At 41.1% G+C, this 110,000-nt stretch overlaps 4 protein-coding genes and 2 long non-coding RNA genes across 8 annotated transcripts; 3 read left to right on the top strand and 3 right to left on the bottom strand.

Annotated features, from left to right (window-relative positions):
• Positions 1-10,463: 10,463 nt before the first annotated feature.
• Positions 10,464-40,656, top strand: LOC308332246 (protein NLRC3-like). Of its 3 annotated transcripts, none has more exons than XM_080788022.1 (10): positions 10,464-10,537; positions 17,548-17,696; positions 19,035-19,145; positions 32,143-32,270; positions 32,479-34,288; positions 35,738-35,914; positions 36,642-36,818; positions 37,323-37,451; positions 38,210-38,271; positions 39,661-40,656. In XM_080788022.1, exons 2-10 carry the CDS (start codon positions 17,566-17,568, stop codon positions 40,203-40,205), a joined length of 3,270 nt encoding a protein of 1,089 aa, XP_080644148.1. In that variant the 5' UTR covers positions 10,464-10,537; positions 17,548-17,565; the 3' UTR covers positions 40,206-40,656. The 3 variants fall into 3 exon arrangements, with proteins under 3 accessions (XP_080644148.1, XP_080644147.1, XP_080644146.1); XM_080788021.1 differs by having other exon boundaries at positions 19,032-19,145; XM_080788020.1 differs by lacking the exons at positions 10,464-10,537; positions 17,548-17,696; positions 19,035-19,145 and adding exons at positions 21,882-21,989; positions 30,279-30,392; positions 30,569-30,682.
• LOC308332257 lies at positions 23,841-26,039 on the top strand. The gene is made up of 4 exons (XR_013965691.1): positions 23,841-23,878; positions 24,162-24,194; positions 24,305-24,352; positions 24,647-26,039. It is a non-coding gene; the product is annotated as an uncharacterized lncRNA (long non-coding RNA).
• A 7,592-nt stretch (positions 40,657-48,248) lies between the features above and the next one.
• LOC308332249 (guanine nucleotide-binding protein G(q) subunit alpha-like) lies at positions 48,249-54,768 on the bottom strand. Its single transcript, XM_080788025.1, has 7 exons — positions 54,683-54,768; positions 54,054-54,238; positions 52,165-52,319; positions 50,461-50,589; positions 49,940-50,069; positions 49,474-49,627; positions 48,249-48,453 (listed from the first exon to the last, which is right to left on the bottom strand). Exons 2-7 carry the CDS (start codon positions 54,198-54,200, stop codon positions 48,266-48,268), a joined length of 903 nt encoding a protein of 300 aa, XP_080644151.1. The 5' UTR covers positions 54,201-54,238; positions 54,683-54,768; the 3' UTR covers positions 48,249-48,265.
• Positions 54,769-56,057: 1,289 nt separating this feature from the next.
• LOC308331561 (NACHT, LRR and PYD domains-containing protein 12-like) lies at positions 56,058-67,772 on the bottom strand (the record flags this gene model as incomplete). The annotated part of the gene is made up of 10 exons (XM_080787046.1): positions 66,065-67,772; positions 64,107-64,283; positions 63,110-63,274; positions 62,093-62,257; positions 61,148-61,312; positions 60,532-60,661; positions 58,624-58,663; positions 58,444-58,529; positions 56,754-56,878; positions 56,058-56,190 (listed from the first exon to the last, which is right to left on the bottom strand). Exons 1-10 carry the CDS (start codon positions 67,690-67,692, stop codon positions 56,058-56,060), a joined length of 2,814 nt encoding a protein of 937 aa, XP_080643172.1. The 5' UTR covers positions 67,693-67,772.
• Positions 67,773-67,864: 92 nt separating this feature from the next.
• On the bottom strand, positions 67,865-96,221 carry LOC308331560 (uncharacterized protein; the record flags this gene model as incomplete). Its single annotated transcript, XM_080787045.1, has 9 exons — positions 95,972-96,221; positions 95,180-95,293; positions 91,155-91,268; positions 89,168-89,281; positions 83,207-83,320; positions 81,218-81,331; positions 79,228-79,344; positions 68,133-68,242; positions 67,865-67,869 (listed from the first exon to the last, which is right to left on the bottom strand). The coding sequence occupies exons 1-9, from the start codon at positions 96,103-96,105 to the stop codon at positions 67,865-67,867; spliced, it is 936 nt and encodes a 311-aa protein (XP_080643171.1). The 5' UTR covers positions 96,106-96,221.
• LOC308332256 lies at positions 74,488-76,083 on the top strand. Its single transcript, XR_013965690.1, has 3 exons — positions 74,488-75,097; positions 75,372-75,432; positions 75,985-76,083. It is a non-coding gene; the product is annotated as an uncharacterized lncRNA (long non-coding RNA).
• Positions 96,222-110,000: the final 13,779 nt, after the last annotated feature.

The following is a 110,000-nucleotide window of genomic DNA, read 5'->3' as shown; positions in this document are numbered from 1 at the left end:
TGCTGGAGCTGTTGCCCCCGCGACCCAACTCCGGATAAGCGGTTGAAGATGGATGGATCTCCTCCTCTCGACACACTGCTCTAGACCAGGGGTTCCCAAACTGTTTTGGCCCAGGCAGGTACCCCCTCCCCTCATCCTCGCAACACCAATAAGCATATTTGCAACCTTACATTTAGATGACATTGGAACTATTTGTATTGAACCGTTTCAATCAAAGTCACAAGTCTCACAACTGATTTTCACAACATTTATTTAAGATCTTAGAATATATGTAGACCTATTTGACAGTGCAGGAACATAATAATTCCTTGATGCATCAATTAAGCGTCAACGACCATCAGCTGGTCACAGTCACAGACACTCAGCCTCTGCAGCGCTCTAACTGAAAGTGACTGCATGGAGTCTGTTTAATTTCTAGGATTAATTTAAGGATTACTGTGATTATGGTAAGCTCACATATCACAATACAAAAAGGGGCGGCGGTGGCTCAGGGGTAGAGTGCCTGGATGGGAACCGCAAGGTTGCCAGTTCGAACCCGGGCTCCCCCAGAGTTACTGTCGAAGTGTCCTTGAGCAAGACACTGAACCCCTAATTGCTCCCGATGTGCTAGTTGGTGCCTTGCATGGTTTCCGCTGCCATCGGTGTGTGAATGGGTGAATGTAATGCACAATCTATGTAAAGCGCCTTGGATAAAGGCGCTATATAAATGCACCATTTACCATTTACCATTTACAATACCATAATTCACTGGCAAAAAAAGTAATTTAAAGGACCACATGGATTTTCAACTTATCTTCATATAATTGGTCCTCACCAATGACTCATTCCATGCCACATGACGCCTTTGGACGCCTCCCCCTGGTGGCCAAGAGTGCCAATGGCGCCTTTGGACGCCTTTTTGATAGGAGGGCTGTGGGCAGTTCAGAAACTAGTCTGTGTCTCATAGGAGGGCTGTGAAACCAGTCTGTCTCATAGGAGGGCTGTGGGCAGTTCAGAAACCAGTCTGTGTCTCATAGGAGGGCTGTGGGCGGTTCAGAAACCAGTATGTGTCTCATAGGAGGGCTGTGGGCAGTTCAGAAACCAGTCTGTGGGCTGTATTTTGCGTGTCTTAAGTACTAGGTCTTATTACCTAACTTGAGTAAACTAAAGACCTGGAGGCGTGATCAATGCTCTTTGGCCACTCAGAATAGCCAAATGGCATTGATCACGCCTCCAGGTCTTTAGTTTACTCAAGTTAGGTAATAAGACCTGGTTCTTAAGACACGCAAAATACAGCCCTGTGTCTCATAAGAGGACTGTGGGCAGTTCAGAAACCAGTCTGTGTCTCATAGGAGGGCTGTGGGCAGTTCAGAAACCAGTCTGTGTCTCATAGGAGGGCTGTGGGCAGTTCAGAAACCAGTCTGTGTCTCATAGGAGGGCTGTGGGCAGTTCAGAAACCAGTCTGTGTCTCATAGGAGGACTGTGGGCAGTTCAGAAACTCGTCCACCAGTGACGTTGGGCAGATTTCTTATTTTAAACAAGAATTTTTTATACATATTTATATTGTTATTATCGTGAGAACGATGGCTTCCATTATCATATTGCAACTTTTCAGGAATAGCCTGCAGTTTCCATCAGCTTGGATTCCCCATTGATGTCACTTGTGGACGGGTTTCTGAAATATTTAACACATATGGGGCAAAAACACATTGATGTAAATCCATATCTACAGTGACTTTATCTAACTAATAAATAGTACAGTTCTGGAGCAGTGGACTTTAAACAGTTTGTGTGATTTGACACATACTGTACATTCCATACATTCCATACTAATAAATACATAAATACATGATTGAGGTTGTTGAGTTGAGAACACTCAACTTGTGTCTTTTTGCATGTGCCCACACCCCAGGGGGCCATATACTTTGATTGTCTTTTGGCCTCAAGGTGGTAGCCTACAGTACACCAGTGGTCTGCAACCTTTTTTAAATGTGCCATGTTTTTATTTTCTAGATAGTCAGTGTGCCATGTCAACATTAATTTTAATGACACCCACATACAACAAAATGATGCCTGAAGAAGGTCAGTAGACCGAAAGCTTGCAAAATATATATCAGCAAGGCTATATACTTACTTACTTATCTCCCAGACTCCGTATACCCAGTCAGAGTTCAGAGTTTTAATGAATGTAGAATTCATGTGCAGGATGTAATTTACATACACATGTGAGGGACTTCATCCATCCATCCATCCATCTTCAACCGTTTATCCGTGAGTGAGTTGATCCAGAGTGTTGCAGATGTCCTCTCTCCAGAGCAACATTGATAACTTCCTCCTGGGGGATCCCGAGACGTTCCAAGGCCAGTGAGTCGATGTGTTTCCTCCAACTGCGCCTTAATTGGTCTGCCCCGGGGTCTCCTCCCAGTGGGACGTGGTCCTTGGTCTGCCCCGGGGTCTCCTCCCAGTGGGACGTGCCTCGAGGACCTCCCTAGGGAAACGCGCAAGAGGCATCGGTTGTGGTTCAGATCCATTATAACACCTATTTTTAAAAGTGCCCCTTAATTATAGAGGGATCAGTCTGTTGAGTACAGTATACAAATTATATTCCTCTATACTTAACGAACTGGCTTATGTGCCATCTAGAGAATTGAGAATAGACATCTACTTGAAGATGAACAAAATGGATTCTGCAAAGATAGAGCTTGTATTGACCATCTCTATTCAATATGTACAATAATAAGGACTAGGTTAGATGAAAGGAAACCCACATTTGCATGTTTCATAGATTTTTAAAAAAGCGATCGATCATTCACCTACCAACGAGCCGCTAAAAGCTGCAAAATCGACTTTTATCTGCAATGCTGTCACCAAAAAAAAAACAGCCACAAACCCCAGGTGCTTTTTAATAGTTTTAATTGTTTCCCTCATCAATCTCCGTGACGCCTCCCCTCTCACTCCGTCACTTAAACTCCCTCAGAACTTCCCAACATTTTCTTTATTGAGAAAGTCTCAGATCTCAGGTCACCGCATACTGCCCCACCCCCTGCAACTACTTCAACCTCTCTCCTCACTCTGATATAGTGTCCCATCCAAACATGATTTTATTATTTCTTTGTATTTTATTGGTCATGATTGTTTTTATCGTTGAGTCTTGGACACCCACAGATAGGGCATTTTATTTAGATAATAGGTTTTAGATTACATTGAATGCACTTTACTGTGCAGGGGGCCAATGGCCACACATCTGTGGATGTCGATGGCTCAACACAGAGAGAGACAAACACTATTGGACCAGAGCCTGTGGGTTCTAACCCGGGTTAAATAACATGACCAATGATCACACATGATTATTCCCTCTTATTATATATGTAGTTTTAGTCATTTATATTATTTTAACCCAGGTTCTTGTGCCATCTCCTGGTGACTGTTAGGTATGCGGTCTAGCCAAAACTATTTGCCTCTTGGGAAAAGGATGCAATAGTAGTTAAAGGTAAAAAAATGTCTTTGGTATGGATGGATGGATGGATAGGATGGATGGATGTATGGAGGGCTTTGGAATTACTTGCGCAAGCAGAGCGCGCAAGTAATCATTTCGCTTGGTCTCTTCGAAGTGAAGCCAAGTTTTTTTCAACCGTAATTCTGTGCCTGGTTTGCTGGGACCAGTTACAACATTACGTCATCCTTGAGAGAGTACATGGTGTGTATATGACGTAATGTTGTAACTTGTAACTTGTAACTTGTAACATTTCGCTTGGTCTCTTCGAAGTGAAGCCAAGTTTTCTTCAACCGTAAGTCTGTGCCTGGTTTGAGACCAAGCGAAATGTTACAAGTTACAAGTTACAACATTACGTCATATACACACCATGTACTCTCTCAAGGATGACGTAATGTTGTAACTGGTCCCAGCAAACCAGGCACAGAATTACGGTTGAAAAAAACTTGGCTTCACTTTTTGGAACCAAGTAACCACAGTATACTGCTAATCAAATTACAACTACATACTCTGTATGTAGTTGTAATGTGATTTGTAATTTGTAAATCTGTGCCTGGTCTGCTGGGACCAGACTACACAGATTACCATATCTCTTACGTCATCACTGAGAGCTAGTTACAACATTACGTCATCGCTGAGAACTGGGACCAGTATGTAAATGGTCCCAGTTCTCAGCGATGACGTAATGTTGTAACTGGTCCCAGCAAACCAGGCACAGACTTACGGTTGAAAAAAACTTGGCTTCACTTTTTGGAACGAAGTAACCACAGTATACTGCTAATCAAATTACAACTACGTACTCTGTATGTAGTTGTAATGTGATTTGTAATTTGTAAATCTGTGCCTGGTCTGCTGGGACCAGACTACACAGATGACCATATCTCTTACGTCATCACTGAGAGCTAGTCATACATATACACACCATGTACTCTGGTCCCAGCTCTCAACGATGACGTAATGTGGTATCTGGTGGGACCAGATTACACAGATGACCATTTCTCTTACGTCATCACTGAGATACAAATCCAACTACAGATTTCGGAAGTATTTTAGATCATGTATATTTCAACAAATTTGAAAGTATTATTACAGAAATTGAAGTTAGAGACACATATTACTCTGATCATGATTTAGTATTAATATCACTATAGTACAAAATGAAATACATTTAAAACAATTGACAATTTACAATAAGTAATAAAATAATTATACTGTATAATATATTTTAATTCAGTTTATATACCTTTTTTTTCATCACATATCAATGATTCATTTTTCTGTAAAAAAGTAGTTAGGTAGCAAATAGTTACACGTAATGATTATACATTTCAAACGTTCCTTCACAGAGATACTGAGATGTGATAGTTTCCAGCGGTCGAAAGTACTTGCGCGCTCTGCTTGCGCACTAGTAGGCCATTTATGGCCTACTAGTGTGCAACAAGCAAGTATGCACTCGGCAGAGTGCAGTTCTAGTTTTTGTACTCGATTCGTAAAATATTTGTAGTACTTTTTCAACATTCAATTTTAATAACTTGTCTCACTAGTATAGTACTATAGTACAGTGGTTCCACAAACCCTTTAATTTTCCTATTCTTCTTTTTTTTTTCTTTTATAATGAATTTTGACTTTTTTTCAGAGAAGCCTTTATTATAGTATATAGATAAGAGTGGAGTGCTTTTTGTACAGAGGAGCCCATATATTAAATGATATATTATAGTATATCGAATGAATGAATGAATGAATGGAATATTTATTTTCGTGTCATGCTACTTTGGCCCATCCCATATGGGATTATATGTCACCTTTAACAGAAAACAACTGACATTACAGTCCTTCCTGTTCATATTACATTTTGCATTATTAAATACATGAATACATAAATTATTTGTACAGTATTTGTACAAAATTAAAACAAATACAACAAAGCCATTTTTAGATGTAAATGGCCCTCCTCATTGACCAGGCGGCCTTTTCAAGGAATGAGGCAAATGGGATGTAATTTTGAAATGGACGTTTCAAGTTGCTCAATCATCCAACCATACAAATTCATAATAATATACTAAAAAAATATATATATACTCAAAATAATTTACTAAAAAGTCTCTTCCTAATAGAGTTGTAGAATAGGCAGTAAAAAAAGCCAAATAAATGTCATTTTCAATTTATTTTATAGATCACACAGACTACATCATCTACCTGTTTCAATGTGCAGCCCAAGTATGCCTAACCTGACTTTGCCAGCTGGGGGCGGTATTGGGTAACCATGTTCCCCAAACATGTGTAGCAAGCTTCTTGGATCTGGCAGCGTCAGGTTAAAGTATGCCAGCTCTGGCAAACATGCTTTATCTCACAGTACGTGCGGAGCTTTGGTTTACACCATATATCCAGTGCCCATCTATCCTTTACATTTTGAAAAATAATTACTTGTATTACCTTATTAATCTCTACTTGTTCTTTATTATGATAATGGTCTTCATAACCAGCTCTCGAGAGAATATCATACATGTCCGCAGCCCAATAAGCACGCTCGATCAAGATGTCCCACTCAAGGACCTTTCTTACAATTCTATTAGAGTTCGACCCCAGCATTCTGTTCCACAGACGTACCATGTGCACACTCCACCGTACCTCATTATATCATGATACTTCTATATATAGATATGAGTGGAGTGCTTTATCTTTGTATTGCATGTTGTGAATATGAAGGGTTGTTTTTTTGTGACTGCCTCGACAGCAGAGGTTCTTGGGTGTCATTTCTAAATGACATCAACCACTAGTTCACTAATGTGTGTGCATGCAGTGAATGGTTATGTTTCGCTATAGACCGATTCAGAAACGGGTATCATTCAGGTAACGTATTTCCTGTAGGCCTCATACTTTCATGCTTAGTATGAGGTATAAAGTACAGCAGCCTTGTGTTCTTAAAACAGAAATATTGGGTATTGGGTAAGACTGACGGTATGTATCTTGCAGGACCTTTCACTGCTTCTTTGTCTCAACCATTACTATATGGCTCTGGTCTCAGCCACCGCGGTAGATATTTTGACATTCCTTTTATTTTTTTATGTTGCCACTACTGTTGGAGCAGCCATAAACTACACGGGTTCATCTCGGCATCTTTGTAATGTTAGTGTTAGTAAAAACCAGTAACGTTTGAGGCAGACTAACATCAGTCACTTTTCCATTCACTGTAGTAGAAGGAGGTGCGGGGAAACCGCAGATATTTCGTCTCCACCTACAGGAAATACGTTGCCTGCGACCATGAGAGCCGTTTCTGAATCGGTGTATAGGCTGAATCTGTTGTTGTTTTTCTCCTGGTTTTCACTTAATCTGAACTGAATCTATTGTTACTAGGGGTGTAACGATACATTTTAACAGCGATAGGATACCATAGGTTCATTATGGCGATCCGATAAGTAAATTATTTGAAATCGACACAGTAACTATTTAGTTTAACTATTTACTGTGTAGTTACTACACTGTAACTACATTGACATTATTTTAAACTAAGTAGGCCTAATTAAACCCCTCTTTTTATTTTTTCTTCTAAGAAATAGCTAAATACCATGCACAAAAATATAGTATTGAATATAATCGATACGATACAGAGTCAATGTTGCTGTTTTCATTTCGATATACTTCGATTCTTGAAATTTAAAATCGATTGTTCGATGCAGTTACTATATCGTTACACACCCCTAATTGTTAACTTCTGTTGTTTTAGTCTTAACTCTCAATCTGTTTGATCCGTTGGTTATAATTTTAGTCTCATGTTGATATCAAATAAAGTTTTTTTTAAAACCCATCTGGTTCAATTTGAATAAAATGTCAATCACAACAAGTTGTCTCAGGACACACCGACACAACACTCGGTCTGTGTTTTTGGTATTCAAACCAGATAGTAATCTCTTTTGATAGACATTATAGTATGAGGCATTTTCATGTCCAATGATGCAATGTAAATGTGAGATCTGGTTTATAACCCTGTGAGGTAAATTCAGCTATACTCACAGCTGATGGCTGCTCAGATGGTTATGATGGTGGGCAGTAAGGGGTTAAGTGTGTTGCTCAGGGACACTTTAGGCACATTCCAATACCGCAACTTTCACACTCGCTCACTCCCCTCGCGTCCTCCACTCGCTCCTTAGCTTAAGCGACACTTAATATGGCGCAGCCTCGCGTGAGCGCGCATATCGAGGGCAAGTGTGTAGGGCGAGTGGCGAGGAGCTGGTTTCAGAAAGGGGGTCGGAGAGCCCACTCGGCTTGGAACGTTAACCATTTCCGGGTCAAGCTGGAATGACCCCGAGTGACCGAGTGGGAGTGAGCGAGTGGCCGAGATTTTGGGTATTGGAATTTGGCTTTTGACACACAGTCACTGCATTGGGAGGTGAACCAATGACTTTATGATTGTTACCAGAATGCTTCTCTACCCACTAACCTGCAGACCAGCAGATGGCAGCCTTGCACCATAAACCCTGCAAGACCCAAAGTTGTAAAATTGACATTTGTATTTGATATAAACAAGGGTATAAATCATTTGTTTTCCTGCTCTTATCAACATTGGATCGTATTGTTTAGTCTTGCAATGCCATTGGCTAGGATATTTCCCTATAAAATATCAGAAATCCTCCTGTTTGGCTCCCTAACATCCAGATCTCACACACACACAACTGTCTTGACTCCATGTCAGTCAAAATTACACCAGTGACAAAGACTCTGGCCCTCATTTATCAATCGAGTGTAAAATCTGCCACAGATTCGAGTGCAGGTTTCGTAGTACACCCACGTCGCCACGGCATTTATAAAGTGATCGCAAACAGCTGATCCTTCCATAATTTCGTTCTGACGTTAATAAATGTGACGGCTGAAATCTATCTGGCACGCCCTATGAAATCAAGCCTCGCCCTCGTTTTTGCGACTGAACACATGAATTACGACCTGTGGGAACCATGGAAACAAGTTTTTACTATGGAAAAAAGGTTTCTCCCGTGCCTTGCCCGCCTCACGCACCTCTCTCACACACACACACACACACACACACACACACACACACACGCAGAAGCACACGCAACTTGCAAGCCCACTGGTGTCTTGTTAAATAAAGAACGAACACCTGCATGAATTAAATAAAGTTGTAGGCCTACCCTGTCTGTTTTCCTCTCACCTCGCTTGCTTTGCTGTCATGTCCACGCATGCACGCATATACATGACACATCGACATCGCATCGCCATGAATGGAATTAGTTTTTGTAGGCTGGCCTATATTAATTTTACCCATTCGTGCGCAGTGCACGGCGAAGGCGTGATACTGCGCACTGATATTAAAGTCCTGTGGGTGACATGCCTGCATGAGAGATAGGCTATCATGTCGTCAAGGCAGCTCACAATCAACGTTTATGTAGTGATTTGAATCATTGATGAACGAATCATAAACATATGGATGAAGGCTTGCCGCTTGCGCTGGTATGTGTTGGCGACGCACGCCGCGGTCCCGTCCTCCCGAGCCCCGAAAATGATCTCGCTTTTATCTGAACTGTCAAAACTGTCTAAGCACTTATAAATGGTGAATGATTAAGCCCCGTACGCCTATAGCCTGCTAGTACTTACTACAAATAGGCAAGCTGTATTGTATGCTTGTCACTGTCACTTGGAAATAAAGGCGTGCAGTCCATTCATGCCTTTAAAAAAATAATAATATCATAATCGCATATGCCGCATCACCGCGCCTCCGCATGCGCTCCAAAATCATCTCACAAGTGCGCTCGCATAACAAGTGTTTGATTAAGCACAAACTAATACATTGTAAACATGTTATATTGTTTTTAATTGCGCGATTTTAATTACTTGTAAAGTTGGAAATCTCTCTTTTGTTTTTTACATACACATACCGTTTTATATTAACATTTTAGGAGATAAAACATATGTTTAGATGCCTGTGACAGCGTGTCAGCAGTTCAGACAATGCTGCTCCGCAGCTCGAAGACAGAAAAAAATGCGTACGCCAGGTGAGGAGCAACCGTGGATTTTCAACGTTGTCACGTTCAATTTCAAGCGTTGGCGGAAATGGTAAATGTCAAAAATGTCGGCAATTTCGGCGTGCACCCATATTTTGGCGTACGCACGGTTGATAAATGAGGGCCTCTGGGTGTACTACTGGACTCAGACCTTTGCCTTGAAGCTCAGGTGAAGGCCGTAGTTCGCACCTGCTTTTCCACCTACACAATATTTACAGAATCCGCCCAGTCCTTTCCACCCCTAACTTCAATAAAGTCACTAATTCCCTTATTTCATCTCACCTGGACTACCGTAACGCCGTTTATTCCAATCTCAGCAAGCATCCACCGCCTGCAGTTAGTGCAGAACACGGCTGACGGACGTATTGCCGGGACCAGGAGAACATTAAACCCCAGTTTTAGCGACTGGCTGCCTGTAACTTTTAGAATACATTTTTATATTTTATTATTGACTTTGAAAGCTCTTAACGGCCTGGCACCCCAATATATATATCTGACTTCCTGGTGCCCCATGTGCACAAAAATACTGAATTGAAAAGAGGAAAAGAAAATGAAAAGAGAGGGAAAATACTGGATTTGTGTAAGAGAACTAATAATTTGTCTGGAATATAATGGTATGGTGAACCTAGCATGGTGATTGAATGGTATGGTGAATCTAGCATGATGATTGAATGGCATGGTGATTGAATGGTATGGTGAGTTGAGTCAATGGTTACATGTGTAGTTCCAACTCCAGGAGTCCATTATTACGAAAACATAAACCACGTCATCATCACTGTGCTGATGCTTATCGTACTTTACTTCGCGCACACACCCTCACACACACACACGCATGCACGCACGCACACACACACACACACACACACACACACACACACACACACACACACACACACGTGTGTGTGTGTGTGAATACACTGGAAAAACTTGTTTCCTCTCTCCCTACTGTATATGTGTGTCCTGTACACTGTCGACCATTTTGACACAACAACACCACAGAGAACGGACTCCATTTTGCCACGTTGGAGTAAAGCCTAAATATTAATATCAGGTGAGTGTTTTTAATCCCTTTACTAGAACTAAAGTCTAGTCTGGTATTATACCGTTTATGGATGTTTATACAATGAATAAAAGTTGAAGTATCGCTTCTGTCACTGCGTGAAAAGAGGAATTAACCGGCAATTATATGGGCACTATATTTGCCCGTAACCTTGAGTTTAGCAGGCATATACGGTATAATATACAGGTGTGATGTTACAATTTCGGGAGTTTACTGGAGTCTGTTGGAAAGTTTAACGCTAATATACCCAACCGTAGTATATGCTTTATGTGCAGTGTAAATTATTCCGCTGCCTACACTAGTGAATATAAAGAATCAATGAGAAATAGACTCTGTATCCTGATTGTAAAAAGTTATTCTCACTGTAAAAAGTAATTAAAAGTAAATATTCAAATCCTGGTCTCTAAAACTACCTCCCCTGGCCAGCCGGGGCGCCTGATGGAGGAGAAAGGAACTGTTCGGAATAACGTGTCCCTTCCACGCGCTACGTCCGGCCGGGGAAATTCCCCTCTGTCAGGTGAAAAGAAGCAGCTTGGACTCCTCATGCATAGAAGGAGGCATGAGGTCAGTCCGCTGCCTCCCCAGGTTGGCAGAGGAAGTGTAGCGCCCAGGATTACATTAGATAATTGGCACTGGGTGAAAAGAAAAACTGGGTTACAAAATCGTGGGATAAAAATGTAATAAAAATAAATAAAAAAAAGTAAATATTCAAATAAAGAGTAATAAAAGGGGAATACCACTCATTTTCAACATATTAGGCTACTATGTCATTAATATACCTTAGAGTTGTTGCGTTGAAATAATAACAAAGTCACCGCATTCTGTATTGCCTAGAACGGGAGGTCTGAAATGTGATCAGTAACATTACGAAGTAAATCTTTGTGATGTCACTGAGATGATCACATTTGACCATTACCAGCCTCTGCCTCAGGCAACTGAGGCTCAACCAATCAGGCTCTGCCAGTGGGCCCAATTGATTGAAAAAAAATTGTTTATTGTCTTTATTGTTGTGAAAATAGGGGGGTGGGGAGCGCCAGTAAACCTGAGTATACTTTGTGCGTCTTAAGGGTGACGCGAGGTTGATTAGGTGCGTTCTAGCTTGCACGCGTCCCTGCACATGCACGTGAAAAATTACTTGCATTCTACGAGCATGACACCACTGACGCAGACACACACTCTCTCTCACACACACACACACACACACACACACACACACACACACACACACACACAGCGGTGGTGTTATGTTACAACCGGTTTCCATGTGAAATGTTGTCACATGAGAGCTTTTGTGCATCACCTCACAACTATGGTGATGCATGCCTCAGTGACATTGTGTGTGTGTGTGTGTGTGTGTGTGTGTGTGTGTGTGTGTGTGTGTGTGTGTGTGTGTGTGTGTGTGTGTGTGTGTGTGTGCGCGCGTGTGCGTGTGTGTGTGCGTGCATTCGTGCGTGCGTGCATACTTTCCCCAGAAGGCAAGACTCAACTCATGTCAAATCAATTCAAATGAGATTTACAGGCATGATAAAACATACGTTTGTGTCTGTCTCTGATTGGCTCACGCTGAAATCTTACCCTAGAACCAAATTCCAATACCTGAAATCTCAGCCACTCCATCACTCCAGCATGGTGTTATGGTTAAATTTGTGACCTGCTGAAATATGTGACCATCTTGTGGACTTCACACAACATACATGGAAGTCTTTAAATACGTTGCCAGAATACCGCTAGATTGAACTCTGATAATAAACAAACCGTAACGATTTGCATTCAGACACTGACATGTGATTGTCTACACCAGTGATACTCAACCTCAGGCCCGCGGGCCACATCAGGCCCGCGGGACCATTATGACTGGCCCACCAATGAAAATCTAAAAAAAAGAAGGAAAATGAAATAAAAATAAATAAATCTGAATGAAGTTATCTTTAATTACATTATTATAAGTAATACTATTAGAGTTGTACTATTACTCAACGAAAATAAAAGCTTGGGGGGGGGGGGGGAGATGCAATGCAAATGAAAGACATATACTGTGTATCCCTATTCCCTGACATAATTTTATAGCTAAACGGACAGAATTATATTTTATTTGAATGATGAAACCCAGCTGCCATTAATAGTTGGAAATGGAAATTGCGGAAATGGAAATTGCGGAAATTGCGGAAATTGCGGAAATGCGGAAATGGAAATTGTGGAAATTGCGGAAATGGTGGAAATGGAAATTGCGGAAATTGCGGAAATGGAAATTGAGGAAATTGCGGAAATGGAAATTTCAGAAATGGAAATTGCGGAAATTGCGGAAATGGTAATTGCGGAAATTGCGGAAATTGCTCTTCAGTTATAGCTATCTATTTTCAGGTAGATTGTTTTATTTTACTCAGTCAGCCATATCACTACTCATTTTTTTTTCATCAAAAAGGTCATAGCTGGGTAATCTATTTTCAGGCAAATTGTGTTTATTGTATTTTATTTTACTCAGCCATAACAATTTATTTTCTGTTAACCAACTTGCTGGCTGGCAGGCAGGCAGACAGCTACTCATAGACAGGCAGACAGACAGACAGCTACTCATGGAGAATTGGACAGGCAGGCAGTCAGACAGCTACTCATAGACAGGCAGACAGACAGCTACTCATGGAGAATTGGACAGGCAGGCAGACAGCTACTCATGGACAATTGGACAGGCAGGAAGGCAGACAGCTACTCATAGACAGACAGACAGCTACTCATGGACAATTGGACAGGCAGGAAGGCAGACAGCTACTCATAGACAGACAGACAGCTACTCATAGACAATTGGGCAGGCAGGCAGACAGCTACTCATAGACAGACAGACAGCTACTCATGGACAATTGGACAGGCAGGAAGGCAGACAGCTACTCATAGACAGGCAGACAGACAGCTACTCATGGACAATTAGGCAGGCAGGCAGACAGCTACTCATAGACAGGCAGACAGACAGCTAATCATGGACAATTAGGCAGGCAGGCAGACAGCTACTCAGACAGGCAGACAGACAGCTACTCATGGACAATTGGACAGGCAGGCAGGCAGACAGACAGCTACTCATAGACAGGCAGGCAGACAGCTACTCATAGACAGGAAGACAGTAAGACAGCTACTCATTGACAGACAGACAAATAACTACTCATGGACAGACAGACAGACAGGCAGGCAAAGAGCTACTCATGTTATGTTATTATGTTATTATAACAGCTACTCATGTTATGTGCAATAATTTGTGCAGTTATGGAAACAGCTCTTTGTGTTTATGCAAGAAAATGTAACACATTTATTTATTTACATATTGTGTGCATGCACATTGTACTTTGATACATTTTGCGAAAATAAAGCAATTGAAAGAGAGAAGTTATCAAGTATCATTAATGTCGTAATTTTATCTACTGGCCCCTGGCCCCTTGCCATTTTTGTAATGTGGCCCACAGGTAAATCTATTTGAGTATCCCTCTACACGATTGTCACATATTTCAACAGGTCACCGATTCCACCGTAACACCTGCTGGCGTTAGCCAGTGTGAGTCAGGGAGTGGCCGAGATTTTGGGCATTGGAATTTGGCTAAGAATGTTAACCAATCATCACTCCTCTCTGCCATGTTGCTGTTGATTGTTATGAGTCACCTGTAAGGTAGACCAGTGGTTCTCAACATGTTGGCTGGGACCCCCAGGGGGTCCACACATGATTTTGGAATGGTCCCCAGATGACAGCAAAGTGGCAAGTTAAGGACTTTTAAGACCTTCATAATACAAAAACAATTATTATAGTAATAAAAAGCAAAGAAAGAGCATTACTGCATCAAAACCTATAATCAACAATCCATAAAAACAGTCACAGTCATGTGCACACACTGTGCACGATGTTTACTCTCCTACTGTTCCTACACCATGCTTTACTCTCCTATTGTTCCTACACACCATGCTTTACTCTCCTATAGTTCCTACACACCATGCTTTACTCTCCTACTGTTCCTACACCACCATGCTTTACTCTCCTACTGTTCCTACACCACCATGCTTTACTCTCCTACTGTTCCTACACCACCATGCTTTACTCTCCTACTGTTCCTACACACCATGCTTTACTCTCCAGTAGCGCTGGAAGGGGGGTGCGGAGGGTGCGCCAGCACCCCTTGCTGGTGGGGAGGAGAATTTTTGGGATTTTTGGGATCTTTTTAATTTTTTGTAAAAAAAAATATATTATATATTATATATTATATATAAGTATATACACACATATATATAGTAAAACAATAATGTATTTAACTTTTGGGAATAAAATTGTTGTTGAAAGAAGTGTTTTAGTTTCACCTGTGACCTGGCTGTAGCCTGGTGACCCGGTCGTCATTAGTTAGAACGGAAGTTTATTGTTGAGAGAGACTGCGCACTGTGCCGGTGACGGGTGACCGGTCTGTGCTGTGAAGTGATCGTCAAACAGTGGAACTTGAAGAAGAGATCATAATACGTTTGATTTGATATATATTTTTTATTTGGATATATGAATATTTCAGCCTGTGCCTGTGGCACAATATTATTTAATTGAAGCCTGGGTGCGCACTGTGTGCCGGTCTCGTCTGTGCTGTGCTGTCAAACAGTGGAACTTGAGGAAAGGATCAATAGGCCTACATTTGATTTGATACATTTTATTATTTTTGGTATATGAATATTTCAGCCTGTGGCACAATTTATTTTATTTTATTGAAATAAATCCCTGTTCCTTCACCAACGTCTGGTTGTGTAACTTGTAAGTGTAATGCACGGCCTGCCGGGCCTGGTTAATAATAATGCTTGTCTGCAGCGCATAGTTTTGCGGCACCAAAATACTGTTTTTGCGCGCGGACCCGACCCGCGCAGGCCCGATTTTTCGCGCGGCCGCGCTATGCGCGGCCGCGGTGTCGTTGCCAGACAGCTCCCCTGAGCTCTGATGACTTCCAGCGCGCCTGTTACTCTCCTACTGTTCCTACACCACCATGCTTTACTCTCCTACTGTTCCTACACCACCATGCTTTACTCTCCTACTGGTCCTATACACACCATGCTTTACTCTCCTACTGTTCCTACACCACCATGCTTTACTCTCCTATTGTTCCTACACACCATGCTTTACTCTCCTATAGTTCCTAGTACACACCATGCTTTACTCTCCTACTGTTCCTACACCACCATGCTTTACTCTCCTACTGTTCCTACACCACCATGCTTTACTCTCCTACTGTTCCTACAACACCATGCTTTGGGGCAGCGGTGGCCGAACGGTTTGCGGAGCGGTCTTGATATCGGAAGGTCGCTAGTTCGTATCCCTGGACCGGCACGTTACAATTACCACCGCTGAAGTGCCCTTGGACAAGGCATTGAACCCCTACCATGAAATGTTCTATGAGCAGGGCCTGGCTGTAAACAAGTTATTGAGCTTAGTCCCTAGTTACCCTGGGTAAACATAGTTCCTTACTCCTACTGCTAATATACATGATGTTCCTCTGGTTTCCTGTCAATCAACATTATTCCTAACCACCTTATTCTCAGTAAAACAAACACAAGAATACAAGAACCACTGGCAGCGAGATTCTAGAAATGTTAGCCCCTCTAACTGTGTGTGTGTGTGTGTGTGTGTGTGTGTGTGTGTTTTATCCCGGAAGGCAAGACCCGTCAAACTCTGTCAATTACATTTAAAGGAGCTTTATTGGCATCAGAAAAGACACAAGACAAAGCAAGTGTCTGTCTCTGATTGGCTTATGCTGAAATCTTGCCCCATGTTAACCAATCATCACTCCACTCTGACATTTGACCGTGTGACATGATTGTTACTATGAGAGTACATCGCCTGCAAGTTAGCTCAGTGGCTCTCAACATGTGGGTTGGGACCCCCAGGGGGTCCCCACATGATCTTGGAGGGGTCCCCACATGATAATAAAGTGGCAATGTAAGGACATTTAAGACGTAATAAAGAAGAAAAGCAAAGAAATTAGAGTATTACTGCATCAAAAGCAATCAACAAACTATACTATAAAACTGTCTTGATTGATTATACATGGGCTTAACTGTCAAAGAGGCAGAAATGTGTGAGCTTGTAGATATGCTATTTTCACAATATGTATGGAACAGATTCAAACTAAAATGTAATGCCTCAACTCTTACATTCCAAGTGCTTTATGGGGGTCCCCTGTTCAAATAGGAATATTTGTGGGGCTCAATCAGGGGTGAGAAATGAGAATCACTGAGATAGATGAAAGATGCAGGGGCAACCAGTTCTGTTGAATCAAATAACGAAGGTAACCCTCCCATTTCAATTACAGTAACTGTAATGCTGTTACTGGAAGAGAAAAGTTAACTGAATTAGTTACGTTATTAGTTACAGCAAAAAAAAGTTGTTGCAATTACTTTTGCATTGACTGTTGTGGAAATCTACAAGCTACAAACACAGTCACGTGCACCCTCTGTGCACGGTGCTTTGCTCTCCTGCTGTTCCTCGTTCCTACACCACGCCTATACTGCTGAAATGCTTGATGTTCCTCTGTTTTCCTGTCAATCAGGTTGTCAACATTATTCCTAACCGTAACCTCCGTCAAACGCATCCAAGAACCGCTGGGGGGTGAGCTTTTAATAATGTCAGTCCCTATAGCTGCCCATTATTATCTCAAGGTTCAATAGGTTGAACTTTATTGTTACATCTTGTGTACAGAATACAGATACCTAAGAGTGGAACTTATTTCTGTTTGGCTTCTTTACAGACAATGCAGTGACTTATATAGCATAACATTCTAAACAACCTAAAACACAGCAAGCACAGCAAACAAAGGATAGAATAAAGAGTGCAAGAAAGAGCAATCGAGGAGTAGAAAATAATTTAATCTGCACTTCCCTGTAGCTGTGTGTGTGTGTGTGTGTGTGTGTGTGTGTGTGTGTGTGTGTGTGTGTGTGTGCACGTGTGTGCGTACAGCAAACATTGACTGTTTTCTGGTGTATTTTGACTGTAATCTTGACAGGTTTCCTGAAGACCAGAGATGAGTCAGTGTGAGGAGAGAGAGGAGGAGGGAGCTGACGAACATCACATCCACAGAGCAGAGCCTCCACCTGTGTCTATGATTCTTGAACCCCCTGACTTCAGTAATGAACCTGGACCTCCAGATGCACAGTATGTCAATCGTCCTGTACAATTCAAGGTTCAAGGTTGTTGTTGTTGTTGTTGTAGTACATCTTGTGTTCAGGTACATAAGAGTAACATGTATTTTGGTCCGGCTTCCTTCAGACAATGGAGCCGCAGATACGGTACACAACATTATAACACAACAATGTGCTCTCATGCTTAGTTCAAATGACAACTAGAAAGATGCAATTCTGCACAGACGCCATTGGTACAAATCACAGTGCGGTGTTCAGTAGACAGGCTGGCTATTTGTGCGCATGTACTTGTATCTGTACAGCATGCGACAAGCTATATTTAAATATATAGCTAGTAACATTTTATGGTTTATATTATTTTATTGCTATTTTGTTTAATTTTCTTGTTCTGCAGTGTCTTGAGAGGAAACAAATAAATGTTACCCTTTGGACGACGTACATCATGTAACAAATTTAATATATATATATATATATATATATATATATATATATATATATATATATATATATATATATTATCTTTAACTAATTAAAATCAGACCATCTGAACTGAGTGCCGTTGGGGGGTCTGACTATTGGTTGTCAGACTATGTAGTGTGTACTGTACTGTACTGTACTGTACTGTACTGTACTGTACTGTACTGTACTGTACTGTACTGTACTGTACTTCCTCTCATCATGCATCATGCATCATTATCCCCCCCCCCCCACACACCCCAAAAAAATGAGTTAATAGCACAGGCAGACTCTTCAAATACTAGAGCATGTCTGAAATAAGTGTCAGAGCTGAAATCGACATGTAAATATGAAATGTATGCTTAAACATGTAGCTAGGTGTAATGTTAGAGACCACAGAAGTGAACCTTTCAAGTCTGTTTTCTGCAAGACATTACTCTATAAGCCATATCTCCAAAACTGGTGGGTCAAACTGAACAACCAATGTGTGAATTTGAAGCTATGATTCTCTGCTTTCACATGACATGAAAAAAACGAAAAATAATCCAATGGCAGTCCCTCAGTAAAAAAAAAAATCACATATTAATAAATAATAATAATATAATAATGAAAACATTGTGACAGCGCACCTTTGCAAATACGATACGTTACATATTATGATTGTTCTACAACACACTTTCTGAATATCATTAAAATGTGAATTACATGAATGACAAATACAGAATGTGATAACAATGGTAGTCTATGACTGGTAGACAATGGGTGTGATTTGTGATTTTTAAATGTGTGATAACATTATAAAGAAAGATGTTTGGCAGAATTTCTGTCAACAAATGTGTTCTCAAGATTCTTGCTGGAACCCTCATTATAAGAAAAATGTATATGATTCCAGAAGTGTTCACCACAGACCAGAGTCTCCAACACCCAGCTGTGTGTCTATGAAGAGTGACGGCTCTAAATGTGAACCTCCTAACTTCAGTAATGAACCTGGACCTCAACACACACAGTATGTGAATCCTCCTACACAATATCATGACTGTATATGAGGCTGCTTCTGAGAGCTCCAAGAAGCTCCAGTGCAAGTCAAATGTTTGTCAGTGTTGGGGTTCCCACCTGCTCTGCTGTGCTACGCAATCTTATGTACAAATTCATGTGTAGGGTATCTGAGTCAGTAAATGACATCATTAATGTCATCACTAACATGGTACGGAGTTCTGTCAGGTTCTCCTCCAGACTGTGGAACCATTGGCGAACTTGTCTGTATGTTCGAAACTGAATATGGTGGAATTATTTTTATTGTATTTTTCTTTCTATATTATTATTATTTTTATCTATTGTGTTGTACTGTGATATGGATTCCCCTGAGTCTGCAATAAAGAATCAATCAATATACACTGCAATGCATGCATTCAATATTAATATATAATGCACATGGCAATATGAAAACATTATGACAGCGCACCTTTGCAAATATGCAAACATCACATAATGGTTGTTCTACTACACACTTCCTGAATATCATTACACAAAAACTGCTCGTGACGGAACGTTCCGCCAATTAAAATCCAACTGTCAACTGCTCCTGGTGGAACGCTCCGTCATATAAGCTTTATTATTGATATCAAACGGGATCGCTGTTTTCTTTTCTTTTTTGCTTGGCCTTTCCTTCTTCAGCGATCCTAGACCAGTTTTGCGTATGCGCACTGCCAGTCACTTCTGGTATACAGGCGGACTAAAAAGCTGAATTACTCTAAATCTACGGAGCTCTCCATGGTTTTGACCAAATGCACGATGTTCGTTGGTCTTTTCTGATCATCCGGTGATCCCGATTAGAACATTGGCGTTTTCTATAGAGCAATGCCTCATTTTAGCTTTGACGCTAAATATTTAGCATCTAAAATGGACGCCAAAAACGGACGTGCATGATGCATCACATTAAAACCAAGTAGATCCGGGTCGGCAGTCAAGTTATACTGTAACAATGGTAGCCTATGACTGGTAGACAATATTTGGGCACGATATGTGATTTTAAAATGTGTGATAACATTATCAAGAAAGATTTTTCTTTCCGTCTTAAGTGCTTACAAATTATTGAAATCAGTTGTGGCGACTGAGAACGTACAAATATTGAACAAGTTGAATTCACATGATAATAATACTGTATAAACATTTATGTTATTCTAGAAGTGTTCACTGCAGACCAGAGTCTCCGACACCCAGCTGTGTGTCTATGAAGAGTGACGGCTCTAAATGTGAACCTCCTAACTTCAGCAATGAACCTGGACCTCAACACAGACAGTATGTGAATCCTCCTACACACAATATGCACAACAAATTGTAGATCAGATATGTTCAGCGCGGAACACGTTGTACGACGAAGAATAGATCAGGCATTACTGCGCTTCACTCACTGGTGCACCGTGGGAGGGAGATGTCTTTTGTTGGCTGTTCGGGGCAATATTGATACATACCTCCTTGGCACAAAAATAACAAGCTATTGGAAGCTATTTTTCGTGGCACAATAGGCACACGTTTAGTTTATCCCTAGAACACTAAACACTGTGGTTTAGGGGTCCTCACATCGAAAATAAGTTTGCCCTAGACAAACCTTTTTCTTTCTCCAGTGCTGTATTGCTATGTCTCTGAATCAAATGAAGAATCAATTGAAGAATCAAATGAATAATCAAATGAAGAATCAAATGAAGAATGAGGTCGGGATGTGTGTGTGGTGTTTATATGTCGTGGGGATGCCATGTTCAGGCACCTGGCAGACACGTTTCACACCAGAGTGAAAAGACTCAAACCCCTCCAGACACACAGGAGGCTGTAGGCTTCACTGCACTGCACTGCACTGCACTGCACAGGAGAGAAAAACGTTTTATCCCCCCCCCACCCCCCCAAAAAATGAGTTAATAGCACAGGCAGACTCTTCAAATACTAGAGCATGTCTGAAATAAGTGTCAGAGCTGAAATCGACATGTAAATATGAAATAAATGCTTAAACATGTAGCTAGGTGTAATGTTAGAGACCACAGAAGTGAACCTTTCAAGTCTGTTTTGACATTACTCTATAAGCCATATCTCCAAAACTGGTGGGTCAAACTGAACAACCAATGTGTGAATTTGAAGCTATGATTCTCTGCTTTCACATGACATGAAAAAAACGAAAATTCAAAAAAATCCAATGGCAGTCCCTCAGTAACGAAAATCACATATTAATAAATAATAATAATACAATAATGAAAACATTGTGACAGCGCACCTTTGCAAATATGATACATTACAAATGATTGTTCTACAACACACTTTCTGAATATCATTAAAATGTGAATTACATGAATGACAAATACAGAATGTGATAACAATGGTAGTCTATGACTGGTAGACAATGGGTGTGATTTGTCATTTTTAAATGTGTGATAACATTATAAAGAAAGATGTTTGGCAGAATTTCTGTCAACAAATGTGTTCTCAAGATTCTTGCTGGAACCCTCATTATAGAAACATTGCTATGATTCCAGAAGTCTGTTCCACAGACCATCTAAAATGGACACCACAAACGGACGTGCATGATGCATCACATTAAAACCAAGTAGACCCGGGTCGACAGTCGAGTTATAACAATGGTAGCCTATGACTGGTAGACAATATTTGGGCGCGATTTGTGATCTTTAAATGTGTGATAACATTATCAAGAAAGATTTTTCTTTCTGTCTTTCTCTTTATGTTATTCTAGAAGTGTTCACTGCAGACCAGAGTCTCCGACACCCAGCTGTGTGTCTATGAAGAGTGACGGCTCTAAATGTGAACCTCCTAACTTCAGCAATGAACCTGGACCTCAACACAGACAGTATGTGAATCCTCCTACACAATATGCACAACAGGTTGTAGATCAGATATGTTCAGCGCGGAACACGTTGTACGACGAAGAATAGATCAGGCATTACTGCGCTTCACTCACTGGTGCACCGTGGGAGGGAGATGTCTTTTGTTGGCTGTTCGGGGCGATATTGATACATACCTTCTTGGCGCAAAAATAACAAGCTATTGGAAGCTATTTTTCGTGGCACAATAGGCACACGTTTAGTTTATCCCTAGAACACTAAACACTGTGGTTTAGGGGTCCTCACATCGAAAATAAGTTTGCCCTAGACAAACCTTTTTCTTTCTCCAGTGCTATTGCTGTCTCTGAATCAAATGAAGAATCAATTGAAGAATCAAATGAAGAATCAAATGAAGAATGAGGTCGGGACGTGTGTGTGGTGTTTATATGTCGTGGGGATGCCATGTGCAGGCACCTGGCAGACACGTTTCACACCAGAGTGAAAAGACTCAAACCCCTCCAGACACACAGGAGGCTATACTGCACTGTACTGTACTTCCTCTCATCATGCACCTGTGCATGTGCTACACCAGTGATACTCAACCTCAGGCCCGCGGGCCACATCAGGCCCGTGGGACCATTATGACTGGCCCACCAATGAAAATCTAAAAAAAAGAAGAAAAAAGAAAAAAATCTGGAAAATGAAATAAAAATAAATAAATCTGAATGAAGTTATCTTTAATTACATTATTATAAGTAATACTATTAGAGTTGTACTATTACTCGAACGGAAATAAAAGCTTGGGCGGGGGGGGGGGGGGAGATGCAATGCAAATGAAAGACATATACTGTGTATCCCTACCCAGCTAACATTTCCCCGCTAGCTACCGCCTCCCGCTGTCGCCTTCACAGCGTAGCACGCCCGGGCTGGCTTGGCCTTCCCCCCGCTGTCCGCGCGTCAAACGACCGCGATCAGTTACTTTTTAATGCGATCGTGAATTTACAGCGATTTACAGTCCCTCCTCACGCTGACGTAAGGCTTGCCTCCCCCGCCCGTCTCTCTCTCTCTCTCAGACAAGGATGTGCATTATATGTATAAAATACATAATTTTTTAACTATTGAATATAATTAAGTGGATTCTTCTTCTACTTCTTCTTCTTGCGGTTATATTTATTATTATTATTATTGTTGTTGTTATTAATAATAATAATAATAATATGTACCTGCAGACTAATAATTATTGGCCTAGCCTGGAGCCGAGGCTTTACCCGGCATGCATTGCAGTGTTGTTGTTTTTGTTGAATCGACGTACGGGGGTGGAGGCAGTCGCAGAAGACAAGACTCTCCAACAAATGCTTATATTAGTTCTTACACAGTTTTTCTCCGGAGAAATTCAGTTGAAAGGTCAGTGTATTTTTATATCCGATATCTACCGTGTGTAGTGTAATTGCCCGTGTTAGAATCGTTTCGATCTGTATCTGTGTATGTTTCCCTCTAGCTAGCTAGCCTAGCTACCTGGGCAATCTATTGTTTGGACGAGGGGATAAGGTTAGCATTAGCAAACGTATAACTCATGCTATTTTAACAGGTAACTTCTTATTGTGTTGATAAGTCCTTAAACACAATTATTCGAATTAGATAAGATTTGATACGTTGCTTGTGTAGACTACATAAACAGCATTTAGCTGTAAATCACATTTTTTGTCATTCTTTGTTTTAGAACTTATCCTATGGTACCACATCAATACAGCATGGGGTCTGTGTGTATGTGGGGTCTGCAAGGCTAAATCTTCGTCAAATGTCTGTCTTGCAAATGTAAAAAATATCACATAGTAGGCTAATGTTTAAAACAGACTTTTTTTGTTATTCTATTATAGGTGCAGATGCAGTGACCAAAATGAGCATTGCCATGCAGGTATTTCTTTTACTCTTCTCTCTGTTGTCTCCTCTAAAGGAACTTTGCTAGGCCACAATTGCAAATAAAGATTTGTCTAATTACAACACATTTTGATTTAATTTTTGTCATTTTAGTCATTTTGTTGTTTTATTCTAAGCCTGATTTTTACACTTGGTTGCATGCTGAATATAGCTGGTCTACAAGCTCGCAGCACACTGTGTGCTTGTAGATCTTCTGTTTTCATCAAATTGATTTTTATGTACATACAATGTTTACCATTTTGTTGTTACTGTGATTTCAGACACAGGACTTGGATCTGTTGGGCGTACAAACGGTAAGAACATTTCTACCACTGAATTAAGGTTGCATGCTACAAGCTCTCTTGCCTCAAGTTTGCTGTTACATTTGAAAGAAATTTGACTTGAATTTGATTTCATTTTACAGACAAGGTGACATGCTGTACAGAGCTGAGACATCGTTCTTTAATTTAAGGTAATTGTTCATTTTACCAAGGACAGAAAATTGGCACCCAACAATGTGTAACTGTGTACCATTGTTACCATCATAACATTTTAAATGACTGAGGTGTATTATGATGAGTACTGTGGCACTCTGTGCCACACTATGAGCTTGTAGATCTGCTATTTTTCAACAGATAACAGCTTTTAAAATAATGTTTAAAACCTATGAGGCGACACAGATGCGTCCTCAGGTCTAAATGGGTTAAGGCACAGCCATCAAAACGTTATCCCACAATAATTTATTTAATTAATTCTGTGATTTCAGACGAACTTTCGCTGGAGGAAGACCTATCGACTTCAAATGCAACCTCTGCTGGAAAGGCTACCACCAGTCGGGTTTCCCTGACCCTCTACTATACGCAACATCCAGACCTCAAGGAACGCACCCAGCTTTCCGTGCTCGGACATACAGACATGGGGACATACATACATTGCTACGCTCAGAAACTCCTGACTCCACTCAGAAGAGAATTGGTGTTTTAAAGACTTAAGCACTTACACTTGAGAACTGATGTCTTCTAAATCCTCACAGATTTTAGTTAAAACATTTGCTGCAAAATAATATATATTTACAGATTTGTGCCACATTTTCACGATGTTTCAAAATTAGCAAATCTACAAACTCGTTTTCAACAGCTTACAGCTTTTTAAATAATGGTTAAAGTGGCTAAAACCAGGGGATCTTGGACTTCAGTGACAGGGACCTGGGGTCTGAGAGCCGGAGACGTTGGACAGGGTGCATTTTGGAACTTCTGCTGGCGGCCACCACCAGTCAGGCTTCATAAAGGAAGGAAACGGACAGGCACGGCAGGCAGCTCATCAAATGGTGGTCCGTGGCTCAAATGGTGAATAACTTTGGCATGAAAAGGGTTCAAACCCACCGCTATAGGGGTTTCCAAATGGACTCTTGAATGTATGCTGCACGATTTCTTGCTCAAAAGGTGAATCTCGATTGTGTGTTCTGTTTATTGCTGTGTAACTGTTATTGCAACATTACTGGGCCTACATAACTAACTCCACACAGAATAGACTTGGTGTTTTATAGAAATTAAACTTGAACTGATTCCACAAAATGTCTTCTAAATCCTCGCAGATTTTAGTTAAAACGTTCACTGTGTTTGGGCCACATTTTAGTATTAGCAAATCTACAAGCTTGTGAGCTTGTAAATCTGCCAACAATCTAACAGCTTTTAAAATTATGGTTAAAGTGTTTGAATGGTATGACTGTTTTCTGAAAAGCCTAGATGTTTCTGTATCATTGGTGTTCAAACGATTTACTCCAATCTGAAAATATGTTGTTCCAGGGACCGCGCTACGAGCTTGTAGGTCTGCTATTTAGTTTTATCCTGAAAATGTGCAAATCTTTGAATATATATTGTTTCAGAGCAAACGTTTTTAAACTCATCTTTGCTTCTGGGTAGTCCCTGGAACAACATATTTTCAGATACTGTAGGTGTCTGCGGCCAATTTCATAATATTTCTGGGGTCCTTGACATAACATAATTTGAGAACCACTAATATAGAAACATAGGTTTTTCAGAAAACTGTGGAAATGTGGACACAATCTTATCCAACATGTTCTGGTGGTTTCAGGAAAGTTGGTGTTTTATAGATTTTAGAAGCCAGTGGTTCTCAGAGTGGTCTTAAAGTGCATTCTCAGCAAAATGACATAAAAATCAACCACTTGTATTCTAAACTTGGTTGTTTACATATTTTTTCTATGTGCCTAAATGATTTCATTGTAACCTTTTTTTTTCCTAATAAAGAAACAAAATTAAGTATACATTTGCTGCTTTATTATGTTTCTATAAATATGTGGGAGGGAGGTGAGCATGGGGGAGGATCGAGGGGTGCGGGGTCATATGGGGGGGGGGGGGGGTGTCATAAGACAGCTCCACGCTGTCCTGCTGCTGCCGTCGTAGCTGACGTTCGAGTCGCGGCAGAGAAGCGGGGCGCCGGCTACACGCGCGTCGGCGCGCACGGCACACGCTGATCAAGAACGACGCGGCCACATCGTGCGACGCGCCCGGCGGAGGACACGATCGGCGGCGCGCGGCGACCGCCTCCCGCAGGCGGCGCGCCATAACTTGCTAGCTGGGTATTCCCTGACATAATTTTATAGCTAAACGGACAGAATTCTATTTTATTTGAATGATGAAACCCAGCTGCCATTAATAGTTGGAAATGGAAATGGAAATTGTGGAAATTGCGGAAATTGCGGAAATTGTAATTGCGGAAATTGCGGAAATGGTGCAAATGGAAATTGCGGAAATTGCGGAAATGGTAATTGCGGAAATTGCGGAAATGGTAATTGCGGAAATTGCGGAAATGGTGGAAATGGAAATTGCGGAAATGGAAATTGCGGAAATTGCGGAAATTGTAATTGCGGAAATTGCGGAAATTGCGGAAATTGCTCTTCACTTATAGCTATCTATTTTCAGGTAGATTGTTTCATTTTACTCAGTCAGCCATATCACTACTCATTTTTTTTCATGAAAAAGGTCATAGCTATGGGTAATCTATTTTCAGGCAAATTGTGTTTATTGCATTTTATTTTACTCAGCCATAACAATTTATTTTCTGTTAACCAACTTGCTGGCTGGCAGGCAGGCAGACAGCTACTCATAGACAGGCAGACAGACAGACAGCTACTCATGGAGAATTGGACAGGCAGGCAGTCAGACAGCTACTCATAGACAGGCAGACAGACAGCTACTCATGGAGAATTGGACAGGCAGGCAGACAGCTACTCATGGACAATTGGACAGGCAGGAAGGCAGACAGCTACTCATAGACAGACAGACAGCTACTCATGGACAATTGGACAGGCAGGAAGGTAGACAGCTACTCATAGACAGACAGACAGCTACTCATAGACAATTGGGCAGGCAGGCAGACAGCTACTCATAGACAGACAGACAGCTACTCATGGACAATTGGACAGGCAGGAAGGCAGACAGCTACTCATAGACAGGCAGACAGACAGCTACTCATGGAAAATTAGGCAGGCAGGCAGACAGCTACTCAGACAGGCAGACAGACAGCTACTCATGGACAATTGGACAGGCAGGCAGGCAGACAGACAGCTACTCATAGACAGGCAGGCAGACAGCTACTCATAGACAGGCAGACAGTAAGACAGCTACTCATTGACAGACAGACAAATAACTACTCATGGACAGACAGACAGACAGGCAGGCAGGCAAGCAGGCAAAGAGCTACTCATGTTATGTTATTATGTTATTATAACAGCTACTCATGTTATGTGCAATAATTTGTGCATTTGTGAAACAGCTCTTTGTGTTTATGCAAGAAAATGTAACACATTTATTTATTTACATATTGTGTGCATGCACATTGTACTTTGATACATTTTGCGAAAATAAAGCAATTGAAAGAGAGAAGTTATCAAGTATCATTAATGTCGTAATTTTATCTACTGGCCCCTGGCCCCTTGCCATTTTTGTAATGTGGCCCACAGGTAAATCTATTTGAGTATCCCTGTGCTACACCATAGTCTGTACATAGTCTTGTACTGCACTGTGCTCTGTGCTGGTGTTTTTAGATATTGTCAATTACTTGCATGAGAGGGGGAGAGGTGGTGGAGTTAGTTTTAGGGTCCAATGGAGTTAAGGGGTTTTGTCCAATGCATCTTTTTATACTTTATATTGGTTCAATATTTTCGAAACAACACACAGACGTAAAGGGGTGTTCAATAGCACTGATGTATGCAAACACAATACATAACACAACTAAAAACTGGAGTTATGAGGTTTCCTTCCGGCAGGAATGATGCATGCAATATGTGACCAGATTTGACTGAGAGCCTGCATGCCATCGTGCAAATTCCAGCTTTACACCAGAGGAGAAAAACGTTTTATCCCCCCCCCCAAAACGAGTTAATAGCACAGGCAGACTCTTCAAATACTAGAGCATGTCTGAAATAAGTGTCAGAGCTGAAATCGACATGTAAATATGAAATAAATGCTTAAACATGTAGCTAGGTGTAATGTTAGAGACCACAGAAGTGAACCTTTCAAGTCTGTTTTCTGCAAGACATTACTCTATAAGCCATTATTATCAATCGAGTGTAAAATCTGCCACAGATCCAAGTGCAGGTTTCGTAGTACACCCACGTCGCCACGGCATTTATAAAGTGATCGCAAACAGCTGATCCTTCCTTAATTTCGTTCCGACGTTAATAAATGTGACGGCTGAAATCTATCTGGCACGCCCTATGAAATCAAGCCTCGCCCTCGTTTATGCGACCTGAACCACTGCTATACGATCTGGAAACCATGGTTACCGTGCCTTTCTGCCCGCCTCACCCCCCTCTCTCATACACACACACACACACACACACACACACACAGACGCACACACGCTGCACGCACACGCAACTTGCAAGCCCAACTAACTGGTGTGTTGTTAAATAAATAAAGAACGAACACCTGCATGAATTAAATAAAGTTGTAGGCCTACCCTGTCTGTTTCCCTCTCACCTCTCTTGCCTTGCTGTCATGTCCACGCACGCACGCACCTACATGACACATCGACATCGCATCGCCATGAATGGAATACGTTTGGGCTGGCCTATATTAATTTTACCCATTCCAAAGTCCAAGTCCACCAAGTCCTGTGGGTGACTCAGTGATGCCTGCATGAGAGATAGGCTATCATGTCGTCAAGGCAGTCATAATCAACGTTTATGTAGTGATTTGATCATTGATGAACGAATCACAAACATATGGATGAAGGCTTGCCGCCTGCGCTGGTATGTGTTGGCGACGCACGCCGCGGTCCCGTCCTCCCGACCCCCGAAAATGATCTTGCTTTTATCTGAACTGTCAAAGAAAGCACTTATTTAAATGGTGAATGATTAAGCCCCTTACGCCTATAGCCTGCTACTTGCAAATAGGCAAGCTATGCTTGTCATTGTCACTTGGAAATAAAGGCGTGCAGTCTATTTATGCCTTTTTTTAATAATATTATAATCACATATGCCGCATCACTGGCATTGCATGCCCTCCCAAATCATCTCACAAGTGCGTTCGCATAACAAGGCCAGTAAAGCACTGGTTGATTAAGCACAAACTAATACATTGTAAACATGTTATATTGTTTTTAATTGCGCGATTTTAATTACTTGTAAAGTTGGAAATCTCTCCCTTTTTTTTTACATACACATACCGTTTTATATTAACATTTTAGGAGTGAAAACATATGTTTAGATGCCTGTGACAGCGTGTCAGCAGTTCAGACAATGCTGCTCCGCTTGTGTACGACAGAAAAACAGCCAAGGACAAAGCGTACGCCAGCTGCCGACCAGACGTGACTTTTTGTCCAACTCAAGTTCAATTTCAAGCTTTGCCGGAAATGGTAAATGCCGAAGATGTCGGTAATTTCGGTGTGCACCCATATTTTGGCGTACACACGGTTGATAAATGAGGGCCCATATCTCAGAAACTGGTGGGTCAAACTGAACAACCAATGTGTGAATTTGAAGCTATGATTCTCTGCTTTCACATGACATGAAAAAAACGAAAAATAATCCAATGGCAGTCCCTCAGTAAAAAAAAATCACATATTAATAAATAATAATAATACAATAATGAAAACATTGTGACAGCGCACCTTTGCAAATACGATACGTTACATATTATGATTGTTCTACAACACACTTTCTGAATATCATTAAAATGTGAATTACATGAATGACAAATACAGAATGTGATAACAATGGTAGTCTATGACTGGTAGACAATGCGTGTGATTTGTGATTTTTAAATGTTTGATAACATTATAAAGAAAGATGTTTGGCAGAATTTCTGTCAACAAATGTGTTCTCAAGATTCTTGCTGGAACCCTCATTATAAGAAACATTTATATGATTCCAGAAGTGTTCACCACAGACCAGAGTCTCCAACACCCAGCTGTGTGTCTATGAAGAGTGACGGCTCTAAATGTGAACCTCCTAACTTCAGCAATGAACCTGGACCTCAACACACACAGTATGTGAATCCTCCTACACAATATACACAACAATTTAAGGCATAACAGATAAATAATTGTCGTGACGGAATGAGTGCTTACAAATTATTGAAATCAGTTGTGGCGACTGAGAACGTACAAATATTGAACAAGTTGAATTCACATGATAATAATATAAACATTTATGTTATTCTAGAAGTGTTCACCGCAGACCAGAGTCTCCGACACCCAGCTGTGTGTCTATGAAGAGTGACGGCTCTAAATGTGAACCTCCTAACTTCAGCAATGAACCTGGACCTCAACACACACAGTATGTGAATCCTCCTATACACAATATGCACAACAGGTTGTAGATCAGATATTTTCAGCGCGGAACACGTTGTACGACGAAGAATAGATTGCGCTTCACTCACTGGTGCACCGTGGGAGGGAGATGTCTTTTGTTGGCTGTTCGGGGCGATATTGAGACATACCTCCTTGGCGCAAAAATAACAAGCTATTGGAAGCTATTTTTCGTGGCACAATGGGCACATTATGTTTAGTTTATCCCTAGAACACTAAACACTGTGGTTTAGGGGTCCTCACATCGGGGTCCTCACATTGCCCTAGACAAACCTTTTTCTTTCTCCAGTGCTATTGCTATGTCTCTGAATCAAATGAAGAATCAATTGAAGAATCAATTGAAGAATGAGGTCGGGACGTGTGCGTGGTGTTTATATGTCGTGGGGATGCCATGTGCACTGTGCAGGCACCTGGCAGACACGTTTCACACCAGAGTGTGAAAAGACTGAAATAGAAAACCCCTCCAGACACACAGGACGTGTCAGAGAGAATAAGTGAATTATTCTGTCTGATACACTGTCTGTCGGCCTTGCAGTGGCTAGGCGGCGGCCTATAGGCCATATCATTTAACCCATTCTGGGCGGGCACCCATTTTGGTGTTAGCACTATGTTATGCTTTATCTATTTAAAAATAGCAGATCTACAAGCTCATAGCGCGCCACCGAGTGGCGCGCTAAGAGCTTGTAGGTCTGCTATTTTTTGAAAAATCGAAGAACGACTGACATTTTTTTAATCTGATCTCAGGTCAGAATGGGTTAATCAGACCAGTGTGTGTCCAGTGGAAACCTCGTATGAATCTGATCTCAGGTCAGAATGGGTTAAATATCCGGTTGTCGGAGGGGAGGCAGAAACGTAGCAAAGTAAGGCTGCTGCCTTCCTTTGCCTACAGTAAATCCGCCCCTTTCTGTGAGGTCTTTCTGATCCATTTTGAGATTTTGATTAGCTTTGCCTTCGATTAAGCTCTCAGAAGGTTCCCCTTCCATGTCTTTTCCTAAATATTGAATTAAAATCTCTTTTTTTGTTCATCTTAAACATTTTGTAAACATGAATTTAGGCATACTCATCTCTGCCCGTTCGTTTTGGTTCAAACTGACCCCTGTCAGGCTGTCACACTTTCTCCCCCATGGGAGAGAATGGCTCTACCCCGCTGGGCGGAGAAGGTGTCAACGCGTCTGGAGCTCCAAGCGGAGACAGTAGCCAATGTCATTGCAGGAAATAAAGGTCTTTTTGACCAGAAGTCAGCTTACTGGTCTTACTACAGTCATGCAAGTGATAATTGGTATAATACATAGATTTATGAGCCACTTATCCAATCCAAGATGAAAGTATCAATCAATCAATCAATCAATCAATCAATCAGTCAGTCATGGATTTGGGGATCTACCAGGTAGCTCCAATGTGGATCTAAATATGTATGCATGTCCACAGAGAGAGGTGTGTTATGACTGAGCAGAACCCTGGACTGAAGACACCCTGTCAAACCACACCTGGACTGAAGACACCCAGTCAAACCACACCTGGACTGAAGACACCAAGTCAAACCACACCTGGACAAGGTAAAATATGCTAAAAAATGTGATGTTGAAACTATTGTCTGTATCAATTATATTCAAGTGCAAATAATGAAGCGAAACAACTATAAACTAAACAACTGATATTGTGTCGTTACTTTTGTCTGTTTTTCTTAACAAATTGTGTGCCGTAAAGATATAAAGTTATAAATGAACGTAAATGTTTAAAACATAAATGTTCTTCTCATTACAGATGTCACTCTGCAGGATGATTTGAACGATTATAAGGACAGTCTGATTAGTCTTGATGAAGGGAAAGACGACATGACGGAAGAGTCTGGAACCTCCGTCACCAGCACCTACTCAGAGCTCTACATCTCAGCGGGAGAGAGTGAAGGGGTTAATCGCCAACATGAGGTTATACAGCTTGAAACAGCTTCCAAAATGAAGACCTTCCATGACGAACCAATCAACTGCTGTAAAATCTTTAAGATCCTCCTCCCTGGCAGAAAGACACCCAGCACAAGTGTTCTGACCGAAGGCATTGCTGGCATTGGAAAATCATTCTCTGTGCGCAAGTTTGCTCTGGACTGGGCAAGAGGTTTGGAGAATCAAGATATAGATCTCCTGGTTCCCTTTTCATTCCGGGAGCTGAACTTGGTCAGAGATAAGCAGTACAGCCTTCTCAACCTGATCCATGATTTCCACCCAACATTAAAGAAGGTCACAGCAGAGCAGCTCGCTGCCTGGAAAGTTTGCTTCATCTTTGATGGCCTCGATGAAAGCAGGTTTCCATTGCACTTCGACAAAAATGAAATCATCCCTGATGTCACAGTGACATCGGTGGATGTTCTGTTGACAAACCTCATCAAGAGGAATCTGCTCCCCTCTGCCCTCCTCTGGATAACCACCAGACCTGCAGCAGCCAATCAGATCCCTCCTGCATGTGTTGACATGGTGACAGAAGTGCGAGGGTTCACAGACCCCCAGAAGGAGAAGTACTTCAGGAAGAGATTCAGTGAAGAGAAGCTGGCCGACAGAGTCCTCTCACACTTGAAGACATCGAGGAGCCTACACATCATGTGTTACATCCCACTCTTCTGTTGGATCATTGCTACCGTTCTGCTGGACATGTTGAGGACACACACCACGATAGGACAGCTGCCCAAGACCCTGACTGAGATGTGCTGCCACTTCCTGTTAGTTCTGACAAACACGAAGAAGCAGAAGTATGATGAGACTCATGACGTGAAAAAGAAAGAAAAAGAAAAGGGGACTGAACAGCAGCTCACAGAGACTGACAGGGAAGTTCTTCTGGATCTGGGCAAGCTGGCGTTTCGACACCTGGATAAAAGTAGCATCATGTTCTACCAAGAAGACCTGGAAGAGTGTGGTCTTGATGTGAACGACGCCTCGCTGTACTCAGGAGTGTGCACGCAGATCTTCAAAAGAGAGAGTGTGCTGTTTCAGAAAACTGTCTACAGCTTTGTTCATCTGAGCATCCAGGAGTTTCTGGCTGCAGTCTACCTGTTCCACTGTTTCACACAGAAGAACATGGAGGTACTGAAGACATTCCTGGATGATGATTACAACAGTGTCTTCCTCTACGACTTCCTGAGAGCCGCTATGAATAAATCTGTGAAGAGTAAAAATGGTCACTTGGATCTACTTGTTCGGTTCCTTCATGGCCTCTCACTGGAGTCCAACCAGAGTCTGTTAGGAGGTCTCCTGGGTCAGACAGAGAACAGTCCAGAGGAGATCCAGGAAGCCATCCAGAACCTGAAGATGATGTTAACTCGTGATGATGTCTCTTCTGACAGATGTATCAACATCTTCCACTGTCTGATGGAGATGAACGACCACTCACTACATCAGGAGATCCAACGGTTCCTGAAGTCAGATAACAGAACAGAGAAACTGTCTGAGATCCAGTGTTCAGCTCTGGCCGTCATGCTGCAGATTTCAGAGGAGGTTCTGGAAGAGTTGGACCTGGACAAATACAACACATCAGAGGAGGGGCGAAGGAGACTGATCCCAGCTGTGAGGAACTGCAGAAAGGCTCGGTTAGTAGTCAAGTGAATAGAAACATCCTAGAGTCAATCTACCAGTTAACACTATAATTATAAATGAAGGTTGGCATAAAAGTTGTCTGCATTTCAAATAGTGATTTGTGGTATTGTGTGTATTGTCTTCATTGTTCCACGCCCCTTTTAAAACCATAAAAGACAGCCAACGTTAAATCCGTTTCACTGTGGTGAAAGCACTCAGTAGAAGAAGTTGAAAGGTGTCACTCACAGATCTATAAGCATACAATGCTTTGCATCGCAACACATTGACAGCTTGTAGGTCTGGTTAATTATCAAAGCGAGTAATGTATTTTTTTAATATAAAAAACAGCCAAAGCTTTTGAAAGTGGTACAAAGTTGACCTAGAGGGAAAGGCCATGGAGTCACTTAATCCTCCATCCTCCAAGGACCATGTGTGTGATATGATCTGTAGGGTCCATCCTCAAGGGACCATGTGTCATCATCTGTCTAGCATGAAGGTGCACAACACACATCCTGGCAATAATTTAGAGATAATGTGGTCCTAAGTGTAGTAGCTGGCGAATGAAATTATCAATGCTGTATAATGGCTGCCATGGACAACTTAAGTTATAAGCAACATAGTTTGTCTAAGCTCCAGATTCAATAATGATATTTTAACTGCCACGGTTCTTTTAATTACTCCGTTAAAGGAGCATAAGTTAACAGTTGTTGCTTGTGAAAAGGATCAAATATTAATAATATAAGACACTTATATATCTGTGCATATCTTTGATGCAACATTTGGAGCTGCTCATTTCCTTTTCTTGGGTTAACAAAAAATAAATGAAAAAAGTACCACATTGGATAATTCTTTCATAATTCTTATACAAGCTAACAATGCTGCGACCTGTCAGTCATTATGACGGCATCAAGCCCCGCCACAATACATTTTAGTCGACTAAATCAACTGTATATTTAGTCGACTAAAATCTTATGACATTTAGTCGACTAAAACTAGACTAAACACTAAAACATTCCAGGTGACTAAAATGTGACTAAAACTAAATGAAAGCTATTCAAGAGACTATGACTAAAACTAAAACTGTAGGTTATGAAATGGTATAATATTGTATGTTATGAAATGTTATAATATTGTAGGTTATGCAATATTATAATATTGGGGTAAATTCAAACTAACAGTAAAGCCTACAGCTGTGGCCCAGCTTGAGGAGACAGGGAACAGAAATAGAGACTGAATGCTGGTCTCCAGCAGCTTGTTTGTAAAGCTTTTACACCGTTTAGGCAGTAAATATGCAATGTTGTTGTTCAGTCTTCATTTCACTCCTTCAACTGCTGTTTGAAGTCTTTGATATCAAAATGTCTATCTTCCTCTGTACAATCATTCTGTGTTGTCAAGTGGTGTCTATATCTCTGGATAACTAGATAGGAGAGGTTTTAGTTAACTTATTTATTCTGCATTTACAGACTTGTTGACTGTTCACTCAGTAAGACAGACGTTGAAGTTGTGGCTTCAGCTCTCAGCTCTAATCCTTCCCATTTGAGAGAATTGGACCTCAGTAAAAACTACCTGCGGCGATCAGAACAAGTGGAGCTGCTCTGTGCTTCACTGAAGAGCCCACACTGTAGACTGGAAGTTCTAAAGTAAGATACATTTACCACATTTATTTTGATCACTTCTGTTTTATTATGCACTGTATTATGTGAATAGAATATGAATGCTGTGGTGAGAATGTATTAATAAGCCTGAGTAGACGTTAAAATTACCCCAAACATGTTTCAAAGTGTAATATCCCTTTAACGCAAGCTACTTGTCTTTGTCATACAACAGGGTTGCACACTGAAAATAGCTGATCTACAAGCTCACAATGCATCAAGGACCCAACACTTGTGAGCTTGTAGATTGGCTATTTTCGACAAGCTTTACAGGAGTATGCCATAGGACAAGACATAATCAATATCCTGCACCTACTGTACCAATCAATTATCATTATATTAGTCTATAGGCCTGTAGTTCCCAAACTGAGGGTCTGCACCCCCAAGGGGGTCCCCAGATGATTAGCTTAATGTGCAACTAGTGTGTTTTCTCACAGTAAACATACCAACATACAGTTTAAGTGTATACAGACTAGTATCTGCACATTTCTAAAGGTACAATTTAATGACTTTTAAAACATTTTTAAAACCAATTTGTTAAATTGGCGAATATTACGGAAGACGCAAACACAATATGTATCTGTGCAGCCGAGTCAAACTAAATTAAATGCCTACAATTCTTGCTTGTCAGGGTATTGGGTGCTCAGTTCAAATCATTATTTAGGTACAGTATATATATTGTGTTAAAAATCTCTTATTTAATCTGTATTTACAGACTTGTTGGCTGTAAACTCAGAAAGACAGACGTTGAAGTTGTGGCTTCAGCTCTCAGCTCTAATCCTTCCCATTTGAGAGAATTGGACCTCAGTGAAAACAACCTGCAAGACTCAGGACTAGTGGAGCTGCTCTGTGCTTCACTGAAGAGCCCACACTGTAGACTGGAAGTTCTAAAGTAAGATACATTTACCACATTTATTTTGAACACTTGTAGATCGGCTATTTTTGACTTGCGACCCGTTTTAGCTACGCCACAGTTATCGAGCTTCTTAATTATATTATAATAATTAATATTAATATTATGGAAGAAAGTAGCAAACATTGTGGAAATAGCCGATCTGCAAGCTCACTGTGAGGTGTTGTGAGCTTGTAGTTTGGTAATATGTTCAGATTAGTGCCTACAACTCCAAGTGCTTCTAAGGGTGGGGGTCCCAGTTAAAAAAAATATTTTGGGGGGTCCCCAGTTAAAATATCATTATTTTGGTGGTCAGGGTTTGTTTTAATGGAACTAAAGCATCCAGGTGTGAAGGCACCCTAAATGGGACAAGAGAGTCCTTTATAATAGATGGCTGTAAGCAGGTTCTAAATCCAGGAATAATGCATATTATAAATGTGTTATTAATTAATTAATTAATTAATTAATTAATTAATCTATGTGTGTTTTCATCTGGTGTTTCAGACTGGCTCACTGCGGCTTGTCAGAGAAATGCTGTGAAGCTCTGGCCTCAGCTGTAAGCTCTAATCCCTCCCTAAGAGAGTTGGACCTGAGCCTCAACGTGGTGAATGATTCAGTCCTGGAGAACTGCAAGTGAGTAGACTTGGGCTGTGTCCATGTTGGACAGTGCAGTCTTTCCTTTTACATGTATTCACTTCAATGCAGTGCCTCAAATAAACTATAGGATAGCAGGTCAACAATGAACATCTGTCACAAATTCACAATGTAGGCATTTATCAGACGCTCTTAATCCAGAGCGACTCACAGTACAGTAAGCAAGAACAACACATGGTATTACATCAAATACATAGGAATAATCATCATAAGTAAGCTAAGAATCTAACAGTAGAATATCTGTACAATGAAACTATACACTATAGAGAGCTATGTCTACAAAATATGTAATATCTAAATTACATAATTTGGCCATTGAACATGTAAGGTCGTCGAGGCTAAGGCAAGTGCTACAGCAAGTGCTACGGGCTAAGAGGGTGGAGTCTGAAGAGGTGGGTTTTCAGAGTCTGAAGAGGAGATCCAAACTGGGCAGCAGTGAGTAGCCTACGTCTGGATGAGCTGCAGGGCCAAGATAATGATAGGAGACACACTGTAGTGTAGTGGAGAGTGGAGACATTGTGTTAGACAGTTAGACATTGATGCCTTGTTGTTCTACTTCCTACACCTACAGAGTGAAACACTGTAGTGTCAGCTATAGTGGAGACGTTGTGTTAGACAGTTAGACATTGATGCATTGTTGTTCTACTTCCTACAGTGAAACACTGTAGTGTCAGCTATAGTGGAGACGTTATGTTAGACAGTCAGACATTGATGCATTGTTGTTCTACTTCCTACAGAGTGAAACATGGAGGAGAAGATTGGCTTACTAATCCTCAACTGATTCAACTCATTTCAAAACGTGAGTATCTGTCTGTCTGTGTCAACATCACACATTAACATTTTATATAATGTTGTATACTTGGTTGATGTTGTCCTGAAAACTCTTGTGCTCTCTACTCTGTGCTCTTGGCCTGGTCCTTAACACCATCAAGATATGGTCATGTCAAATTCTAAACTAAAGTCTAACTAAAGTTTTCAAATAAATGTGGAGTAAAAGTAATAACAAAGAGTCTCTGTCTGTCTCTGTCTAGGCTATAGTCTTTCTCTGCCCACTGTCAGTGTGTCACTGCCTTTTTTGTTTTTCTTCAGTCTCTCCTCTTCACCAACCACTTTTGCAGGGACGTGCAGAGAGTGTCTGACGGGCACTTGTAGACGAAAATAGCAGATCTACAAGCTCTGCAACGCGCCGTTGAGAGCTTGTAGGATCAGCTATTTCCGGGGTGCAACCCAGCACTCTTTAGCTAGTGGAGATGCGATGTAATGACATGGATTTCTAAACAAATTTGTTCAATGCAAAATGCCGCGTTCAAGTTCAAGAGACTTCGGAAAAAATGAATTCTCCCCGAATGCTGCCTTCCGGCATGGCATGGAAACGAGTGGCATTTCCATTTCTTTCACCCTAGTAAATGCTGCATTCGTGGTCTGGAAAGGGCAGTTGTTTTACAGACGGGTAAAAGGGCAGGGGCTGAAGCCCCTTTGATGTCTATGTGCGCACGTCCCTGCACCTTCGGCCATTGCTTTAACCCCCTCTAGCCTGACCTATCACTGCATACCTGAACTAGGCACCCCCTCCCCCCACTTCCCAGTGGGTTTCCCAGGGGGTCCCCCCTGATGATTGTGGGAGGTCCCCAGATGATTGTGGGGCTTCCCAGATGGTTGTGGGGGGTCCCCAGATGGTTGTGGGGGGTTCCCAAATGATTATGGCCAAATTGGCCAAAAATTTCAAATATTGTGTAAATAGCAGATCTACAAGCTCACAATGCCTCAAGCTAAATGTAACAGCTACAATTCCAAGTGCTTGTCCGTGTGGGGAGGTCCCCACTTCAATTATTATAATTTTGAAGCGTCCCCAGTTCAAATATGATTATTTTGGTGGGCCCCAGTTCAACTATGATTATTATGGGGGGTCCCCAGTTCAAATATGATTTTTTTGGGAGGTACCCAGTTCAAGTGATCCCCAGTTCAAATTTGATTATTTTGGGGGGGTCCCCAGTTCAATTATGATTATTTTGGGGGATCTCCAGTTCAAATATGATTATTTTGGGGGGTCCCAAGTTCAATTATGATTATTTTGGGGTGTGTGTGTGTGTGTGTGTGTGTGTGTGTGTGTGTGTGTGTGTGTGTGTGTGTGTGTTTGTGTCAGTCAGTGAATGAATATTTAATGTTTACTGTGTTGTTTTCTCATCAGATTTCCATCGTCTCACACTGGACACAAACACAGTACACAGAGACCTCTCTCTGTCTGAGGACAACAGGAAGGTCACACGGAAGTCAGGGGGTCAGGGTCCTCCTGATCACCCCGACAAGTTTGATGTCTGGTATCAGGTTCTGTGTACACAGAGTGTGACTGGACGCTGTTCCTGGGAGGTAGAGTGCAGTGGAGGGGTTGATATAGCAGTGGCTGACAGAACAATCAGCAGGAAAGGAAGTGGTGATGACTGTAGGCTTGGAGGCAATGACAAGTCCTGGAGTCTGGTCTGTGACGGTGATATTGGTACCAGTTACTCTGTCAGACACAACGGACAGCAGACTGTCCTCCCTGTCAGAACCTCTAGAGGCTCCAACAGAGTAGCCGTGTATGTGGACCGTCCCGCTGGGACTCTGTCCTTCTACACAGTGTGCTCTGAGTCACTGAGACACCTGTACACCTTCCAGACCATGGCCACTGGACCTCTCTATGCTGGGTTTGGGTTAGGCTGGGCCTCCTCAGTGTGTCTGTGTGAGCAGAGATAGAGTCTCTATGTGAGGGTGACATCATCAGGTCGCCATGGTTACTCAACATGTTTGTGTGAGTGCAGGTTGTCATGGTTACCACCGTCACCACGGGGTACTTTGACACTATAGCCGAGCCTGACATCATGGACTCCATATTTGGGCATGAGTAACTCATGACATCACGGTGACATCATCGTGGTGATGTATATAGGCATCACAGTGACATCACACATTACAGCTCCTGGACGTTGTGACCTCAACACCCCCCATGTATTTGACCTTTGACCCAATGCATTGTGAGGTTGTAGATCTGCTATTTTCAAATAGCAAAGTATGGTTAATATTTGATCATTTAGCTTCTAGGACCCTCTGGAACCCCCTCAAGGACCCCCAGGGGACCCTGGACCACATTTTCAGAACCAGTTAGTGTTGATTTTGTCGACTAAAACTACAGTATGACGGAAGAAGTTCGAAAATAAAAACTAGACTAAAAGGTTAGGGTGGAGAAGAGATCCAATAGAAGTCCTGCACCAAGGCCCACCAAAATACATTTTAGTCCACTAAATCATATGTAGATTTAGTCTAACTAACATCTTATATTTAGTCGACTACAACTAGACTAACACTAAAACTTTTCAGATGACTAAAATATGACTAAAACTAAATGAAGCTTCATTGCAAAGACTATGACTAAAATAAAATCTAAATTTGCTGTCAAAATAAAACAACCAGTGGTGTCGAAATCAGTTTAAACACGTTCTACCTCATTCACAACGGCCTTTACGCTCATATCGTGAGCGGAGCGTGAGCGGACAGGCATTTACGAGGATTCCCACGTTGCGTGGGAATTCATGGCCATGAACTTCAACTTGACGTTGACTTTCGTTGGTCGTAAACTCCGCTCATATCCGCGCCAGCTCAGAGGGTAGTGTACTCGCGATCAAGGCATGCGTATATTTATTCAGAAGGCTTTAGTCTTAATGCTGAATCAATAAATAGTTCCCAAACCTCAGATAAAATACGGACCGCACAATGCAGCTCTGATTAAATTTTTTATATCGGATACCTTGTTATACCTCTGCAGAGGTGTGAGTGAGCAATTGTTCAATAGAAAAGGCTTTATAATATAATTGCCAAGTAGCCTTGATCCCGAACTTAAATAAATAAATGACCAAGCTACTTTCATAACGCTCAGTCAGTTGACATTAGTGCAGCGTTGCGGAGCACGCGTTCACCGTTTTGTAAGCTTGAGAGAATGATTTTTATAGTTTAAATTTAAACTATTTAATATTTAAAAAAGGAGACTGCAGGTGGTGGTCGCCATGGCAGCTGTCGCTCCGGCGCTTGACATGGTCATATCATTTTCTTTTAATTTCCTTTGGTGTCCTTTGATGGATTGAGTGTCAGTTTGTACAGTTTGTATAGTAGGCCTACAGTGGTATTACCGCGGCAGTAATTTCTTTCCAGCAATCATTTTAATTTTAATTTGCGATATAATTATTTTGTTGCATTCCGTCAGGACTCAGGAGGACCTCTATTTCGTTTGAGCTGTAAGGCCTATAGTTTCCACACCTCGGCTGTGTCTGTAGGCCAATCAGAGGCAGGCGGGGCGTTACCATGTCTATGCTCGGACGGGGAGAGTCTTTGACCTTTGACCTGGTAGACGGGGAGAGTATTTGACCTTTGACCTGGTAGACGAGGAGTCTTTGACCTTCTGAAGCATCCTCTGAGTAACTGCTGGTGCTCAGTGTGGAGGCTGCAGCAGAGCTCAGTGTGGAGGCTGCAGCAGAGCTCAGGTTGTTTTTGGACTTCACCTTCGCTGCCGTTCCCTCTTAGGTGTTCCTTGAAGGACAGGGTTTTGTCGAGGGTCACCAAGGTGGGTTGGATTAGAGGCAGCTTTAATTTGAGTCCACTCAGATGGATGTTCAGTTCTCTGACAGCTTTATCTTGAGTCCACTCAGATGGATGTTCAGTTCTCTGACAGCTTTAACATTGTGGAGATGGACTACGCTGGAAGCTGGGCTTTTTGCAGAACTGGTCCAGTTTGGAAAGGTCTTCAGTCAGCACCTGTTCCAGTGGTGGTTTGGAATGCCAAACAGATGTCGTCTGCACAGATGAATTTGCAGGATTTGATGGATGGTAGGTCGTTTTGTGTAGAGGTTGAACAGGGTTGGATAACTAAACTAACTAAGCCCTGCAGGACTCCATTTCTCTGTGTTCTCCGTACGCTTGTGTTCTGTCCGAGGTGGACTCTGAACCTCTGGTTGGTCAGCAGAGTTTGAATTATTGCCGTTGTCTAAGCAGGGAGCGTCCTTTGTGAGTTTCACTGTGAGGTCTTTGTGAGTTTCACTGTGAGGTCTTTGTGAGTTTCACTGTGAGGTGTTTGTGCCAGACGGTATCAAAGGCAGCTGTGAGGTGGAGGAACACAGTCCCTGTCTTCAGTCATCTACCATGCAGACATCTACACCCCCCACTGCTCCACTTCCATCTAGAGATTCTAGACCAACCCTCCATCAGCTGACTTCACCGTCCAATCAGCTTGGACAAAGGAATTGGAGTCCAAGGAGTTCCCAAACAAACTTTGGGAACTTTGTTCAATCTTTTTATAATATTTGTATATTTGATATTTCTATATATTGGCAAATGTATTAACATTGTTAATAGATACTGATAGCTTTTATCTATCCAGTCTGTAATCACACCTTGGGTGTGACTGTGAGGTGATGATTAGTGATGGTGTGCACCTGCACAACGTCACCACTCCTTCAAAAGAGACTTGACTCCCACAACTCCTCACACTGAAGAAGGCTGTTAGCCCAAACGTTTGTCCCGATGAAATAGAGAAATAAACCATCTTGAATTTTTTTCTTGGTGTGTGGGACTTCTCTACTTTTTATGATGTCGACTTAAGCCGGTGACGCACCATAAGTCAGAGTGCGGTACAAGAAAGTTTATTAAAACAAATGCTTGCAATGATTTCAATGTGTTTGTAAAGATGTCTAGTAACAAAAAAACGTGTACAACACATGTTTGCAATGATTTCAGAATCATGAGAAATGGTTGACTAGACTTCAAGTCTGCTCTCCTACTGCAGTGAACATGTTGTTGACAATTGTTCATGTCAATCACTCTGGATTCATTCATTAATTAACTCAAATCAATCATTGTATATATATCGATTCATTATTAGATCATTATTTCCTCACTCATGTCATTATGTTTTCATTGAATATTCATTCTCATTCTTCACATGTTATTGTATGATCATGTGTAGAAGTCATAATTGTTTAATAAATTGATTGTTGACAGTCTGTCGTTCTTGTGTATTAATATTCATAGTGTTGTCATGACAACATGGCCACAGCTCATTGGTCGTACAATAACGACATTGGATCTATTATTTCATATATAAACAGACAATGCCATTTACAATACAACTACAAGGCTAGCAACATGCAAAAACTAAAAGTTGTATAATGATGCATTCAGGTTGCTGTTGAGGGTAACAAGATGGCAGAGTGCCAGCCAGCTGTTTGTGAACTTGGGGGTTCCTAATTCTACCTGGCAAGCCCTTAAGAAACTTAATGTATAAATGCACGTGTCGATTAGAAGAGACTCACTGTGTCATTATGATTTTAACCAACCCTGTGAAGAGTTCTATTGGTTCTTCTCCCTGATATGGAGACACTGGAGCAACAGCCTCTCCAGTCTGTCAACATATTATCTATGCTTCTCTTTTATTGTGTTGTGTTTGTTTTGTGTTTAGCTTTTCTTCTCTATTTATTGTGCATTGTCATCTTGTATTTTTGTACCCTGAGACTGGAATACATATTCAATATAATATAATATTCACAGCTATATTTCTGAAAACATTTGAAGCGAGACACTGAACGCACTAACCCAATATTTATTCACTTGACTTCCCGTTGTTTTCTGAGGTGCGTTGCACTGGACTCACCCCCCATATGTTTAATGTTTCTGCGCCCAGCACCACGGATACAAACTCACCTCCATATGTTTAATGTTTCTGCGCCCACTGCCACAGATACAAACTCTCCTCCATATGTTTAATGTTTCTGCGCCCACTGCCACAGATACAAACTCTCCTCCATATGTTTAATGTTTCTGCGCCCAGCACCACAGATACAAACTCTCCTCCATATGTTTAATGTTTCTGCGCCCAGCAACACAGATACAAACTCACCTCCATATGTTTAATGTTTCTGCGCCCAGCAACACAGATACAAACTCACCTCCATATGTTTAATGTTTCTGCGCCCACTGCCACGGATACAAACTCACCTCCATATGTTTAATGTTTCTGCGCCCACTGCCACAGATACAAACTCTCCACCATATGTTTAATGTTTCTGCGCCCACTGCCACGGATACAAACTCAACTCCATATGTTTAGTGCCATGGACGACAAGACGAAATATTGCCGTCTTTGTAATGGATGCCAAGGACGTAACGAGGCCAATGTTTTAAAAAAAAAGATTATTATTTTTTATATTTTTTAATTCTTAATTCTTTCTTACTTTATAATGGGCACTCAGAGCCTAAACTGGTGCCCCACCCACTGGCGCATGTTTCTGCGCCCACTGCCACAGATACAAACTCAACTCCATATGTTTAATATTTCTGCGCCCAGCACCACAGATACAAACTCACCTCCATTATGTTTAATGTTTCTGCGCCCACTGCCACGGATACAAACTCAACTCCCACTGGCAACTGCAGAGGCGCTCCTTCAATTTCAAATGTATCGCTGCACCCCTAATAGAGATATTGATTTTATATGTTGTTCACGTGCTGTTGCCCCAGTAACACTGAGACGGAGGACGCTGTTGTGTAATGTTTGTGATTAAATCTACATAGATCCTGTTAAACTGACATGTAGCCACGTTCTGTTGTGTAACGTGTGCTGAACTGGTGGAGACAGAAAGGGGTTAAAGAATGTCCAGAGTGTAAGGAAATACAATCAACAGATGATTTAACCCGTAACCTGACTCTGAAGATGGCGTGTGAGTTCCATGTAAAGGCGAGACGCAAAGCTGCATCACAGCCTGAGTATCTCTGCCCTTTGCATCATGAGCGACTCCACCTGTTCTGTCTGGAATGTCAACAGCAGATAAAAAGAGAAACTGACAAAACAGCTGAACGCAGCTAACCCTAACCCCATCCTGGACCCGCAACAGTGCCCATCCAAACCTCCGCGTGTCCGACGATCTGACCAGCGTGAGATTTGGAGAACGGCAGCAGCCAGGGGGCGTAGCACCAAATTCTGGGGCCCTTAGTGTGTCCCACTTGTCACCCCAGTCCGACGCCCCCTGGCAGCAGCATCTCCCCGACAACCCAGAGAGGTTTAACCGCTTCTCCAATGTTGTTGTTTCTGAGGTCTTTAACTCTGGCTCTCACAGCTGGGTCGGCGAGGCTGGTACCAATAAGCACTTTGCGCTGGGTGTGGTCACAGAGGACAAGATGTCCTGTGAACGACGCAAACCCTCTGTGCTGCCACTGAAGAACAAACCTCAGGGATTCATGCACTCACTTCCATATCTGATTCTCCCTTTCATAGGCTCTTCCTTATATGACTTTATACAAATTGAAATCACCACCCAATACTCGATGATGGCATCGTGTCTATGGTGATGGGACAGACACACTACATTGTGTGCCCTTGTATTCTTTCAAAAAATAGCGACGTGGGGTGCCAAGCCGATTAAAAAAAAACGTGTACAGACGTCTTGGGCACACCATGGGGTAATTCTCAGGAAGTCTGGAGACGTCTTGGGCACCAATTGGGTTTTAACACTCATTCGATGGCATTAAGTCGACACAAGCGGACTTGAGATCAAATTGACCTTTTTTTCTCTCCTGCGATTTCATTCCACCGTCTTCCCTCGGGAACTTCTTTGATTACCTTTTACTTGCACGACATTTTTCAATCCCACTCATAACTCACAGGTACAATTAATTTGGCTTAGAAGCAGAAACTGCTGTTAAGGTGTAAATGTATATATAGCCTTGATTTGCATCAATTAAGGTGGTTGCAAACTGGACGTGTTTGCCACTAAAAATCCGAAAAACGCGCTTCTGTGTGCAGGGACCTTGTCTCTCAACAGATGGATGATGGCCCATTGATGAACAGATCATTGAAAATAATAATTGGGTATGCACGAACGACACGTTCAAGAGCGTGCCCATCACCCTCGGAACCAGCCCAGAGGACACAGACCAATATAAAGTACACATTTCTTATTCTTAAACAGAAAGGGCATTTCCCAAGTTTTTCCCCCCTTTCGCTCCCTCCCCCGACCCATGTCATCCTCTTTCCAAGTGACTCCATGCAGTCTCTACTTTTTCTAATAAAACAATTGGACCAAGCTGGCCTTGATGTGAACTTGGACTCCTTTTTAGGTTGTTTTAACAGATGAATATTGTTGGTGGTTTTACGTCCATTTTACCATTGTATTTAGGATTTTTATCATTATAGGGGTTAACTGTTGGTTTTAATGAACGCAGAACAGCACACAGCTACAATACTACTAGTGCTATCCATCACCATTAAGTAGTGGTCCAGAGTTACCCAGAATCCACAGGGTTGCAGGGGTTTGACTTTTAGCACACATGATTTTATGTCTATGTATTTTATTGGTTATGATTGATTTAGATGCACTTTACTGTGCAGCTCAACACAGAGAGAGACAAACAGTATTGGACCAGAGCCTGTGGGTTCTAACACGGGTTAAATAACATGACCAATGATTACACATGATTATTCCCTCGTATAGTTTTAGTAATTTATATTATTTTAACCCAAGTTCCTGTGCCATCTCCTGGTGACTGTTGGTATGCGGTCTAGCCTAAACTATTTGCCTCTTGGGAAAAGGATGCAATAGTAGTTAAAGGTAAAAAATATATATTATGTATTGTCTTTTGTACCTCTGCTTTATTTTTTCTATTTATTTGGCCACAAGGCCCTTAAATATGTATGTGCACTGTTGTTCCTAAATACTGTTTTTTAATTTTGATGGCTTTTTTATGGTTAAATCACTGTTTTACTTTATTTATTTTACTGTTCAGCAGCGTCTTTTCCATAGCCACCCTCTTACATTACCTAGACTGCTGGTAGTAACGGGCTATTACATGACATATGCATGGTTTCCTGTCATTGGCTCATTGTATATAAGACATGCCCAAATGCTACGACCCATGACTCTGATGAAGACTGCAAGGTCGAAACGTTAGTCGTTTTGTATACTCAGCACCTTAATAAAAGGCTCTAAAGGTCCGTGTTGCTCCAGTCTCCTCTCCTTTTGCAACTTTGATGTCCCTGCACCTGTGAAGCACCGGATCAGCCGCTTGAGGCGCGTTGGTAGACTCCCTTTGTAAAAAAAATATATCTTTGGTCTGGATGGATGGATGGATGCAAGGATGGATGGAGGGCTTTGTATACTCGATTGGTAAAATATTTGTAGTACTTTTTCAACATCCACCCCTCTGCTCCTCCTCCCAGGAGCCCAGGTGAGAGGTGGTCCAAGACCAGAAGAAGAATTTGATTAACTAGTACAGTATTCGAGTACAGTGGTTCCACAAACCCTTTAATTTTCCTGTTCTCCTCTTTTTTAGTCTTTAGTTCTTTGACACATTATTTTCTTTTCTTTTTTTACAGAGAAGCCTTTTTTATTATTGTATATTACATTGTACAGTATATTTTTTCGGAGTGCTTTGACTTTGACTGGTGCGAGGTCGTCCAAGAAGACAGGAAGGAGAAGAAGAATGAGCAGCGCGGGCAGTGTGTGAAAGAATTTACGCAAATTGTTTTTCTGAATGTCAACAATGGTCAGGCTCGTCCCATGGTTTAATTTGTCATCTATAATGTACATGTTAACTACTGTATTTACTGGAATCTCAAACCTGACACAGCTACCGATCATAATCTGCTTGGTTTTGGTTTTCCCCAGAACAAGCCTCAGGCTGCGCAACAGTAAAGTAAGCAGGAAGTAATTGAACAACCAGTAAAACACTGTAATAGCCTACAGACAGACATCTGCCGTTACAAATCACTTTATACTTTATGCAAGGTTAAAAGTGTTGAAGTTCTCTTTTAAGATGTGTTTGACGTCTTTGAAGATGACTCGAATGTTCTCCGTATCAGTAGCACAGGTATAGTGTCTGTAAAGGTCTTTCTGGTGTCCAACGTGGCGGTCCTCATACATTTTTGAGATGAACGCCTTTGCGGCTTCAGCGTCTCTCCGGGGGCCTATGAATGAATCAGGCAATAATACATTTAATTAAAGTTTTTCACCTGAGGCCAATTCTACAAATGCCTTCTAAATCAGTAGTTAGGCATTATATATATGGCCGCGGACCCCCATCTGACAATGTGTTGTGCCAGGGACCCCCAGAAGATAAAAAGAATTCCAAACATTTTTTCAAAAATGTTCAGATGTACTGTACAAGCTTGCAGTGAGGCACGAAGTGAGCTTGTATATCTGCTATTTATCTCTTCTAAAGAAATGTTCTAAATCCTACGAGTTTTCTGGAAAACGTATGATATAAATAGAAAATGACACAGATGCTTTCCCAGTTTTAATTTATGGGTTAAGAAATATGACGGTGTGCTTCACAGTCATTACTGCTATGGCAGTGATGTGGTCAGGAACGAGGTCCCCAGCGAAACGTGTTAATATAGCATCAAAGATTAACCCACTTTAAGCCTATATATAATACACAACGAGCTGTGATGCGGCGCTTTGTGATCTTGTAGATCTGCAATCCAATCCAATATTCTATCGGGGTTCCTTCCTGGCTCAAAATCTTTTCAGATGAGGGTCCGCTGCCAACAACATTCATTTGGATGTCCTTTACATGAAACGGTTTGAGCACAGTTATAGTAGATGGTAAAATCCACTGAGGATTTTACATACTGTGTAAGGTCAAGGCTGAACAACTGGCCATATTTTCAACCAGTGGTGGGTTCAAATGTATTGTGATAGAAAATATTCATTTTAGAACGACTAGGTTAGCCTATTTCAACCATTCGGCTTACTTCAGAACTTGGAACTACCGTTTGTATTAATATAAGCTGCACACTGGGAAACCACTGAAGTAAACCTTAACCTCTTGCACGCTCTAGACTTAGTAAACTGGACCTGAGTTGGCTCGGTGCTTTGACCGCTTTCCCCCGTCTACACCAAGATCTGCTATTTTTGGCTAATGATTGCCCCAGAATATGGACCCCCAAGTGGTGTTTACACATACAAAGCATAGTGTGTTTTACCATGAAATTCTGGGAAGTAGTCTGCCAAGTCGGATGTTTTGATTTTCTCTTCTAGCAAGTCTGTTTTGTTGAGGAAGAGGATGATGGAGGTTTCCTGGAACCATGGGCTATCGATGATGGTCTTGAACAAGGCTCTGCTCTCTTCCAGTCGATTCTGTTAAGAGAGAGTTGAAGATCTTAAACCACACAATCTACAACGATGCGACGCATTGTGAGTTCGTAGATCTTCTATTTTCAAAGGCTGTTTATACATTGTATACGGTTGAAAACTTGTGAAATGGGGCATTCTGCATTATGAGTACTTTCTACGTTTGGTACTTTTAGGTACATTTTGATACCAATGCTTTTGTACTTTTACATTTGATACCAATACTTTTGTACTTTTACTCAAGTAAATAAAGAATTCCAGACTTACGGTACTTATAACAGTATTTCTGCATTGCATTTACTTGTGAGTAGTGCTTACCTGGTTCTCACACTCATAGAGGACCTGGTCATACTCGCTGATGGCCGCCAGGAATATTATGGCGGTGACATGCTCAAAGCAGTGGAGCCACTTCCTTCTCTCAGTGCGCGCACCGCCCACATCCACCATTCTGTGCCCATCGACAAGATGAACAAATGGATTAACTAACACACTGTTGTTTTTGAACGGGTCACAAGGTCTGAATCTGATTACGTGAGGTTCCTCCCATATCTTGGATATTGATTAAATTCATGAAATCTCTTTGCCTGGTATTTTGATAGGGGAGATTTGTATTTATTTTGTTCTGTTAAACCTGAGGAGTTTATTATTATTGTTAGTTATCAGAGATCTCCTTTTCAAGTAAGATCTGGCATGTACATTTGCATACCTAAATATAAACTAAATGCATTATGAATTGTATTAGATATGGCTGTGTTGTGTACATGACCATCTTTTTGATAATTTAGAACATAAACAAAGGGTATAGGGGTAAAAATGATTGGAATAGAGAAGCCACTTACTGAAAGATGACAACTTTAAGATCAAAGCGGTACTCTATGATGGCTGTGGTGGTAACCCTGACTCTCAAGATGTCTTGCTCGGTGGGAAGGTACATTGGGCACGTGATTCTGGCCAAGTCATTTAAGTAGCTGAAAAGTTAAGAAGAAAAAGGTTTAATACCCAACAAGCACGGTCAGGACCTGGACGAATTAGTGAAGTCTTGATTGTGGCCAGATCAAGTCGAACCAAGACTAGTCATATCTGGCCCAGAATATCACCTGATTTCAACCAACATAAATTCTGCCCACTAAGACGGATGTCCCTGGATGAACCACAGAGAGTCCGATCGAGGCTAGATCCACTTAAGTCATATCATAACTAGTCAGATCTGGCCCAAAATAAGCTATATTTTTCAACTGGTGAAGACGTCCTGCTAATGACGTAAAGATTATCTCCATATGGGCTGTGATCTGGCCTAGTCCTGAACGTCACCGGAGGACGTCATCATAAAGTCATCATGACATCATTTGGCTTGCTGGGTACCTACGGATAGCAAAATCCCATATTTGTTAAAGGGAAACTTCACCCCTTTTGCAAAAACATATATGTTAACGACGTTTAGAAGATTTAGAACACTTTCCTGGTGGTCATTATGTGTGCAATATGTGGTTTTTGATATTTTAGATTTTAGCAGTGAGCCCAGAGTCTCTGATATCATGTACACTGGGCTCACTTACTTCCTGGACTACATGTTGTCTCAGTAAGACAGCCCTCCCCCTATCCACAAGTAGGAGCAGTGCATAAAAGCATTATGGGAATTGGTGTCCAGGAAGGAAGTGAGCACAGTGTCGAGAGACACTGGGCTCACTGCTAAAATCTAAAATATCTAAAACCACATATTACACACATAAATACCCCCAGGACTAAATCTTCCAAACGTCATTAAAGGTAGAGTAAGTGATTTCACTCAAAAAACCTTAGGTTTCGTTTTTGGCTGTGGGACCTAAGCCTTCATCCAATCAGGATAGAGAGTCAAAAACGAAACCTAAGGTTTTTTGACCCCCAGGGGTTAACTGGGGACAGGGAGGAACTCCTTATATGGTCAGCACACTCTATAGTAGAGAGGATTATCACAACAAAACAAAAAAATAAGTGATATTTGAATTAAGTGAAATCACTTACTCTACCTTTAACATATTTTTTTTTGCAAAAAGGGTGAAGTGGTCCCTTTAAGGTTTAAAAGGGAAAGTGCAACCCAAATAAACTTTTGCAAGTTCAAAATAATCATCCGAGGTGCTCCGCTGAGCTTGGGAAACCCAATCGCTGGATGTTTCTGCGTGCCACTGATACGTTGCATCTCAACATTTCAAGGTTGGCACACTGATTGGTACACAATGGGTAGCCCTTTAGATGATTGTTTTGCATTCAGATGGCAGCAAACTCACAAAAGTGGTCTCGGCACACCATCAAAAACATTGTACTTCTAAACTGTTCATCAGTGTTTAATGTCATCAATACAGTGCTTCGAAAAACAGCTGAATTACTGAAATGAGTAGCCTCACGATGAATATCAAAGAAAAGGATACCTTTAAGCTCACAACATATCTCATGATGACACCTATTTAAAAAATAAATAATAATCGGTGGCTAAGCTTATAAAATATTGGTTTGCCAGATGAACAGTTCATGCAAATGGTTATATTTAAGATGTATGATTGTCTTACTATTCGGCTGAATCATACAATTGGAATTCCTTTCTGCGGTCGTAACACTTTTGAATCCCCAGGTCACTCCACACCCCTTTGATTGCATCCACCTGCCACGGTTCCAGAGCGGTCAGCAGTCTTGTGTCCACACGACTTAACTTCTCTGCATGCTTCTGAAATATATCATATAGGCCAATACTATAAGACAGTGGTTTTCAACCCTTTTCATATCAAGGTCATTTATTCAGCATTTGAGCCACGGACGACCACCATTTGATGATATTTAGCCTGTCAGATCCAAAACGTAGAATATTTGGTATATCGTCTGATAATATTTTGGCCACAATTGAATGCTGTATTGATGTTTGTACCATAGGACAGATAACAGGCCAATGCTGATTAAAATAGCAGTTCTTCTGCATTCTCTAATTGTGTAGACTTCTTGAAAATTAAGTAATGCAATAATTCTTTAATAAGTATTGAGTGTAAAATGAAACTCATTCATTCATTTTACACGGTCAAGAGTTAAATATCTATAAAGGGTCCATTTGTTTACCAACTCTCCATAATTTAGCTGGGGACCAGACCACCTGGAATCCCTTTAAGGACCACTGGTTGAGAACCACTGCTATAAAACAATATTTGACCACTTTACTCACAGTGGAGAGATCACATTATTCTGAATAAAAATGCATCTCTTTATCACCATGTAATGTGCGTTCTGTGTCCTTTGCAATGAGGACCCTTTGTGGGTCAAAATGTTAAAGGACCACTTCACCACTTTTCAACGTATCTTCATATAATCGGTCCTCACTAATAATCATGATAAAATGGCACGATTTTTTTCTACTCAGTCTGTGTCTCATAGGAGGGCTGTGGGCAGTTTAGAAACCGTCTTCCAGTGACATCATCATTAGGCAGATTTTTTTTTAAACAATATTTATTTTACAAACATTTTTGAATTTTCATTATCGTGAGAAGGATGGCTTCCATTTTCGCATTGCAACTTTTTAGGACTAGAAAGCCTGCCATTTTTATTAGCTTGTATTCCCCATCGATGATGTCACTGGAAGACGGTTTCTGAACTTCCCACAGCCCTCCTATGAGAAACAGACCGAGTAGAAAAGAATTGCGCCATTTTATCATGATTATTAGTGAGGACCTATTATATGAAGATAGGTTGAAAAGTGGTGAAGTGGTCCTTTAATAAACTGACTGGGAGCATGCAGTAAGTCACATTACGTGTGTGTGTGTGTGTGTGTGTGTGTGTGTGTGTGTCTGTGTGTGTGTGTGTGTGTGTGTGTGTGTGTGTGTGTGTGTGTGTGTGTGTGTGTGTGTGTGTGTGTGTGTGTGTGCACGCGTGTGTGTGCGCGCGCATGTATTTTACCATCTATCTTCATATAATTGGTCCTCAATAACACTCATATATTATGATAAGATTTCCGTGAACTCACTCTGCATCTCAGACAAAGGCTGTGGACAGTTCAGAAATCTGTCTGCAAGATATTTCAGCATGCTAACTTTCCAGGAAGATAAATACTGTACTTCCTTTTTCTTTCTATTAGCTTGGAATCCCCATTGATGTCATTAGTAGGAAGGTTTCTGAACTGGCCATAGCCCATCAGACAGAGATTGAGTAGCCAGAAAGGCAGAAACTGTGCCATCATAAAATGAGCGTTAAAAACAACTTATATGAAGATAAGGTTGAAAACGGACAAAGTTCTCCTTCAAGCATGATATTGGAACACCAAATAATACTGTGATTCCAATATTAATGTGAAAATAGTAAATACCCATTTTACAATATTTATTCATGTAAAAACACGAATTGAAATAGCAAGTTTATAACCAGATAATAGACCGACATATGTGGACATGGTATATTTAGATAGGGTTCAGTGTCTTACAATGTTCTGTTCGTGTTCGTAGTCGATGTGAAGTGCATTCATGGCCTCCATTAATACTTGAGTGGCCGTGACGATGTTTTGATGCACCAATTTAATGAAGCCTTTCTTGTCAGCATCATTGTACCCAGCACCATGAAGGATCCTCATCTGTTTGATGAATGTGCTCTTCCCACTCTCACTCGTCCCTGCATGGGAAAATAAGACCAATGAGATCAAAGCCAACTGCAGAAATGTCTATGACGTGGCACTGAAAATTACCTGAACAGAAATCAGTTGCAGGTGAACATGGTCTCAGCACAACAACATAGATAGTGTAAGTAATACTTAATTTGGTTAAAACAAAACCTTTCGATTGCCATCAAGTGTTTGTTCGGTAACATGGGTCTCCTTGTCTCCAGCTCTTTAATAGAATAATACAATTGGCAACCCACCAGGTTGCCAATTTTATCCAATCAGGAGAAAGTATTTCATTTATCAGCTTCAAGGCCAAAAACGTTTAATCCTGCTAGAAATCCAATTTATTCTACTAATTTAGCCGACAACAAAGGAAATCTACACTTCCCATTCGAGTTGCGATCTGTCAAAGTGTTGCGTAGTAATAATTATTGAATTAATTCGGGTAGACTCACCTAAAAGAAGCAACTTCAATTCTCGAGTTCCTTTCCTTTTATCATGACGAATTTGATTCTCTATTTCCCTGTTTAGTCTGCGGCCCTCTCGTTCTTCAAAAGATTCGAAAATTGTATTGATTTTGTCAAACCACATGACCTCATCTTGATGGTGGTAAGGACCAGGCCAAGAGCACAGAGTAGAGAGCACAAGAGTTTTCAGGACAACATCAACCAAGTGTACAACAGTGTATAAAATGTTAATGTGTGATTTTGTGTGACAGACAGATACTCACGTTTTGAAATGAGTGTAGAATTAAACCCATCTTCTCCTCCATGTTTCACTCTGTAGGAAGTACAACAACAATGCATCAATGTCTGACTGTCTAACACAATGTCTCCACTAGCTGACACTACGGTGTTTCACTCTGTAGGAAGTAAAACAACAATGCATCAATGTCTAACTGTCTAACACAACGTCTCCACTAGCTGACACTACAGTGTTTCACTCTGTAGGAAGTAGAACTACAATGCATAAATGTCTAACTGTCTAACACAACGTCTCCACTAGCTGACACTACAGTGTTTCACTCTGTAGGAAGTAGAACAACAATGCATCAATGTCTAACTGTCTAACACAACGTCTCCACTAGCTGACACTACAGTGTTTCACTCTGTAGGAAGTAGAACTACAATGCATTAATGTCTAACTGTCTAACACAACGTCTCCACTAGTTGACACTACAGTGTTTCTCCTATCATTATCTTGGCCCTGAAGCTCAGACATACTGAGTCACTGCTGCCCAGTTTGGATCTCATCACCTCCTCAGACTCCACCTTTACCCCTATAGCACTCCACTCTCCTTTTATACCTTCTTGATGTAACTTTACTATGCACATATAATGGATATCCTTGCTGTCGTGAGGAAATACATTTTCTAACATTTTTGATAGATTTATTTAGTAGTAGTAAAAAACGCTTCTGACAAAGCAACCAACTCCACCGCCTCTCTCCTTCTCAAACTAAAAGCAACTAACTTCACCATCTCTCCCTCCCTCCCTCTCTCTCATGCAGGTAATTGACAATATGTATAAAGTCACAATACCAAATTTGAGGCAATATTCTTTGTTTTCAAAATATAAGGTTTTCTTAATTTTTGGAGTTGGTTTCTTCCCGACAGCAACACTATGTCTTTGTATATCAACCGCAAATGTACAGAATGCTATTTAGATGTTAATTGTTTAGACAGATGTTCATTGTTGACCTGCTATCCTATAGTTTTAGTATTTGGGACACTGCATTGTTCTGTCTACATGCTTTGTGACGTCGTGTCAGAGTGAATACACTGTAAAGGGAAACACTGCACTGTCCAACATGGACACAGCCCAAGTCTACTCACTTGCAGTTCTCCAGGACTGAATCATTTACCACGTTGAGGCTCAGGTCCAACTCTCTTAGGTAGGGATTAGAGTTTACAGCTGAGGCCAGAGCTTCACAGGATCTCTCTGACAAGCCGCAGTGAGCCAGTCTGAAACACCAGATGGAAATATACATAAATGCATTAATTAATTAATTAATTAATTAATAAACAACACATTTATAATATGCATTATTCCTGGATTTAGAACCTGCTTACAGCCATCTATTAAAGGCTCTTGTCCCAATTAGGGTGCCTTCACACCTGGATGCTTTAGTTCAATTAAAACAAACCCTGACCCCCAAAATAATGATATACTGTATTGAACTGGAACCCCAACCCTTAGAAGCACGTAACCATTACATTAATGTGAAAAATTTACCAAACTACAAGCTCACAACACCTCACAGTGAGCTTGCAGATCGGCTATTTTCACGATGTTTGCCACTTTCTTCCATAATATTAGTATTAATTATTATAATATAATTAAGAAGCTTGATAACTGTGACGTAGCTACAACAGGTCTCAAGTCAAAAATAGCCGATCTACAACTCCTCTACGCGTTGTGAGAAACTCTGTTATATGATGAAGTAGCCTATACATTCGCCTTAAAGCAATAATACAGTACATAATAAACAGAAGTGATTAAAATAAATGTGGTAAATGTATCTTACTTTAGAACTACCAGTCTACAGTGTGGGCTCTTCAGTGAAGCACAGAGCAGCTCCACTAGTCCTGAGTCCTGCAGTTTGTTTTCACTGAGGTCCAATTCTCTCAAATGGGAAGGATTAGAGCTGAGAGCTGAAGACACAGCTTTAACGTCTGTCTTTCTGAGTTTACAGCCAACAAGTCTGTGAATGCAGATTAAATAAGAGATTATCAAAACAAATTATACCTAAATAATCATATCTTAATTTGGGACTATATAGGCACTACTTTCAGTTTCACTGATACAAAATAGCCAAACTACAAGCTCACAATGCCTCACAGTGAGCTTGTAAATCAGCTATTTTCACAATGTTTGCGACTTTCTTCCGTAATATTTGACAATTTGGTTTTAAAAATGTTTTAAAAGTAATTTAATTGTACCTTAAAGGACCACTTCACCACTTTTCAACCTATCTTCATATAACATGGTCCTCACTAATAATCATGATAAAATGGCAGGATGTTTTTCTACTCAGTCTGTGTCTCCTATGAGGGCTGTGGGCAGTTTAGAAACCGTCTTCCAGTGACATCATAATTAGGCAGATTATTTTTAAACGAGAATTATTTTACAAAAATGTTTAGATTTTCATTATCGTGAGAACGATGGCTTCCATTTTCGCATTGCAACTTTTCAGGACTAGAAAGCCTGCAGTTTTTATTAGCTTGTATTCCACATCGATGATGTCACTGAAAGACGGTTTCTGAACTGCCCACAGCCCTCCTATGAGACACAGACAGAGTAGAAAAAAATGGCGCCATTTTATCATGATTATTAGTGAGCACCTATTATATGAAGATGGGTTGAAAAGTGGTGAAGTGGTCCTTTAAATCCTAAACCACACCGAAGGGTCGGGTCGGGACAAAACCTTTTATTTCTTTTTGTTTTTACATCAACCACACCAATGCAACTCAATGAGTTTCATTGGTGTTGTTTATCTTTAAAAAAAAAACACTTTGTCCCGACCCAACCCTTTGGTGTGATTTGGGCTTTAGAAATGTACAGATACTCTGTATACTGTACAATTATACTGTTGGTTTGTCTACTGTTCAGTGAGAAAACAATGCTGCACATTAAGCTAATCCTCTGGGGTCCAGTCCCTCAGTTTGGGAACCACAGACCTAGACTAATAGAATGATAATTGATTAGTACAGTAAGTAGATGCAGACTATTGATTACGTATTAATGCGTACCATGGTAAAGCTCGATAACTGTGGCGTAACTACAAGGTGTTGAACGTCGAAAATAGCCGATCTGCAAGCTCACAAGTGTTGTGTCCTCGACGCGCTGTGATTCAATTCAGTTAAATTTTATTAATGTGTCGACTCACAACAAGTTGTCTCAAGACACTTTACATGTAGAGCAGAGAACCAACATAGATCCCACCCTGAGCATTAAGACATTTGTAGAGAGTGAGCTTGTAAATCAGCTATTTTCGGTACGCAACCACGTTGTATGTCGAAGTAGCCTATACATTTGCCTTAAAGGGATATTACGCGTTCAATATCAAGCTTATTAATACATTCTCACCACAGCATTCATATTATATTCACATAATACTGTACATAATAAACAGAAGTGATTAAAATGAATGTGGTAAATTGGTGGTAAACTTACTTTAGAACTTCCAGTCTACAGTGTGGGCTCTTCAGTGAAGCACAGAGCAGCTCCACTAGTCCTGAGTCTTGCAGGTCAATTTCACTGAGGTCCAATTCTCTCAAATGGGAAGGATTAGAGCTGAGAGCTGAAGACACAACTTCAACATCGGTCTTTCTGAGTTTACAGCCAACAAGTCTGTGAATGCAGATTACATAAGAGATTATAAAAACAAATGATACCTAGTTCACTGTCATTGAAGTTAACTAAAACCTCTCCTATCTAGTTATCCAGAGATATAGACACCACTTGACAACACAGAATGACTGTACAGAGGAAGTTAGACATTTTGATATCAAAGACTTCAACCAGCAGTCGAAGGAGTGAAATGAAGACTGAACAACAACATTGCATATTTACTGCCTAGACGGTGTAAAAGCTTTACAAACAAGCTGCTGGAGACCAGCATTCAGTCTCTATTTCTGTTCCCTGTCTCCTCAAGCTGGGCCACAGCTGTAGGCTTTACTGTTAGTTTGAATTTACCCCAATAATATAATATTGCATAACCTACAATATTATAACATTTCATAACCTACAATATAATACCATTTCATAACCTACAATATTATAACATTTCATAACCTACACTATTATAACATTTCATAACATACAATATTATAACATTTCATAACCTACACAATGTTATGAATCCAGTGTTGTTTTGGCAGCACATTTTGATTTTTTAGTTTTAGTCATAGTCTCTTGAATAGCTTTCATTTAGTTTTAGTCACATTTTAGTCACCTGGAATGTTTTAGTGTTTAGTCTAGTTTTAGTCGACTAAATGTCATAAGATTTTAGTCAACTAAATCTACAGTTGATTTAGTCGACTAAAATGTATTGTGGCGGGCCTTGATGCCGTCATAATGACTGATTTTTGCTGAAAATAGTCGATCTACAAGCTCACAACAGGTCGCAGCATTGTGAGCTTGTATAAGAATTATGAAAGAATTATCCAATGTGGTACTTTTTTCTTTTCTTTTTTGTTAACCCAAGAAAAGGAAATGAGCAGCTCCAAACGTTGCATCAAACATATGCACAGATATAAGAAGTGTCTTATATTATTAATATTGATCCTTTTCACAAGCAACAACTGTTAACTTTTGCTCCTTTAACGGAGTAATTAAAAGAACCGTGGCAGTTAAAATATCATTATTGAATCTGGAGCTAAGACAAACTATGTTGCTTATAACTTAAGTTGTCCATGGATATTCAGCCATTATACAGCATTGATAATTCCATTCGCCAGCTACTACACTTAGGACCACATTATCTTTAAATTATTGCCAGGATGTGTGTTATGCACCTTCATGCTAGACAGATGATGACACACACATGGTCCCTGGAGGATGGACCCTACAGATCATATCACACACATGGTCCCTGGAGGATGGACCCTACAGATCATATCACACACATGGTCCCTGGAGGATGGATGGACCCTACAGATCATATCACACACATTGTCCCTGGAGGATGGACCCTACAGATCATATCACACACATGGTCCCTGGAGGATGGACCCTACAGATCATATCACACACATGGTCCCTGGAGGATGGACCCTACAGATTAAGTGACTCCATGGCCTTTCCCTCTAGGTCAACTTTCAAAAGCTTTGGCTGTTTTTTATATTACATCGCATCGAGGGACTCACTTTTATAATAAACCAGACCTACAAGCTATCAATGTGTTGCGATGCAAAGCATTGTATGCTTATAGATCTGTGAGTGACACCTTTCAACTTGTTCTACTGAGTGCTTTCACCACAGTGAAGCGGATTTAATGTTGGGTATTTCGGCTGTCTTTTATGGTGTTAAAAGGGGCGTGGAACAATGCAGAACAATGCAGACAATACACACAGTACCACTAATCACTATTTGAAATGCAGACAACTTTTATGCCAATTTATAATTATAGAGTTAACTGTAATGGCAGATTGACTCTAGGATGTTTCTATTCAGTCGACTACTAACCGAGCCTTTCTGCAGTTCCTCACAGCTGGGATCAGTCTCCTTCGCCCCTCCTCTGATGTGTTGTATTTGTCCAGGTCCAACTCTTCCAGAACCTCCTCTGACATCTGCAGCATGACGGCCAGAGCTGAACACTGGATCTCAGACAGTTTCTCTGTTCTGTTCTCTGACTTCAGGAACTGTTGGATCTTCTGGTGTAGTGAGTGGTCGTTCATCACCATCAGACAGTTTGGGAACCACAGACCTAGACTAATAGAGTTATAATAGATTAGTACAGTAGGTAGATGCAGACTATTGATTATGTATTAATGCGTACCACGGTAAAGATCGATAACTGTGGCGTAGCTACAAGGGGTTGAACGTCGAAAATAGCCGATCTGCAAGCTCACAAGAGTTGTGTCCTCGACGCGTTGTGATTCAATTCAGTTCCATTTTATTAAAGTTTCGACTCACAACAAGTTGTCTCAAGACACTTTACATGTAGAGCAGAGAACCAACATAGATCCCACCCTGAGCATTAAGACATTTGGAGACAGTGAGCTTGTAGATCAGCTATTTTTTGTGCGCAACCACGCTGTATGTCGAAGTAGCCTATACATTTGCCTTAAAGGGATATTACGCTTTCAATATCAAGCTTATTAATACATTCTCACCACAGCATTCATATTGTATTCACATAATACAGTACATAATAAAACAGATGTGATCAAAATAAATGTGGTAAATGTAACTTACTTTAGAACTTCCAGTCTACAGTGTGGGCTCTTCAGTGAAGCACAGAGTCCTGAGTCCTGCAGGTCGTTTTCACTGAGGTCCAATTCTCTCAAATGGGAAGGATTAGAGCTGAGAACTGAAGACACATCTTCAACGTCTGTCTTTCTGAGTTTACAGCCAGCAAGTCTGTAAATGCAGATTAAATAAGATATTATAAAAACAGATGATACCTAAACAATTATTTGAACTGAGGACCCAATACCCTGACAAGCAAGAATTGTAGGCATTTCATTTAGTTTGACTCGGCTGCACAGATACATATTGTGTTTGCGTCTTCCGTAATATTCGCCAATTTACCAAATTGGTTTTAAAAATGTTTTAAAAGTCATTAAATTGTACCTTTAGAAATGTGCAGATACTAGTCTGTATACACTTAAACTGTATGTTGGTGTGTTTACTGTTGAGTGAGAAACCACACTAGTTAAGCTAATCATCTGGGGTCCCCCTTGGGGGTACAGACCCTCAGTTTGGGAACCACAGGCCTAGACTAATATAATGATATTTGATTGGTATACAGTAGGTAGATGCAGGATATTGATCTGTTGCGTACCTCGGTAAAGCTTGATAACTGTGGCGTAGCTACAACGGGTCGCACGTATAAAACAGACAATCTACAAGCTCACAAGCGTTGCGTCCTCGACGCGTTGTGAGCTTGTACATCAGCTGTTTATGGTGTGTAATCCAGTTGTATGACGAAGTACCTCAGAAGCTTATACATTTGCCTTAAAGGATTATTACACTTTCAAACATATTTGGGTAATTTTAACATCTACTCAGGCCCATAAGCTTGGGTTACCTACATGATATCAAGCTTATTAATATTCTCCACAGCAATCATATTATATTCACATAATACAGGCATAATAAACAGAAGTGATTAAAATAAATGTGGTAAATGTATCTTACTTTAGAACTTCCAGTCTACAGTGTGGGCTCTTCAGTGAAGCACAGAGTCCTGAGACTTGCAGGTTGTTTTCACTGAGGTCCAATTCTCTCAAATGGGAAGGATTAGAGCTGAGAGCTGAAGACACATCTTTAACGTCTGTCTTTCTGAGTTTACAGCCAGCAAGTCTGTGAATGCAGATTAAATAAGAGATTATCAAAACAAATGATACCTAAACAATTATTTGAACTGAGGGCCCAATACCCTGACAAGCAAGAATTGTAGGCATTTCATTTAGTTTGACTCGGCTGCACAGATACATGTTGTGTTTGCGTCTTCCGTAATATTCGCCAATTTACCAAATTGGTTTTAAAAATGTTTTAAAAGTCATTACATTACACCTTTAGAAATGTGCAGATACTAGTCTGTATACACTTAAACTGTATGTTGGTGTGTTTACTGTTGAGTGAGAAACCACACTAGTTAAGCTAATCATCTGGGGACCCCCTTGGGGGTCCAGACCCTCAGTTTGGGAACCACAGACCTAGACTAATAGAATGATAATTGATTAGTACAGTAGGTAGATGCAGACTGTTGATTACGTATTAATGCATACCACGGTAAAGCTCGATAACTGTGGCGTAGCTACAAGGGGTTGAACGTCAAATAGCCGATCTGCAAGCTCTCAGTGTTGTGTCCTCGACGCGTTGTGATTCAATTCAGTTCAATTTTATTAAAGTATCGAGTCTGTCGACTCACAACAAGTTGTCTCAAGACGCTTTACATGTAGAGCAGAGAACCAACATAGATCCCACCCTGAGCATTAAGACATTTGGAGACAGTGAGCTTGTAGATCAGCTATTTTCTGTGCGCAACCAAGTTGTATGACGAAGTAGCCTATACATTTGCCTTAAAGGGATATTACACGGTCAATATTAAGCTTATTAATACATTCTCACCACAGCATTCATATTATATTCACATAATACAGTGCATAATAAACAGAAGTGATTAAAATAGATGTGTTAAATGTATCTTACTTCAGAACTTCCAGTCTACAGTGTGGGCTCTTCAGTGAAGCACAGAGTCCTGAGTCCTGCAGGTCGTTTTCACTGAGGTCCAATTCTCTCAAATGGGAAGGATTAGAGCCGAGAGCTGAAGACACAGCTTCAACGTCTGTCTTTCTGAGTTTACAGCCAGCAAGTCTGTGAATGCAGATTAAATAAGAGATTATCAAAACAAATGATACCTAAACAATTATTTGAACTGAGGACCCAATATCCTGACAAGCAAGAATTGTAGGCATTTCATTTAGTTTGACTCGGCTGCACAGATACCTGTTGTGTTTGCGTCTTCCGTAATATTCGCCAATTTACCAAATTGGTTTTAAAAATGTTTTAAAAGTCATTACATTGCACCTTTAGAAATGTGCAGATACTAGTCTGTATACACTTAAACTGTTGGTGTGTTTACTGTTGAGTGAGAAACCACACTAGTTAAGCTAATCATCTGGGGACCCCCTTGGGGGTCCAGACCCTCAGTTTGGGAACCACAGACCTAGACTAATAGAATGATAATTGATTAGTACAGTAGGTAGATGCAGACTGTTGATTACGTATTAATGCGTACCACGGTAAAGCTCGATAACTGTGGCGTAGCTACAAGGGGTTGAACGTCGAAAATAGCCGATCTGCAAGCTCACAAGTGTTGTGTCCTCGACGCGCTGTGATTCAATTCAGTAAAATTGTCGACTCAAAACAAGTTGTCTCAAGACACTTTACATGTAGAGCAGAGAACCAACATAGATACCACCCTGAGCATTAAGACATTTGGAGACAGTGAGCTTGTAGATCAGCTATTTTCTGTAAGCAACCACGTTGTATGTCAAAGTAGCCTATACATTTGCCTTAAAGGGATATTACGCTTTCAATATCAAGCTTATTCATACATTCTCACCACAGCAATCATATTATATTCACATAATACTGTACATAATAAACAGAAGTGATTAAAATTAATGTGGTAAATGTATCTTACTTTAGAACTTCCAGTCTACAGTGTGGGCTCTTCAGTGAAGCACAGAGCAGCTCCACTAGTCCTGAGTCTTGCAGGTCGTTTTCACTGAGGTCCAATTCTCTCAAATGGGAAGGATTAGAGCTGAGAGCTGAAGACACAACTTCAACGTCTGTCTTTCTGAGTTTACAGCCAACAAGTCTGTAAATGCAGATTAAATAAGAGATTATAAAAACAAATTATACCTAGTTCACTGTCATTGAAGTTAACTAAAACATCTCCTATCTAGTTATCCAGAGATATAGACACCACAACACATTTTGATATCAAAGGCTTCAACCAGCAGTTGAAGGAGTGAAATGAAGACTGAACAACAACATTGGATATTTACTGCCCAAACGGTGTAAAAGCTTTACAAACAAGCTGAATTTACCCCAATATTATAATATTGCATAACCTACAATATTATAACCTTTCATAACCTTCAATATTATACCATTTCATAACCTACAATATTATAACATTTCATAACCTACAATATTATAACATTTCATAACCTACACAATGTTATAAGTCCATTGTTGTTTTTGGCAGCACATTTTTATTTTAGTTTTAGTCATAGTCTCTTGAATAGCTTTAATTTAGTTTTAGTCACATTTTAGTCACCTGAAATGTTTTAGTTTTAGTCTAGTTTTAGTCGACTAAATGTCATAAGATTTTAGTCGACTAAATATACAGTTGATTTAGTCGACTAAAATGTATTGTTGCGGGCCTTGATGCCGTCGTAATGACTGATTTTTGCTGAAAATTGTCGATCTACAAGCTCACAACAGGTCGCAGCATTGTGAGCTTGTATAAGAATTATGAAAGAATTATCCAATTATGGTACTTTTTTTCTTTAATTTTTTGCTAACCAAAGAAAAGGAAATGAGCAGCTCCAAACGTTGCATCAAACATATGCACAGATATAAGAAGTGTCTTATATTATTAATATTGATCCTTTTCACAAGCAACAACTGTTAACTTATGCGCCTTTGAGGTCCCTGGAGGATGAAGGATGAAGTGACTCCATGGCCTTTCCCTCTAGGTCAACTTTGTACCACTTTCAAAAGCTTTGGCTGCTTTTTATATTACATCGCATCGAGGGACTTGCTTTGATAATTATTAACCAGACCTACAAGCTGTCAATGTGTTGCGATCAGGGGGCCAGTCAGACAGATATTTTGTGAAGCCACAAAGAAAATCGGGATTTCCTGAAAGTTCATATAATGGCCTGTTGTGGCGCTGTCATTGGGCCCAAAAAAAACCATAGTCCCATTCACCTAGACTGTATTACCTTAATAAACATTCATGAATACTTTCTGCTTCCAGTCACTAGTTTAAAGTCTCATTTCTAATGTCATAATATTCTTTTTGGAAAATGATGGTCCCATTTATTAAAAAACATTACCATAAAGTTGCGTATGTTCTGAGGGGCGTGGCTACCCTTACAGTCTATGATCGGGATTCCCAACCCACTCGAGTCAAAATAAAAACCAACTAAGAAGAAGGGGGGAAGTCCCGCCTCGTTGTCTGGGCCAGCCAATGGCCAGCTGGGCCAAAACGGATCTAGAAAGATGGCGATTTAAAATTCAAGGACTGACAGGCTTCATTTTACGTTCATGTTAGACCCGGGGAACGCTTTGTCCATATTTTTTACAGTCTATGGTTGCGATGCAAAGCATTGTATGCTTATAGATCTGTGAGTGACACCTTTCAACTTGTTCTACTGATTTAACGTTGGGTATTTCGACTGTCTTTTATGGTGTTAAAAGGGGTGTGGAACAATGCAGACAATACCCACAATACCCATAATACCACACAATACCACTAATCACTATTTGAAATGCAGACAACTTTTATGCCAACCTTCATTTATAATTATAGTGTTAAATGTAATGGCAGATTGACTCTAGGATGTTTCTATTCACTCGACTACTAACCGAGCCTTTCTGCAGTTCCTCACAGCTGGGATCAGTCTCCTTCGCCCCTCCTCTGATGTGTTGTATTTGTCCAGGTCCAACTCTTCCAGAACCTCCTCTGACACCTGCAGCATGACGGCCAGAGCTGAACACTGGGTCTCAGACAGTTTCTCTGCTCTGTTCTCTGACTTCAGGAACTGTTGGATCTCCTGATGTAGTGAGTGGTCGTTCATCTCCATCAGACAGTGCAAGATATTGATACATCTGTCAGGAGAGACATCATCACGAGTTAACATCCCCTTCAGGTTCTGGATGGCTTTCTGGATCTCTTCTGGACTGTTCTCTGTCTGACCCAGCAGGCCTCCTAACAGACTCTGGTTGGACTTCAGTAAGAGGCCATGAAGGAACCGAACAAGTAGGTCCAGGTGGCCATTTTTACTCTTCAGGGACTTTTCCATAGCAGCTTTCAGGAAGTCGGAGAAAAAAAAACTACCAATGTAATTTTTATCTTCCAGGAATGTCTTCAGTACCTTGATGTTCTTATGTGTGAAACAGTGGAACAGGTAGACTGCAGCCATAAACTCCTGGATGCTCAGATGAACAAAGCTGTAGACAGTTTTCTGAAACAGCACACTCTCTCTTTTGAAGATCTGCGTGCACACTCCTGAGTACAGCGAGGCGTCTTTCACATCAAGACCACACTCTTCCAGGTCTTCTTGGTAGAACATGATGCTACTTTTATCCAGGTGTCGAAACGCCAGCTTGCCCAGATCCAGAAGAACTTTCCTGTCAGTCTTAGTGAGCTGCTGTTGAGTCCCCTTTTTTCTTTTTCTTTTTTTCACATCATGAGTCTCATCATACTTCTGCTTCTTCCTGTTTGTCAGAACCAACAGGAAGTGGCAGCACATCTCAGTCAGGGTCTTGGGCAGCTGTCCAATGGTGGTGTGTGTCCTCAACATGTCCAGCAGAACGGTAGCAATGATCCAACAGAAGAGTGGGATGTAACACATGATGTGGAGGCTCCTCGATGTCTTCAAGTGTGAGAGGACTCTGTCGGCCAGCTTCTCTTCACTGAATCTCTTCCTGAAGTACTTCTCCTTCTGGGGGTCTGTGAACCCTCGCACTTCTGTCACCATGTCAACACATTCAGGAGGGATCTGATTGGCTGCTGCTGGTCTGGTGGTTATCCAGAGGAGGGCCGAGGGGAGAAGATTCCTCTTGATGAGGTTTGTCAACAGATAACCCACAGATGATGTCACTGTGACATCAGGGATGATTTCATTTTTGTCGAAGTGCAATGGAAACCTGCTTTCATCGAGCCCATCAAAGATGAAGCAAACTTTCCAGGCAGCGAGCTGCTCTGCTGTGACCTTCTTTAATGTTGGGTGGAAATCATGGATCAGGTTGAGAAGGCTGTACTGCTTATCTCTGACCAAGTTCAGCTCCCGGAATGAAAAGGGAACCAGGAGATCTATATCTTGATTCTCCAAACCTCTTGCCCAGTCCAGAGCAAACTTGCACACAGAGAATGTTTTTCCAATGCCAGCGATGCCTTCGGTCAGAACACTTGTGCTGGGTGTCTTTCTGCCAGGGAGGAGGATCTTAAAGATTTTACAGCAGTTGATTGGTTCGTCATGGAAGGTCTTCATGTTGGAAGCTGTTTCAAGCTGTATCACCTCATGTTGGCGATTAACCCCTTCACTCTCTCCCACTGAGATGTAGAGCTCTGAGTAGGTGTTGGTGACGGAGGGTCCAGACTCTTCCGTCATGTTGTCTTTCCCTTCATCAAGACTAATCAGACTGTCCTTATAATCGTTCAAATCATCCTGCAGAGTGACATCTGAAATGAGAAGAACATTTATGTTTTAAACATTGAGGTTAATTTATAACTTAAACCTCCAGAAACTATGCAATTTGTTCAGAAAAACAGGCAAAAGTAACAACACAAGATCAGTTGTTTTTGTCCAGCTGTTGAGTTGATAGTTGTTTATATGCACTTGGATATAATTGATACAGACAATAATTATTTGAACATTTAGTCTATGATTTCAATTTATTAGCATGAATTTGAATGAGTGCACATTCTTACTTTGTCCACCTGTGTTTTGACTGGGTTTCTTCAGTCCAAGTGAGGTTTGACTGGGTGTCTTCAGTCCAGGTGTTGTTTGACTGGGTGTGGTGAGTCCAGATGTGGTTTGACTGCAGTGTCAGAGACACGCACGCACACGCACACACACACACACACACACACACACACACACACACGTACGTGTCAACATATCCCACGTGAAACCTGGTATATTCTTCGTCGTACGACGTGGTGTTGCATGTTGAAAATAGCTGATTTACAAGCTCACAACGTGTCACGTCCACCACATGTTGTGAGCAGCTATTTTCAGCACATGGAAATTTGCAGGCTGAGCCGTTTAGAAACTTTCCCCTTCACAATAATAGCACATCAGCTTTCACATGTCCATTCCATATAAAGATAAGACGAGCAAAGAGGGCAAGGATTATGAATTCGGTGGCATTTCACATTGCAAAGGGGTGCAGGAAGAGTGGGCACGTGGGCACCTCAGTGTTAAATATCCTTATTGGCCATTAGGTTGAACATGCCCATCAGTGTTGTTCTCGTCAACGAAAACTAAAACGAAATGAAATATGTTCGTCAACGGCCATTTTTCACTGCACGAAAACTAGAGTAAACTAGACAAAAACCCATGTGTATAAAGAATAATTGGACTTAATCATTATGCAATTCCATTGATAAATAAAGACGAAACGAAAATGTATTTAACAAAAATAAAGACTGAACTAAAATCTGTCTTCATTTCGTTCACTAACAAAGACTAGACGAAATATATTTTATTTATCGTATAATTTTCTTCCTGTGAGCGCTCGCTCTATATACAAACAGAGGCAGCAGCACGCAGCACGCACACACACACTAGAGTTGCATGTTGTGCTCAGAACAACTACAAAAGTTACTAAACTACGGAACGCAGTTTGGGCTGTCTGTCACCGAGTCATGGTTGAATTATGTGTTTGCAACATGAACCAACGTTATCAAGCTTACGTTCGACAAGCGACAATAAATGAATATAATAAGGCTTATTGGACAGCAAAGCACAGGGAACTGGAGATGTTATAGGCCTAAACCCCAGGAATTGTGAAGAAATAGGGTCCAGCAACGTCTCGATAGAGAGCCCCCTCTCTCTGATCTCCGCCCGGTGAGTAGCAAGTAGCAACACACATGAACGTGGTGCGTGTGTGCGTGCGTGCAGCCTAGTAGCAAAAATAATAGTAACGTTAGCTTAGCATGTAGCAAAATACATGAATGCGGCGTGCGTGTGCGTGCGTGCATGAAGTGGGCGTGTGCGTGTGTGTGTTCTAACCAGGAGTTTAGTAATGTTAGGCTGCACTAGGATCAGTTGGTTAAACAAGTTGACATGAAGGTTCTATAGAGTTGTCTTGTTGTACTGCACTGGGGTCAGTTGGTTAAACAAGTGGACATTAAGGATCTATAAGAGTTGTCTTGTACTGCAACGGGATCAGTTTGTTGAATAGATTTTTTAATTTTTGAGTGGTGCAACTCGTATACGGAGTAACGGAGCTATGTGTGTCCCTGGCTGGTTGACTGTGTCCCTGTGTCCGAGCACGAAAATAGCATTTGGTTTGTTTTCACAACCAAGTGCACTGTTGCGCAGCCTATAACACAAACACATATTAACTGTTTATATGATGAGTTTGGGTGTGACAGTACAGTACAGTACAGTAGAGGGACCCCCGGGGGACCCGCACACAGTAACTATGTCATATTTCAACCGTTTCGGACGTGGGGCAGCTCGCCGGAACCGGGCTGGCACCCTGGGCGCGTTCAAGTGGAAGTTCTGGGGACCCCCCAGGGACCCCCACACGGAGTTGCATCACTCAGTTCAGTATATTTTTTTAAAATGCAAGCATCAATGTGTCTGTGACTCGTTATGGTTTCAAATAAATATGCAAATTAAATCAAAACATGTTCCATTTCTGGATGTATTCCTTACAATTGTGTTTTTCATCTAAAGGATTAGGGAAAATGCTATGTGAAATATTTTTTAGATTAGATGGAATCATTGAAACATAACTGATGATAAAAAATTAAGGGCTAAAATAATTGTCCGACTAAAACTAGACTAAATTGTCAGACTAAAACTAGACAATGCCAATAGTTTTTGTTGACTAAAACTAAACCAATAAATTCACGGTTTCTTGGACTAAGATAAAGACTAAAATTCTTTACTTTTAGTCGACTAAAACTAGACAACAAAAAAAAGGATGAGTTCGATTAAATATGATAAAAACGGTGATTGAAAGACTGACACTAAATTAAAAAATAGCTGACGAAAACAACACTCATGCCGATGCAGAAGAGTGGGCACGTGGGCACCTCCGTGTTAAATATCCTTATTGGCCATTAGGTTAAACATGCCCATGCAGAAGGTAAGGGGTGTGTCTCATTTCTGTTTCATATAGCCAAATGATAATAACGATATGGACAAATGCACTATAGGTTAATTCATTATAATAATTTCCTATAGAATGTGTGTGAGTGAGAAATATTCCATGTTATGCGCTTAATTTAAGGCATTTATGCTTCAGCCAAGAAAACCTTTGCTAGCCTTAGTGATAAGGTCATACAAAGAAAAAGTTGGTGCTACCTAATTTGTGGTGGCACTACCAACTGAAAGGTAGGTGGCACCAGTGCTACCTGTGAAAAAAGGGACACGGGGAGAACATGTGAGGGTACCTACCCTATAGGGCCACGGGGAGAACATGTGAGGGTATACCTACCCTAGGGGACACCGGGAGAACATGTGAGGGTACTATACCCTAGGGGACACTGGGAGAACATGTGAGGGTACCAACCCTAGAGCTAAATTCCAGTACCCAAAATCTCGGGCACTCGCTCACTCCCACTCGGTCACTCGGGGTCATTCCAGCGTGACCCGGAAATGGTTAACGTTCCGATTGTTAAAGTGCTCCATCGAGGAGGAGAGGAGAGTCGAGTGGAGGAGCCGAGTGGGCTCGCCGAGACCGCATAGAGCGAGTGTACATCAGGTGCAGGCTCGGTGGGGTATTTTGTCTCCTCGCAGCGGATTTCCGCATCACTTGTACATGTTTTTTTTCCTTCTCCAGTGACATAAGTCCGCCTCCTCCACGTGTGGCACAGAAAACACTGCTTGAAACCCGATACATGCACCCGTTAATTTAGTTAATTTATCTCTGTGCATGCCTGAATGCACAGACTGCTATGAATGACGGTGACAAAAATGTGTTTATTTATATGTGGACTGAACTGAATATGTAAGTCAGAGAGACTATACCTAATTCCTGTTATAGTGTCAGTTATTTGCAAAGACCGTCGGAGGAGGACTGACTGTCAGGAGGGGGGGGGGGGGGGGGGATTTATACCTGTGCGCATCCTGGCGCTTATTCACTATTTCAGGAATGAATAGCCTTGCCTTGCACATGTTACCAATACATACACATTGGCCTCGGTTACATGCACAGAATGATGAATTGTCTATTCTGTAGACTGTACGGCTCTGTTCGGAGTTCCAGTGATCCAGCTGTGTGACACTGTATTGTTCCACCACTTTTGCTTTGGCAATGTAAACGTATGTTTTCCCATGCCAATAAAGCCCTTTGAATTGAATTGAATTGATACACGTCATTAGTGATCGCGGAATGTGCCGTCGCTTTGAAATGACAGCTTAGTACATTCCGATTCTAGAGGAAAATTCGACCACCACTCTGTCCTCGCATCGAATCCTCTCCTCCTCCTCTCCTCCTCGCTGGGGGCGGAACCGAGGAGCGAGTGGAGGACGCGAGTGAGCGTGTGTGAAAGTTGCGGTATTGGAATTTAGCTTAGGGGACACGGGGAGAACATGTGAGGGTACTATACCCTAGGGGCCTAGGGGACACGGGGAGAACATGTGAGGGTACCAACCCTAGGGGACACGGGGAGAACATGTGAGGGTACTATAGGGGAAACGGGGAGAACATGTGAGGGTAGGCCTACGTATACAAGCCGCACCGGACTATAAGCTGCTAGGGCATTAACCATTATAGTCGACATGAATACCATACAAATCGATTAGTCTGTGGTAAAATATCAATATTTTTTTCCATACAATCAAGCATTAAAAGTTTAAAACACTGTGTTCTGAAACGAACATGGAGTGAAGCCTTCACTCCCTTCACTGTGAAGGGTTAACACAGCCGAGCACAGCCAGCGAAATGCATGCAGGCTGGCTTTGCAGCTGCCATTCTGATTGGCCAAAATTCACAACAGCTGTTGTCAAAGTTACAAGTCTACACTGCCTCACGCCTTGTGAGCTTGTAGATCTGCTATTTTCGTTGTGCAAGACCTTTCTACGGAGCAGCATAGCATTAGCATGTTACGTTACTTTGGAATGGAGTTATACAGGCACGGAGGAGAGGCCAGCGCTGGTTGAAAAACGATGGGATGTTATTCCTTCAATTCATACAAGCCTAAATGTTCACAAGTTACAACCACAGTTCCTTTGGTCTTTATAATGGCTAGGTTATTTAATATTACATGCTAGGCTTGCTAGCTAGCAGGCTACAGTGATCATTTCACTCCGTTGCGACCATTATAACTCTATGATCGCGACATAGGCGCTGTTTGTTTTTAATAATGCCGCACGCCTGCAACTTAAGCATAAATAAAGATGAATAAGAAAAAGAAACATGACAATGATGACATCATGGGCGGCAAGAGCTACTGTAGTGTGACTGTTACCAAACTGTGGATAATATTGGGCAGAGTGAGGAGGGACTGTGTCTTGAATGCTGCCACTGCAGCCCACACTGCAGGCTCTGCGTTAGCTGTAAAAATCCATATATTAGCCGCGCCGTTGTATAAGCCGCAGGGTTCAAATCATGGGTAAAAAGTCACGGATTATAGTTGGAAATTACGGTAGTACAAACGGTGCAATGGAATGATTTGCCCAAGGAGATAAAGACAAGTAAGTGCCTCTCTAAACACTTAAAACTTAGGTCAGGATTGAGAAGGCGTTTTTAGAATCCTGAATGGGTCTGTTGAATTGAGCAATTGTAACAGTTATCTCCTTAACACATTCCGACCAGGATTACTGCATGTTTTTGTGAGGGTACCTACCCTAGGGGACACGGGGAGAACATGTGCGGGTACCTACCCTAGGGGACACAGGGAGAACATGTGAGGGTACCTACCCTAGGGGACACAGGGAGAACATGTGAGGGTACCTACCCTAGGGGACACGGGGAGAACATGTGAGGGTACTATACCCTAGGGGACACTGGGAGAACATTTGAGGGTACCAACCCTAGGGGACACGGGGAGAACATGTGAGGGTACCAACCCTAGGGGACACGGGGAGAACATGTGAGGGTACTATACCCTAGGGCAGTGGTAACCAACCTTTTCAAGCCCAAGAGCCCATTTTATTCCCAATTGTAAGCCAAGATCTACCACTAAAACGTGTTAGCAAAAACACTTGTTTTTTTGCTATTTCTGACAGGCTCAATGCATGTGCACACATCCACACAAAGACTAAAGCTTAAATTAGAATAAATACTTATAGTAAGTTATATTATCAATGTCAAATAATATTAAGACAAATTAGAAATATTTTGTTTCTCATTTCAATGAATATTCACATTGGCAGATGTTCAAATGACATAGGCATAACATGACCATATATATTTTCACAGATATGGTGACATACTCTCAGGGTCAGCCCACCTTTAATGAGACTGCTGTGACTGCACTTTATCTGCAAGCGTTTTGAAATCTGGTTCATATTTAGTGATTGCCAGTCTGAGGGTGTCATTAAGATGTGAGTCAGTCATACGAGTTCTAAACTTGGATTTTATTATTTTCATTTGTGAAAAGGCCATTTCACATAAGTACGTTGAACCAAAGTAGGCATGCAGCTTCAGTGCACACGACACAATCAGGGGATACTTCTCTGCTCACAAGAGACCAAAATTCCTTCTCTTTAGCTCTGACCTGCAGGTGACAGTCACTTACTAATCCAATAATCTCCATTTAAATATCTGAAGTTAATGCAAACACATCCTGCATTTTATCGGACAGCAGTTCAATAACAGTAGGCTCAGTAAAGAGAGGAAAGGGTTTGATACAAAAGCAGCTACTTGACTCATGCGTTGTACTTCAACAAGTTTTCATATTTCATATTTATCATATTTTTGCTCTATGTGTGCGTGTGTACAGAATTCAAACTGTAGCATTGATTATTGTCACGGACAGAAGTCATTCTTTCCCTTTGCATATGCCCTGGAGTGCACTCGCCTATATTAGTTTGCATTGCAGACTGGTATATTCAGAACGCGCCCTTAAAGGACCACTTCGCCACTATTCAACCTAATCTGTGTGTTTTTTATCATTAGCATATATGCTAAAATACCCCGGAGTATTATCATTGGTAGTCTGTAGCTCCGTGGGCGCACTTTCAAAGCTGTCGTCCACTTACGTATTTGTCCCAAAGTGACGTAAGTGGATGACCCTCGGTAGGCTCTCAGAAACTACAAGGGACTGGACAGGTAGGGTTGCCGTAGCTAGCCTAGCCGCGAAGGACACGGTCTCTCGCCTACACAACAACAACGAGTTGTGGCTACTCCACAACAACAAGTCAGTATGGCTACTCCATGGGAGTTTTTGGACGAGATAATTTTAAATACATATTGGCAGAATCTGCGTTAGGGTCGTTATATTATGAACCAGAAATATACGGAGGAAGGAATGCATTGACGAGGACAACACTGCTAGTTGCTGTGGATGGACTGATGCCTGCTGGAGCGACCTAGCTATAGTAGCTAGTAGCTTTCCCTGAACCAGTACGTCGCACACACAAACTTTTCTGCCCAGGAAAAGCCCAGATAGTGTTGACTGTTTTACTGAGAAGTGGGGACATGCGTTCAGGATGCCTCAAACTGGAAGTTGCAACCGAAGCCCGATGGACCAAGAGGGACATTCAGATTTAAGTAAGTGTTCAATGTATTTACAGCTTATATGTGTGTGTGTGTGTGTGTGTGTGTGTGTCGCCACACCGTATTGTTTACATAAGTGTCAGGATATAGGCACGGCTTCAGCCTACAACTTTTCGGTCCAAACATCTTCTATTCATTCATTCAATTCAAAACTGTATGTATGGCATGCCATCTGAAGCAATGTACAGTATTAGCCATGGGCTCGTATGTTTCAGGGTTAGCAATGTAAACATTCAAGTGTTATACCTGTGTCCATTCATTCACTTAGGTCAGCCCAGATGGTACTACAGAAGGCTGATGAAGCTGAAGATGTCTTTGATGGACTGATGGTGAGCCATACATACTCAACTCAAACTTCATACATAAAGCACATTACTGTATTTGCTGTATTTAGTTTGACCCCCTAGAAAACTAGAGGGAATATCATTTTCAATAAAGGTTCACATATTTATATATGCTTTTACAAAGACCAGTGGTCAACCAAAGTCCCGTAAATATACTGTCATTTATACTATAGGCCTACTGTGTCTCACACACTGTTTCACACTGTAGTATTGAATTGTATCTGTAAATCACAACAGATGACAGCGAATTGACTTTTAACCTTTTGTAATATCTCAAAAGAAGAAAAAAAGATCATTATCAAAAGTAAGCAACAAACTATACTATAAAACTGATTGACAACATTGTACAAATTACTCAAGCAAAGTGCCTTGCACTGATTCATAATCAAACTATTTGTATAGCACCTTTTATGACATGCAATGCAGCTCAAAGTGCTTTACAGAGCAATGGAGAGAAAAACGCAAGGCATAAAACATTGAAATAGAAGGCAGTCATGTAGGTTGGAAGGTCACAGATTCCGTTGTTTTCTTTGGCAGTATTCTGCAGTCCAGAATTGCAGTAATCGAGCCCAGAAAAAACAAAGGCATGGATCAGTGTTTTTGCATCATCTACTGACTGACAGGCTCTGATTCATGCAATATTTCTAAAGGTAAAAAAAGGCAATCTTGGTAACATGATTGTGTGAATACTTTCTACAAGTCAGGTTGCCAAGTCTGCTTATTATTATCATTGATATTTGATATAGTTGTAGCCTACCTACTAATTTGGTCGGTAATCTTAACAGTCCAATACCCAAGTGTACATCACATGAAACATACTGCACATAGCCTACACACTCAGTCGTCCATTCCAGTAATCATTTAGTGCTTTCACCATTACTGACTCTTGTCTTGTCTCACCACAGCATGTGCGTCTCCTGTCCTGGCCAGAAGCTGCTCCAGCGAGATGTCATCATGCAGAACCACCTGCCTCAGTGACCTCTGACTAATGCACTTGTATGATTGTACATGTAGTTTGTTAGTTTCCAGTTCAACCATAGACCCCTGTTTTTATAGATTTATGTAAATCAGTACTATTAAAAGATAGTTGATTTGATGTCAAGTTTGTTTTATTTTTTCTCATGTAGGCCTATTGTATTTATACATTTTGACCAATTCCTAATACTCTGAGGCTCAAACTGTCAATATTGCATCAAAGGCCACCGTGATACAAATCATTCACATGTCTGTTTATACAAACAAGACCACAATGGAAATAAGTGTGACTTTGTCAGTGAATGTGTTTTATTGTACTGTAACATAAGGTTTAAAAAACAAGGCCACACAGGCAAAGTTTGTCCTCCTACTCAGATTACAAAAATCGGACAGTGTGCAAGAATCCCAGAAGAAAAAGGATCTAATCAATATTGCTATATAAAAATACTCTGTTACAAGTAAAAGTCCAGAATTAAAATTGTACTTGCACAACAATATTGGTAAAGGCTTAGGAGTAGTACATAATGTACAGTACTAATATTTGAAAATGAGATCACATTCTTTTATCAATCCAGATTGTGTTCAATAGCAACATACAAAGTAAATTGTATCTATATAATAAATATACTGTATACTTGGGAGTTCCTTGAAAGCCACTTCTTCATCTCTTGAGTTGAAGACAGCCACCGAGACCTCAGCTCCTGCAACAAATAAAGTATTATGCAATTATGGGCCTCTGACCAATCATGAGACAATATGGTAAACAATAAGGTTTTTTATTTTAGCAAAACATTTGAAAAATAGCAAATGTACAAGCTCGCAGCACGGCACCAACTCCAAGTGACGCACTGAGCTTGTATATCTGCTATTTTTGAATAGCCAATGCAAATACAGATGCTTTCCCGGTTTTAAATGCTTTTATGTTTGGTTTGTAGTTTGCAGCTTGATATGGAAAAATTTAGCTCTGTTCCATAGCCTTACTCTGAGGCTATGGACCAGAGCTAGGAAAAATGGTGGCGTTTATGTGGAGGGTGTTCCAGTTACAAACAGCAACAAAATCTTTATAATGCTGTAAGCATCAGAGACACTCGGTATGTCAAATTAATTTATAGACATCACAACAACAACCACGTGTAACAACAACCATGTATTTTGAAAGGAAATGCATGTGGTCTCCTCCTGTAATGCAATCGCCATTCATTCAGTGTCTGGTGTACTGTACACAGCATTGTAGCTTTAGTTTATTATGACAATAATGACATACCTCTGTTCTGCAACTTCTGCTTCGATGATGATGATGATGCTCCGCGTCAATTCTTCCATTAGATTGCGGTTGAACTGGAAGATATCTGCGTTGGTGAAATGTTCACTGCACACCCAAAGTGGTTCACACAGCTGGGATTGCATCTGTACTTCATAACGATTTCTAAAAACAAAGCCAGCCAGTGGAATTTCGAGTCCGACGCTGCGCACGTTCGAAATCACTATTATTACGCTACTTACTATCAGAGACTACTAACTACTATACCACCACTACTGCTGTTACTATTACAACCGCTAAATATTAGCTATTATTATTACTTCTATCGCTTTCAAGTCAACTCTAAACAACACGGGAAACTTTCAGCTGACTGGGGGCTGCCTCACTGCCTGTCTGTCTGTCGCGCAATGCACTGTGGGTATTGTAGGAAATGATATTACCGTGCCTCAGCTCATTACATGACTCGTTCTCCGCAGCGGTTTCGCCAAATGTAAATATTTTTATTGTTTTCATGAACGGATATCATACTAAAGCATGACAAAGGCCATACAATAGTGGCGAACCGATCCTTTAATTAAAAACCAAATGCAGCTGTGCGAGAAGAGAAGAGCGCTCACTGCTGCTAATGGTAGCAGCCCTGTGGCTGTCAGTTCTCTTTACGGCAGGCAACCTGGGTCTGGGAAGCTCAGAGCTGCAGCCATTGGCTCATGATACGAGCACACGACCAATGGGACAGATCATTCAGTGTTGCTAAGATACCACCCCCCCACCACACACACGCACACACACCCTTGGACGATGGGGTCTATTCTCAAACTCAGAGCCACAGCTCTCTGCTCAAAATTAATTTGCATGTGACGAGCGGCACTGACATTATTCCAATGGGTCTGACACTTCGCGATCGACTTGAAAGGTTCCCGCGAGCTACTGGTAGCTCGCGAACCCTGGTTGGTTACCCCTGCCCTAGGGGACACGACACGGGGAGAACATGTGAGGGTGCCAACCCTAGGGGACACGGGGAGAACATGTGAGGGTACCAACCACACGGGGAGAACATGTGAGGGTACTATACCCTAGGGGCAACGGGGAGAACATACAAACTTTTGCCAACCCCGCCTCGGGTATGGGCATTGATGACGCAGAGGAGAGAACACGCCCCCAGCACCCACAGCGGTATTAAAATCGAACCCAGGATCTTCTAGCTGTGAGGCAACAACACGTAATAATATTAAACGTAATAAACAAATCAGCTCCGTCGTTCAAACTCTCTTCGTCCAATCATCGCCACGGTCAAATCCTACCTCCCCAAAAAACAGCTGGAGATGGTTATCCATGCTTTGATTTCATCAAGAATAGATTATTGCAACTCTTTGTATATTGGCATCGACCAGGCATCACTCAGGCGTTTACAGCTAGTGCAGATAGAACACAGCTGCCCGCCATCTCACCGTCAGTATAAAATATGTTATAATAGTGTTATAGTGTATATTGTATAGTGTTACAGTGTTATAGTGTTGTATATATTTATAGGAGGGTTGACATACTGTGAATCAGGAGGTCCAGGTTCGTTACTGAAGTTAAGAGGATTTCCTGGTTTAGACCAGTCACTCTTCACAGACAGAAGGCTGGGAGTTGGAGACTCTGCTCTGTGGTGGACACTTCTGGAATCATACAGACAGAAATAACAATACATAAACAACAGAGACAGTGAATAATACTACTAGAAATAATACTAAGTAAATAACAGACATTAATTAGCATAACAGTAGCTTGTATTCCATGTAGTACAAACGGTGCAATGGAATGATTTGCCCAAGGAGATAAAGACAAGTGCCTCTCTAAACACTTAAAACTTAGGTCAGGATTGAGAAGGCGTTTTTAGAATCCTGAATGGGTCTGTTGAATTGAGCAATTGTAACAGTTATCTCCTTAACACATTCCTACCAGGATTACTGCATGTTTTTGTGAGGGTACCTACCCTAGGGGACACGAGGAGAACATGTGAGGGTACCTACCCTAGGGGACACGGGGAGAACATGTGAGGGTACCTACCCTAGGGGACACGGGGAGAACATGTGGGGGGGAATGGTTGATAGAAATCCTTGCTCAATGTTCTTGAGTGAATTGAAGGAAATTGACATTTTGGACATAGTCAAAAACAGTCATAACAAAACATCTACCGACTATAATGATATTGACATGTCACTGGTCAAACAGGTCATTGGGGGGATTTTTAGGCCATTTACACACATATGTAGGCCTAATGTATCATTCCAAACAGGTTCATTTCCAGACCAATAAATTAAAATAGCAAAGGTCATTCCACTGTATAAAAATGGGAGCAAACACCACTTAACAAACTGTACAGACCTGTCTCATTACTGCCACAATTCTCAGAGATATTGCAGAAACGTTTTAACAGCAGACTTCATAGATTCATTCTTTGACAGATTTAATATACTCTCAGAGATTCAATATGGTTTCAGAAAGAACAGATCAACATCTCAGGCATTGATGGAATCACAGACGCCATTGATAATCGCCAGTATGCAATAGGAATATTCATTTACCTCAAAAAAGCTTTTGACACTATCCATCACAACACAACACATTAGTAATTAAACTGGAGAAAACTGGTATCAGAGGCATTGCAATAAACTGGATTAAAAGTTACTTGGACAGACGGCAACAGTTTGAGAAACTGGGCACCTATTGCTCAAGTTGTCTGGAAATGACTTGTGGTGTCCCCCAGGGGTCAGTACTGGGGCCCAAACTATTTATTCTTTAGATCGATGATATTTACAAAGTATCAAAGCTGCTGTCACTATAGTACTTTCTGCAGACGACACTAATGTATTTTGCTCTGGTGATAATCTGGATAAACTGCAGGTTGACATCAATGAAGAATTAAGTAAATTAAAAATGATCTTTGAATGTGAGCAAGACAAAGTTTATACTATTTGGTAATCACAGGACTAACACACAGGCACATTATAATATACATATTGATGGGATTGCTATTGACCGGGTTCATGGAAATACATTTCTGGGCGTGACAATAGATGACAGGCTTAGCTGGAAACCACACATTACTAACGTCAAGTACAAAGTGGCTAGAAGTATAGCAGTCATAAATAAGGCAAAGCAGGTTCTCGATCCCAAGTCACTTCACACTCTCTACTGTTCAATTAAATTAGTATTGCCATATTTTCATTATATGGAAATAACTATAAGAATTCAGTTCAGTCGCTATATAGTCATTCTACAGAAAAGAGCAATAATAATCATTCATAAGGTCAGCTATCTGGAACATACTAATTCTCTATTTTTACAGTCAAGACTGCTCAAATTCACTGATTGCAACTCTTTGTATATTGGCATCGAGCAGGCATCACTCAGGCGTTTACAGCTAGTGCAGAACACAGCTGCCCGCCTTCTCACCGGCACTATAAAATATGTTATAGTGTAATAGTGTATATTGTATAGTGTTACAGTGTCATAGTGTTGTATATATTTATAGGAGGGTTGACATACTGTGAATCAGGAGGTCCAGGTTCGTTACTGAAGTCAGGAGGATTTCCTTTAGACCAGTCACTCTTCACAGACAGAAGGCTGGGAGTTGGAGACTCTGCTCTGTGGTGGACACTTCTGGAATCATACAGACAGAAATAACAATACATAAACAACAGAGACATTGAATAATACTACTAGAAATAATACTAAGTAAATAACAGACATTAATTAGCATAACAGTAGCTTGTATTCCATGTAGTACAAACGGTGCAATGGAATGATTTGCCCAAGGAGATAAAGACAAGTGCCTCTCTAAACACTTAAAACTTAGGTCAGGATTGAGAAGGCGTTTTTAGAATCCTGAATGGGTCTGTTGAATTGAGCAATTGTAACAGTTATCTCCTTAACACATTCCTACCAGGATTGCTGCATGTTTTTGTGAGGGTACCTATACCCTAGGGGACACGAGGAGAACATGTGAGGGTACCTACCCTAGGGGACACGGGGAGAACATGTGAGGGTACCTACCCTAGGGGACACGGGGAGAACATGTGGGGGGGGATGGTTGATAGAAATCCTTGCTCAATGTTCTTGAGTGAATTGAAGGAAATTGACATTTTGGACATAGTCAAAAACAGTCATAACAAAACATCTACCGACTATGATGATATTGACATGTCACTGGTCAAACAGGTCATTGGGGGGATTTTTAGGCCATTTACACACATATGTAGGCCTAATGTATCATTCCAAACAGGTTCATTTCCAGACCAATAAATGAAAATAGCAAAGGTCATTCCACTGTATAAAAATGGGAGCAAACACCACTTCACAAACTGTACAGACCTGTCTCATTACTGCCACAATTCTCAGAGATATTGGAGAAACGTTTTAACAGCAGACTTCATAGATTCATTCTTTGACAGATTTAATATACTCTCAGAGATTCAATATGGTTTCAGAAAGAACAGATCAACATCTCAGGCATTGATGGAATCACAGACGCCATTGATAATCGCCAGTATGCAATAGGAATATTCATTTACCTCAAAAAAGCTTTTGACACTATCCATCACAACACAACACATTAGTAATTAAACTGGAGAAAACTGGTATCAGAGGCATTGCAATAAACTGGATTAAAAGTTACTTGGACAGACGGCAACAGTTTGAGAAACTGGGCACCTATTGCTCAAGTTGTCTGGAAATGACTTGTGGTGTCCCCCAGGGGTCAGTACTGGGGCCCAAACTATTTATTCTTTAGATCGATGATATTTACAAAGTGTCAAAGCTGCTGTCACTATAGTACTTTCTGCAGACGACACTAATGTATTTTGCTCTGGTGATAATCTGGATAAACTGCAGGTTGACATCAATGAAGAATTAAGTAAATTAAAAATGATCTTTGAATGTGAGCAAGACAAAGTTTATACTATTTGGTAATCACAGGACTAACACACAGGCACATTATAATATACATATTGATGGGATTGCTATTGACCGGGTTCATGGAAATACATTTCTGGGCGTGACAATAGATGACAGGCTTAGCTGGAAACCACACATTACTAACGTCAAGTACAAAGTGGCTAGAAGTATAGCAGTCATAAATAAGGCAAAGCAGGTTCTCGATCCCAAGTCACTTCACACTCTCTACTGTTCAATTAAATTAGTATTGCCATATTTTCATTATATGGAAATAACTATAAGAATTCAGTTCAGTCGCTATATAGTCATTCTACAGAAAAGAGCAATAAGAATCATTCATAAGGTCAGCTATCTGGAACATACTAATTCTCTATTTTTACAGTCAAGACTGCTCAAATTCACTGATTGCAACTCTTTGTATATTGGCATCGAGCAGGCATCACTCAGGCGTTTACAGCTAGTGCAGAACACAGCTGCCCGCCTTCTCACCGGCACTATAAAATATGTTATAGTGTAATAGTGTATATTGTATAGTGTTACAGTGTCATAGTGTTGTATATATTTATAGGAGGGTTGACATACTGTGAATCAGGAGGTCCAGGTTCGTTACTGAAGTCAGGAGGATTTCCTTTAGACCAGTCACTCTTCACAGACAGAAGGCTGGGAGTTGGAGACTCTGCTCTGTGGTGGACACTTCTGGAATCATACAGACAGAAATAACAATACATAAACAACAGAGACATTGAATAATACTACTAGAAATAATACTAAGTAAATAACAGACATTAATTAGCATAACAGTAGCTTGTATTCCATGTAGTACAAACGGTGCAATGGAATGATTTGCCCAAGGAGATAAAGACAAGTGCCTCTCTAAACACTTAAAACTTAGGTCAGGATTGAGAAGGCGTTTTTAGAATCCTGAATGGGTCTGTTGAATTGAGCAATTGTAACAGTTATCTCCTTAACACATTCCTACCAGGATTGCTGCATGTTTTTGTGAGGGTACCTACCCTAGGGGACACGAGGAGAACATGTGAGGGTACCTACCCTAGGGGACACGGGGAGAACATGTGAGGGTACCTACCCTAGGGGACACGGGGAGAACATGTGGGGGGGAATGGTTGATAGAAATCCTTGCTCAATGTTCTTGAGTGAATTGAAGGAAATTGACATTTTGGACATAGTCAAAAACAGTCATAACAAAACATCTACCGACTATGATGATATTGACATGTCACTGGTCAAACAGGTCATTGGGGGGATTTTTAGGCCATTTACACACATATGTAGGCCTAATGTATCATTCCAAACAGGTTCATTTCCAGACCAATAAATGAAAATAGCAAAGGTCATTCCACTGTATAAAAATGGGAGCAAACACCACTTCACAAACTGTACAGACCTGTCTCATTACTGCCACAATTCTCAGAGATATTGGAGAAACGTTTTAACAGCAGACTTCATAGATTCATTCTTTGACAGATTTAATATACTCTCAGAGATTCAATATGGTTTCAGAAAGAACAGATCAACATCTCAGGCATTGATGGAATCACAGACGCCATTGATAATCGCCAGTATGCAATAGGAATATTCATTTACCTCAAAAAAGCTTTTGACACTATCCATCACAACACAACACATTAGTAATTAAACTGGAGAAAACTGGTATCAGAGGCATTGCAATAAACTGGATTAAAAGTTACTTGGACAGACGGCAACAGTTTGAGAAACTGGGCACCTATTGCTCAAGTTGTCTGGAAATGACTTGTGGTGTCCCCCAGGGGTCAGTACTGGGGCCCAAACTATTTATTCTTTAGATCGATGATATTTACAAAGTATCAAAGCTGCTGTCACTATAGTACTTTCTGCAGACGACACTAATGTATTTTGCTCTGGTGATTATCTGGATAAACTGCAGGTTGACATCAATGAAGAATTAAGTAAATTAAAAATGATCTTTGAATGTGAGCAAGACAAAGTTTATACTATTTGGTAATCACAGGACTAACACACAGGCACATTATAATATACATATTGATGGGATTGCTATTGACCGGGTTCATGGAAATACATTTCTGGGCGTGACAATAGATGACAGGCTTAGCTGGAAACCACACATTACTAACGTCAAGTACAAAGTGGCTAGAAGTATAGCAGTCATAAATAAGGCAAAGCAGGTTCTCGATCCCAAGTCACTTCACACTCTCTACTGTTCAATTAAATTAGTATTGCCATATTTTCATTATATGGAAATAACTATAAGAATTCAGTTCAGTCGCTATATAGTCATTCTACAGAAAAGAGCAATAAGAATCATTCATAAGGTCAGCTATCTGGAACATACTAATTCTCTATTTTTACAGTCAAGACTGCTCAAATTCACTGATTGCATCTCTTTGTATATTGGCATCGAGCAGGCATCACTCAGGCGTTTACAGCTAGTGCAGAACACAGCTGCCCGCCTTCTCACCGGCACTATAAAATATGTTATAGTGTAATAGTGTATATTGTATAGTGTTACAGTGTCATAGTGTTGTATATATTTATAGGAGGGTTGACATACTGTGAATCAGGAGGTCCAGGTTCGTTACTGAAGTCAGGAGGATTTCCTTTAGACCAGTCACTCTTCACAGACAGAAGGCTGGGAGTTGGAGACTCTGCTCTGTGGTGGACACTTCTGGAATCATACAGACAGAAATAACAATACATAAACAACAGAGACATTGAATAATACTACTAGAAATAATACTAAGTAAATAACAGACATTAATTAGCATAATAGTAGCTTGTATTCCATGTAGTACAAACGGTGCAATGGAATGATTTGCCCAAGGAGATAAAGACAAGTGCCTCTCTAAACACTTAAAACTTAGGTCAGGATTGAGAAGGCGTTTTTAGAATCCTGAATGGGTCTGTTGAATTGAGCAATTGTAACAGTTATCTCCTTAACACATTCCTACCAGGATTGCTGCATGTTTTTGTGAGGGTACCTACCCTAGGGGACACGAGGAGAACATGTGAGGGTACCTACCCTAGGGGACACGGGGAGAACATGTGAGGGTACCTACCCTAGGGGACACGGGGAGAACATGTGGGGGGGAATGGTTGATAGAAATCCTTGCTCAATGTTCTTGAGTGAATTGAAGGAAATTGACATTTTGGACATAGTCAAAAACAGTCATAACAAAACATCTACCGACTATGATGATATTGACATGTCACTGGTCAAACAGGTCATTGGGGGGATTTTTAGGCCATTTACACACATATGTAGGCCTAATGTATCATTCCAAACAGGTTCATTTCCAGACCAATAAATGAAAATAGCAAAGGTCATTCCACTGTATAAAAATGGGAGCAAACACCACTTCACAAACTGTACAGACCTGTCTCATTACTGCCACAATTCTCAGAGATATTGGAGAAACGTTTTAACAGCAGACTTCATAGATTCATTCTTTGACAGATTTAATATACTCTCAGAGATTCAATATGGTTTCAGAAAGAACAGATCAACATCTCAGGCATTGATGGAATCACAGACGCCATTGATAATCGCCAGTATGCAATAGGAATATTCATTTACCTCAAAAAAGCTTTTGACACTATCCATCACAACACAACACATTAGTAATTAAACTGGAGAAAACTGGTATCAGAGGCATTGCAATAAACTGGATTAAAAGTTACTTGGACAGACGGCAACAGTTTGAGAAACTGGGCACCTATTGCTCAAGTTGTCTGGAAATGACTTGTGGTGTCCCCCAGGGGTCAGTACTGGGGCCCAAACTATTTATTCTTTAGATCGATGATATTTACAAAGTATCAAAGCTGCTGTCACTATAGTACTTTCTGCAGACGACACTAATGTATTTTGCTCTGGTGATAATCTGGATAAACTGCAGGTTGACATCAATGAAGAATTAAGTAAATTAAAAATTATCTTTGAATGTGAGCAAGACAAAGTTTATACTATTTGGTAATCACAGGACTAACACACAGGCACATTATAATATACATATTGATGGGATTGCTATTGACCGGGTTCATGGAAATACATTTCTGGGCGTGACAATAGATGACAGGCTTAGCTGGAAACCACACATTACTAACGTCAAGTACAAAGTGGCTAGAAGTATAGCAGTCATAAATAAGGCAAAGCAGGTTCTCGATCCCAAGTCACTTCACACTCTCTACTGTTCAATTAAATTAGTATTGCCATATTTTCATTATATGGAAATAACTATAAGAATTCAGTTCAGTCGCTATATAGTCATTCTACAGAAAAGAGCAATAAGAATCATTCATAAGGTCAGCTATCTGGAACATACTAATTCTCTATTTTTACAGTCAAGACTGCTCAAATTCACTGATTGCAACTCTTTGTATATTGGCATCGAGCAGGCATCACTCAGGCGTTTACAGCTAGTGCAGAACACAGCTGCCCGCCTTCTCACCGGCACTATAAAATATGTTATAGTGTAATAGTGTATATTGTATAGTGTTACAGTGTCATAGTGTTGTATATATTTATAGGAGGGTTGACATACTGTGAATCAGGAGGTCCAGGTTCGTTACTGAAGTCAGGAGGATTTCCTTTAGACCAGTCACTCTTCACAGACAGAAGGCTGGGAGTTGGAGACTCTGCTCTGTGGTGGACACTTCTGGAATCATACAGACAGAAATAACAATACATAAACAACAGAGACATTGAATAATACTACTAGAAATAATACTAAGTAAATAACAGACATTAATTAGCATAACAGTAGCTTGTATTCCATGTAGTACAAACGGTGCAATGGAATGATTTGCCCAAGGAGATAAAGACAAGTGCCTCTCTAAACACTTAAAACTTAGGTCAGGATTGAGAAGGCGTTTTTAGAATCCTGAATGGGTCTGTTGAATTGAGCAATTGTAACAGTTATCTCCTTAACACATTCCTACCAGGATTGCTGCATGTTTTTGTGAGGGTACCTACCCTAGGGGACACGAGGAGAACATGTGAGGGTACCTACCCTAGGGGACACGGGGAGAACATGTGAGGGTACCTACCCTAGGGGACACGGGGAGAACATGTGGGGGGGAATGGTTGATAGAAATCCTTGCTCAATGTTCTTGAGTGAATTGAAGGAAATTGACATTTTGGACATAGTCAAAAACAGTCATAACAAAACATCTACCGACTATGATGATATTGACATGTCACTGGTCAAACAGGTCATTGGGGGGATTTTTAGGCCATTTACACACATATGTAGGCCTAATGTATAATTCCAAACAGGTTCATTTCCAGACCAATAAATGAAAATAGCAAAGGTCATTCCACTGTATAAAAATGGGAGAAAACACCACTTCACAAACTGTACAGACCTGTCTCATTACTGCCACAATTCTCAGAGATATTGGAGAAACGTTTTAACAGCAGACTTCATAGATTCATTCTTTGACAGATTTAATATACTCTCAGAGATTCAATATGGTTTCAGAAAGAACAGATCAACATCTCAGGCATTGATGGAATCACAGACGCCATTGATAATCGCCAGTATGCAATAGGAATATTCATTTACCTCAAAAAAGCTTTTGACACTATCCATCACAACACAACACATTAGTAATTAAACTGGAGAAAACTGGTATCAGAGGCATTGCAATAAACTGGATTAAAAGTTACTTGGACAGACGGCAACAGTTTGAGAAACTGGGCACCTATTGCTCAAGTTGTCTGGAAATGACTTGTGGTGTCCCCCAGGGGTCAGTACTGGGGCCCAAACTATTTATTCTTTAGATCGATGATATTTACTAAGTATCAAAGCTGCTGTCACTATAGTACTTTCTGCAGACGACACTAATGTATTTTGCTCTGGTGATTATCTGGATAAACTGCAGGTTGACATCAATGAAGAATTAAGTAAATTAAAAATGATCTTTGAATGTGAGCAAGACAAAGTTTATACTATTTGGTAATCACAGGACTAACACACAGGCACATTATAATATACATATTGATGGGATTGCTATTGACCGGGTTCATGGAAATACATTTCTGGGCGTGACAATAGATGACAGGCTTAGCTGGAAACCACACATTACTAACGTCAAGTACAAAGTGGCTAGAAGTATAGCAGTCATAAATAAGGCAAAGCAGGTTCTCGATCCCAAGTCACTTCACACTCTCTACTGTTCAATTAAATTAGTATTGCCATATTTTCATTATATGGAAATAACTATAAGAATTCAGTTCAGTCGCTATATAGTCATTCTACAGAAAAGAGCAATAAGAATCATTCATAAGGTCAGCTATCTGGAACATACTAATTCTCTATTTTTACAGTCAAGACTGCTCAAATTCACTGATTGCAACTCTTTGTATATTGGCATCGAGCAGGCATCACTCAGGCGTTTACAGCTAGTGCAGAACACAGCTGCCCGCCTTCTCACCGGCACTATAAAATATGTTATAGTGTAATAGTGTATATTGTATAGTGTTACAGTGTCATAGTGTTGTATATATTTATAGGAGGGTTGACATACTGTGAATCAGGAGGTCCAGGTTCGTTACTGAAGTCAGGAGGATTTCCTTTAGACCAGTCACTCTTCACAGACAGAAGGCTGGGAGTTGGAGACTCTGCTCTGTGGTGGACACTTCTGGAATCATACAGACAGAAATAACAATACATAAACAACAGAGACATTGAATAATACTACTAGAAATAATACTAAGTAAATAACAGACATTAATTAGCATAACAGTAGCTTGTATTCCATGTAGTACAAACGGTGCAATGGAATGATTTGCCCAAGGAGATAAAGACAAGTGCCTCTCTAAACACTTAAAACTTAGGTCAGGATTGAGAAGGCGTTTTTAGAATCCTGAATGGGTCTGTTGAATTGAGCAATTGTAACAGTTATCTCCTTAACACATTCCTACCAGGATTGCTGCATGTTTTTGTGAGGGTACCTACCCTAGGGGACACGGGGAGAACATGTGAGGGTACCTACCCTAGGGGACACGGGGAGAACATGTGAGGGTACCTACCCTAGGGGACACGGGGAGAACATGTGGGGGGGAATGGTTGATAGAAATCCTTGCTCAATGTTCTTGAGTGAATTGAAGGAAATTGACATTTTGGACATAGTCAATAACAGTCATAACAAAACATCTACCGACTATAATGATATTGACATGTCACTGGTCAAACAGGTCATTGGGGGGATTTTTAGGCCATTTACACACATATGTAGGCCTAATGTATCATTCCAAACAGGTTCATTTCCAGACCAATAAATGAAAATAGCAAAGGTCATTCCACTGTATAAAAATGGGAGCAAACACCACTTCACAAACTGTACAGACCTGTCTCATTACTGCCACAATTCTCAGAGATATTGGAGAAACGTTTTAACAGCAGACTTCATAGATTCATTCTTTGACAGATTTAATATACTCTCAGAGATTCAATATGGTTTCAGAAAGAACAGATCAACATCTCAGGCATTGATGGAATCACAGACGCCATTGATAATCGCCAGTATGCAATAGGAATATTCATTTACCTCAAAAAAGCTTTTGACACTATCCATCACAACACAACACATTAGTAATTAAACTGGAGAAAACTGGTATCAGAGGCATTGCAATAAACTGGATTAAAAGTTACTCGGACAGACGGCAACAGTTTGAGAAACTGGGCACCTATTGCTCAAGTTGTCTGGAAATGACTTGTGGTGTCCCCCAGGGGTCAGTACTGGGGCCCAAACTATTTATTCTTTAGATCGATGATATTTACAAAGTATCAAAGCTGCTGTCACTATAGTACTTTCTGCAGACGACACTAATGTATTTTGCTCTGGTGATAATCTGGATAAACTGCAGGTTGACATCAATGAAGAATTAAGTAAATTAAAAATTATCTTTGAATGTGAGCAAGACAAAGTTTATACTATTTGGTAATCACAGGACTAACACACAGGCACATTATAATATACATATTGATGGGATTGCTATTGACCGGGTTCATGGAAATACATTTCTGGGCGTGACAATAGATGACAGGCTTAGCTGGAAACCACACATTACTAACGTCAAGTACAAAGTGGCTAGAAGTATAGCAGTCATAAATAAGGCAAAGCAGGTTCTCGATCCCAAGTCACTTCACACTCTCTACTGTTCAATTAAATTAGTATTGCCATATTTTCATTATATGGAAATAACTATAAGAATTCAGTTCAGTCGCTATATAGTCATTCTACAGAAAAGAGCAATAAGAATCATTCATAAGGTCAGCTATCTGGAACATACTAATTCTCTATTTTTACAGTCAAGACTGCTCAAATTCACTGATTGCAACTCTTTGTATATTGGCATCGAGCAGGCATCACTCAGGCGTTTACAGCTAGTGCAGAACACAGCTGCCCGCCTTCTCACCGGCACTATAAAATATGTTATAGTGTAATAGTGTATATTGTATAGTGTTACAGTGTCATAGTGTTGTATATATTTATAGGAGGGTTGACATACTGTGAATCAGGAGGTCCAGGTTCGTTACTGAAGTCAGGAGGATTTCCTTTAGACCAGTCACTCTTCACAGACAGAAGGCTGGGAGTTGGAGACTCTGCTCTGTGGTGGACACTTCTGGAATCATACAGACAGAAATAACAATACAAAAACAACAGAGACAGTGAATAATACTACTAGAAATAATACTAAGTAAATAACAGACAGTAATTAGCATAACAGTAGCTTGTATTCCATGTAGTACAAACGGTGCAATGGAATGATTTGCCCAAGGAGATAAAGACAAGTGCCTCTCTAAACACTTAAAACTTAGGTCAGGATTGAGAAGGCGTTTTTAGAATCCTGATTGGGTCTGTTGAATTGAGCAATTGTAGAGGGTCCTCCTCAGGAGAGCTTTGATGCTTCGGTGTCCGTGAAGAGATGGATGGGAGAGGGACTGAGAGTCAGGAGACCACATTTTAAATCCTGGCCCCAGGACAATGCATGAGTTAAAAATCACACCCATGGGAAGTGAGGTGCTCCTATCATTATATATCATCATACGTCATATTTGATGGACATTTGATCTAATTTCTTTAATTCTCAATAGCAAATATTGAGACCTGTGGGGACAAGCTGTATAGCAAAAAAGGGAAGGGAAAATGTATGTTGTTTATGGTGAACTGAATACATTGGCATACAAAGTTAATTTTAAGTGCAATGTGTTAAAAAAAACAAGGCTTTCTCCATGGTCTGAATAAATAAGTTTAATATTTTATTGTTAAACCTTAACCTGGCATGTAATGAACTCTGCAGTGCTCAGTGCTCATAAATGCAATGTCTTAATGCCACGGTTAGGTATGCACGTGACTAATGCACTGACATGGAGATGTTTACAAGACAGTATTAATTGGTATACCGGTACTGCATTATACTGTTTTATTAATGCAATGTATGTGCTCCTTACTTTTTGGGTAGGTGCTCCTACTTTTTTTGCTAGTGCTACTAACTTTTTAATTTGGGAGCACTGGTGCTACCAAGAAAACTTAATTTCGAGCCCTGGGTTCACAGACATGCCGGTCTGACAGACAGACAGCAATCACTAGGGCTAATTAGCCCTATACAAAATTAGAAGTCCACATTATGGCATCAGTGCAATTCGGCCAGTCATAGTTTTAAGCCAGATCACCTTAATTAATTATAATATGGGCAACTGTAGCTGTGTAGGCTGTAGGCTACAACATTGATCTCATCATGAGATCAAACAAGTTTGGTGCCAAATGTCCCACGAATAATTTTAATATGACGACATCATGCAATGAAGCTGCACTTAGGCTGACAAAGAGGATATAGGCTACCCGCCGTATATGGTTGAACATTTAAATAGCTATATGCCTACCTACGTGTCCATTATCAGAACAAATCCATTCTCCACATGGCATTCAGACAGATGACAGTGAGATGATATTAATCTATTCCCCGCATGAATCAATGCAGCTCTGATATCTATTTTACTTCTGCAGGCGAGTGTGCAATAATTTTGTTCTTTAATTTTTTTATAACCCTGCAGTGCATTCATCAGTAAGGGCTTTTATCATTGCCGAGTAGTAATATAGCATTTGGTTGTGTGGTGAACAATACAAATTAACTTCTTTCTCATTATGTGAAAGTAACTGTAACATCAGTTAACTTATTAACATTCTGACATTTAACAAGGAGTGAAGCAATGCGTGCCAAGTTGGCAAGTTTAGTTTATTAATTATATACATATAACTTGCGCTGTTTACTTGAAGATCTGTCCGTGCAGAGACCCTCCTGTCAAAAGTAACTGCTCTACAAGCTCATCGCGGCTCATCCTCTGTGCAGGCTATGATGACGTATTTAGATATTTCCTGTTGCCTTATGTTGTGTTGATTGGGCGTGGATGTTCCAACTAACCAGGCGACACCGCAGGCGAATCGCTTGGGAAAAATGCGGAAAGGATACACTCAGCGATCCGCACAAATGAAGTGATTACACCATGCAGGTTCCCTGAATATCACGGGAGCAAATTGCAGCTTGATCGGACGGATAAATACGATATCATTACGCATCTGTTTACGCATCAGTTACACTGTGGCGTATTTCTCCTTTGTGAATGAGGAGAGGACCATAGTGTGTATATTGTATAGTGTTAGTGGGCTCGATTCACCGACAATAAATACGCCAGAGTGTAACGGTGGCGGAAACAGATATCGTATTTATCTGTCCGATCAAGCTACGTTGAGATGACGTGTTATTCAGAGAAGCTGGTGTAATCACTTCATTTGTTCGGATCGCTGAGTGTATCCTTTCCGCATTTTTCCCAAGCGATTCGCCTGGTGTCGCCTGGTTAGTTGGAACATCCACGCCCATTCTACACCATATAAGGCAACAGGAAATCTCGAAATACGTCATCATAGCCGGCACAGAGGATTTAAACAGCGCGATGAGCTTGTAGAGTAGTTAATTTTAACAGGAGGTTCCAGTCTGCACGGTCAGATCTTCAAGCAAACCGCGCGAGTTATATGTATATAATTATAAACGAAACTTGCCAACTTGGCATGCATTGCTTCAATCCTTGTTAAATGTCAGAACGCTAATAAGTTAACTGATGTTACAGTTACTTTCACATAATGAGAAAGAAGTTAATTTGTAGGCTACTGTTCACCACACGACCAAATGCTATATTACAACTCGGCAATGATAAGCCCTTACTGATGAATGCACTGCAGGGTTATAAAAAAAAAGAAAGAACACTCGCCTGCAGAATAAAATAGATATCCGATACATTTTTTTAATCAGAGCTGCATTGATTCATGCAGGGAATAGATTAATATCATCTCACTGTCATCTGTCTGAATGCCATGTGGAGAATGGATTTGTTATGATCATGGACAATACACGTAGGCATAGCTATTTAAAATTTCAACCATATACGGCGGATAGCCTATATCCTCTTGTAAATTCATGATGTTGTCATATTAAAATGATTTGCGGGACACGGCAAACTTGATTGATCTCATGATGAGATCAATGTAGTAGCCTACAGCCTACACAGCTACAACGTTGCCCATATTATAATTAATTAAGGTGAGCTGGCTTAAAACTGACTGGCCAAATTGCACGCGCTGATGCCATAATGTGGATTTATAGCCCTCGTGAGTCGTGACTGCTGTTTGTCTGTTAGACCGGCATGTCTGTGAACCATAGAATGCCGGGCCGTGTTCTGTCCTGGCCGGGCTCACCGCGCCATTATATTAATTTTCCAATGTAAATTTCACCCAGATTGGACTCGGTTCAGCGGCAGCATGCTGCTGTCCGCCCCACACACACACACACACACACACACACACACACCGACAGTCAGAGAACTGACTCACTAAACAACACTAAGACACACTAAACAACGTTGGATTCGTACAGTGCAGAATGCAGATAAGTGTAGGCCTATATGTTCTTATTATAATTGTGAGTTTGTTTTTTAACATGCAGTGCGAGTCCGCGGGAGCCGATCTACAAGCTCACAACACGTTGCACTGCCTAGAGAAGGCTGTCAAGTGAGCAGCACAATTGCGCATGCTATAGAAATATCCTAATAAATAAATAAAAAGGTGTCGCTTGCAGGGGCAGTTTCCTTATGGGACTTGCCTCTAGAATGCATGCATAGAAGTGCATACAAGTGCACTCGGCTTTTGTATATCATTTTTTTATGTGCTGAACAATGTTAGGGACACATGCCTACATATTTTATCTGCGATTTGGGAACTATTTATTGATTCAGCATGAAGACTAAAGCCTTCTGAACGCTTGCGTAGATTCGTCCGCCACCTACAGAGGTCCCGTAGGATTTGACGGAATTTCCGACCAACCTACGTGAGCGTCAAGTTCACGGCCATTTCCATGAATTCCAAATGAATGTGGGAAATCCATGTAAATGCCTTTCCGCTAGTGTCACGTCATGTTATCATCGTAAACGCCGTTGTGAATTTGGCCCATAGTGTGTATATTGTACAGGAGGATTCACATACTGTGTGTGTGGAGGTCCAGGTTCATTACTGAAGTCAGGAGGAAGTCCTTTAGACGTGTCACTCTTCATAGACATGTAGCTGGGTGTTGGAGACTCTGCTCTGTGGTACAGACTTCTGGAATCATAACATTGTTTGTGTGAATGACATTGTCAATTCTTTTTTTTATTTGTATTATTGTTACATTTCATTTTATTTATACAAGGGTAACATATTTTAGTTTCCTCTCACAACATTGCATTAAAAATTGCAAAAAACATATAAATTGTTTTGTTGTGGTTTTACTATGCATGTAAAATACTGTATTTACAGGGCCTGGCCAAGAGGGGGCACAAGTACACCAGATTAGGACTAGGAAGTTAGTAGGAGGCAGAGCCATATAGATTGATTTTAAATCCCTTTATTTTAGTTTTATAGTAATAGTACAACATAAACATTACAGAGACTTTAGTTGTCACTGTACAATACTTACTAAATATACAACACAATAACCGGTGATAGTTTAAACATGGCTTGTTGCATACTGTACACATACTGTATATTACTGTTCACATACTATACATGCACACAAGCAGCCAGCCTGTCTACTGAACACCACACTGATTTGTACCACTTCATTCACAAACTGCACACACAGTAATTTACAATCTGTAGATTCACTTTGAACAGGATTGATACAACATTATTAGATGTTATGTCTTGTTTTTGTCATTCATGTAACTTAGCATGAGATCACATGTATTATAGTGTTGTGTATATCAGTGGTATCAGTGGTATATCAGATGATTCACATACGTTGTATCTGGAGGTCCAGGTTCATTACTGAAGTCAGGAGGTTCATGACTCTTCATAGACACAGATGGAGGCTCTGCTCTGTGGATGTGATGTTTGTCAGCTCCCTCCTCCTCTCTCTCCTCACACTGACTCATCTTTGGTCTTCAGGAAACCTGTCAAGATTACAGTCACAATACACCAGGAAACAGTCAATGCTGGCCTAGTCCAGGCACATGCCACATAATGCCACATAATAGGCTCTTATTGTCGCGTCAGCTCGTCGCTTGTCTACTGTAACTATCAACAAAGGCACAAAAGCCAAAAACTAATCTTAAAAAAAGAGAGGAAATGTCTGCTGTATACGTAATGCGCGTGCACACACACACACACACACACACACACACACACACACACACACACACACACACACACACACACGTGCAGAGAATGTTAGAGGGGCTAACATTTCTAAAATCTTGCTCCCAGCGGTTCTTGTAACCTTGTAAACCGAGGAACATCATTTATATTAGCAGGCGTGGTGTAGGAACAGTAGGAGAGTAAAGCATGGTGGTGTAGGAACAGTAGGAGAGTAAAGCATGGTGGTGTAGGAACAGTAGGAGAGTAAAGCATGGTGGTGTAGGAACAGTAGGAGAGTAAAGCATGGTGTTGTAGGAACAGTAGGAGAGTAAAGCATGGTGGTGTAGAAACAGTAGGAGAGTAAAGCATGGTGTTGTAGGAACAGTAGGAGAGTAAAGCATGGTGTGTAGGAACAGTAGGAGAGTAAAGCATGGTGGTGTAGAAACAGTATAGGAGAGTAAAGCATGGTGTTGTAGGAACAGTAGGAGAGTAAAGCATGGTGTTGTAGGAACAGTAGGAGAGTAAAGCATGGTGTGTAGGAACAGTAGGAGAGTAAAGCATGGTGGTGTAGGAACAGTAGGAGAGTAAAGCATGGAGGTGTAGGAACAGTAGGAGAGTAAACACCGCGCACAGTGTATAGTTTGTTGATTAGGTTTTGATGCAGTAATGCTCTTTCTTTGCTTTTCATTATTATACTAATTGTTTTTGTATTATAAAGATCTTAAAAGTCCTTAACTTGCCACTTTACTGTCATCTGGGGACCATTCCAAAATCATGTGTGGACCCCCTGGGGGTCCCAGCCCACATGTTGAGAACCACTGATCTACCTTACAGGTGACTCATAACAATCATGCCACACAGCAACATGGCAGAGAGGAGTGATGATTAACATCCAATGCCCAAAATCTCGGCCACTCCCTGACTCACACTGGCTCATGCCAGCATGGTGGCGTTACTGTGGAATCGGTGACCTGTGGAATCGTGTAGACTCTACACGATTGTCACATATTTCCACAGGAAATACACTGTAGACAATCACATAAGTTCAATCTAGTGGTATTCTGGCAATTTAAAGACTCCCATGTATGTGAAGTCCACAAGATGGTCACATATTTCAGCAGGTCACATATTTCACCTTAACGCCACGCTGGAGTGATGGAGTGGCTGAGATTTAGGGTATTGGAATTTGGTTCTAGGGTAAGATTTCAGCGTAAGCCAATCAGAGACAGACACAAACGTATATGTTTTCTCATGCCAGTAAATCTCATTTGAATTGATTTGACATGAGTTGAGTCTTGCCTTCTGGGGAAAGTACTCACTCACGCATGCACGCACGCACGCACGCATGCGCACACGCGCACGCACGCACAGGCGCTGTCTGTCACTGAGGCATGCATCACCATAGTTGTGAGGTGATGCACAAAAGCTGTCAACAACATTTCACATGGAAACTGGTTGTAACATAACACCACCGCTGTGTGTGTGTGTGTGTGTGTGTGTGTGTGTGTGTGTGTGTGTGTGGCATTAGCCAAAGTACAACACTTATTCTCCAATGTACATGTTCCACGAAAGTCACTACGTGATTTGACTGACAAAACTGTACAGTTAGTGAGACAATGGACTGGCCTAAACACACACACAACATGTGACATTGTATTCCACAGTAAAGGTGAGGGTGGTCTGGGGGTCCCCAATTTTGAATGGATTTCAATTCAATTCAATTCAATTTTATTATAGTGTCAAATCACAACAAGTTGTCTCAAGACACTTTACAACCAACAAAGATCCACCCAGAGCAAGCAATATTGCGACAATGGTAACGAAAAACTCCCCTTTAGGAAGGAACGTCAGGCAGAACCCGACTCTAGGGTGGGCGGCCATCTGCCTCGACCGTGTCGGGGGGGGGGGGGGGGGGGGGTAGAGGGAGAGAGAGAGAGATAGACATAGAGAGAAAAGACAGAGAATAGGCAGGTGGGGGGGGGTCTGGTCCACATCTGGTCCAGGTCGAGCTCTGTGAGGCCGAGTCCAGGTCACACTTCTGGTGGGCTCCATGAAGAGGCCTGATCCACGGTCACACTCGGCAGTCAGTTGGGGGTTAATATTAGAGGTCCACAGAACTGCGACGGGGAGGACGAAAAGTCCAAAAAGTCCATATAAGGCAGGGGTGTCGAACTCAACTTGGGGCGAGGGCCGCATTGGTCAAAAGGTCACTTGATGGGGGCCACAACCAGTTGCGCACGCTCGATGTCTCAGTCAGTCACTGCTATAATCTATCTATCTATCTATCTGTTTATGTATGTTCAGACCCAGGCAGCCAGCCAGCCACACACACACATAGTGCTCAGACCCAGCCAGCCACACACATATCTCCGTAAGGGAGTGGTTGCACCACTCAAAAAATCTTCAAAAAACTGAAGAGGCTACTGGAGATTGGAGAACCTGATTTGGACATGATCTGATGCAGGACAATGTCACTATGACAGAAAGAGAAGATGGGTCTGGCCACATTCATTCACCCCATAATCTCAGTGGAAATTGGGGAATATGTTGACAATAGTCGACAGCTCTGCCGATTAATAATCGATTAATTGAACCCACCCCCCATATTAATCAATATCAGATACAACTTATAAGATTTTATATTATGCAGATGCCATGGTCACATAACCATTATATGTTGAGTGCATGCTTTGATGGTTACAGTTTTATAATCAGTTTTGATGAGTAAACCTTTGTGGAGATCTTCTCATTGTATGCTAGTTACTGCCATTCAGGATGGAAAATGAAATCCATTTGGATTTGGGGAGAAGTAGTTTCATAAGGGGCTGGTATGAAGTACTTGATATAAAGAGAACATGTTCAGTTCACTAGTCTACACTCTACTCAACACCTGCCTTCATCTGATTGTCTGTCTGGCAGGCACTTAACAAGAGATCGTTAACTGTGTCTGTTAGAGAGAGGGGCAGAGAAGAGTGGCTTTGCTCAACTTGATTTATACTTATATTCTCCACTCTGATGAAGGTACATGTTCGATATATCATGCAGCCTTACTTATTAGCCTATATTTTAGCTATTTAGCTTGAGGCAGGCGGGCCGCATAAGACGACGGATCACCAGTTTGATACCCCTGATATAAGGTGTTCCTCCCTGTCCCCAGTTAACCCCTGGACCTGGGGTAAAAAACGTACTGCCACACACACACACACACACACACACACACACACACACACACACACACACACACACGTCAAGAACAACTGGACTGCAGTGGGTGGGGAGGAGTAACTGTTTTGTTATTTTGTATTTATTGGTGGTATGGATCTAAGATCTAAGAATCTCTCGGGCAGACTGCAGTATGTGAGACGGCAAGGTTGTCTGTTCAGAGGTGCTGGTGTACATCACGGGCGCTCCCCAGGGCTCAGTGCTGTCACCTTTCCTGCTCACCCTATAGACGAATTCAGAAACGGGCCTTGTGGTCGCAGCTTATATCAAGACGAACCTGTTTAGTATACGGCTGCTCCAACAGTAGTGGCAACATTTTATTATGTGGCAACATAATGTGAATCTAGATCATGAAATGTAGCTTTACTGTACTTGTTTCAGATGTTAGGTATATGTATTTATGACATATAAAGATTGTGTGTTGCCAAAATCAATATAACACATTTTACAAGCAAAAACAGCAGCGCAAGATTTTCATTTTTTGGTTATATACTTTTATATACATTTCTGGCCTGTGACAAAATACTGCACGATATTATGAGTAGAACCTTTAACCCAAAGTTCAGAAGGGTATTATCTATGAAAAAATGCATTGAATGAGTAGTGCCCATGACGCGGGAACGAAATTCATTTTCTAGGCACTTTTTCTGGGGTCCCAACACGGCCTGCCCTATATGAAGGGCCCTTCACAATAAAGCGTCTCCCTTTAACTCCCAAAGAACTACATTTTACACTGCTTATTATTGACAGGAAATGTAGTCTTAGTTGCGGTAACTTAACAGCGTGTTTGTGGGAGAGAGAGAGAGAGAGAGAGAGAGAGAGTGAGAGAGAGAGAGAGAGAGAGTGAGAGAGAGAGAGAGTATACAGTTTACTACCACGCATCGGAGCGGCGGCCAGCCGGACTCTCCCCCCGCGGGCCCTGAGGGCTGAGGCAATGCCTCTACTGCCTCTCCTATATCGCCACGCCTGGTGTGTGACGCGTGTGCACGAAGTAAAGAACGATAAGCATCAGTGATGATGATGTGGTTTAGGGTTTTGTAATAATGGACATTTACTGGAGTTGGAACTAGACATGGACATGGAACTAGACATGGAAGCATTCGCTCAACTCACCATACCATTCAATCACCTATAGATTCACCATACCATTCAATCACCATGCTAGGGTCACCATACCATTCAATCACCATGCTAGGTTCACCATACCATTCAATCACCATGCTAGATTCACCATACCATTCAATCACCATGCTAGGTTCACCATACCATTCAATCACCATGCTAGGTTCACCATACCATTCAATCACCATGCTAGGTTCACCATACCATTCAATCACCATGCTAGGTTCACCATACCATTCAATCACCATGCTAGGTGAACCGTACCATTCAATCACCATGCTAGGGTCACCATACCATTCTATCACCATGCTAGGTTCACCATACCATTCAATCACCATGCTAGGTGAACCGTACCATTTTTATCACGTTTTCAAACATTATATTCCAGACAAATTATTTATTTTACACAAATCCAGTATTTTCTTTCTCTTTTCATTTTCTTTTCCTCTTTTCAATTCAGTAGCAAATTACTGAAATGTCTTTTTGGTCATTACATATTTTACAAAGATCCTGTATTGTATTATGTATTACAGTGTGCTGTTTGCATCACGATTCAAGTTGCGATTTAATTTCATCTAGTCCTACTATGAATGAATGAATGACCTTTATTTATATAGCACCCTTCTCAGCACGAGTGCACAGGGTGCTTTACAATAATACAAAAATAAAACAACTATAACAACAGCAGGCAGCCATTATCACAGAGTAAACAGTGAAAACATAGCACCAAAAGGACAATAAGAACACACAGATAAAAACACAAACAGTAGAAAGTCAAGTGTTATAGGTGACCAAAAGCCTGTCTGAACATGTACGTTTTCAATTGTTTCTTAAAAGAGGCCAAAGAAAGGACAGTTCTTAAGTCCAGGGGGCGTTCCACAGCCTATAGGGGCTGTCACTTCAAAGGCTCGGTCACCCTTCGTTTTTAATCTTGTCCTGGGGACCACGAGGAGGTGCTGATCGGCTGATCGGAGTGAACGTGTGTTTGTGTAGGGTTGAATAAGTTCGGTGATTTAAGCAGGGGCTTGGCCGTGGAGTGCTTTGTGGGTGAAAGTGAGGATTTTGAAATGTATTCTATATTGTACTGGGAGCCAATGCAGTGAGGCTAGAATGGGTGTGATGTGACATGACTTTTTTGACCTGGTGAGTAATCTGGCAGCAGCATTGTGGACCAGTTGCAGTTTGTCAATGGATGTTTTGTTGAGAAATTACTCAATTTGTACTAGAAATTACCAGGAAATTACATCTGGCCACAAAAGATCACAGGATCTACTGAATGTGAAGGGGACAAGGTTTGGTGACAAACTGACATATTGAGCTTATGACACACATATGGCATCCCCCTAGTATCCCCTCTTCACATTCAGTAGATCCTTTGTGGAGTTTGTGGAAAAAATATATATTTAGCTATGTTGGAATGCCCCCTAAAACAGACTAGACACATTAGTTCCAGTAAAGTGATTAAAAACACTTACCCGATATTAATCTTTAGGCTTGAATCCAATGTGGCAAAATGGAGTGCATGGTGTTCAATTCTCTGTGTTGTTGTTGTATCAAAATGGTCGACTGTTTTAACACACAAAGTAGGGAGTGTCTAGAGACCAAACTGGTTTTGCCAGTGTATTCACTGTGTGTGTGTGTGTGTGTGTGTGTGTGTGTGTGTGTGTGTGTGTGTGTGTGTGTGTGTGTGTGTGTGTGTGCGTGCGCATGTGCGTGCGCGTGTGCGTGTGACGTGGGTGTGTGCACGAAGTAAAGAACGATAAGCATCAGTGATGATGATGTGGTTTAGGGTTTTGTAATAATGGACATTTACTGGAGTTGGAACTAGACATGGACATGGAACTAGACATCTTCATTCACTCAACTCACCATACCATTCAATCACCTATAGATTCACCATACCATTCAATCACCATACCATTCAATCACCATGCTAGGTTCACCATACCAATCAATCACCATGCTAGGTTCACCATACCATTAAATCACCATGCTAGGGTCACCATACCATTCAATCACCATGCTAGATTCACCATACCATTCAATCACCATGCTAGGTTCACCATACCATTCAATCACCTATAGATTCACCATACCATTCAATCACCTATAGATTCACCATACCATTCAATCACCATGCTAGATTCACCATACCATTCAATCACCATGCTAGGTTCACCATACCAATCAATCACCATGCTAGATTCACCATACCATTCAATCACCATGCTAGGTTCACCATACCATTCAATCACCATGCTAGATTCACCATACCATTCAATCACCATGCTAGGGTCACCATACCATTCAATCACCTATAGATTCACCATACCATTCAATCACCATGCTAGGTTCACCATACCATTCAATCACCTATAGATTCACCATACCATTCAATCACCATGCTAGATTCACCATACCATTCAATCACCATGCTAGGTTCACCATACCGATCAATCACCATGCTACGTTCACCTTACCATTTTTAACACGTTTTCAAACATTATATTCCAGACAAATTATTATTTCTCTTACACAAATCCAGTATTTCTTTCTCTTTTTATTTTATTTTCCTCTTTTCAATTCAGTAGCAAATGACAGATGTTTTGTTGAAATATTTTAGAAAGATCCTGTAATGTTGGATTCCTATTTCCGTCAGCCAGACTGAAAACAATCTCACAGAATCATGTGTTCACTTGAAGTTTTATTGTAGTTCTTGTTGTGTGCAGCCATGCTGTTGTTTCACCAGATGCTCATCTGAGTGCCCGCCGGCAAAATTGTCGTCGCCTACAATATATGTAATTTAGACGTTAACACCCACAATACATACAAGTGCAGCAACAGGGAATGGTCATATGCCGTACAATACAATACAATACAATACAATACAATACAATACAATACAATACATGAGAACACACAATCCGGTAACACTTTACTTTAAGGGACGAATTCATACACGTAATTAAGGCTTAATTAACCCTTTGGTGATTCATTAGTTATCATGAACTATAATTAAATCATCATTAATCCCTTGTCTTCTTCAATCAATTAATGTTTAAGTAACCCATTACTACTTAACCATTACTTAACCTCCGTTAATCTATCAGTAGTTAAGCCTGTTATTTAATGTGGTGTGTTTGTAGATCTGTTATTATCAGTCAGTTCTATGCCCAGGATGAGTGCTCATATGCGGGTAGGATTAGTGAGTTGACTCGGTCTCCGAAACTGGTTCTAAAACTCCCGGGGGTTTCACATGTGGGACTGGCTCACCTGGGGGTCGGAGGAGGACCATTAACTCATCCATTAACTACCAGTTAATTAACGTTTAGTTAAGGTTTAGTTACTAGATGCTTGTCCTCCAAAGTAAAGTCACATTCATTTCAGCATTAACTACTTAATTAACAATTAAGTGATGTTTAGTAAATACTGAAAACACAACAAATCAAGCATATTTTTTTTAATTCCAAACTGTCTCAAAATGCATACCAACAAAACACAAAACGCATGGATGCACACCAACATATACACACACAGACACACACACACACACACACACACACACACACACACACACACACACACACACACACACACACACACACACACACACACACACACACACACACACACACACACACACACACTTTAGTTTTCTTTTTTTCGCAAACAGGATTAACTTCTGAAATAGCTGCTTGATTATTTTGTTACTGAACAAGGCTGTAACAAGGTCTGTTACACACACACACACACACACACACACACACACACACACACACACACACACACACACACACACACACACACACACACACACAATTTTGTTTTTGTCCGCTCAGTTTGTAGAGCATTAAGTTCAGAAATAGCTGCTTCATTCAATATGGTCTAGACTATTACCCACTACTGTAAAACAAAAATATTGTTTATTTTGTTCCTGAACAAGGCTGTAACAAGTAGGCTGTGTTGGGACCCCAGAAAAACTGAACTTTGGGTTAAAAGTTCTACTCATAATATCCTGCAGTATTTTGTCACAGGCCAGAAAAAAGTACAGTATATAACCAAAAAACGAAAATCTTGTGCTGCTGTTTTTGCTTGTAAATGTGTTATATTGATTTTGGCAACACAACATCTTTATGTCATAAATACATATACCTAACATCTGAAACAAGTACTGGTGCCTTAGTTTACTCATATGTGAATCTAGATCATGAAATGTAGCAAATGTGTTAAAAAGAAACCGCTTCAATTAACGCTATTGGCACCCAGCACAATGAAACATTCACATGACAAAACTTGGCCCGGATGTAGCCCAGGGCATGCTCTAATGATTAAGCTAGGGCGCCCGAGGCTCATGTGGTAAACATGTTGGAATACTTATCATTACAATGGGGTGTGTCAGGTACCCTAATTTGCATTTCCAAGATGGTGGCTATGTGAAAACGAGTTATAACTTAACTTTTGACACTTTCAGTCAAGTCGATGTTATGTATTTTAATCATTAGAAACACATTGGAATGTTCCAATTCATGATTAAATCTATCTTGAACAGTCAGGTTTGCCATTATGGTGTACATCTTCATCGCTGTATGCACCTAAACCATCCACTCCATGTGAGGTCCCCACGACGGAGTCCACGTCTTCCTCACCAGCCATTTGCAGCATCCTGTTGCATACGAGCATTCGAGAAGAACACATCACTCAGTGCATCAGAGTAGTCAGACCAGTCCAACGACCTGTGTACGAAATCCCCTCACTCTCTAGCTGAGAGTGGGGTGGAGTGGGAGCTGATCACCTCATTCCTCCTCTAGTGGTGGCCTGGTGGGTGGGGCCCTAGACTAATTACTGGTTAGGCACACCTGCGGCTGGCCTACATAGGCCCAGGTGGTAACCTCACAAACATTTTGCCCTCGATCAGAGAAGTACTGTGGGAACCCTGACAGTTGTGCCACAAGTGTGATGCATTATGTGCATGTAAGTTTGCTCCTTTCTATCTGTTGTCCTTTTTGCGTATTGTTTGCTTATGCCCAAGTTTGTACCTTTAGTTTGCACTTCTGACTGTTATACCGTTTATTTCTTGTGCAGTTAAAATCATCACTCCATGTCATCCTCAATACATATATACCATGTGAAACCACAAGCCAGTCTGGTCCTGGTGCTCTAATAGGCACACTGGTGTAAGGGTGATATACAACCAGCAAATACCCTTCTTACAGCCATACAATTCTTTCAACCAGTTTAGGTGCACTCGGAAACTAGAAACTTGTAGTTGTCTACATTCTCCACTAACTCAGCATTTATGTTGGAGGTACCCTCTTGGTCATGTCATATAGTCCACCACCATCTCCTTGGTCTCGCTAGCATTGAGCCATGCATGCTCAACAGTGTTGTGACCTGAGATGGAGGGATGCAGCTGACCACTGCAATGTCATCTGAAAAACTCTGCAGGTGACATGTCTTGTAGTTGAAGCAGATGTCAGATGTTTATAGACTAATTCAGAAACCGGTCTCATGGTCGCAGCTTACGTATTTCCTGTAGGCGGACTTGACATAGCTGCAGGGTTTAAACCCTCACCAGGCACACCTCTTCTACTACAATGAACGGTAGAGTGACTGATGTTAGTCTGCCTCAAGTCAAACGTTACTCTTTTACCTGCTTTTTACTAACACTATAATTACAAAGATGCCCAGAACATCGAGATGAACCTGTTTAGTTTATGGCTGCTCCAACAGCAGTGGCAACATTCCATAACGGAATATCCACCGTGGGGTCTGAGGTCGATGTCCATGACTTCAGCAATAACCATTGCGTGTTAAGGAATAGTCTGCAGTCAGCCCCCCCTTTAAAACCCTTTTTTGATGAACCGAGTGTCATCAAGTCCTTTAAAGGCTGTAAGCCTGGGAAAAGTCCCGGCCCAGACAATATTGGGGGTCAGACTTGCGCTGAACAACTAGGCCCTATCTTTTATTATCTATCTCTTTTTCAGCAGAAGGTGCCATCCCTCTGGAAACAGTCCACTATAGTTCCGGTGGCCAAGAGCAATAAGCCCCAAACGCTCAATGATTTCAGGCCTGTTGCTCTAACTTCCCTGATCATGAAACAATTTGAAAAACTAATCAAGTCCGAGCTCGTGGCAAAAACTGAGCGCTTACTGGACCCCCTCCAGTCTGCGTATAGGGCTGGAAGGGGTGTTCAAGATGCCACCTTATTTAATCTCCTGCACAAACACCTTGAAGGTAGTAAAACCCATGCTAGGCTGCTCTTTATTGATTTTTCCTCAGCATTTAATACCATACAGCCCCATGTCTTGGTTGATAAACTGGTTAACTCCTTTGGTGTAGATCCTTGTCTGGTGGGCTGGATTCTTGACTTCTTAACCAACAGATCTCAACGTGTAAGGGTTAATGAAATACTGTCTAGCTTCCTGACATCTTCTACTGGCTCGCCCCAGGGTTGTGTTTTATCTGCCTTTCTTTACATTCTTTATGCCAACGATTGTGTTAGCCATTTCCAAAATAGATTCATCATTAAATACGCTGACGACTCGGTCATCGTCAGCCTGCTTGATAATGATGAGAACTGTCACGGGCAAGTGGTAGACGACTTTCTATCCTGGTGTGACAACGCCTTCTTGCAGCTTAATGTCTCAAAAACAAAAGAGCTATGCATAGATTTTAGACGTTCCCCACAATCCCCCCAGAAGAGTGTTGTCAACGGACAGACTGTAGATATTGTACCCAGCTACAAGTATCTAGGCACAATTATTGATGACAAACTGAAATTCGACCTAAATACTGATGTGATGCATAAAAAAGGTCAACAACGCCTGTACTGCCTAAGGAAATTGGCTCCAGTTCAATGTCGACAAGACTCTGATGAAACTGTTTTACAGTGCCTACATTGAGTCCGTCATTTCTTTCTCCATTATCTGTTGGTATGGTAATCTCTGCATCAGAGACAAAAATTCCATAGGGAGAATTGTAAAAGTGGCCTCTAAAATCATTGGCTCACAAATGAACGGCCTAGACCAGATCTTTAAGAAACAGGTACTTAACAAAGCTCTGTGTATCCGATCTGATGCTGCTCACCCACTATACGGAGAGTACATCCTTCTCCCATCCGGCCTTCGCTTGCGAGCCCCATGTGCCACAAAAAACAGGCACAAACATTCCTTCGTCCCGGTCTCTATTCATACACTGAATGCTGCTGTGGGTAGATCGAGGATATAACCTTATGATGAGCACTTTCACTTTTTACTGTATTATCTCGTGCCTATGTCTATGCACACGCACTTTTATGACCTATCGCATAGCACTTTAAACGCCTGCACTTTAATGGTTGTGTGCACCTCTGTACTCTGGTATCCGCTATGTGAACTGTTTGTTTGTTTGTACTGTTTCATTCATTGTTTAATGTACTGTCTATGCTGCAACCCAATTTGCCCTTCGGGGACACTAAATAAACTTGAACCTTGAACCTTGAGACCAAAGCCATTGAGTAATGGTTGAGACGAAGCAGTTATGCTTAGTATGCAAAGCATTTAAAGTAGCATTTAAATGACTCAATAGCTCTGGTCTCAGACCCCGCGGTGGATATTTTAACATTCTTAAAACTCGTTGGGTGTGAGGACAGAGGAAGTGGATGGGGAGGGGTCACGGAGGGTGATGGAGACTCCTCCGACGTCTAATGACCGGTGTTGGGCCTCTATATAAGACAGCTGTCCTGTATCAATAGTCACATATAGTTCCAGGATGGAGGCTTGCAGAGTGTTGCTGCTTTTCCTCTTCTGTCTGCGTGAGGCTGAGGCCATGCCAGCTGACGTCCAGTTCCAGCTGAGCTTCGAACATCACGAAAACACAGGTACGTACCGTATGACTGAGATGCTGATGCTTGTACAAAGCGTGATTTAACCACTTCACTGCCTAGGCTACTTCATCTTACAGCAAGAAAGCTGAAATGCTGTTCTGTTTTGTACTATGCAACTTTTTCTATTCTACCCTGGATTTGAACCTGGTTTCCTGTGGCAAGTGCTGTTTTTCTTTTCTTCTGCCATTGAGCTAATCAGGCCTGCCTGCTTGCTCAGGGGATACATTGAATCTTTACAGATCCTGTCTGGGTAAAGACACAAAACAAAGGAAAAACAGCGGCCTGATTTCCATTGAATATGACCAGTTACATGAAAGTATGATATGGCCCATACTGTGTGCATATCGGGACGGCGGTGGCTCAGCAGTAGAGTGGCCGGAGAAGTGACCTTAACCCATTCTGACCCGAGATCAGATTCATACGAGGTTTCCACTGGACACACACTGGTCTGATGAACCAATTCTGACCTGAGATCAGATTCTAAAAATGTCAGTCGTTCTCCGATTTAAAAAAAAATAGCAGACCTACAAGCTCGTAGCGCGCCACTCGGTGGCGCGCTATGAGCTTGTAGATCTGCTATTTTTCAATAGCTAAAGCATAACATGATGCCAACACCAAAATGGGTTCCCGGTCTGAATGGGTTAAGCAAGACTCTGAACCCCTAATTGCCCCTATTGCGGCCTTGCATGGTTTCCTCTGTCATCGGTGTGTGAATGTAATGCATCTCTGTAAAGCGCCTTGGATAAAGGCGCTATATAAATGCCCCATATATACATTATTTGTTTTCATATTTAATGTTCATATTGTCTTTCAGAAAGTAAGACGGAAGTAAGTGGAGGATGTTCAGGTAAGAGAGATACTGGATGTTGTTTTGTTGTTGTTGGAACCTCTTATCTCCAGATTCTAACTTTTTGTGGGGTTTCATAAGATCATATGCCCCATGAGATCATACTGCACAAAAAGCATTGATACTTTTAAATTTGAATCCTGAAAATTAACCATTTTGGACAGAATATAGTAGCTATAGGTATTGTGAGTTACAGGAACCTATTTTGTCCGTCAAGTCTTACGTTTTAACTTCACCTGCGTGGTCGTGGTCAAAAATAGCTGACGTGGTCGCCAGCTATTTTGAGGACGGTAAAATGTGTCAGAATGCGTTGTTAGCTTATTTCGGGTGGATCAGCGAAAGTGTATAGAGAAAATCCAACTTTGTTTCACAACACTTGTTTATTTAATTTAATAGGATTAATGAAGGAATAACTATTCCTTCATATTCCTTCCTTCAGTATTCCTTCCTATATCAATCCATCCAACCTGTAAAACACAATTAAGATTTCAGATATATAGATAGATAGATGGATAGATAGACCAGTCATTAGTCCTACAACCTATCACAAACCCTCACCCTAAACCTAACCTCCCACACCTAAACCTAACCTTAACCCATGTCTAACCAATGACTAGTCTAAACTAAGTATGCACCCG

The sequence above is a fragment of the Protomyctophum bolini genome, assembly GCF_963924005.1.
Source record: "Protomyctophum bolini genome assembly, chromosome: 17".
NCBI lineage: Eukaryota > Metazoa > Chordata > Actinopteri > Myctophiformes > Myctophidae > Protomyctophum > Protomyctophum bolini.
Note: the sequence above shows the minus strand (reverse complement) of the source record. Positions and strands in the feature narration are given on the sequence as shown.

What these genes read in the sequence shown, in the direction of transcription:
- LOC308332249 (XM_080788025.1), bottom strand. Translation starts at nt 54,200, where the DNA reads ATGAGGATCCTTCATGGTGCTGGGTACAATGATGCTGACAAGAAAGGC. An exon ending in ACGAACACGAACAGAACATT is followed by an intron (nt 52,320 to 54,053) that starts GTAAGACACTGA and finishes GATATATTTCAG; the next exon opens with AAGCATGCAGAGAAGTTAAG. An exon ending in TCTATGAGTGTGAGAACCAG is followed by an intron (nt 49,628 to 49,939) that starts GTAAGCACTACT and finishes CTCTCTTAACAG; the next exon opens with AATCGACTGGAAGAGAGCAG.
- LOC308332246 (XM_080788020.1), top strand. Translation starts at nt 21,922, where the DNA reads ATGAAGAGTGACGGCTCTAAATGTGAACCTCCTAACTTCAGCAATGAA. An exon ending in CCTGGACCTCAACACAGACA is followed by an intron (nt 21,990 to 30,278) that starts GTATGTGAATCC and finishes ATATGATTCCAG; the next exon opens with AAGTGTTCACCACAGACCAG. An exon ending in TGTAGACTGGAAGTTCTAAA is followed by an intron (nt 36,819 to 37,322) that starts GTAAGATACATT and finishes CTGGTGTTTCAG; the next exon opens with ACTGGCTCACTGCGGCTTGT.